At 36.8% G+C, this 144,179-nt stretch overlaps 1 protein-coding gene across 12 annotated transcripts; it reads left to right on the plus strand.

The window, feature by feature from the left end:
* Positions 1-2,794: 2,794 nt before the first annotated feature.
* Positions 2,795-86,734, plus strand: PRDM5 (PR/SET domain 5). Of its 12 annotated transcripts, none has more exons than XM_065062168.1 (17): positions 2,798-3,104; positions 8,123-8,206; positions 19,572-19,694; positions 28,889-29,069; positions 29,766-29,940; positions 31,125-31,217; positions 31,492-31,613; positions 35,391-35,470; positions 42,323-42,407; positions 43,729-43,886; positions 47,519-47,605; positions 49,060-49,153; positions 52,936-53,096; positions 56,405-56,498; positions 70,148-70,233; positions 80,623-80,727; positions 86,096-86,734. In XM_065062168.1, exons 1-17 carry the CDS (start codon positions 3,012-3,014, stop codon positions 86,258-86,260), a joined length of 1,986 nt encoding a protein of 661 aa, XP_064918240.1. In that variant the 5' UTR covers positions 2,798-3,011; the 3' UTR covers positions 86,261-86,734. The 12 variants fall into 12 exon arrangements, with proteins under 12 accessions (XP_064918249.1, XP_064918246.1, XP_064918248.1 ...); XM_065062170.1 differs by lacking the exon at positions 2,798-3,104 and adding an exon at positions 3,138-6,021; XM_065062171.1 differs by lacking the exon at positions 2,798-3,104 and adding an exon at positions 7,037-7,540.
* The last annotated feature ends 57,445 nt before the right edge of the window (positions 86,735-144,179 follow it).

Consider the following 144,179-nt stretch of genomic DNA (forward strand, 5'->3'; position numbering starts at 1 on the left):
GCTCCCACACTGCCGCCAGCTATGCCAGCAAACCCTGGTGTATCCGCAGTGATTGTAAGAAAAGTGTGTATTCACTGTTTCAGTCAGTCACTTTAGGGATGACTTAGCTCTGTCAGCAAGAAAATTCCTTTAACTGGTGGTGGTGGTGGAGTTGCTCTTTATGTGAGAGAGCAACTACAATGTATTGAGTACTGTCCAGGCATGGATGAGGAGTTGAGAGTCTGTGGGTGAGAATTAAGGGGCAGGCTGGCAGGGGTGATAGTGTTGTGGGTGTCTATTACAGGCCACTAGATCAGGGTGAGGAAGTTCTTGAGGCCTCTACAGACAGCTGAGAGCTCCAGAGGCACCTGTCAGCTCTATGCTCAACAAGTCTGACTTTATTCCCCTCAGTGGCCCTTGTATGAACCAGCAAGGACAAACACTGACACCAATGGAACATGAAGCCCATTTATAACACCTTATGTGTTATAAATTGATTAAATGATTGATTAAATTTTAAATTAAAAAAGTTCTGGTGCAGGCAGTTGTGAATATCAGATTAATGCCGTAACACCCATTACACTACAAAAGGGGAAACTGGTGTGTGTTTTGTCCAATGTCACAGTATTATTTTTTTTTTCTTAAACAGAATGAGATGTAAGTAACTGCATTTCATGTTGGTTTAAGAATAGATGAAGTTTATAAATGAAAATAACTAGTCACGCCTACTTCATGAATTTAAAACCAAAACATGTAAATGTATACCAAATTAAGCTGTACCACTTCTGTGAAGTTAAATGTGATCTTTCAAGCTTCAGAATGAAGCACCCTCTAATTCTTCTTTTGAAGAGAGGAATACAGAGTCCTTCATAAAGTAGAAAATAATTTAAAAATATTAATAGCCCTTGGAAAAGGTCAGAGATGGGGAAAAATGATAACGTTTTAATCTGATACATATTAAGACGGATTTGCCTTCATTCAATAAAGTATTCTACTCTAGAAAAATATTAAGTATGTTCAATTATGCATATGGATGCTTTGAAGCTGAATCTTAATTATAAGAATATTTAAATTTTGCTATTCCTCTTAAAACTTAAACAGTTGGTCTAGGCACCTTAATTCCTCTATTTTTGATATATCCATTTTTTAGGTGTTAGAGTTATTACTTACATAGATTTAGACACTCCATTTTTATTAATGTTATTTTTTTACTGAATTAACTGTGCCCAGGCTATTAATCGAGGTGTAAAATCTGTGTGTATGATTGGTTTTATTCTCAGAGTCATTCTTCCAACCACATTATTGGATTCTCTCTTCCTTTTGTTCTGCTTGTCAAAGCGAGATTCTCAACTAATTTACCAGAGCAGTTTATCATATATTTAATGACATCATGAAGCATTATATACATATCTGTGTATATACATGTATGTTGGTGAGGATATAATTAGCTTTTTAAAAAAGCTTTGATATCTACAGTATGATTATAGATACTAAAGGCAAAATGGCATCATAGTGTACAATATACGACACAATAAAGTAGTCAAAGGGAGGCTTATACACTAGCTAATCCTGTGTGGTAGTTCTGTTTGTTTGTCTGCCTATGGCAAAATCCAATTGATCCAAAACAATTCACACTTTGATCTGTGCACTGTCATGCTGTAAATAAAATTATTTACTTTTTTTCACTTCTTCCAACTGACAACAATACAACATCTTTTCTAATACTTTAGTGAGAAATAGAAGCTTTTAATACTTTTACTATTTACCCATCTGCTTATATGTCTAGGAGAATACTAAGAAAAAGAGGTAGTTACAATCCAGTGGTCTAATTATTAATGTTAGCAGCACATTTTAAAAATGTCTATAAGTACAGCAATTTTTCCTTTTTTTTTTTTTTTGGTTGTGGTTGTGTGTGTGTGTTTTGTTTTTCCCCCCCGCTTACCTCACATGCTTTGGGTACTTGCTTTTAACTGCTTAATCAGATGGTAACAAGTCCCTTTTTGACTGCAGTGGTCACTACTTAACAATATGTATGATGTGGGCTGAAATCCCAACTGAAATAGATCAGCTTTCTAGAAAAAGTTCAAGGTTGGATCTTGCAGCTTTGTGGAAAAAAAAGTAGCACTGGTGTGATGTTAGGAACCTGCTGAAGTGTAACTTCTTTCTCCCTATGTTGCCCCCAAAACAGGGTTCTGTCACCCAGTGTGCAGCAAAAAGTCACACTGAAGCACTCAGAGACGAGATCCTGTTTATTACAGAATTGCACACGCCTGGGTGCTGGAATGAAGCCAACAGCCCAGAAAGAAAAGTAACAACCATTCTATACAAAATCTTACCGCTGGACAGGGCAGTCCTGAAGAGCCAATTGCCTGCACAGTTGCATGTTGCATTACATAATCCTTCTAGCATATACAGAGCAATATTCAGCTAAAGGATGCCTTATCCAACAGTCTCAATATATGTGTTAAAACAAGACTCAACTAATTGTGCAGGCTTCAAAATGTCTAAAGCTGCAAGGCTGGTTGTCTCTGAGTAGTTTCTGATTAGGTGTTTGGCAGGTTACTCTTGTTAGAGGGGTAGGCTGACCAAAACTGAAGACTTATGTGTCTTTAGATTGGCAATTGCCCACAGGATACGTTCTCTTAGGTGATAACGACCACACCTGTTCCACCTACATGGTGTTTAGTATTAGTCAGAGTAGGATGCCCCTGCTCAGTACGTTGTGAGAAGACAGAGAGTTTTATTTTTTTAGCCCAAACACGGTTGTGATATGTTCATCTTCGTTCTCCTTTAGGGCTGCGCCTTATGCGCCGTGATTTCATGGAGCGGCCGCGCGCCCCCTGCCCCCGTCCTGTCCCGCCGCGGCTCCGCTGCCCGGCAGCGCTGGGGGCCCCGGCCTGGCTCCTCCCCTCTTCCTCAGGAGCCGGGAGAGCCCCGCAACCAGCCCCTCTTCCTGCCTGTTCCCCCGGTGCAATGGAAGTCTCCGGTAATCCGCCTACCCCGTAGCAGGCAGCGGCCCGAATCGGTGCAAAATGCTGGGCATGTACGTGCCGGACCGGTTCGCCCTGAAGTCGTCGCGGGTACAGGACGGGATGGGGCTCTACACGGCTCGTAGAGTTAAAAAGGTGAGTGACGGCCGCGGGGAAGTGTGGGGGGGCGGGTAACGGCTCGCCCCGGCGGGGAGCGGCTGCCACGTCGCACGGCGGAGCAGCGCAGAGCGGGGCGGCTCCTCCGCCCCCGCCGCCGGCCGGGCTGCCCCGCTCCAACTTCGGCGCTGGCTCCACTTCCGTCCGCCCGGGCCCCCGCAGGGGAGGCACCGGTCACCCCCTCCCAGTAAAAGGGAGCCGGTCCCCGGCTGGGGCGCCGTGTCCGCGGCGCTGCCGCTCGGGACAGGAAAGGGTGCGGGCCGCAGCTGGGCCGCTGGCACCGGCGGAGGGGCTGGGCCGGGCTGCCGGCTGCCCTGTGGGGTCGGAGTACAGTTTTCCGTGTGTTTTTTCTTTCCCCTGTTTCTTTTGTGTTCCTGGCGCTGTCCCCAGGGTAGGGTTCCTCCGGATGGGGCTGCCTCCTTGGGGATCTGGCTTCGACCCGTGGTGCTGCTCTGCGGTGCAAGAACTGTCGGTTGTGGGCTCCTGTCATCCCCTGCTCTTGGAGCTTGGTGGGATGGGTAATTTAATTAATCGTTTTAGGGATAATAAAGCCAGGCCTGTGAAAGATGTGGCTGAGTTGAACTGCAGGTCTCTCATATCCCAGCCAGGTCATGTCACTTGACACCTTGTAGTTGAGTTGAAAGTCTCTTGATTATCTGAAATCCCAATTACAACCATTCAGGTGGCTTTTTTGTACAGATATAGGTGCATCTAAAATGATGAACCCTACATTAGTATATGCTTTTACATGTTTTCTAGGTTTTGCTTTCTATTTTTCTCCTGGCTTTGGCTCTGAGTGGTTTGGGAGGGCTGCACAGTTTTTCAGTAGTTTTGCTGACAAGGCTTAGGCACCACAGGGCAGGGATCTCTCATTTTTAAATCGTCCTTAAGGGTTAATGGGGGGTGGAAGGGGAATGATTTTTTTATCAGTTGACTTTAATGTTTTCCAATGAGGTTCTGAAGTTTCATTTGAAAACTCTGGGAGTTCACACAGAAAGGAAGGTTATATACTGCTTACATACATTAATCCCTGGGACTCTGAAATAGACCAAGGTCTAGAGTGACACTGAAACTGTCATCCATGTGTTAGTATCAATTCTGAAAGTCAATTAAGAGTTGAGCTAGGAATAACAGAGCATTTTTTGCCTGAGTTACTCCACATTGCTTTTGAACTCCCTTTATACAGGCAAAGTATATGCTGTCAGAGCTCTGCCTGTGCAGCTCTACCAGTGTGAGCATGTCATACAGGACACCCTAGCAAAAACAAAATGTTGTAAATGTGACATGTTGCATGTGGAATGTGAAGGTAAAGGTGGTTGTAGTAAGATCTATTTGTAATTTCTGGTGACAGTGTTATAGGCTTGTCTTTTGTTGGGCAGTGAATTATCTGTGCTGGGAGCACAGATAACTGTGGTGTGCAAGGCCTGGATCAGAAGTATGTGTCTAACAGACAGACTTTGCAGTTTGGTAGGCTGAGGAACCAGCTCTTTAGTTGCACTGTGGGCAGTGGTTGAAATGCGTGTTCCTAAAAATGATTGGATACCTAAGCACTGTGTGTCACCACAGCTGTCCAGAGAAGGGTGCATGTATAAATAACACAGATCGTATGTTGAATATAGCCAGACTGTGTGTTACTCTTTTCCATGAAAAGAAAAATCACATCTGAAGTGCTATCAACATGTTTTCCTGTCCAGTAATGAAGCAGCAGTACTACACTGCAGGGCTATGACGCAAAATAGCTTAAGGCTGTTAGATTAATTCCTTGGAACTCTGGGATTTGGATAAGGTATTGAATATGATGCTTAATTGTGAAATAAGATCTTTGTTCCTGAGTAGCAAATACTGCACCATTTTATCTCAATTGCTATCACAGAACTGCAGTTGTCTTAACTGAAAGTAAAACATGTTTCAGATGATCTTATAATCAGAAATTGCAGTACCAACTATACAATTGCTAAGTCATGATGAAATACATCTATGAAAATTCTGCTATTAGCAAAGTTTAGGTAATAATTTTTAGCTGCTGTTGTCTGCCATCTGCTTTTGCACCTCTTGGCATCATGCTGTGCTTCCAAGCTTTTGTCTAATCATAAAAGGTAGAAATGTTTTGTTTTGTTACCTTAACAGAAGCTGTGATTCTCCTGTAAATTTATTTGTTCCAATAACTGGCCTTTGATTACAGCACCAGCATCATCAGACCCATTTCTTAGTGTTCTGCTGTGGCTGAAAGATTAGTCACTGCTGCTTTCCCAAAAGCAACTGTTGAAAATAGCTTTTTTGGCATTTGAATGATGTGCCTTTCATATCTTCAATACTTTCTGTGGTTGACTGTCTTGTATGCCTCACTTTTATTGTTCAGAGTGGAAGCTGAAGTCTTAGTATTTTTTTAATCAATATATATTAGTATATGACAGTATGCTCATTAAGTAGGACTAAGAAATATATATATATATAAAGAAAATGCTCTTAAAGACTAAATAAATAACTACACATCCCCATAGACCTTTGTGTTTCAAGACATCAGATTTTGCTGTCTCTAATTTCTGCTTCCTCTTAAAATATGAGAGGCTATAAAAAGTGCTTCAAAGTCTGAATCACCTGTTCATGTTACATTTACTTTACTTTAGAGGTGGACATCTTGCCTTTTGCTTTTGTCATTGTTTTGAGCTTCTAGAAAGTCTTAAAACTTTTGCAGTTGAGGTTTATTGGTTTGGAGTAGCTGAGGTAAGAATGATGCGTGGTGTTTCTTGTTTTGAGTCATTATGCAGGATTAAGCTGTTTCTGTGTTTCATCCCAGAGGTGATGTGTGCTTCAGTGATGGGTGTAAATAACCCGGTAGGTGCTTTATAAGGTACCTACGGATCCTTGGGATTGTAAGGATGAAAGTATTACTGAGGTGAGTATTGTGGAAGCCTCCACGGTACTTAAGGAAGAAATTACTATCTTTATGCTGTCTTAAAGGTGTTATTCTGCCACTGAAGTGAGTGTGGAAAACTATTTTTTCCAGGTTCCTAATTAATTGCATCTTCAAATAATTTCCTTATTAAATTTATGGAGTTTGTTTTGTTTTCTTTCTATAGAAATAATCTAGATCATAGTCCCATCAACTTCTCATCTTGACAACTGCTATGAGTAATGAGGGAGTTAGATACAATTATGCCCTCTTTGAGGTCAGCAGTTGCAGTGAGCTGGTTTTCTTCTTCCACCAAAACTACCTGTTGCTTTCTAAGTGAATGGGAAACACCAGTTCAGCCTGGCAGGAAGTGACTGCCTGAGAAAGGACCTGCCTTGTCTTTACTGAGGCTGGACAGGACCACGTGTTTCCAGAGCTCATTTCCTTTGCCACCACCTCAACTCTTCCACCTCCTTAACCTAACCAAACAACGTGATCGAAGTGAATTGCCTCCCATGTGGTACCTGCATGGCCCCTATCAGACAATAGTATGTTTGCTGGGGTGCTGCACACACGTAACTGTGATGACCTGTTTTCATCTTCATTGCTGATGAGGTAAAGGAAGAAGGGAAATTCCGTTAGGGTATTAAATCCCAGGATTGGTAAAGCTGTCAGGGGAGGAACCCTGACTTTATTTGATTGGCAAAATGATGAAGGGCAATCCAGAGACCACTGAGATGTGGAGGACATGAAGTCCCATAGTGCCATTTTTTGTTATCACTGCCCACATCTGTGTCTCCGTTACTACTCCAGGCTCCATCTGTCTTCTGCTGTTCTTGTGTTTTTTACCTTCTGCTTTACTGCTCTTTCTCATGAAATCTTCATTGTGGACACTTTAAAATGTTGCTCCTCAATTCTGTTGCCTTATTATGCAACACTAGTTTTGTTTACTACCTCTTCAGGTTTAATTTTAAATACCAGCATTCTTTTTTTTTTTTTTTTTTTTTTATTATTATTATTATTATTATTATTTATTTGGTAGGTTCTTTCTAAGAGGAATGATCCTGGAAGTTTTACATTCCACTTTTTCCTCTCCACTCTACCTGTAGGCGGTCTGTCAAAACCAGGCGAGGGAAAACATGTAGCAGGCTGCGTCTAGAATTCTGGAATGTGCCTGGGGGAAGGGATGTGTGAACAAGATCGATACTTTTATTAGCCAAGATACTGTTGTTTTCAAGAAATACCAATGTTGCTTTTCATGATATAGTTTTAATCTGTAATGCTTAAAAGAATATATAGCTTTTTGATCTGAGTACTGCCTAAAGGAACATAACATTCTGCATTCTGGTTTGTAGGACTGGAGAGGGGAAAAAAGATAGGCCTGTGTAAAAAGAAAACACTAGTTAAATAATTTATGCTGCTGTTAATGTGACATCTGTGAAGGAAAAAAACCCACTGATACCCCAAACTTTTGGAAGAACATATCAATGGATGCTTTCACAGCATGTGTTATGACTAGCAGGTGGTATAACATTTTAATTTTGCTTATGAAGACTTAATTTAATTCACAGACACGTGCATGCTCCCTGCGTATTTAAATGAATCTCTCTGTATGAACAAAACCTCAGTTATTCAGTGTTTTGATGTGTGGCACTTCAAAAAGTGGCGTTGCAAATAATCTTGCAAATAAGTCTAATGTAAACTTTGTGCTTGCCAAATATTTTGTTTTAGTTGGATGTCTATTGCAAGGTACTTCCTGAAAATCTTACAAGAAATGTTAGAAATTTAACTTGTACGTTTCAGCCTTATTTAAAATGAAGAAAAATGCTGTTTCCCAAAGGGGACATGAACATATAGAGGAAAGGTATGGTTTTAAGAAATTCTCCAAGCGATGAAAAGAATGGGAATGAGCTTGAAGTTGAACCCTAAAGGATGTACACCTTTTTGGCATATAGTAGAATGGCAAAGAAAAACTGTCATTTTCCATTTGAAACTAAAAATTATAGCTCTGCTGGAGTTTGATGATTCACTTGCCCCTCCCCCCTTTTATTTTTTCTGTTTTTCCCCCTCCACTGATTCTTTTTCTTTTATTATTATTCCTTAGGGTGAAAAGTTTGGCCCCTTTGCTGGGGAGAAGCGAATGCCGCAAGAACTGGATGATGACACAGACTGCAGGCTCATGTGGGAAGTGAGTAGTCCAGAGAGACATCATTTTGGGGTTTTTTTTGAGCTTAAAGACACTGTAACAAGATTTCGTACTTACTGATGCCTTTAAAATAGGGGTTTTTGTGTGGAAGGTGATTGCATTCTTAAAAACAATGAAGAAATTGCAAAATATAGTTTCTAATCAATGAAGGGGGGGAAATATGAAGAAAAACATAAAAATATATCAACATTGTGGAAAAATTACTGAAAAATGTGAAAATAAAAAAGATTTAAGTAATTTGAATATGGGAAAATTATTGTAACTTACCGACATACTGATTTATGCTGATCAACATATGTTGGCTCATAGCTTCTGCGAACTGTAACATAAAACATTTGCTGCTGTGACACTTGTGCTAGGGTTTGGCAACTGTTTCAAAAATGAAGGTTTTCAGATTTTACTAACTTTGTAATGCAATGTGTAGTTGTGAAATCCTTAGCAAAATAAAAACTTAGTGCTGTGGGCAGATGAAGGCACAACAAATCTCAGGGCTGTTCTGAGCTTTTTAGTGTGTGTTAGGCAGCAATATTAGTTTATACACTAGAACTTGTAATTAAGTCCTTAACCCATCCTAGATTCTGTCATAGCTGTCTTTGCATGTAGCAAAAATCTGAGTTTACCAGTTGAGGAGATTACACTAACTGACCAATACTTGTAATAACATTTCCAACTTACTATTAACACCTGTTTTTTAGTGCTTCTGTTCCATCTCGGTAATCTTTCTTTTCTGCTCTAGTTCTTAGAGCAGAATTGCCTTCCCCCCCCAAACAGTTTGTGTTGAGTGCATATTTAGTCCTGTTTTACACTGAGAAGGGGGCTAATTTTCTACTTTTTCAGCTTGATATGATTAGAAGTGGAAGGATGACTATTACTTTTATGCTGTGTGGCACTATACAAAAAAGCTTATGTTTGACATCTGGTTTAAGGCACTATCTGTGCATTTGTTTGAAAAACACTCCAGCATTAACATTGTTGAGCGGCTTATAAAGAGTATAGTTTTGATATGGTCTTAGAAGAGCTATAAATAGATTCTACAAACTGGTCCAATGAGTGAGAGAATGCTAAAAGCCCATCTCATTAAACCCAAATTCAATATAAATACAGTGAGTGGCAAAATATTACTAGGTGACTGTTAACTCAAGTATGTGGATTCCTGTACCTTTATTTTTCCCCTTCCGCACTGCCCCCCCTCCCTTTTTTTTTGGTTTGGTTCCTCTTTTTTAATCTAGGAGTGTGCCCAGATGAGCCTTTTCCAGAGAGGGGGTGTAGACAATTCGGTCCCCTGTCTCCTTTGGTTATGTACTCGGAACAACTGGTTTAATCTTTGTTCTTAGCTGAAAACAAAACAATACAAACAATATAACGTGCTTTTATTACAAATGTTTGCTGAATATAGTACATGTTAATGTGCCCTGGCTCACTTGCCTTTTCATGATGTTTCTTCAGGTTATTTTAAATCAATAAAATACTTGAGCTGGAACAAGGTTTTCAGAAGAGATGGTGGGTGGATTATAGCAATGAGAAGGTCTTTAGGCCTCATTGCTGATGATTAAATGAGATTTATCTGTTTCTGTAAGATAGAAAACAAAAGGCAAATACATGTATTTACTGATGACACTAATATGACCCCATTGACAGCAAACCAGAAAATGAGTTTATGAGCTGTTCTAAAACCATTTTATAATATCTTCTTGTAACCTAGTTTTGACAACCTGTAAAATACTCCTGCATACCAAATTTTACGACTTCCTGATTATTTGAACCCAAGTTGTTAATGTCTACTGAAGCTGATCTGAACGTGAGCTTTTATAATGCAATTTAAATCATGTTGAGAGTAGTCTGAAGTTGAAAATCAAGACCAGGAATGTAGAAAGTAAAAAGCTGAACAGTCCAAGTAGATGGTTATTCCAGAAACTGTGGGAGGCAGTCACAGCAGCCAGCCAAGTTTGTGTATAGTCAGCTGTACCAAATATTAAGAATAATTAATTGAAGGCTATTGGATGAAGCCACAGTAAAGCCTGACCTCATAGTCTGATGACAGTTAAAAAAACGTATTTTCAGAGAGGTCGCCTTTAGAAAGAAGGCTATGTAGGAGAGGCTTTTCATAAGTCAAGTAAAAATGAACATTAGTGGAATGTTTCTTTTCTTGGTATGTGATGCTTGGCATCTGAGCTTCCATTTTGTGGAATAGTTTTCTGTAAGGCAGTTTACCACACGCATTTCTAGTTGTGTAGATGTGGTCTCTTTCGATCAAACTATTTTTTTTCTGCGAGCCCAGCATTCCAAGTTGCCATCTTTAAGACAGCACATTGAGAGAGAATTGTAAACATTGTTTTCTTTTGGAAAAGATGAAACCCAGAATAATTTATTTGGTCCAGTGATTTTATTAAATAAAGTTCTGAGTGTGTTAGAGTTTGTGTTTAAATTCAGTATAGCAGAATGCCATTAGTCTGCCTGTACCTTGCATAGTTTTGAAGAAATCAAAGGTTTACACTTGCTCATTCCAGAGGATTGGAGGGAAAGGGGAGCATCCTTGATCTTCCTGTTGTCTTTGTAAAGAGCTACGTGATAAAACATTTTATTCACAAGTTATATGAAAGAGGGGGCAGGGAAGGGGAAACCAAACCTGCGGTAACCATATAGTTATAGGTAATAATAATAAAAAGTCAAGAAAGCATCCAAATGGCTTTGTGCTCTTTAATTTGGTCAAAAAACAACCTCCCCATTATCCCCCAACCCCTGTGACATTATCTCTTAGACTGAATTGCATGTTGTACTAGTTATGCACACAGCTAGTTGCTGTTGATGAATTGTGGGGTTTGCTCTTATTCTTAGTATCCCACTAACTCTTACTTTAAATGCTGCCTTGTTAGTCTGTTAGCATACTTGGCATAGCATTTTTAAATTATATGTATTTGCTAGAATAGCAAGTGCTTTAGGGCAAGAACAGAATAATCTTTAGGTATTAAAGTTCACAGAACTTTTGCCTCTGGGGGCTCAGATGTCCCTTTGCAAAGGGAAGATACTCATTCAGTTTATTTTCTTTATAGTTGCTAACCAAGAAAGTGACGTTCATTTCACTACTATTTCATTATGGCAAGCATATACTTTTGGTGATGACTTTGGCAAATGTTAAAACAGGGAGGGCTGGAAAGACTTAGTACTTCCTCAAATAATCTGACATACCATAAAGAAATATTGGTCGGGATTGGATGGCATGTAATATGCTGTGTAGCTCTCAATGTTACATATTTCAGGCTTGGTTTCTGTCTATCTGCCAAGATTGTCTTCTTCATTGTTATATTAAAACCAAGAAGAACAGAAACATGCCAGAAATCAGTCTTTCAATGGAAGGTAAACTTCATGTTTATTTATATTAGGAAATGAAATGAATGTATGTTTCTACTACTTTACTCTCAACACTTTTGCAGTTACAATTGTTTGCAGTTAAATAAACCTACCTGAAAGCTAGTGAAGGCAACAAAAAAATCTGCTATTGGCTACAACCACTTTTAGATCAGAGCTTTAATGTCTAGGACTGAGGTATGAGAAGTCAAGCATTTTAATCCAATGGTGAGGTGTTTTGCCTGTAGATGTGATTCTGGCATAGGAAGGCTTTTACATATAAGGTGTTAAGACAATCTGAGTCTCATGATGAAGTAAATCTTAATTTGAGGAATTCATTGCTTGCTCTCAAGATGAATGTAATATTAGAAATCTAGTTCTTAGTAATGTAGGTTGTGGTTGGTTGGTTTGTTTGTTTTTCCATATGAAGACTACCTTCCCAGTCATTACTCTTCAGGTAGAACTTATATTTAAAATTGTTTGCTTTTAATGTTTTTTCACATGAATCTTTGTTTAATTTTTAGATTATTTTTCTTTTTCTAATTTCTTAGACAAATGTATCTGGATGCATTTTAAGTAACTTGCATTGAGAATAACTTCTGCTACATACAACAGTCAGACATTGATAGTAGAATTTTCAGTGACTTTGCTCTATCTCAGTTCCAAATCTGCATCTTAGATTTTCAGTTTTTTTCAATAAGTCTTCACTGGGATAGATAGGTGACCAAAATATTTATTAATATTCTTACCAGTTCATTTATTTAGCTACATTTTATTAATCGGCTCTTTTAAAGCTTGGTTTAGTAATCTTTATTCAGGTCAATTGTATGACTTTGTATTATTTTGATGTTAGTGGCTTTTGGAACAGGTACCCTAGTGATCTTCTGATTTTGGCGATGAGAAGAATCTACTCCTGAAAGTGACTGGGCATGTTAGCTTCACATCTTCAGTTATATGATTTATTTAAGGTGTTAGAAAGTACTTGTTGATGGGTTTGAGGCACTAGTATTCTAATCTGAATTTGCAGAAAATCAGACACAATTTGCATAAGGAGATTTAGGAAATTTGGATATCCTTCCAGTGAACATGAAGTTCAGTTATTCTTGTGAAAACTCCACAAAATGTTAACAGAAGTCTAGGAATGAGCTTTCTGAACCATTCTGTCTCTGACAAGGTCAAACAACACTGTACCAGCAGCAGCTTCCTCAACATGGAAAACTTTTGTTCTCTATTTTGGCTGAAAAAAAATGTACCATGTTGTTAATGTCCTAATACTTCTTTGAGAGTAAGCAAATCAACAGTTGCTGTCTCAGGTTTCTTTTGCAAGTGTTTTTTAAATGCTTTCTACAGCATGTTAAAAGGTACATTTCTACTCTGTAGTGAGCTCTGTGATGGAGTCTGAAACTGAGGATGCAGAACTATTGAATGTAGCTGTTCTATTCTATTAACAATAAAAATCATGTTTTCAGCTAATTGAAAAAATGCAGTGCAGAAAACAATGCTTTTCTTTACATGACTGCTTGAATGAACACAGATTTTCGAAATTTCTAAGGGTTTAGAAAATGGTTTCCAGAAAGCAGGCAGTGTGTTTACTGCCTTCAGCAAAGACAACCATCTGCTTATTTTCAGTGATTTTTCTTTTTATTATTTTCTTGCCAGGTGTGCAAGGTAGAGTGTTTGCAATTGCATTTGTGAGCATTTTGAAGTAGCATACATGACAACTTTGGATCTATTTTTAAAATCTGGATGTAATTTCATTGGAGAGAAAAAGGCTAGCATATGGGGTAGTACATGTTGTTAATGGGCATTACAAGCAGCTTAGACATTATCTAAGCCTGCATAGGGTTTCATATGGTAGCTTATATGATGAACAGGAGCTCATTTTTTTCTGAATACTTGAATAGTGACATGGTATTCATTAATGTGGCATAATTCAATGATGTCCTGATTGATCTTGAGGTAAAACCACTCATGCAATAACAGTGAATGTCAGATATTACATCTTACTGTGAAGCCATTTGACTAAATTAGTTCAGTGACAACTTTTGTGTTTATTCACAATAAAATAGTTCTTAGACACATCAGTCTGAGGTGTTCTCATGTCTGGTGCATGCTTCGGATATGTGTATGCATATTAGTTTTTTTGGCTGTAGTGACTGACAATTAATTAAAGGTGGTGTAAAATGGGGCAACTTCTTGCCATGGGTTATCAGGCATGAAGTTGAATCAGCCTTGTTCTCTGTTCATGCCAAAGTCTGCCTATACTTAGGTATGAAACAAATTGCTACTTAATTACTTGCCATGGGAAATCAAAGGTGACTGCCTGTCTGGTCATATCACTCACCGGTAGTAGAAACTCCAAGGTGTCTCCATTGGTTACAGAAACTACAGGACATTTTGGTCTCAGTGGTTGAAAGGACCTCATCAATAGGTGGGTCCTAGACTAAGATGGTTGATTGAACTACAGCAGGCAGCCTCAACTTTTGTGGATTTACCCCTTTATTTAGAGGAAATAGGGATAAGGTCCTGTTTTCTGTTTTTAAACAAAACAAGACGTTATAGTATGTTATCAGTTACTTGTGTCTAGTTTTTTGAGGACTATTTGTAGGTCTTTCACTGACTATGTTGACTATAGGTACATCATATACTTCTTCTAGGTCTCTGATCTATGAAGAAGACCAAATCCTTTATTATTTAGCAGTGGTATCATTACTTAAGAGCATTTTTAGTTTGGTGACTTTAGAAAACCAATTAGAAATACTTCCGTGCTTGTATTCAAGTCCCATTAAAATAGTTTTAAAAATCCTTTCTGAATTTACCACTGTAGCTTGAGGATCTTAAGGAACACTCTCAAGCTACCTGGAAGATTTTGCTTAGTTGAGCTAATATCAACTGTATAGAAATTTTTCTACTTTAGTTTGTGATAAGCAAAAGTATGTTTCATTTCCTCTCCCAGAAAGACGTCCTCAGTTTTCCAACTATTTCCTTCCAGCAATAGTTGTGCCAGGCAGGTTGTCATGATGATTCTTGGAGTGGTTGGGTGATTAGAAAGAATGCCCCTGTGAGCAGACTGGGAGCTTTGTTGCAGAATGAATCCTGCGTAGTTCTCCAGGTCTCATATGGAGTAAATGGTAAGGATATTTGTATGAATGTTTCTAAAAGAGGGTTATCTGAGATAAAGGAAGCTAAGAAACGTTGTTCAGTATGGGGGGGGAGTTTTCATGTGGTGCTCCAGAAATGTACTTGCTGAGTCCTAGTTCTGTAGTGTAGAGAGGTAAATTGTAGTATCTTGTTAAATTTCTTTAGGAGCACATAAGCAGCTTGACACTATCATCCCATTTTCTTCCCTTGTTGTTATAGCTGGTGCAACTATCAGGGTTAGGGGGAATATACTTAAGCTACACAGTATATTTCTCATGCTTTCCAGTGCCACAGATTGGGGGATGCAGGAGGGAAAATCCCTTGTTGCTGTGGCTAGCAGAATTGCTTGGGCCTGCGGTGCAACATCTGTCTTAGTGACAGCCATCTCTGATCCTGTCTGCTTGGATATCAGAACAGATTTGCAGGCAGACACAGGTGTAAACATTTTAGCCTGTATTTGTTGATATGTAATCTAATTAAGCTGATTTTTCTCATTCGATGGTCATGCTTCAAAGCAGAAGGATGACTGAGGATTTCAGTGGACTGTTAGTGTAGAGACCACCCTTTGGAACGTATTCCAAACTTCATTTCAATTCATTAATAGTTAAATATGGATGGTATTTACATGCACTTTTTATTGAAAATGTAGAGTTGCTGGTGTTGTGTAGTTGGGAGATTTTTGATTGTTTGTTTGCTTTTTATTTAACTACCAAGATTATCTGGCTTTGAGTATGAGAAATATATTTGCGAGGCAAGACCTGGTATTTTTGTTTGTTTGTTTTAAGTATTGATTAAGGTTGGGATTCACTGCCATGGTGCTCAAAGATCAATTGCTTATTTAGGAAACTCACCTACCCATGCAGCCAGTGAAAAATGTTGCCAGTCTAGTTCACGTTAAGTACACATCCGTGTATTTGATGCAGTGTTATTTCTTCATGTGGTGAAAAAAGCAATAGAAAATACAGTGTGTATTAAAGGGATATATTGTATTCTTTTATCAATAGTTTCCTTACGTGTTAAGTCTTTGTGTTTAATGTCTGTTTGTGGATTGGCAGAGACTGAGAAAGCACAACAGAGATGATGGTATATTATTGAAGTGAATATAAATTTTTCCTATGTAATTTAAAGATCAGGCAAATGAAGAAGAATGGATGCAAAGATTGATAGTGTAATTTATGGTTTATAGAATAGGATCTTGATTGCTTTTCTTTTCAACCCAATTCCAGATCTGATGGAAATCTTCATAAGGCCTGCATGGTGGGCTTCTCTAACCCATGCTTTGGTACCTAAATCATAAAGCTATTAGCTTAAGTTTAGTTACTCAGAGATGTTAAACTGCAATGTTAACAATTTTCACCCAAAGTAAGGTTCTGCTCTGTGGATTACATATTTAGAACTGGAAGATTATTACAGTATGATCGATGGAGCACTTCTGCTAGGCAGGTGGCTTTTCAGGAGGTGAATATGCTGTTAACGTGTATTTTTGTGTGAATTTGGAGCTTGCTTTTATGGTTTGCCTGCACTCATTCTGCCCACATTCCTAATGGAAACAATGGTTCCAGTAACAAGCAGGCATTACTTCCCAAGGTGACAGTCACAGAGCCACAGAATGGTGAGGCTGGGAGGGGCCTCTGGAGGTCACCTGGTCCAACCCCGCTGCTTAAGTAGGGCCACAATAAAAATTTCATATTTACATTAAAGGCATTTTTAAAATTCTCATTGCCTTAGACTGGAAAAATAATTACAAACTCATAAATAGCAACTATAGACTGATTCAGGCTCATGTTGAAAAATGAAAAGCAGCACCCCCCCAACAGTACCATAGCATTAAACTTCAAGAAGTAAATTAAGTCTTTCAGAAAACTTCTCAGAGTAGGAATATCCTCAGAATGCAAGTTGTTCATTATTTTTACAGTCACATTTTGGATTTGAATTTGAATGCTGGCTGCCCAGGACCACATCTAGACAACTTTTGAACATCTACGTCTTTGAGGATGGAGGCTTCACAGCCTCTTTAAGAAACCTGTTGCAGTGCTCAGTTTTTGATAATGTTTCTGGGTGCATTTAAAATGTGTAGGTTTGACACTCTTCATTTCTGTTAATCTGTGTGTTTGAAAGTAAAACAACTCTTTAAATGTCACTTTTTCATGACACATCCCACATAAGATATGATGTCTTTCTTTGGAAGAACAGTAATAATTTTTGAAGACTTTCATTTGTTTTCAAAACTACAGTAGTTTGTTTTTATCTGAGAACAACATGTTGTCACCAGCTATTATTGCAATGGAATACATATTTTTTTTTCTTTCTAATGGTATCCTAAAAATCTAGGTAATTTCAGCACTCATACTTAAGACATATGATAGCGCATCTCTCAGAAACAAATACAGCAAGAATGTGAGCAATATAAATAAAAAGCCAGGAAGACAATCTAATTTTGATCTTGCAGAGCTGAAATCCCTAGCTTTTAGGAAACACCCACTCTGGATACTTCTTGGTGAGAGATGAAAAAGAAAATATGTTCATTATATAAATAAATCACATGGAGTAACAGTAAGACCATATGACCTTTTTGCATGGCTCTCTGTCTTCCGTACCATTGTAGATTCAAGTAATCTATTATTTAAAACAAGCCATTTTGAACATGGCAAAATGGCAGCTCTATTTTTTCATCAGTATCTCTTTGTTTCAAGTGGGAAATAATGACTTGGTTAAAATTAGGTTTCTATTCTATTTTCATTTTTTTCAGTGTAAGCCAGAATTGTGTCACAGTCATTCTACGGATCTGTAATGGTATCCAAAAGCTTCTGATACAGAGATGGCATACCTTGTGTGTGTAACTCTTTCTTTAAAATAGTGCATAGCAGAGAAAAATTGGGCAATTTACTTGATCAAGTGTTATGACTATTAGTAAAAGTTCTTTAGAAATATTGGTTCTACTACTATTGATGTTCCAGAGTGGAAAGAATAGGATGTCTCATTCACTGGTTAAGTTTGTCATGGTTATATCTGTAGTCCATTCTATAGGGCAGTTTTTAAAGTGGCTTCTTCACTTAGTGGACAAAACCTTAACATGTTTGTTTCCCCTACTAAATAATTAACAGCCCTGCACCTACCTGGTACACTAATTTGTTTACTGAAATAATCTCCTGATAAAATTTCAGCCATGCATAGTTTAAGACTGACTACTACTCATTGAGTCTACATATTAAATTTCCTTTAAAGAGGTATATGTGAAAGATATTCAAGTGAACTGTAAAATAGGATAAATGGAATTGATAAAAGCAGGTGTATTGGTCCTTAATCTGAAGATGGATCTCCATCCAAGGACAAGATGAGTTTTGCCCTTGCTAAATGAAAAAAGAAAAAAAAGGGCAAAACCCAACCAAACAAAAACCCCAACCAACCAAACAGAAGGAAAAAAAACAACAAAAACACCCAAACAAACAAACAACAAAACAAAAAAACAATAAACCACAAACAAACCAAAAGCATAACCAAAATAACCCATAGAATGTTTGAAAAAGAAATGAGGAATATAGTTTCAAAATGAGTTTTATAAGTTTCTGGGATATTTAGGGTTGGTGTGGTGCAGTAAGAGTTAACAATAATGAAAGCATATCTACCGAATTTGGAATTTGTATGAAAAATAAAAGTTGTATTTGGTGATAAAGAAGCAAAAAGATTTAGTGATGAGTAGTGGGATGGGAATGGGGACAGAAATGATAATTTAGATTGGGCTTGGAAGCTGGCTGAGCAACTGGTGAGATTATAGAAGAGAGAAGCAGCAAGTGCAGTGGAAAAATTGAATTCAGATATAGACATATTCTATTTGTGATGGTTGTCAGCTAAGGTTGAGATGTTTCTGGAGATGTGAAACTAGCAGAAATAGATGGATTTAGGAACTGGCTGTAGAGGGTGAATCACATCTCCTAGAGAGAGAATGTCATGAGCGAAGTACAAATGAGCCTAGAAAATATCAAGTATGAAAAAATAAAGTGAAGCATGAAGAACCATCAAAGCAAAGACCACTGAAAGACCATGGGTAATTGCAGGAATACGGAAACTCACAAATGAGCCGAAACTCTTTGGTGTTGGAACCAAATGGTGGCTGGAATAGCACAAGATTAGACAATGTCCTATCCCTTTTCTTCTGAATAAAGTTACTGTTGACCTTGTCTCTTATGACAGCACAAGAGAAATGGAAATTGAGGATTGAGTTTGATAACATGTAGGCTACAGAAGAAAATGGTTCACTCTTGGACAGTGTGTTGGAGGAGGAAGATGGAGCAATAAAAGTAGGTTGTGAGGAAAAGGAATTTGGAGAAAGTGATGAGAGACAGACTGAATGACCAAACATAGAAAAGTACGAGAAGAATTAGGTAGACTGTAGGAGTAAAATGTGGCATCAGAACAAGTGAAGGAGGAGAACTCAGAAAAGAAAGCTGGAAAAGGGGTAGTAAGATTCGAACAGGGAGGGACCTCTCAGGTTGCCTCAGTTTCTGGTGAGATCATAAGGAAAAACAGGACTTGAAGGAAAAGAGAGAGAGGAAAGAACATGAGCACCAGTGACCATACTGTCAGATTAGAGACCCAGGAGCCAGTCATGATGCTTGTTTGCTTAAGGAAAGGCTAAGAAAGGAGAGGAGGAGCTCGACAAAGGAAGCTGACACCAGTTGTTGGATTTAAGTTGCCCCTCTGTTCTGAAGTCAATAAAGGTACTTATAGAAAAAGATGAATACACCACAGTTCTTTGTAACCATTGAATACAAGATTCGCTCACAGAGCACAAGCATGCCTTAGTGTTTTACATGTTTGTATGTATTTAGTAAACAATTTTAATTGTGCTTATATGTTTCAGGTTCGTGGGAGTAAAGGTGAAGTTCTTTATATCTTGGATGCAAGCAATCCACGCCATTCTAATTGGCTGCGTTTTGTCCATGAGGCTCCATCACAGGAACAGAAGAACCTGGCAGCCATCCAGGTAGATTTGGTGGATTCCTGCTGTTTGCTTCCTGTCACTAATTTATTAATTTGGTCTCCTCTTTGGTCTTTATCTCTTGTAATAAAATTGCAAGAAATTCTTGTATATTTGTGCTTATATATAGTACCATAAATAAAAGATTGATAGGGTGAAAGATCAAAGAGGTCCTTAGATAGAATCTGATATTCTTTGAAGGGTTTATATTAATCCACTGTAATAGAATTGCACTAGATCACTTATGCGAACTATTCCTCCTACCTTAAAGTAATATGAACAGTTTACATTGGGGAGGGAGAGAAGAAAAAAAGAAGTAATTTCCAGACTAGTTAACTCACTACTTTAACAAAGTTTAATTTTCTTACTGCAGGGAGCTTTTGCCTGAATGCAGTTGTTTTCTTGTCAATGTGGAAATTAAAAAGATAGCTAGGTAACTATATACCTGTCTGAATCAGAACTAATGACTGAGAGGCCTAGATGTGTTTTATGCCAAACTCGAGTATGGACTTCGGTGTAAGGAAAGCAGAATCACGCATTTGCTTAATATTTTAAAATTAAATATAAAAATGTGACAGGTCTGAAAGCAAGCATGGTGCTTAAAATATTTCAGGAGAAAACAGACAATTGAAGGATGTAATTATCTCATAGGATGATCAGGCAGTGCTTGAAGATGAGTTAATAAAAAAGATAATTTCATTTTTCTAGTCTTGGCTGTGGATCTGAATTTATCCAGATTATTTTTCCATTTTTATATTTGCCATTTGCAGCATTTTGTGGTAATGAGTTCCACTGTTTTAATTACACATTATGTTGAAACATGCTTCTGTTTTTCTTCTAGAAATTTCTTGACTTGATTCCCTAGTCCTCGTATAACAATGAATAGTTGATTTTATAGAACTCTATTATATCCTTTCCCTCTTATTTGACAACTCTTTTCTCAAGCTGGAGACTCTTGGTCTGTTCAATCTCTCATTTTTGGAAGCATTCTGTGATTTAGCAGAATACAACAAAGTGATATTTCTTTGGTTACAGCAATTGTTCTTCTGGAGATTATGAAAGAAATGACCTATCAAACTATCAGCTCAGTTTTACAGTAAAATCATTTCCAGTTGCACATAAGTAAGAATTACACAGCTGTGTTATATTTTTTGTTCAAAATGTATACTTTCCAAAATGCTGTTTCAGGCCAACCCAAGCTATTTGCTCCTAATTCTCCTTTTTTTTTTTTAATTAGAAAGGGAAATACTAGGAAAAGGAGAATTATTTATCAGTATTTCTTAAAATTATTATTATGCTTTTTCATCATGAAATGACCTTTTTCTAGTATTTGCCTGCAGATCCTTAAGGAAAAAAATGAAAAACATGGTTTATTTTGAAACTAAGAAAAGCAATTTAAAAATATTTTTCCTTGTCAAGAAAATTTTATTTCTGATGAAATAAAAGAGGAAAAGAATACTAAGTAGTAAAAGAATACTAGTGAAACTCTAGCATGTAGTTTGGTGAAAGATGCATTGCTGCTGTTTTCCCCCTCCATCCTTTCCCCTCTATTTTTACTCAGGGGCACTCAAAACTCGTAATTTTAATTTGTGTTGATGACCTGTCCAACTACTTAAATCTGCTACTCACCAGAGGGGCTCTTTGCTTATTTGGATCTTAATCAAGCACTGCCTTGTGAGATTGCTGCTGTCAGCTCCCCTGCAGACCTGGTACCAGCCTCCTTCTTTCTGTCCCAGTTGTGAGCTTTTCTGGGAGTTCCATTCCACTGTTGTATCTCCTACTACACCTCTTCTGCTTGGCCTTTCTGCCCGCATCATGGCAGTTGAATGCTACTGTCAGCAGTGGTAGCACATTGAGAAACCTGACCGGTTACTTGCCAGGCTTCTCTCGATTTGTACCTTCTACTTTCCAAAGTTCTGGTTAAATGAGTGTCAGTCTGTGGTGTATATTTGCAACTTTTTTTCAGGTGATCTCATGACAAATGCAAATTCAAGGATGATCTGTAGAAACTGAACACTTCTTTCTTAAAGACCAATCTGTTTTTCTCCAAATTAAACTTCATTAGTCTCTGACGTTCCATCACATATTGCTGGCTGAGCAGGACCGTGATTTTCGCTGCTCATAATATTTCCTTGGACCTTGTTGCTGTTCCTGTTTTAGGTCATTGTGGACAGCTTGATCATCTGGTTTTCCTCTAGGCCTGTACTCTAGGTTGTCATCTTTGGCTCATACCTCATGAGTTCTTCAACATCCAGGCTACAGTTGAATTTTGAGTAACATATAAGAAAGAGCATTCACTATTCATCCATTGAGCAAAAACTCTTGTCAGGACTGACCTGAATGACTGTTTTATTATGCTTTTCCTGATGTCAGCGAGAAGTCAATGATTAACTTAGTATGACCACTGCCTATGCAATTATTTCTGTTTGTTTTCCTTCTGTCTTTGCCTCTCAGTTATACCAAGGCTTTGCATATCAAGTTCTATCAAAAGATTTGTTGTCCTGCTTATAGTACCAAATATGAAAGGTTCTTGTACGTGAGGAGTCCTAGGCATTGGTCAGTGATGAGCATGTCACCAATGCATAGGCAGTGTGACAGCAAATTACGGTCAATGATAGCAAATGCAAAGAAAGATGCACAAGAGGGAGCAGTGTGAACCATTAATGTTCATTACTGTATTTTAAATAAAACACTCAGTAAAATAATCCGAACTTCTGAATAGAAGTTTTAATGGAATATCCAATGTGTACCAGTGCCTGCTTGCCACTAAGATTATAGAATGATGTCTTACGAAGAGGAAAAATTTATGAGCTACATCAGTAGAGTTGTTTTAGCTTCATTATCATTACTCAAGTTATGTGGCTGTGAAAAGAAAAGTTGCATTGCTGAACAAGTACTTGAAATTGTTTCAAAAATAGAATTAATAACACGGATTATGACATCAAACAAAAATATCCTAATCTTAAACCAACTGCATGATTACATATTAAATAATAAAGTAGAATATGTCTGTATAGTTGTAGAAAGGACTAATTCATGAACTAAAAGGAGAAAATAGAATGATTAGAAATGGTTAGAGACTTTGAGTTCTAACCAGCACAAGAGAATTACCCTTGTAAAATGTAAATTTTCGACAGACGTGTTTTTTATGAAGATTTTTATTTTTGGTGGGGTTGTTTGAATTTTTGAACAAGTGTCAATTTTTATCTCTCAGTTCTACTGCCTACTTTTAAAAGTGAATCTTCAGCGGTGAGTCTCATAAGCTAAAACTGATTCATTGAGATTTGACCAACATTAATGATATTAACCTATAAAATGTGAAAATAAAGTAAACCACAGTTGTGGAACAGGGCCTACTCTTGCTTATGCTATGTCTGTTTTACATATGCTGAAGAACTTAATGCTAGTTGCATTCTTTGCAGCTGCCCCTCTGCAGTTTTCTAGGAGACTTTGTTCAAACTAACAAAACTGAACAGAAAATAAATTATTTCCTCATTTATTCCCACTAATGCTAATTTTCACTAATTCTCTCTCCCACTAGTTTTCTTTCCAGTATTCAACAGGAGCTTTTTTATTTACTCTGAGAACATTTCAAACCCTGATGGTGTCACTCTAGCAGTGATAAATGTTATCTCATATCTGAAATGAAGTGATCAATAAGCAGCAAAAGGTAAACTGATTAGTGCTCAGTATTAAAAGAAGATGAAGTAAATGCTTCTGCCCATGGATACAGATAAAGTAAACCACATACTGTCTTGATTGCAAAATAAGATGAACTAATCATAGCTTCATTCTACACAATGATCATGTTCAGACTCTGTGCAAAATGATTTCTGTGGTAAAAAAGCAACTTAGAGGGCATGGGAGTTTTTAAAGTAAGTTTGAGGGGTGGGGGAGTGTGGTGGTTGTTTCTTTGTTTGTTTTTAATGAGGGGAGGGGTGGGTGTGTGCTTAGTGGTGGGTTTTTTCATTATATTTTTTTTTTTTAATTATTTTTCCAGTAATGCTACATATTAGTAGAACTCTGGTTCTGGCTGCAGCTCTTGGTGTTGGTGTGGGGACCATCCTGGGCAGTGAGTTCTGCCCCATTCCTGAGGGGAGCTGTGGTCTTTGGGCCATCTTTGATTGGGAATGTACAGGAAACATTTTTAACAGCTGTGCCCTGAGTAATACCACTGTGTGACTGCTAGAGAAGGATGGAAAAAGTTGGGTACTACCTGTGTATGTACCAATTGCTTTTCTGAACATTTTGAATAGCTGAATTGCTGGAGGCTTCTCTAACTTATTTCAAGTAGTAAATGAATGATTAAATCCTCTACTATATTTAAAGCAGTTTTAGAATTACAACTTTTGCAATAACAGAAACCATGTGAACTGTAATTTATTTTGCCCTGGGCTTTCCCAAGCTATTTACTTATAAACATGACTTCTGATATGTAGCTAAACTGCATTGTAATTATCATAATCAAAAGGAAATGGCTTCTATAAAAAAATCTCCTAAATCCCACAGTTTTGGTGGGGTTTCTTTTTCAGTTTTCAGACTGGTAGAGAATGCTATTTTCAGTTTTCTTTTATCCAGAATGACTAAGTTTATCTGTTTGTCAGTTGCAATTTTATTAAACACTCTCTGCTGGAGATTACTATACAAAACAGATCCTGTTATTAACATTGGAACTGTTTGATAAACAGAATTGCAGCCAGATAGAGCTTTAAATTAAAATATTTTTTTTTTCATTAACAGACAAACACTGATATGGTCTCCTATAGCTTAGAAAACAGTGAGTTAGAATAACGAATAGCAAAAGCTGTAGAGGTGAAGGAGGATATTTAGTGTGAAGTGGTAGAGTGGTTTAAAATCATATTTCACGAATGTGTGTTTGTTAGCATGACATGATTCAGTGATGTCTTGGTTTATTTTGAGGTAAAAAACCTCTGTGCAGTAACAGTGAATGTCTTCAGACGAAGTTTAGTATGTAAGAGACAGTGCTGTAAGAAGTGTAGTAAAACTAGACTATCTAAAAGACAAGAGTGAGGGGAGGAGACACAAGGCAAGCAAGCACAAACTGTTAGGCTGCTTAATAAATTTTCCTGTTGTAGTGCAATTCTGTGACTATTTGAAACTTACTGGTGGCTTGAGTGCTACTAAGGAAATATTAATTTATTATGCAATGTAAGAAGTAACACACGCATAGTTCTTGGCTTCTCGCATGGTCAGAGGGGAGAATTAGAAACCTACTTGATTCTTGATTTTTTGGTAGGAAAAAGGAATTTTTAAATTTCAGGGTCATATACCTTTATCTGTCATTGCATGCATACTAGTGCTGCTCAGATATTTTGTTATTCAATAATTTAAAGTGAGAAGTTTCTGAAGAGTGAAATACGTGTTTTTTTTTCTGTGAGATTCCTTAAACTATACCTGTTACATTTTTGATATTTGTAATAAGAAATTCAGTAATACCAAGCAACTGTGAGTGTAAAAATCATTTAGACCCTTATTGACACTGAGATTACAGAATCTTTTTTTAAAATTTAAAAGTAGCCCATTTCTGATTTTAGGCACTCTTAATACTAAAGTGCGGCACAGTGTGGTTTGAAAAAGACCTGCTATTCTTACCTCTCTGTGGATTTCTAAGAGTATCTCTTCCCAAGTTTTGCTCTCACTAAGTGCTTTATCTCGCTGAAATACTGTTCTATGAGGTAAATTTTGGAATATGACATTTGTCATGAGCACCACAAATTTTTCTTAAATGTGTGGGAAGGAAAGAGTAAGTGTTTTAACATTATAGGATAAATGGTAGCTTTTAAAGTAAATGTAGTTGTCATCTGCATGTGTTATTTTGGATGGGGAGCATGGTGGGAGAGAGGCACGTGAAGGGAGGAGGGAAATCCCTGCAGGAATCAAACTCTTGTTGCTTCAGGGCATTGAGCTGCAGGATTGTCTGGGAGTGTAGGCAGTTCTAAGAAAGACAGCGATAAGGAAGAGTCATGTGTTGGAGTATATAAAGGAAGATGTGTGTGCTCATGTTACTTGCCAAGACAAAAGTCGTTGTGGGCGCAAAGGGAAGCTTGGTAAGGATTCTGAAGGCTGGGTCTGAGCCAGCTGACTAAGCTCTGGAGTGTGGAAAAGCCCTACTTTCCCTCTGGCAACACAAGGCTATCTACCTCCTCCTCCTCCTGTGCTTTCACTCTTGAAAGCTGATGGCGCATCCATGTTGCTGTTTTGGATGAAAGTGTGATGAAAGCTTCTTGGCCCATGTTCCCTGCCTGCCTCCCCTCTTAGAAAGCACCCATGAAGGTGTATGTGGCTGTATGAAAAAGCCAAGAATCTGAATGGGAGAGGTACCTGCAGTGGAGTGAAAACAGGACAGCAAGAGCTGTTGAAACAGGGAAACTGTATTTGCCGGGAGGGTTAGTTTGGCTCACAGCTTAAAAGATCATGGTCAAGGCAGGGAGTGAGAGAAGCAAAGTGGGCTAGTAAACCCGGAATAGGATGAAGGGAAGTTGTGATGCCATCATGACCAGCACTTTGAGTTTTCTCCGAAGGACCATTGTGGCCAGGTGCAGATGAATGTTGTTAACAAAACATTCAGCATGCCCTTAGCAGATGAGCAGTTGAAACAACTGCAGATATGTCCTTCCTAAATGGGAGGATTATTAAAATAGTTCAAAATATTTTTTTTTTTTTTTTTACTGCATTCACTGTATCTAAGTCTTCCTGCATGTAGATAAATGTGTTTCATGCAGGTGCTGGTGGGAGACACTTAAATTCCTCTGTGGTTTCTGGAGAACTTCCATTGGTTTGATGGAAATGCTGCCTGAGGAACTACTGCAGTGTGGGTATATCTGCATTAATTAGCACTTGGAGTACCTGACTATTAGCATTTATTTGGCTGGAAAAGCCAAACAAATTAGCCTTGGAGGATGAACGAGTTTGAGCTCTGTTTTGTTTTGGGTTGGCACTGAAGTTAATTTCTTTTCAACGCAAATGCTGCCAAGATCACTCAAGCATTGAGAGCCCTTAGTATTTATTCGGTTAATCATCTTACTAACCAGAAGAGCACAAACGGGAAAAGATCTCTTTAGACACAAAGAACTATAAAATAAAACCCAGATGCACAGAAAGGAAGTACAGAGATGGTGAGGATGCAGCAGAATTGACAAGATCTTGGTTGTTAGGATTCATGCTTTTGGTCTGGGTTAACCTGAATAATTAGTTCTGGTTGCCATTCTTCTGGATTTGCTGTGTGATGTAAGATGTGTCACATATGATCTAATTGAAAGGTGCACTATGCAGGTTGTGGTGTGTTTATTTTTTTGGCAAACCAGTAATAGGTATGTGCTTAATTTATAAGGTTGTTTTGCTTTTAGAATAAGGTTGTCCTAAACAGTGAAATATTTATTGGAGGTTTATCCCAGTGGTTTTATCCTGTCTAAGCGGAGATTGAATGTAGAAACACCTTTTACTCATGTCACAGAGTACATGATTTGTTTCGTGTTTAGACTGTGGGTCTCTGTTGGAACTATAAAGGACTCAGCATTCCGATTCAATGTGAGTCACGCAAAGCCATTTATTATGGAAACAAGACTCCTTATATATGCAGCTATATTCTAATCACACGTCCACGCTCCAAGCATGGATTTGCTAAATGAGTATCATGGGCTGTCCACGTGCTGGAGTCTCACTGATGATAGGTCTGATGACTCATGCCATGCTGAGGTCCTGTATGCCCCTCTTTCTCACAGCAGATTCTGTTCTCAGCTTCTCGAAGCGGCCTTAAAATTCCTTTGAGCCTGACTAATTCAGCAACAAATCTTTACCTGTCAAAATCCCTCCACAGATCTCTGCAACTTGATAGAGGCATATGAAAACCAGCATCTTCTAGACGTATGCAGAAGTGAGGGTGGCATACTGACATCTGGATTGCAGAATATATATTGAAAAAGAAAAGGCATAATCTGCTTTGTTTTCAAATGCTGCTGTTGAGATAAGAACAGAAAAGTGGTGTGTCCTTGAAAGCAGCAGCTGTTTCAAGTCTACTGAATTAAATAGGTTTCACTTCTGTGTGACAATATCTTGTGTAATATATAACAGACCTTCTGAAGCTCAAGGAATAATAATACATCTCTGTTGACAGTTTAATCCTAGTATATCACAAAAATTAAAAACCATTATCTTATCCTTGCGCTATGAAGCTTGTTACAAAATATATGGCTAGATGTAGTGTGAAGAAGCTTCAGTTAACTTTTCTGGATGTTAATCAGATAAACTTTAAGATTTATGATAGAACTTGGAAGTCTTCATTGAGTAGAAATGGATCTCCTTTGGAGCTTCAGGTAGTACTTAATGTAGTTGGTTCACATACAGCAAAAAAAAAAAAAGCAGCTTTGTATATCAGTGTAGGAGACAGCTGGTTTTCCTATAGCTCTCTCCTGCCCTGTGCCAACCTTGGTAACTCTAAGCAGTGTCAAAGACCAAAATTATTAGCCTATGTATGTATTTGGAAGCTTGTTTATTCATTGTGGAGGAGGTTTTGGAGCTTGTTGTTCTGTAGTTTTTCCTCTCATGCAGAATCTAGGTTGCATCTTTGGCCTTGTCTGGGTCTGTGTATCTACGCTGACGTAAGCCAGCAGAGGGTTTTGATCTAGTGGTTTAAAGTGCGTTTACAGATGTGCCTGCAAACTTTATAAAGAAGATAACTGACCAGGCTTGAAAGCTGGCTTGTGAAGAAGGCTGGGAATCTTGAAGAGAGAGAAAAGTATAACACTATGTGAACACACTACTGAAAGCTGGATTATAATTCATGTGGGCAACAGTGGACAGAGCTAAAGCTGTACTGGTGATTTACATTTTGTTGTTTTTCTAAAATTGGAATGTTTCATTTATATACCCTGAAGTTCTTGTCAGACAGAGTGTGGCAGAAGAGGACTTCAACATCACCATCGTCTTGGTCTAGGCCACAGTGCAAATTGGAAAAGCCTCACAGGTGAGGCAGGGGCAGGTTTCCACAATATAAGGACACTTCATCCATGCAGCCACACTGGGAAAAAGTCTCAGAAAGGCTGTTCCAGCATTGTGTTCACTGAGGAATGCAGCCACACCATCCATAGTTGAGGTCTAAGATTAGTTCATGGTCCCATTTAGGGTCTCTAGAATTTGCTTTTTCTGACACAGTTATTGCCTCTACTTACTGTTTGCAACAGGAAGGGGAAAATATATTCTATCTGGCTGTGGAAGATATTGAAACAGACACAGAACTTCTGATTGGGTACTTGGACAGCGACATGGAAGAGGAGGAGGAGGAGGAGGAAGTAACTGTTATCCCAGAAGATGAAGACAGTGGCGGCAATAAAGAAGTGCAACCAGCCGGTCAAAAAAGTGCAGGTGAGCAATATGTAAAAATAGGATAACTTGGGAGCTTAAAAGTGGTAACAAAGGAGAAAGAGAAAACTAACTCTATAGGACTGGGGAACTGGAAGGCTCACGAGGTTTAGCCTGAGCTTTTGTATGATTTTTATCTCTTTATTTTGGTTTGAGTTTCCTTTCTTTGCCTAGTAAGAAGCAGCCAGCCCTGCGCAATACTGAGCGAAAGAATGAGCCATAAGAAGTTACCATTGATTTTTGAACTGAAGATGGAGTTAATTTCACTTGGCTATGGTCTTATGAAAGCTGTTTTTGTCTATAGAAGAGGGGTAGCTTCCGTCTTACTTAGATAGAAGAGAAACAAACCTTTTCATAAAGCTGTTCAGCCAATCCTAAAGTAAGATGTCTAAGAAAAAGTAGGTGACCTGAGCTGTCTGGTGAATTCTCAGCATCATTATCGAAGTAGAGACAACTTGAATGACTAATTTAGGTTAACAGTGGAAGTCACACCAAACTTAATCCTTTTCATCTGTCTTCAATAATGCTGATGGCAATCCACTCAAGATAGGCTGTCTATAATCCATTGAGTGACAATGTGTTTTATGAAATTTGTGATGCCGTTTTGCATAATCTTTTCCTGGCAGACAGTGTCTCTTAATGTAATCAGAATATGCCCTGAAAACTATTTCTTTACTGGTTTTGCCTCCAATCATGCAGATCCCCTCACCTGTAAAGAGGACCATGCATGCCCAAACTGTGAATCCAGTTTTGCCAGCCAGGAGATTCTGGCTGAACATCTTCAGACTTTGCACCAAAAACCCAGTGAGGAAAAGGAGTTTAAGTGCCGAAACTGTGGAAAGAAATTCCCTGTTAAACAAGCTCTACAAAGACAGTGAGTAGAAACAAGAGGCTTTTTTTTTTTTTTTTTCAGGGATCATTTAAATGAATTTAATTCAATAATTTATTTCTCTTGGCTTAATCACAATTTAAGCTTTAAATGGTATGTATTTGTACCCTTACCCTTTACATTAGTCTTTTAATAGATTAATTTTTTTATATTTGTTGGAGGCTTCAATTTGAATCACAAAAATATCTGTAATTTAAGTTTCAAAATCATACACTGTAGACTAAATCGGATGTGCTGTTTGGTGCAAACCCCTCCATCAGGGGACTATTTAGTAGTTTAGGAGATGTAATATTTTTTTTTTTGCTGTGAGTGTCATTACAGGATCAGCATAAGATATAGAAGAAAGTGAAATATTATCTAGAACAACGAAGAAAAGGAAAAACAATGCTTCACATGTGCTCAATTAAATATTTATATGATAGGAAAAAATAAGAACATAAGACATCGGACTTAGCAGCACATCTTTACTGTCCTTGATAGTGTAAATATGCAGTTTTGTCACTGAAGTCATAACCTTACAATTACATTTTTTACAAAACCATAATTGATTTGTCTTTTGTTGCTTATGTATTTTGGTTTTTTGCTTGCAGTTAAATAAATATATTAATCGTTATTATGCATTTAATTACAGGTAGTACATTAGGTGCCTAAGTATAATTATAGATAGTACATTTAATCTGACTCTCTCATATTGGAAAGAAACACACATTACACAGAATGTGCTTTAGGCTGCTCTTGTAATAAATTGATCTTTCTTACATCTAAATAGTGTGAACATTCCTAGAACTGGTAGCTGTGTATGAGCTCTTTATACTTTCACGGAAATAAATAAAATTATATAGCAGAGAAATATTTAGTGGAAGTGATTAAATGTTTTCTCTTGAATGTATACTTGTTTCTTCTAGTCTATAGCAGAAGTTGGATTTGTGCTGTGTAGATAGTTAAGTATATTTTTACATCACGCAAAGTAAGATTAATCTATGTGAGGATACAGCAGTATGATCCTGAATCTTTCTGTTTATATGTTGGATTGGTCCCACTAAATTCCAGGAGACTTCACCTATCGCCTACTTAAACCTTTGTAGAGCTGTATGAATGTTTTTAGCTACAGCAAGCCTGTGTGAGTTGTAGGATGTTACCCTTATTTTTTGTTTTCTTTTTTTCTTTAGTGTACTTCAGTGCACAGAGAGTATCAGCCCAGGAGACTCTTCCAGAAGTTTTCAGTGCTCTGTTTGCAATACTTCCTTCAGCTCAGAATCGAGGTTTTGTGTCTGAGTTACTGGACTGCTGTCATATCATTGCTGGCCTCCCTTTGCATGTTAGCTTTCAAGCTGGTTAGTTTATGTGAATCCTAACAGTGAAAGAAGCCAAATGCTTTCATTCCTATTTGCTGTAAGTAATGCATGAGATGGCCTTGGAACTCTGTAGTGCAGCATGTGTCAAGCTCAGAGTACTTGCTACATGTTGGGTTTCTGTAGATACTGCTTCATTTGTTTGTGGTGTGTGTTTGTTTTTTTTTCTGGTCATCCGGTATAGTTATGAACAACACAAGGAGGCATGCAGAGGGGATGCCAGATTCATATGCAAGGCAGATAGCTGCGGGAAGAGGTTCAAGAGTAAGGATGCCCTGAAAAAGCATAAAGAAAATGTTCACAGTGGTAAGAAAGAGTTTAAAGTTTCTTCTGAAAACAAAAACCAAAACCAAACCTGTCTAACATGTTCTTAGGCTTAAATTTGAAAATCAGAGTAAATATTATCTTTGGTTTCTTTTTTGATGGATTCATTTGTATCAGAAGAAAATTAAGAAGTTACGAATTGCAAGAGTAAGTATTCCTGATCCCCCAGCGAAAAATTGCTGTATACCAGATGAATCATTAGCCTGCTGCAGAAAATGTAATAGGAATCTGGGGAAGTTTAAAGTAGGCAAATAAGAGATAAGCAAAACATTTCAGTAGTGTGGAAAATCAACCACTGGCAGAAACTGCTATAGGAAGTGTTGAGTTCTTGATCTTTTGGTGTTGTCAAGACACAAGAGGATGTCTTTCTGGAAGACATGCTTCACAAATGATTAAGCTTGATGAGGGTATTGCATAAAATTCTGTAGCCTCTGTTGTGCAGGAAGCCAGACCAGACAATCCACTATTCCCTTTAGGCCCTGGTGGTTTTTAATATCTGTGCACCATGAATCAACAGTTTTCAGACTTCACTCTGTTTTCATGAAAGGGCAGAATACTGCTCTCAGGTTCACAATGGAGATCTCAGTTCTGGCATTCTGCTATCTCTGCATGTCCCTTCTCCATGTCAATGGACAATCAGTATGTGTGGGGACAGCAGAATACCAGAGTGCAAAGAAAACAGTCTTTAGTTGATGATGACAGCACTGAGATGCTTTGTAAGATTTTTCATTACATGAAACCCCTTCCTTCTGCCAAACCGTTAGAGAGTACAGAAACCCTTCCATAACCATTCTTATAGAATAACGTCTCCTTTTGTCAGTATCAGTAAGATATTTTTTTTCTTCCATGAGCATTGTAATATTTCGGCTTAACTTTGGTCAGTTATGTACAGGTATACAGATTCCACAATTCTCTTGAATGATCACCCCAGGCATGACTGAGATCAGACATGTGGAAGATATTTTTGCTTTGCCTGTAAAATTAGCAGAGCTTTTATTTTACCAGTTCAGAGTCACAGAAATCCCAACTGGTGTAAGTGCAGGAGGGAAAATAACTTACTACTTTGGAGGGATACTTCTAAAATTCCTTCATCTCTTGTGGTACCTGAAGGCAAGGGAAAGTATAAAGGATCATTACATGTGTTGCCTGTTATGCAAAACTATGAATGGGTATTTGCTATCACCTTTCTCTCCTCTGAAAAGCTCTTTTTAATGTTCTTGTAAGTCAAAGTATATTCAAAATCAAAGTGTATTCATGTATTTATGTGTATATCAGTATATATCAATACTTAGATGCATTTGCTGTTAAAAATAATGTGAGATTAGGTACTTTTTTAATACTATAAATTAAGGTATTGAACCACTCAATTGACAGGGTATGTTGTAGTAGGAAGCATACCTTGTGTCAGGCTTTCAGTCTTCTTGCTACACGTGGGCAATCTTCCTCATGATTATTTCTCTTTTCAGGAAGACTTATCCATTGTGACAGTATGACCTAATTTGGGCGTACTGAGTTTACATTCAAAGTCTTTGCAATTCTGTATGTTCTTAAAACCTGCTATTAGATTATTTAATTTCTTTGTACAAACTGTGCATTGGAAATACAATTTTTTTATTTGGAAATAAAACTAGATAACAAAATGGTCTCAAAATGAAATAAGATTCTACACAAATTCCTCTGTTATGGTGCATCACTATGAAATATATAGGCAGGCTATGGTATATAACTATGACATATGTAGTTTAGCTGTGTTTTCTAGCTTAGCTACTCTAGTTTTATCCTGATCAAGTCTTAGCAGAATGGGGACACTGAAGATTGAGACATGTTTTGCTAAATGTAGTCACCATGGGCTAAGAAATGCTAGTGTTTCTAGTTGCAGGACACTGTGGATCATTCAAGATTAGAAGTAATTTTGACATATTTTAGCAAAATGTAATTATATATTTTGTACATTTTTTTAAAAGTAGTCTTGTTTTAACAATATAATTAATAAATAAGTCTTGTTATTGTTGTCATTTGAAAGATAGTACTTTTGCATGAGAAATTACTTTTACAAATGTTAAACAGAAGTGCTCTTTCTGGAATTGCAGTGTTTACACTCAGGCTCTTGGCATCAATAGGTGGAAAAAGATACCCATTAGGAGCATGTGTTTTAATCACAGTTAGTCAAAAGATCTAGCTTACTACTTATGTTAGGATACGAAAGGAATGACAAATCTGCTTATATCGTGTGCTAACTAACAAAATGTAGTAAAGCACAGCATTTGTGGTCTTAAGTGAACCTAGGAAGATCAAGGAAGATCAGATCCCTGTTTGTGGCAATTCCTGCTCTTCAGGGTGATTTATCTTTTGGCAGCTTTAGGAACCACTCAGTGACTTCCTTTTGATTATGTTAGTGAAAAAAATTCAGTGTGCAGACTGACTTGTTGCGGCTAGACAGCTGGTGTGGTTGCCTTATTTTACTTCATGCACCAAAGTTCAGAGTGTATCTTATGCCTTCTTGAGGCATCTTCAGATGAGGGCTCTCAGGACCAGCTTTTTGTTTTATTTTGTCTATGTTAATGTTTTAATGTATAGTTTAGAGTAACAATTGAAATCTTATAGGGCTGTTTTAATACTAAAACAGATATATGGGCTTTGGAGGATTGTCATAGTGATTACTTTTGTTTTCTCTCCAAAATGTGAAGCTTAACTAAATAAGTCCAGGTTTAATTATACTCCCAAGAAAGAAATGGGAAAACCAAATAATCAGAGTCTTCATAATATGAATTCTTTAGGACAGCAAGATCAGGAAAGATATAGGATGCTGAGAGTCTGAAAAACTGAGCTGGAAGCTCTCTGAGTTTGTTTTTGATCCATACTTCCTCTCTGCTTGACTATAACAATACTCACCTCCTCTTGGGTTCTGTGTCTGTTCTCTTTAGTGTTCAATGTAATGTGAACCTTTTTTACATAAGCTAGGAAATTTCTTGCATGTAATTATAAAAAAAGACTTAGGTTTATGGTGACTTTGCCTTATAATAAGATGGCTTTTTGGGTTACTCAGATTTCAAAATGTAAATAATACATAAGCCAAATTAAATGCTCCATCACTTTTTAAAGCAACTGTGAAAAGGGAAGAAAAATACATCTGGTAGCTGACCTGTAGCTTGTTTTGTAATTTACATTTTAGATGAGATTTGAATTCATGATCTGGTGTTAATACGAATTCCTCGTCTTGTTTAGTTAAAGACCACAAATGATATGTTATTTTATATAGTAGAATTCTTAATGCTTTCTGAATAAAGAAAAATGGGAAATGGTGGTTTTTACTTCACTTTGAGATCTTTTTTTATCATTTCTACACTACTTCCTTTCAGGAATGTTTCTGTTAAAGGTCTAGTATAAAGTTTTTTAAGATACTAATTTTATTGACTTTGGGAAGAAATAAACTCTACAGTCATAAAATGATTTGTTCTTAGTTGTGAATTGTGCTTTTTATATTAGATTGGTAGTGTGTGATACCATCTATTTGGAGTTTGTTTGGGTTTTTTTTGTTTTCTTTATGGTTCTAGTTTTCTTGATTTACATTCCATCAGTGACTGGTTTGGACACCCACAGAGCTCTCCTGATAAGGAACACTTTGAAGATGCGATACAAATGTAAAAATCTTATGTCAGTCAAATGACCTGTGAAAAGTCAGAAATTCAGTGGAAATATTTAGGTTCTTTCTTAGTGCTTCCCTTTTAAGATGTTGATGTTATTTTGTTTCTGTTTCAGGAAATTCTAGGAAGAAGCTGATGTGTTCAGTGTGCAATAAGAAGTGTTCCTCAACAACAAATCTCCAAGAGCATCGAAAGGTCAGTGAGATGAAGGCTAACCCACAGCAGGATTTGACTTCACTAAGATGTGAGACTGTGATGCTTAGGTCACTTGAAAGCTGCTGTAATGCAAACCTTTGAGTAATCTCTTTCACGGTTACAAAGCCAATGTATTTTATTGTGGGTATTTATTTTTGTAATCACAGTTGGTTAAATGAAAAGTCATCCTAAAGTTTTAATGTATCTTTTACCAAATACAAGGAAGTTTATGCTTGTATCGTTTATGTATTCCAACATTAAGTTGAAGTTGCCTGCTGTTCTTCAGCATTCTTAAACACTAAGCTAAACGTAAAGCTATGTTATGTTATGCACATCAACGCACAATACATACAGAGCATAAAATAGGTTCATGAACCTTCAGTTTTTGTACAAAATGCAATCAGTCTTTCTTATTTGTGATATACCAGAAAGGGTGTTACTGTAATGTAGTTTAGCAGCAGTAATTTTTTTTGTTCCTTAAAAGCAAATTCTTTGTCTTTTTGTTTATGTGTATAATGTTTTATAACCAGAACAGGAGGGGTTAACAGTGTGGAAAGCAACTCTTGGAAATAAAGGAGTTTGTATAGAAATACAGATGGACTATGAATATGAGATTCTGAATCCATTATACCCAAAGGAAGTCCCTGCAAGATTAATTTGATAAATCACTAAAACCCAGGAGATTCTGTTTTTGCAAAAAGCTACATTGTTCTGTTTATCAGTTTAACTGTAAGTCTTTACTAATGCCCTGGTTATAACCTGAATCCGTTGAGGACATAGATTATATCAATTAAAATATGTTGTTGCAAAGGAAATGGTGAGGCCCCTTCTTTTAAATTTGTTTTTCTTCTTGCATGTTTTATTATGCCCTGCATTTCTAACAGGCTATAAGACCGAATCATGGTATGCCTTTCCACATGTAGTTACAAGGCTTGCACATCAACGCACCTTACAGTAGCCCTGAAAATGCAAAATATTAATGATTAGTGTGTCCATTTTATCAAGTTATTTTTTTCATTTTAGTAGCTGTAATTCTGTGCCGACACTATGACACTGACAAGCTTTTCAAGTAGCATTGATGATGACAGGCCAGTTGAGCACATATTCATCTTGAGAATCATCATGAAGATTTTGTGCATAAACCTTTATTTACTCTTCTTGATTGACTCCTCTTTTAAGACATCCACAAAATAGGTATTCCAGGTTCTCGTACATACATCAGATAGTGAAGGAGGTTGCATGTAGGACTCATGCCTTCTGTACTTTGCTTTTGTAGGAAGTGGGGAGGGAGGAGAGGGGGTGGAATCCATCACCAACATTGCCGAAAGTATTTAGACAGGCAATAAAAATGGTAAAAAAATAGTAGGTTAATCAGAGAGGAAAGAGATTTTTTTTTTTAGCGATTTCTTGTCAATGTAAAGAAATAAAACTAAATAATAGAAAGGTAAAGAAAAGCCCAAACAAGAGAGAGAGAAATGTGACAAACACAGAGAAAGGAGGTGAAGAAGATGGCGATGGGGGGATTAAGAGAACTATTTACTCTCTGAAGACATGGTCTTTCAGATCTGTAGCTTTCATGGGGCCTTTGGTTTAAACCCATTTTTAGCTTTGTGTGTCTTGTGGGTTGTTTCTTCCTTAAATGTCTAAAGATAAGCCCTTTCTTAGCCATGCACCATTAAACTTTGAGGTCCCTTAGTCTTACCCTCTTGTTTTCCAAACTGTTGCTTGTACCATGCTAATTATTTCTGGTAATGACTTTTTTAATTTTATTTTTTTTTTTTTTTTAATTTAGTTATCTCCATGAATTAAAGGAAATGTAGGGCTGGCAGAGACCTTAGGAAGTTTTCTAGCCCGTTGTATTTTAGAGCAGGGAGTAAGCATGGACCTAAGTCTCTCTAAACATGCACCATCTCATGTCCTGAAAAGTTCCACTCAAGAAAATTCTACTGTCTCCACAGATGCCTTTTTGTATTCTGACTCACAACTTTAGTGCCATCAACATTTTTGAATATGCTTATTAATCCAGTGTTTTGTGGTTTTTTTGATGTCCTACTTAAATCTTCTTCTTTACTGCAAAATGAATGAATTTCTCTGTCTTATCTGAGAGAATGAAAAGAAAATTTTGCTACTCTTGTCTTTATAACAATTAGCATATTGCAAAGTTGGTATGAACTTGATTTGCAATTTCTAGGCTGTACAAACGCAGTTACCTCATCCTTCATGCATTTGTTTTTCCAAACTAGTTTTTCTTTTAGCAAACTTTTTCTTCTTGTGGATTCTCTCTTTTTCACCTACATGCTTCTTGAAGTCAGCTGCCCAAACAAGAAGAGCCATGATGCTTAGTTGAGCCTTTGATAGTGCCAGGTATAGTAGAATGATTGTCCTGAGTTTATTAATACAGACAATATATCTGTTAATACATATCTGAACAACAGTGCTTTCTAACAGCAACATCAGTCTTGTTATTCATGTTTTGTTTGGAATTCATTAATGTTTTCTGTCGTGGTACTATGTAAACTGTTGGTCATCATGTAGCACTCATACATTTTATTTCTCTTCCCTAAATATTGAGTGGTTTGGAACTGCATTTAGAGTGTGGATTCTGATCTCGCTTGTCTTAGTGATTGCAGTACTACCCAGGATAGTCCTAGCTGTATTTTTTTGTATTCAATTTCCAAAACTACTTACCATAATACAAGCTGCCTCTTGCATTATACCTATGAAACTTTAGCAAGTTATGCTGCTGATCCACTGATATTACTGCTTTTTGTGGTGATCAGTATATTTTTTTCCCCATTCTGTCTATATCCACCTCTTCTCTTTTGTCTTATCCTCCAATTGTAAAGTGATGTTCTTCTATTTGATACTTGCAGTAGTCCATGGTTTAGGTTGCTATGTGACATAGTAGTAAAAAAAAAAAAATAATAATAATAATAAAAAGATTTTCAGCAAACACAACTCAGCAAATGCTGTTTAGGAGCTTATAGAAGACTGGATAATAGAATGAATAAGTTTGCTGTAAAATCTCCCCTCTGCAGGTTTGTCATGTCTGCTGCCAAAGCAAATGAAACACCATCTGAATAATATTCTGACACTAAGTCCTGAAGTTTAGTAAAGTGCAAAATTCTGTTATTCAACAATGTTAATAGTGAGCAAGTGAGAGGAATGTTGTCTTGATGCAGATTCTTCCTGAAAGGTTCTTTTTTACCTTTGAATATAGATGTCTCATGTTTGGATTTGAATTGCTCACAGGAACATAAACTTAGAAGTGAGCATATACATATGAACAGCAGTTTGCCAGGTGTCTGCACGGAGGCTCTACTCTTCTGTAAGTGGAAAGGGAAGAAAAATTCAAACAAATCCCAGCACTGCTGGTTTATTTTCCTGGGATGATGCAGTCAGAATTAATTGATAGTGCTGCACTTTCAGTACTTGTAGGTAGGCTGGGGATATGTCTGGGCATACAGCTATGGGATGAGTTTGGTGTTTGTTGTAGGCAGGTGTCTTCAATGGTAGAAGAGCTAATTCTCCTGTTCAGAAAGAATATTGAGAACACCTTTGAGCGTAAGGCAGTAAAAATTTTGACTTTGGAAAATACCATGAAACAAATGCCTGTATGAAATGCAGGATTGCACTTCACTGGTAAGACTTGTTTTGATGTTGCACTTCTGGATTTCTTAGTAAATTTCTTATACGAGTCTCTAAGATTCTGTTAAGAGACAGACTGTAGTACAGTCTGCTAGAGAGAAAATGACAGAACCAAGAAGGATCCTACTCATCATTTGTTCTAAGATATTTTTTTATTGTTTATGAAAAATCCTTGATTACTTAGCTTTCTTCGCTATGAAGCTGAACTTCCTTCAAATTTATGGTGAGGAGAAACACTCTTAAACATCATCTGTGATCTTTTCATCTCCCCTCCTCACCTTTTTTTTAACCTACCCCTTCCAAGTGTCTCTATGTTGTTTTGTTTTTTTTTTTTCCTGCCCTGTGTTCAACATTGGGCAGTGTTTTGTTTTACTGTGCAATCTTTATTTTTCACGATCGCTATGAAAGCTGTAGAAAGGTAGAGGAAATGAAATTTTAAATGCCACTTTAAAGTTGTCAATAACATTTAATAATTTCAATTGCATGCAACATTTTCATATGCTTTCTTTCTCAAAGCACTACCTTCCAATAAACAAGAGTCTCATCCAGTTCTTGGGGTGGTATTAATAGATTGAAATACAAATTAGTTTTTGGAAGAGCTGATCTTGGATATCTCTTCAAAGCTTTAGCTCAGTTTCACTCCCAAAACTCTTCTGAATGCCATTTTACTTTTCAATAGAAAATTTTGACATTGTCACTTCTGTAAGTGAAGTGTATTTTACCTGAGTATATATTAATCTTGTTCACATGTTTTGTATAGCACTTAGCAAGTTGTTACGTGAAGGTGTGGCTCTCCTAATGCCTATGAAACAATTGTAGGTATGTTCTGACTTTAATGTAACAGAGGTTTATGTTGATATAGACCCCTCACGAGACTAATTTTGTTATGCAAATAAATCGTTGCAAGACCACTTGTCTGTGGTATTAGAGCCTGTGTAGTCATAGAACATGTTACTTCACAAGTATTCTTGAAACAAAAATCTATTTAAACATTGTTATTCATAAAAACATTTGCTGTATTTTATTACTGTTGTTGTACCATGTAATTGTGCACTTTTCTAAAGAACTGGTGGAGTGCCAGATATAGAATAAATGCTTGATAGCTACAGTTATTTAATGCATGTGTACACAAGTCTGTGTCTGATTATTTTCTAATGAATTGATTAAGAAGTACCAGCTATAGAATATATATTTGATAGCTGTAGCTTTTTAACGCACATGCATGCAAGTCTCTGTTTCAATGCAAATATATTCAATGAGACTGTTTATTAAACAATGCTCATAAGTTGAAATCAGGCTGTTTAATAGCATTAAAACACAATCTGTGTTCTTATGTACTAAATACTATGTTTAAGAATACCTTAGAAGTTACTTCATATTGTTGTGGTGATGGGGATTTGGAGAGTACTTGTTTACAGAATTACGTAAACTTCAGTCAACAATCTCAGTAAAAATTTAGATCTTTTGGGAAAGGACAATGTAGTAGATTGTGTGCATGTGTATATAAGATTAGTTATTCTGAAACGCAGCGCTGTAAACAGGATATTTGGAATGAATGATCTTCATTTGAACTTACGACCTGATTCTGTCTGAGCACTTTGTTAAACATCACTGTCCAAAGCGTGTGACTTTGCAGAGATTGTAGGATATAGCGTAACCATTTTTTAGTTCATTAAAACATTTAATTTGCTCTAAAGTTAGTTTGGGAATAGCAGCATAAAAATACAGTGAGGCAGAATTCTTATGGAGACTCTCTTTTTGGTTGTGTGGTCATTTTTTTATTTATTATTATTATTATTAGTAGTAGTAGTAGCAGCTTTAAGGGGAAGTCTTAGTTGAGCTTTTTTTCTATGCTGTCTGCAAATGCTTTGCATTAGAGGATTGTGTTGAACCTTTGATATTTGTTATGTTTAGCTGCTAGATTCTCCTACAGGAAGTCTATAGAGCTCTCCAAAAAACCTTTATGAAATGTGATCTCCGTCCAGAAGTTCTGCTGTCTGATGCTGCAGCTCCAAGAAGCTGCAATTCCTGTTCAACTGCACTGTGACTAGGTTGAGGGGAGGCTGCTGATGACAAATGTAATACAGAGCAGAAGGTGAATTATGACAGGTGGAGATCTATGCATGTGTTGTCATTTTTGGGGTATAGTAAATAACACAGGATGTTTTTTTTAATTGAGCATGAGAAGCTGCAGTTCTCAACTGGCTCCCCTAGTCCTTGATAACATTATGTGCTGTGATGTTGAAAATCCTGCTAATGCTTACCACATTTACAGTTCAAGTGACAGTGCTGCCCCTCCACTGTCTTGCCTCTAGAAGCTTTTAAGAGAAACATTAACTGATGTGTCATCATCTCTTGCTTCATTCTGGAAAGGGTTTGCCATCATACAAAGCTCCTTTGCTACATGAGTTACCTCTATTCACCAGGGTAAATCATGGAAACAGTGAAATAATTTATTATCCCAGTGTAATTACACTGACATTGACTTTTGTTAGGAATTACATTTTTGCTGTATTCCTTAACTGACAGTAGATATTGCGAACAAAAAGGGTACATGGTGCCTAGCTATGCTTGTTTATAGCCTTCCTGGCAGGATACGTGTGCAGCCTATGCATAAGTGTTATATCTGTAAGTGGAAATATACCGAAGAGAATGAAAATAGGACCTGCTATATCCTGAATAAAAGTGTCCCTAAGTGGTTTGATGGAACGTAATTGTTTTCATACCGTACCTCCAGTTAATCAGATTCTCTTTCTGTGAATAGAATTAAATCCTGAAAGAGTTTGGTAGTACTTTTTTTTTTGAAAATCCTTACAGTAGTTATGAAGTAGTCACTGTCTTATTTTTACTTATGTCTTATTGATTAGAAGAAAATGCTCTGAAAAGGTAACCTGCATCTGTTTTTTTTCTTTTTTAATGTTTTCATAATAATGCTATTTTAAATTGATCTGGTATTACAGATTTACATAACTTGGGTTTCTACATATAGTTTTAGTGTTAATTTTTTGTTCATGATTTTGAATCTTTATTTTTTGGGAGATACTGGTGTTCACCCGGGGACTAGCAAGGAGGAAATCAAAGAATATCCATGAGTATTAGTATAGCTGCTAAGAACTAGTTACAGTCTGTTTAGAATTTCTGTATGTGTAAGATGTGTGGTCTTGTTTGAGACACATCTTTAATTATCATGAAACACTTTTTCAGGTCCATGAGATCTTTGAGTGTCAGGAATGTGACAAGAAATTTATTTCGGCTAACCAGCTAAAACGCCATATGATAACTCATTCAGGTAATGTACAAAAATAGTACAAACCTATATATATACGTGTATATATTAACTTATATTGAATTTTACCTGAATTATTTTCTTATAGAAGGCTTGATGAATTCTGTGTTGTCCCAAGCTATTCAAGCAAATCTCAGGTTTCAAGGAAACCTGCTAAATTATCATTTCTAAGCCTTCCAAATAATACAAATGTAATGCTATAGTCTTCCTACTGCTGCTTTGTCAAGCTATTTTTTTCATGCCAGATGGGGTAGATGATACCAGTTAGCTGGGATGGAGCAGAAGATTATTACTTGGCTTGTAGAGGAGGTGAAGATGGTTGAAACGTCATATTGAAGAGAATGGGAGCTGGTGTACACTGTCAGAGATCTATGATAAAAAGGGAAACATTCATTCATATATATATGTGTGTGTATATATATATATATATATATATATAATATATATTAGTGGACCTGTGTGTGCATAGTTTCCAGTCAGAGGAAAGAAGCTCATACTCCACACCATTTTGTAGACCACACACCAATGTTTGGTTGTGCCTGCCCTTGGCCAGAACAGGTCACTGTGGGAGGAGACTGGGTAGTGGCCTGTCTGTAGGTTTGGCAGCCTGACATAAATTGGCTCTGCCAGGATTTCTGATCACTGCAATCTAGCATTTGTGTGTCTTTCACCAGTGATTAGAAACACCAACCAACACAATAGAGACACAAACATTGTTCTGTCAAATACGTTAGCATTTTTAAAAATGCAAGTTTTTACAGCTGCACAAGCTTACAATTGAACTATTTTCTCATTATCAGTCCACACCAAAAGCTAATTTCTTGTAAAATAATCTATATCTCAGAGGCTCCTAGCTTTGTTTTGACACTTTTGGATAAGCATTAATGTAGTTAAGTTGCAGTCACCAGTTGAAGCATAAAGGCTTTTTGCATAGGAACTTTTGGTTTTGGAAGCTAATATGTATATTGTTAATTAAGTTTTAAAACGTTTAAACTGTCATGCCCTCTTTCACATTTGTAATCTGGAAACAGGGTTTTCCTCTTTGAAGTCATTCTCTTTTGATTTAAGCTAATTAATCAGTATTTAGATTTAGCAATGATTATTGCAAAGAATGTGCCAATTTCTTGAGATACACCATGGCTCATCTTTTGTGAAGTGACTTAACTGTCTAACATAAAGGGCATTAGATGTCTTTCTAATTGGTTTAATCTTAATTGGGTTGACTTAATTGCAAAAATCTCTCTGAGGAGATGACTGTCTCTGCCTTTCATCTTCTCCCCCTGTATAAACAGGAGATTAAATGTCCCCCACTCATTTTCTACAGAAAAACGCCCCTACACCTGCGAGGTTTGCAATAAGTCCTTCAAACGACTTGATCAAGTGACTGCACACAAAATAATACACAGTGAAGATAAACCTTATAAATGCAAGCTTTGTGGAAAGGGATTTGCCCACAGAAATGTTTACAAGAATCACAAGAAGGTAAAGCACTCTGCTGTTGTTGTTTACAGGTCTGCCAGCCTCAAATTTGCAGATTTTTTTATTTCTAAGTGGTTCATCATTAAGCTCCAGCATGCTTAGAAACTTGGGATTAAAGTATTGGAGAATGTATTTTTGTTGTTCTTTGTCATAACCAAAATCTCAAAATACTAAATGACTTCTAATTAAAAAAAAAAAAAAAAAAAAAAAAAAAAGTGAAATAAGCAGAAGAAAATCACAGCTGCTTGGTTAAAAGCATCAAATAAATCCCCATTTTTTTTCTGTGTTTTTTTGTTTTTTTTTTTTTAATTTTAGGTTATAAAGTTAAAAAACTTACTAAATATCTTCACTTTTTTTTTTTCTTTTAAAATACCAAATTTGAATAAAACCAAGTGCAGTCATGTTGCAGTCATTGTTGGACTTGGCAGCAGACGCTTTCAAATGATACTGGATTTGCACTGAGTAGTGCTCATGCAGTAAAGCATCAGAAGAAACATTACCTGAGAAAGAGGCTTATGAAGAGATGCTCTGCTTCTGTTGATTTAAGCTCAAATCTGCTTGGCCTAATTTCTATAATGCTTCTCATTATTTTTAACTTGAGGTTACATCTTTAATGGCAAGGGTATATCCATGACTGCTGTTTTAGAACTACAAGACTGTAAAAAAAGAAAGAAAGAGAAATTACCCGTCTGGTTTTGTGCCCAGTATTTGGAACCTATTGCCTTTTATTTATTTTTTCCCTTTACATTTTTTAAATACTCCTTCTTTCTTTCCCACTTTTGATGAAACTGATATGCCCATAATTACAAGTCTCTTGCAGTTTGGCTCATCTTGTATGCCATCTGGGAATTTGGCACAGGATCTTTGCACCATCTCCTGCACTTTCAGCCATAAATCATATAAGAGTAATAATAATGCCTCTCATAGGATTAAATGGTCGTGACTATCTGAAACATAAAGGATGCAGAAGCCTGTTGAAGGACAAGCTAGCTCACATAAATGCTGTGATTGCATCTTGTGTTTTAATTTTAGTGAAGAAAATGGGGCAGAATCTCAAAAATCTGATGTATTCTAAGGAAAAATGTATAAAGTACTATCTAGAAAGATATTCCTGTATCTTAAATGAACACTTTCTACATGTTTACTTATGTTAGTTTGCAGTTGATGACTGGAAGGGAGTTTGGGCTGAAAATGGTCTTCAGGATTAAGTATGAACAAATAAACCCTTTGACCCAATTCTCTGTTCAAAGCAGCAGCACCACTAACATAAGCAAGGATTAGAGGCTCCACTTAATGGGAAAAATATTAAAATTTAGACAGATTTAGTCAGTACCTAATTTGACAGAATTTCTTAAAGCTTGTTGGAATACTTATTTCCTGAACCTGTTTGCAGATAATACTGACTGTACATCAGCCCTGTCCTATAATAAATTTATACCTGTGTTTACATTAAGTTTACCCAAACAGCTGTGAATATTCACGCATCAACATTTAGGTCTCTAATTTTACTTGCTAAATGAAGAGATGAGCATGAGAAACAGGGGATTGACGTAGATGTCCTGAATTGCTTTTTTTAGATACACCTGTGTCCATTGAGTACAGAGTGTAAGCAAGGAGAGGTAGTAGATAATGGAGGGGAGTATGGATGTGTATACATAAAACCAATCATAAGGTTTAAGTCAAGGGTTTGGTCATTTGGGATGACATAAGGATTTTAAGTTCCATGGTTCTGGGAGGGCTGCACTACTACTAGGGGAAGAGGACAACAGTTCTTTTGCTTCTTTACAGGAATGTCAATTCAGTAACAGTGGAATATTAAACCTTTGTTGCATGTTGTGCTCCTATGTATTTCTTCAGCTTGGGTTTTTATGATTCTTGAGGTGTGTATTCCTTTAAGAAGTCATGCTAGGTTTCATTTTCCTTTGGAGGAAGAAGAGTTGGCCTCTGAGTAATTTCACATGGCTTTTTTGAGCTCCAGGATGCAGTTACTATGCTAGTAGCAGGGGTCTGCAGTAGGAATGATGGGTATAGTAGTTAAAAAAAGTTAAATCAGCAGCATTTAACAGAAAACATGCTTTCAAGTTTGATAGCAACACACTTGAAAAACATGTTGGGGTTTTACAGCAGATCTACATACTTTATGAGAAGAAACAGGATACATATATATTTTGTACCTCTGAGTTCTTGTTTTGTGTTTTAGATGGAAACTTGCTGTTCCTGTTTTTTTGGCGATTCCTTTGTGGGGGATATTTAATATTTATTTTTTTAATCAGAAGTATGACAATAAAAATGGGTCTCAGAGCATGTGCTTTTAAACATCTTCCAGATGTGGGTGGACGTTGAGTCATTTCAAAGGTGCAGAAGATTACTTCCTCACTTTTCACAGGATTTCACTGGAAGATAAACATTGGAGATGCTAAGAGTATATCTGCTCAGTGGAGCATTGTGAAGTGAACCCCGGCTTTGTACTCATTACGCCCTTATAGCTACAGATGGGAGAGGCAGGAACTGTTAGTCTTGCCCTTGTAGCTCTCTGATGTGCTGCTTCTGTACAGAAGTGCTACGCTGCTCTGCATAGGTGCCTGTGCAAGCTTGCTTTGTCGCTTGTTGGAGCGGTCAGCACTGAGAAGTGTTATGCCATGTGGAACTCGCTAAGCTGGGATGTCTTTTGAAAAGCTCAGACTAAATAATTGAGTAATTGTATGAAGAATATGGTTCCATTTTTGTGACAAGGGAATTTATTTATTACTCTGAAATTAAGAGGCAAAGGTAGTATTGGATTGTACTACAGATAAAAGTAGTCACCTTTCATCCAGGTTAGATTGGATGAAGGTGCATGTTCTGTGCCATATAATGCAGATTACTTCCATACAGGGGAAACTGAAGATTTTGTTACATCTTCTTTGTTGTGATCTGTAGAGGATGAGTTCAGAGAATAAAATATTGAGGATATGATGGTGAGCAGAAATAGGTCAGCAGACACAGGATTTTAAAGGGTTTATGGTTAATCCAGGGTTATCTTGGGGAGCATAATGGATTGAAACAAACTGTATTCCCTCAGTTTCTCTATTGGGAATTTCTTTTATTGGGAAAAAGTAGCCTTAGGCTGGGTTTAAACCTCCACAAATGCCGTGGTAGGAAAGGCTGCCATGAAATATTACGTAAGAGCCCATCCTCGGCTGATTTGATTGTATGACTGTCCCCTGCTCTGACTAAATGGAAGCTGTCTCTGATCTGAAACTTATTAGTAGGACAAAAAGGGACAGTATTTGGGGGATGCCTTTCCTTATTAAGATTTGCATGGCTTTTTGTGATCTAGTTTGTTTCTGGATCATTCACAAAAAGGATCTGTGTACCCTTGCATGCAGGTATGCCTAGTTAGGTGGTTTTCTTTTTGGTGAAGTTAAAGATTGCAGATGAGCATTTGTATTTTGGTCAAAAGACTAAGGAGACCTGTCAGGGAGATGCTAAGAAGGACTTCTGTACAAATCACTGTGTTCTTCAGAACTATCACTCAAGTGGTGAGTGTCCTAAATCAGGGCATTTTTTAAACAAGCAACATGAATTTTGCGCTCGTGAAAGGTGCCAGATTGACAGCCCTAGAGACTGAACCCTTCTATTTATCCACAGAACAGGTACAGCACAGACAGCAGCACTGCGAGCTTCCCCACAGTGTCTCGTCAATATGTCTCAACCCTGTTCTGGAGGAACCACCTGTTGAGGTGAGAAGGTAGTTCAGTCTCTTCATGTCCTGTCAATCCTTGGCCTGACTGCTGATACTGCCAAGTAGGGTGTCAATTAATGCAAAATGTGATGTAAATCTGTAGAAGCTGGACTGAAACATACAGCAAATTTTATATAACATTTGATATATTCCACACATTTGATGGTGCTCCAGTTGCCTTTATGCTTTAAGTGACATAGACTGAGGTCAAGGAATTGACTTTGAATTGAGAGTCTCTGTATAGCACTGCAAGTACTCCAAAGTTCTGGTGCTTTTGTGAATGTGAGTGAACATTTGTGTTAAAATCAATCTGGGTTCAAGGCCTTGTGATTACATCTAAATAATTATGCTGACTCCCCACGGTCCCTTTTGTCTTCCCAGTTTAAGGGATAGCTATAAATGTTGTATGGTATTATAAGCAGAAGAAATGGATTATGTCAATATGTACTATGCTTATATTTACCCTCAGTCTACAGAATCAACTCATTTATGTAATATTGTGCAAATTATAAAACACTGTCCATCCCCTTATCCTCTTGCCACTGCAGCTTCTATTTAAGGTCCTTGTAAGCCAATAAAATATTTAGACATCAATGTTTTCAAAACTTGTCTTCCTTTGCAAAAATAGTAGGAAAGTGGGTAGATAATAAATTGTACAGATGAATTTACTCAATCTACAGTGGGACAGCACTTAATAACATTAGAAAATAAAGAAAAGTGCTTTGAAATGCACAAAAGCATAGTGAAGCTGGATGTTTCCCAAGCTCCAGAAAAGAAGTCTGCTTCAGCAACTGTGAAGTTTGTTTCAGAGATTCATCCAAGCTTAGCTTTTTATTTTATTTACGGCTTTAAAGCTGTTTCTCAGCTATGACGAATTTTTACTCTAGCAAACAAAAATCTTAGTACTGATGCTTCTGTTTTTAGTGGGTTTTGTATTTTTTTTTCTTTCAATACAGGAAGCTGAAACAAAGATATGTAAGAGCAGTCTCATAATTTGAGAAATTTTCTTTGCCAAAATTTAGATACTATTCTGAGATAACCAGATCAGCTTCACCTTCAAACTTCAGAGAAAAAGGGGCTTTTGTACATATGTTTAATTTTAAAGCATTTATTCTTATTAGTAAGTACTTAAGGCCAGTGTTAGTACTGATGAAGCATTGCAGCTGAACTTGTAGGTTTTTTTCCTGATTATTCTATATTTTTGTTCCTGTTTACATGCACATCTCATGTAACACTTCTGAGGACTGGGATGATATGTTTATTTAGTAGCTGCTATGCTGGCTTTCAGGATTCTGGATAACGACAGAATGACTGTTTTAATTCTTTGTCCCTGATGTTTCAAATTGCAATGATATCCCCTCCAGAATCCAGTCTAGAAAATGAGCTACAATTACTATAATGAGAACTAATTTCCTTCAGCCTTTTCTCTGACATGTTGTCTTTCATCTGCAGACTCATTCTGAAGAGAGACCATTCCAGTGTGAGGAATGTAAAGCTTTATTCCGAACTCCATTCTCTCTGCAAAGACATCTGCTAATCCATAACAGTAAGTACTAAGCCAGAAAGGAAAAAGAACTTCCTCAGTTCTCATATTTGACTGAAAAACAGATATATGGCACCTTGCTCCAGCTTGCTATGTTAAATTAGTATTAAGATTCAACTCTAACCCAAGGGGGTTAGAAATTCAAAGCCAAATTCAAACCTTGTCTTTAAATGCACTTAAATGAAAATCCACATACGCTGTAGGAAATCTAGCAGTGATTTGAGGTCTGGTGACAAGAGATTTCTGCATTAAGTGTGACAGTGTTACCTCCATTTTAAGAAAGGTGAAATAGAAGCGAAGATTACTTGGTAGTGTACTCAGTTTTTGTAGTTAATCCAGTTTAGAGCTTGAAACAGAGATTTTTTTATTTTTTTTTTTTTCTCCTGTGCCAGTCCAGACTAATATTTCCTGCCTCTAGCATAGAACTAGCAGCTCAGAGGAATGCTGTGGCCGTTTTCCCTCATGAGTAACTTGTTCTTGGCATTCTGCACTGTTTCTGACTGACTGATTTTCTTATTTTTTTTAGCGGAATTTTCTCTGTCTTCAATATTTAGAGAGCCCCAGAGTACCACTCAACCATGTGAATATCAGCATCTAAAATCCTTGTAGCTTAGAAGGCAGTACTTTGATTTGGGGAATATTTCTGTTATAATGAAAAAAGACCCCACAAACCTTTCTTTTTTTAATCCAGTGTAAGTGTTTCTGTTAGAGGAACTATTAGACTTGCGTGTTTAGTTTGTTCTTTTACAATTATCTTTCGAACCTTCTGCAATTTCATAAAGCATTGAATTTTGTAAAATCTTTTTTTAATATTAAATGTTAAAAATGATAGGGGGAAAAAAATTTAAAACCTGTTAAGTAATGTATGTTCTAATGAACCAAATATTTGCAGGATAATCAAAAGCAGTAATTCACAGTAAAGGTCCATCAAAACATTGAGCTCTTTTTTTCAAGAGGATGGATGCTCAGAACATTTGAGGGCTTTGAGTTAGGCTTGTGATTTGTGGCAGGTTTGGCTGTTCCTGAACCACCAACATTTAAGCAAACATTTAATATAACAAACTGTGAGTTGCAGTGGCACAGACATTGTCCAGTCATTCTTGATGCTAAAGGAAACGTCTTCCTGAGAGACCGAATAGGTGGCTGAAGGTGGTCACTTATGCCATTTTAGCTAAAGCTGTCTCTAAAATGAATGAAAGCCTTAAACCAATCATACTTGGTATTTTTACTAATCACAAAATATTTTTAAACCTTTTTTTTTTTTTTTCTTACTTTGGTTTAAAAAAAACACCACAAAACAACAGCTGACCAATTTGACAAAGAGGCCTTAATACAGCACAATATAAGCAAAGCTTTTATAGTCATACTGCATCTTTGTTGTCTGTACTCCTATACAAGAAGTGTTGACAGACCAATAGAGAAGTGAGAAGTGAAAGTTATTACTAAGATGAACTGAAGAATAAACAGTTTTCAGTTCAAGTCTGTTATCAAAACAAGGGGCTCTGCTGTTGTCTGAGAACTCATGTTCCAAGTGAAGAAATGTAGAACTCTTCCCCCATGAGCTGACTCTGAGACTGACAAGTTGTGCTGCCATGATAATGAGTTTCTCATATTTAAAATAACTCAGAATTATAGGCATTGTCCTGCTACAACTGGATGGTCGTCACTCTTATAGCACAGAAATACATGTCTTGCTATAAAGAAAAGAAAGAAAAAGGCATCTCTGGATGTATTTAGTTGGCTTTATTGTTCTGTGTTGTAGGAAAGGAAAAGTTGTTTCTAAAGCTTGAAACTCCTGGCAAAAATTGAAGTTCAGCCTACATCATGTATTCTTTTATATTCAGAATCCCCTTGTTGTTTTACAAGGAAGCAGTCTGCAGGGTGATGTAGAATGACTTAAATTTATTTTACAAACTTAATTTACTGGGAAAAAAAGGTATATTAATTAAATTCACTACTCAGGTTTTTCTGTTTTGAAATTGAATAAGGTGTCATGGCTATAACTTTCAAATGGGTATAACTTTCAAAATTCAAGATAAATTTGTCTGAGCTTATTTATTTATTTATTTTTCTCCTTCCAAATTCTGGCTGTGTAAACATAACTTGTCTTCTGAGAGTCAGACAAGCCTTTTCTCTTAGGCATGCTGCTGATAATACATTTTAGTATCTGTTTTCATTATGCCATTAGCAGTGCTGAAGTGAACCCTTTATTCTCAGCTGTAGTGGTTAGAGAGGATATATGATACATCAGAAGTGTGTGGTGGCTCGTGCTTGGCTGATACTGGCTCAGGAGGCTGTAAGAGACCTGACTAACAAGAATGAGTAACCCTTAACATTTTCACTTGGATCATTCACTTGTCTAGGATTGTAGAGGCACGCATGAACAGAATTTCATTTATTGAGAAAGACGTGGTTCTTTTTATGTGTTTGCTTTCTAGAGTAAAAATCTGTATGCAAAGTGTTTGTTAGTAAGAGAAATACTAATTAGCTCATTCTACAGGAGTCAGCGCAAGTGGGCACTGAATATTGCTCATTTCAAGTAAAGTACGAACAGCCTCAACTTTCATTATCTTTTGTCATAATGAGCGCATCAGTGGAGTAGATAAAGCTAGTCCCAAGAAAGACACTTACATTATGTTTTGTATTTCTGGGGGAAAACACTGTAGGACAAATCTGTCAGTTTCATTTCCATCTTCAAAGACATTTGCGGATATTGATACAGTAGTTTCATGTCAAGCACTCTGAAAAGGTTTCCCTTCTTCCGTATTTTCAGGAGCTGCAGTCAATGACATACTTTGTTGTTTACTTCCGTTTTTCAGAGTGCCTAGGCCTGAAGATAATATGTATTTTGCTTTTTCGTTTTTTAACAAACCTCTAAATCTAGCACAGTGCAAACCTGTTGATTGAAAAAACATATATATATAGTTGTGTAGTAAAAATAGAAAAGACATAAAGACTGTTCAGTGGGGCATCTGTGAGTGGGGACAGTGTTCTGATGGCTCTTCTATAATGAGTTATAGGCTTTCTGTTAAATAAGGAAGCTGATGAGAAACACTTATTATTTCCCTTCATTCACAATAACATTTGAAAAAATCCCCAATTCTAGGCTTCCCGTTACTTAGCATGCTGAAAAATTTTGCTAAACTTGAGAACTTGACCAAATACATACTTGGTATTGCAACTATATATGTTTGAAGACTATTATAATGTGTATACACAGAGGAGGTTCAATTGAACAGTGTGCTAGTTCTGAAAACTGGTTGAAAATTTACTCTATCCCAGCCAAAACCAGCACAAGCTTTAAAGTTATTTTATCTTTGTCATGTGAGTTTGCCTTTATTGAGGTGTATGAGATAGGTTACTCAAAACAAATATTTATTGTTTTGAGAATTATTTTACATTCAGGAAGATGTCTCTTACCATTTAAGATTCAAAAGATGAAAGCTATTTAATATTTTCCTCTTGTTGCCTTAAAGAGAGTCTGTTATTTGGAGGTGCTGATAAAACTTGTGCTCCTTTCCACTGGAAGCCATTTCTACTGGTTGCCATTTCATCTTTATAGAGTTTAATCTCACCTTTTTGGCTAGGTTGTTGTCACGACTACTTCATACTTTCTTAATTTCCCAATTATGTTTTTATTTGATGTGATATTAATTTTCTTTCTGTCATCAGGGCCCAGCTTTTTGTTTGTCTTTCTTACTTTTATTAGTTTTTCTGAAACAATAAGCGTTAGTGTATTTCACAAAAAACTAGTATCTTTAAACTTTGTTTTCTCCTTGTATAAGGTGAGAGGACCTTCAAGTGTGATCACTGTGATGCTACTTTCAAAAGAAAGGATACCTTAAATGTCCATATTCAAGTGGTACATGATGGACATAAGAAATACAAGTGTGATCTCTGTGACAAGGCTTTTGTGACACCCTCAGTCCTGAAGAGTCATAAAAAAGTAAGTAGAATCAATTCTATGATATTAATTCCTTCTGTGTCCTTAAGTTTGGGACTAAACATAAAATCCTCAAGTGCTTCTGTATTTCTACTGTATTTTCAGTAGAAATCTCTGATGCTGCTTAACATCCTAAAATGCTCATTGCAGTAGTGGGATTATTGGTGCCATGCAGAATGTGCAAAGGGTACATATGCGTAAATCTAGTGTAGGTACTCCAGCATCAGGTGTGTAGCAGGATGGGACTTGCTGCACTGCTCTTACCATACTTCATCTCTGCAATGAAATTGGAGTAAACCTTAGAAGACTGCTTGCTCACTAGTTTGACATGAGGTAAGATTTATATTACAGGGAAGAAATGTGAAGAAAATAATTAAAGAACTGATTAGCTGAGGAAAATCAGCTTGGGTGTCATCACCAAATGCAGAATGTTAGAGTTTGTTGAAAAGCATTGTGCATATATTATTTGCCATATAGCATGCACTTCATATGTGCATGTAAAATTGTAATAACAAAATTGTGATACTTGGTACAATATTATTGGCACATGATTATGGTGAGTACTGTACAATACAACACAGGTCTACATTTAAAAGTGAGGAAAAAGTGTAAAGGGAGTCTTTCAATGTCTCTCCAATGCCACCATGTCTTACAGATGTGGGAACTAGCACATGTCTTTGGAGCCTAATTCAAGTTATTGGTAGATAGCAAACTATTGAATTCTCTCATGTAATGGACAGCACTGCATCCTGAATTTGTTCTTGATTTTTAACACATGTACAGATTGCAAAAATTAATGTAACCAACTAGGAACAATGCTGCTTTGGTTTCTTTTATGGTCTTTTTAAAGGTCTTGATCTTCCATTAAATGTATGCTAATGCATTTGCCATCTGTGTTTGGTCTGTTCTAAATGCTGCTTGTCTCATATTTAATATGCATTAAATTACTTAGTAATGATAAGTGCAGAAAATAAAGTTTCCTGTGACTGAGTGAAATAACTGTGTAACCAAGATGTATTTCTCCAAGATACGCTTAGTGGAAGATTTTCACCTGTACTTTAGGAGAACTAGAATGACATGGGGATGCCTTGTTTGTAGATTTCAGGACAGGGACCATAAGATAATTGAGATTCAAATAACGTGATTAATCAGTTGTTGTCCAGCCTGAGAACTCAGCTGAGTTTTGCTGTAATAAAGGGAGAACTTCAGATCATAGGATACTCTTCTCTTCTTATATGACTTTTAGAATAAGGAATGTTAAAGCACACTTGTTTTCTAAGCCCAAATATGTCGGTCTAAGGAACTACAAAATAAAGGGTATAAAAAATAAACTTGTGATTTGTTTCTGGTTATGTTGTTGGGGAGCAAGGCTTTAGGAAGACACAGTATCTTTTATTAGACAAGCTGATTTGCTTAGAAAAAAGACTGCTTTTCAAACACAAAATCCTTTTCATCCTTATCTACTTGTTTTAATTACTCGAGTAACAGACTTAACATGTAATACTGATAAATTGACTTCAGATTTTTTTTTTTTTTTTGTGGAGGATCTTGCCAAGATGAATCATAAGATCCCAAAATTAAAAAAAAAAAAAAAAAGAAAACAAAAAAGAAATATTCTGTGGATTCATTGAGATTTGCAAAAATTCTTAAACTTTTGTCACTCCGTCTTCTTTCTACAAAAATCAGTGTGACTTTCTATTTTATGTTAAAAATAGCCATAAACATAGATATATTTTTACTTTACTGGGAAGCAACTACCATTTGTTGTTTATCCCTATTCTTTCTTTGGCACTCCTTAATTGTAATTGCTATTGCTTTGTGCTAGCTATATGTTTGTGAGCCTTTAAGTTGTAATACATTGCTCCTGGAAATCCTATGTTTTTTTGGTTGTTTGGAATGAATTAGTAGCTGTCTGTCTGGTATCCCACGATGTTGCTGTTACAGATATAAGTGATTTCCAAAGAACTCCGTCCTAATCAAGAGGGATTTAATGTTCATATCCCTAATGTCAGGGAATGAAAACTATGCAAGTCTGTCTGGGATTGAAATGAGATCTCGTTTACTCTTCCTTCAGCTGCATAATATGCATGATGTGAGCTAAGGTTTTTATGATGTAATGAAGAATTTTATATCACTTCAGTATCTTTCAGAAAACAAAGAACTAATTTCTCTGTCCGAAGAGAGTCGTGTGCAAAGTTTGAAACCCAAATTGTCAGCTGTACATATAATGTAATGTGTTACCTTTCCTATCTCACTGAGATTAAGTTAACACTTATAAACGAAGTAATCAAAAATTCTCCACTAAAAGACCAGTCACAGTCTTAAGAAAAATATTCAATAGGCTGATAAATCTTCAGTTCAGAATTGGGCATTGAGAGTACAGTCTGAAAAATGACAAGAACCCATGTATGTAACTTACTTCAAGGTGGTCTTGCTGTTGACTGTACAGGTCGGATGGGAGAGCTTGTGATTTTTTTGTTTTGTTTTTTTTCCTTTTTGAAATAATTCTTTGTCAGCAAGGTGTTCTAAACTTAAAAGCTTGATTTCAAAAGATAAGCTCAGTGTATGATTTAGTGTTAGTGACAATTATAATATAGTTCTCCTGATCAATTCTCTAAATGCAATCTGATTCTAGCATTTATTACAAACCAGATAGCATCCAGTATGCAATTTGCATTGACAAAAATCACTGGCAATTTGCATTTTGAAGGATTGCTGTCTGTGATACTCAAGTTGAACTGATGTCTGTGTTTCATTCATATGACACAGAAATCATATGTGCAAATTCCCATAGAGGCCTTTTAAGCTCCAGTTCAAGTTTGCAACAGGAAAAATTATACTAGGTTAGTTCAACTCTTTTCACTATATTTCATAATGTAATAAAAGTATGTGAAATTGTAAGCTTTCAAAAATAGTCCCATTTATTGAGATTAATTTTATTAGGTAATTATTGTTTGCTGGTTTAGGAATCACTGTCACAGATATAAAACTGACAACCAGGTGTGTTATTCTTGCAATCATGAAAATACACAAAGGTGAATTGTAATAGTAACTATTTAGGAAAATAGTAAACTTCTGAACTGAAAAGCCAGTTTACTTTGCCATTAATAATGAAATTGGTTTAGAAATTTTAGAAAAAAGTTGAAAGAACACCTATAGCTAAATCCTTAGAATCTCTGCGTGATGTGATGTTACAAAATATATAATGGACATAATAGTTGTCAATGCTGATACAATTGAACTATTCCATATTTCAATTCTTTTAAAGCTATGCTGAAGCTTTCATTCCGCTCTTTCCCCACCACATTTAGACTCACACGGGAGAAAAAGAGAAGATTTGCCCATATTGCGGACAGAAGTTTGCAAGCAATGGAACACTGAGAGTTCATATCAGAAGCCATACAGGTACAGTTTTGTTTTTTGTAGTGAACAGAGAAGACTTTCTGAATATATAACAAGATATGTATTAATATGTCCACAATTGCTTTATGTATCTGCAAACAGAAATGCAAATTTACAGGTAGGCCTAACACAGCATTTTTTAGATATTTTATCTTAATGTATAAAACCAGATTCTATTCTCAACTGTAATTTTATATGAGTGTGTATATATATATATATATGGATATTTATATGTATATATAAGCTCATTAATTTCACTGGCTGCGAAGGCTATTGCATATGTGACTCATTCTGCTGATCTCATAATATTCCTGTGTTTGAATTATGTAACGTATTTTATATTGCCACCCAGATTGCATTTCTGTTTCCCTATGATGTTATCATGGGTGCTTCTGTAAATACACTACAAATAAATTAGTTATATTGTTATGTTGATAGGTTTCATTTTGTGAGCTTATGTCTTCATTTCAAATAAGTGGCAGACGACTGACAGGGGTTTCTTTGTGATAATTTGTTTCCAACATAAAATGGTATAGATTTGCTTTTGGCAGTCAAAGCATCAGTTAACGAACAGCCTTCCTATGACATTCCGTTTGCTTCGCATAAGCAAATTCGGTTTGCGGGAAGATGACAGAATCAGTGTTTTTGATAATTTCGCTTTCTACTAAGTTTGGAAAAGTCTTAAAGTCTTCAGTCTATCAAGACCATCTGTTAAGATTAGAGATTTTACAAGTCTTTGTATTTTCTGATTTTTGGATATGACTGCTACAGACACTATCAAATTTTTATAGCGGTCCTGCGGTCAGTATGAAAGACTGAAATTGGCTTTCATCTTTAGGTCTTATTCTTTGTTAAATTCCATGTTTGGAACGTTTACGCACCATAGCAGCTGTATAAAAACATATATATGTAAGCCTGTGTACGCGCATTCTGCTCAGGCGGCTTGTGTATACTATAATCATAGACAAAAGACACTGAAGGTCAAAGCTGCAAGACCCACAATGGCAATGCAGCAGTTCTGTCCATTCTTCCATTCTTGTTCTTTTGTCTACAACTCCTTTCAATGTCCTTCCAGCACAATATCTCAATATCTCCTTCTCTGTCTTTTCAGTCTTCTGTCTCTGAAGCTGTTTTCTCTTCTTTCTTGATTTATTTCACGTCCTGAAGATGCAGAGAAGAGGAACAAAACAAACAAACAACAAACCAGCACTCATCAAGCATGTAGCCTAAGGATTTAGGAAACCCTTGGAGACTTTGCCTTTTGGAAGGACCCACCACTTACCCACCTGGGCTGTACTTTAATGTCTTAGGTAGACACGACCAAAAGGAAGCAATGCAATAATATTGTTAGTTACTCAGTACATCAGTCCAGGCTTCTAGAAATAGGACTCTCCCCATTTCTAATCTGTGTTAACTTTTTTTCATGAAGTTATTTTGCTGCTTTAATTATGGATATTTCTTTACCTTCACCTTGTTGTCATATGAGAAACTATATTACCCTTTAATTTTCTGGTGTGTTAGCATACTAGACTTTCAGGAAAATTTGGACTTCTATAGATTATTTTTTTTCCAGTGCTTACTGGAATGTCAAAATGTTAGTCTAATGCTTCATTAAAATATCTAGATTCACATTCCAATTTTTTTTTTGCAGGCAAGTCTGCCTTATTGCCTTTAGTAGTGGGGTCCTTTTTTTTCCTTGTTTCTTAGGCCTTTTTCTTAAACTTTGTATGTTTGCTGTGTACTATCAGCATTATACTTCAGTCTGCACAAAGTAGAAAGCCTCTAGTTCTTCAAGTTGACAGTACAGATAGCTGTTGGGAAAATGCTTTGTAGCTGAGTGAAAGTGCTTTTCAAAACATGTGCTGCTACCAGTTACTTTTAATGTTTTAGCTGTCTCAAGCAGGCTTTCCTAAATTTAAGAGTGATGCTAAGGTGAGTTTCATGAAACCACACACCAGAGACCTCTAACTTTGGCTATAGAGCCTTGCTAAATTTGTAGCTGTTATTATACCAGAAATAGTAAACTATGACATTTTGAACTTACTCAAAGTAGAAAGGCACTTAAGATTTCCAGTACATTTGTAAATTAAATATGGTGGGAGAAACTGACTTTCCAGGAGATCATGCAGGTTGGAATAAAGGGAACACAAAATGTGAAAACAATTTATGAAAGAATAATGCTGCAGAAGGAGGGAAACTTTCAAGGCTTCTTCCTTTACCTAAAAAGCTAGAAGTTCTCATATTGAAAAGATTGACTAATTCAGGAAAAATGCCTTGCTAAATTCATTTATAATGAGCTGTGATAAATAAACTCCGATCCTTTCCTCTTCCAGTCTAGCTGCTATTGTGATGTCAGTCACATTTTTGAAAGAGGGTTTTGTGATTCACATCCTTCACTGTGAAAATCATCTGAAATACTTTTTCACAATTGTTTTTGATGTCATTCTGTTATGATTCCTGTTCATGTCTTGATTATCCTGATGAAATGTGGTGGGGGTAAAAGAGGAGGGTGGAGTTGGTGCTAAGTTGTTACTTGTGGTTTAAAAAAAAACCAACCTGTTAAGTTCTATGGTGAAATGTCTTATGTGAGGTTTAGTAAGAAAATGCAATAGTTAGATTCTTGTTGTTCATGACTGTAATACATGCAGACTAACCACAAGTGGAAATTGTTGTCCAATGTTCAGTGAGCCTGAGGAAACATAGCTTTCTGAGGAACAGCTCACATCATTTTCAAAGAAGGTAAGGGTAGTTGGAGGTAATATGTGTCATCTGCAAACAGTACAAAAAAGCTGAGTACTCATTTGATCACTTTTACTAGTAAAGTTCACTGTATCTTGAAAATCCTTGACAACTTTTCAGGGATTTTCTGAGCAGTAAGTAATTTTCAGTTCATCAAACAGTGGAGTCACAGACTTACGTTATTCAGTGATGGATGCCTGGTTTCTACATGTTAGTCTTGAATATTTCATCATCTTGGTATCTATTAAATTCAGTGGTTTTGAATTAATCAATTTGAAACTGTTCCCCCCTCCCCTTTATTTTTTTTGGCTAGACTTCAAAGTATCACTTTTCATTCTGAGCTAAAAGAGAAACAGCCAGCCACTGTCCATTTTCAAGGGATGATTCATCTTTGTGAATAAGTCTTCAGCTGGGGCTAAGCTTTAAGTTCAACTAAGCAGTACACCATAAGTGTAAATATGGCAGAGATCTTTATGTCTTAGTGATTACAGCTGATTAGGTTTGAGGTCCTGGTGCAGACATTTGTGTTATCCCATTTTCTGTGCACATGGCCAGCTAGACTTCATTTTATTAGCTACTTAGTATAAGAGGCTTTGTTCTGTATTTGCAAAACAAACCCAGGCAGTATTCTTTCAAAAGAGAGTTGTATATAGTTTTTTATTCTTAATTTATAAAGCTGTTCTTTATAAAAGCTGAGGTTCTTGGGTATCCTCCTGGTTTTGCTTTGGAATTGTATTTTTTGTGCTTAATAATTGATAAACAAAAATATAGACTCAGTGGGTTTTTGGCTTTTATTTTGTATGCAGCATGTGTTCTTAAATATTGTTATTCAGAGATTCAGGCATGCTTCCTCAATAAGCAATTTTCTTCCCTCTTTTATCTTAAAGTAAAGCTCTGTAAATGAGCCCTAACAATACTTGGCCTTTTGCAGAAACTGTGCTGGTTTGGGGTGAGTGAACATGTCTGCATGTGCATGTATATAGAGGGAAGGGGTTGATGTTTGCATCTGAACCTCACATATTGCTCTGTAATTCATCATCTGGGTTTCCAGCCTTGCAATGACAGAGACAGCACTCTGCAGGTCAGCTGAAACACTATAGCACATTCTCTCTCTGCTGTATCCTGTTGGTTTATGACTTCTCAGGGTCAGAGGGAGCTGGGGTTAATTCAGCAAAAGAATCCTCTGACTGCGATATAAATTCCTTGGCTTGTTCATAAATTACAAAAGAAATTCTATGGACTGTTCCTTGGGCTTGAAAACTCAGAGCCAGGAGGTTAATTACTTCCCTAAAGTTTCAAGCAACTTCCAGCCTTAAGAGTCGCTGGCTGCGGTTTGTGAGCTTGGCAGTTGCCTTATGCATAGGTATTTAAATCTGTTAATTGCTGTCTCGTGTGTGCGTATTTGTGTGTATACATATTTGTATGCCTATGTAATATATATATACACACACATTTTGTCTGTCTGATATTTATGCTGTTGCTTTGCTAATTAGTTGTATCCTAATCCTTTCCATCTTTGGATGTAGCACATAAGTTGTGGAACAATAAATGTTGTTGTGAGGTGGCTTATATTTGCAGGTTGATTGATTTTTTTTTTTTTTTTTTTTTTTTTTTTGAGTTAAGAGTATTGTGTCTTTAACTGTAATTGTGTCCTTTCTATGTTTTTAGCCATGTTACATAGGGACTTGTGAGAGACAACTAATGACCATACGTGTCTTCCAGAAACTGCTTATATATGCAAATGTAGGTTAAAATGTAACCTTATTTTCCCTTTTCCATCACAGTTAGTCAAAATCTTGATAAAAAGCCAGTAGGATAATGACGACTTTACATCTGTTTTAGATGTTTTCTCAAAAGATTAATGTTTCTATTCTATGCCATTTAAAAGCCGTGACTTAATGTGGCATTCTCACATATTATATTCTCTGGTATTTGGAAAAAGCAGCTTTATTTCATAAGCATGAGTTGAGAAGGGTCTTTGTAAATTTGCTTCCATATACGTGAATAAAAGATAATACCAGAGATTACATTAAAATAGCGAAAAGCATTCAGACCGCAGACTTCCATATCCTTTGTGTCAACACAGTTAAGCTTAGCTTTTTCAATTTCCATAATCAAAAACTGTTTTATAAGCTTGTGAAAACATTTCATCATACTTGTCTCCTATAAATTTAGGTGCTGATCGCCTTCTTGAGATGTCTGTCATCCTCTGCATTGAAAGCCTGATGTAATGATGCTAACTTTCTCACTGTAGTCACATTTCTACAATTTGATTAGCTAGGCATTTAAGCATATTTAAAACCGTATTCAAGGTCCAACTCTATAAAAATCTAGGTCCAGATTTTGTGCTTACATGTAAAAATTCTTGAGTAACCAAGCAGAATATTAGTTGTGGAGCTGTAATAAAAATCTTTGGTTATTAACAGTAGTTCTGTCATCTGTGAACAAAAAAGAATTCAAAGTAGTTGATGGAAGTAATGAGTTGAAGGACAGTGTAACTTTGTTTTATTAATGTGTAAAATATGTCTCCAAATTTTAATAGCGAAACAGGCAATGTATGTAAGAAATAAGGTACAGCCAGGATTCTCGTTCTAGCAAACCTCACAGATTACCAAATAAAAAAATTATATTTTCTGTCGTGAAAAAAAAAAAGATAAAAGGCAAGCTTGAAGGAACTTCCTCTCATATCACAATGAAGTATGTGAAAAAATGTCTGTCTAGCCAGTGAACAGCTTGCAAATGTCTACCGAAAGGTTGTTTCTATTCAATGACTTATAAATGATCTCTCTTTTATCTACCAAATTTAAAAAGGAGCTTGCAGAAGGCCTCAAAGGTAAGGATTCTGTATTTCTAAACCTTTCAGTTTATACATCATTGTCCTGTTTATCTCCAGACAACGGTTAAATCTTTAAAAGTACCTGTAAAGTTTCATGCAGCTGTCAGCTTCTTCTTTACTTCCGTGAATGAAGAAATGTTATATAAGGGATAGATTATTTGAATGCCAGTGGCATCTTTAGATCAAATTAATTATCAATTGTTTAATGGACATACTTTAAAAGGTTTCGTTGACCATTGGGTTCACTGAAGTCATAGATGTTCATGCTTCATTTGTAGGGAAACCAAATTGCTTAATTCCACTGATAGATGCAAAGAATGAAACTGGTTTATTCTTTAAAGTGTGTGTGGTTTTAATTTGTGAATAAAGTCTTAATGCCACAGTAGAATGGATGAAAGTCTTTAAGTAATTAATAATGGTAGTTCATACTTGGCTGTACAGATTCAGATAGCCTTTTTATTTTGTAGGATCCTTTACTTGTATTTAGATTTTATTTTGTTACAAATACCTAAAACTCAAATTATATTATCATGATTTTGGTGGACCAGATAGGAAAAATGTTTTGACTATTTGCCTTAACTACAGGTAATCTGAATTCTCTGAGTAAACCCAAATCTTTGCAGAAAACAAACCTTATCAACTGTGAAAATACCACTTCCATGCCTCAAAGAACAAGGAATGTCAAAGTACTTACAAGAAAATATTGATAGGGAAAAAAAGTGGTTAAAGCAACCTGATTTTCCCTTGTTTTGAAAAGAACAACATTCAAGTTTTTTTCTTGTTAAATATGTGACCATTTTTAGTGAATGGGAAATACGCTCGATCGACTCACGTAAAAGCAATTCTGGTTCTCCCCTGTGCCTGAAAAATACACAAATATTGACACTTTGTTAGAAAGCATTCACAAATACACAGGCTTAATGTTGTTAATCATTGGTGGTGGAAAACAAGCAAACAAATCGTACAAACAACAACAACAACAAAATCTCAAACAAAATGAAATGAGAATATTTAACCTCTTGTCTTCAGAGCCAATTTTGAAAGTCGATTAAAATTAAGAAGGTGTAAGAAATGTTGCTAATTGGCCCATACCTGAGTATTGTTTTCCCATTTCTCTCAGGCAACAGGTTTGTTCTCCTCACAGCAGTCAAAGAAGTTATCCCTTTCTTTACCTGTCTGACTATGTGTAGAATTACATGTGTATTTACTGTTCCTGGGTCTTGTCTCAGCTGACGTCCACAAGTATTTTATCTTTCAAATAATGAAGTTGTTTGGTCCTTGGCATGAGAATGCTACTTCCGTGCAGGTACTTCTGTACCTTCTAAAGTGCTAAATTTTGAGCGTTTAAAGGCTGAAAAACAGGCAGGCCAGAATTTTGTCTAGGCCAGATCACTGTTTTTGTCGTCTAGTTCAGATTAAGAGTGGTCCAGGTGTGGCTCATCAAGAGAGCAGCTAGCTACTGCAGCTGGCCAAGCTTCATGATTATTCTCCTGTTATTTTTCCCTTCCTAGAATCTCTGGAAAAAATTATAAAAATGCTTAAGAGACCTAGGGTATTAAATGCTTTTGAATTTGCTCCTTGCTATCTATAAAACTGCTACTTCTACACAAGAGGAAATCTGTTATTTTGATGTGTCTTCTTAAAGGCCATTTGACATGCTATACAACACCAATGTGGTGAAATTTACTGAGTATTTTCTTAAAGTGTAAATACTTAATCTTCAGCTAATAATTTTTTTCTGGCATTTTCTGATTTAAGTTCTGATGAAATCATGTGGTTCCTTCAGTTGCTACTTAATTTTAATTCCTGATTAAGTTCTTTTCATGTGAAAGAGATTCAGTTCTGTTTATCTTAGGTTCCTTTGTGTGTTAAGTGTTTGTAAAATACATTAACTCAATTCTGTACAGTTAAGGACATGAACTTCCTTTCTAATTTGATGTGAACATGATATACACAGTAACAGCAGCTGAGTATGAATGCGTAAAGCTGTCAAGTGCTCTGTATGAACAGATAATGTTCTAAAGCGTATGTCACAGGTTATAATTTAGTTATATACATTAACCTTTTGCCCATCCTTACTTGCTGTTGAATGCTGTCATCATCCCAGATTATCTCTCACTGAAAAAGCCTTATTGCAATTCCCATTCTGGGCTGCCCTGTTGATCACCTGGTATGGAGTGTTGCATGTGTGATCCAGATGGCCCCCTTGCCTCCAAATTCCTCCCCAGGTGAACTGCCTTCTTTCCACCACAGTTGCGTGATGGTGGAGTCTTCAGGTATTAAAAAACCCTGGATAATATCACTGTATTCAAATCCTTCATTCCTTTATACAGCAGTTTAGTTCTAATAGAGACAGACAGTCAGAGAATTTGTACATAAAGGGTAACATACGCACCTGAGAATTGCATACATGTGCCCAAGCAAGCCACATGGGGATGGGGAGAGTAGATAGAACTCCAAATTATACAGACATTACTTCTATTTCATCCTGTTAATGGTTTGAAAAAGCTCTATGAGGCTGATTCAAACACTGAATGTAGTAGTTTACTGAATGCACGCTCCTGTATGCTGTTGACCATCTTCTCTGTGCCTCTCTTTTTTTGTTTGGCTGGTCCCTTCAGACACTTCTGTTTTGCTGGTCTGTTCAGGTTAGGACTATTTCTCTGTTGTATGTTTCATTTGCCGTATTTGATGGGAACATGTTTGTTACCGGTAAAGTACGTACTTGGTTGATCTTACCTGAAGTCATTCTTTCGAAATAATCACTAATATCAGGTTCCTACCTGATTTTTTTTGTAATTAGTGCTTTTTTTTTTTTTTTTTGTGGCTAAATTGACTACAGGGAATGCAAAATACAACATGAAATTGCCAGTGCATATGACTACTTTGAAATCTTACTTTATTAAATCTTTATTAAATGTCTGGCTTTAGCCACCAAAATGTTGAAGATTTTATGTGTATTTGGTTTTGTTTCTTAATTGTTTTGCTCCCAGGGGTATCTGAGTTTGGGAAATCTGGGTGCTAAACTCACTGTAAATACTGTCTTATGGCATTTTTGATTGCGAATGGTTCATAAAAAATAGTCCATCTTGACTGGAACTGGAACGGAAGAATCTAATGCTTTAATTTAACTCTTTATGCTACTTAAGGTCCAATACGTATTGTGATCTCGAGCTAGAGATGTGCACACTTGAGGGGAAAAAAGGTATCAATTCTATTGTGACATGTTTTCAGACCAAAATCCCATATGGTTTTCAATCCTGGAATTGTTTTTATGTAATCCTTGTATTAGGGTTACATTTATTTTTATTATGTTAAAAGCTTTGTTTTTATTCATACAAAATCTGGAAGTAGAATGTCTAGACTTTGAATTATAGTAAATCCACTGCAATTTATCCAAGGATTATTTATTTGGGGTTATTTGTACGGAAGTGCCATTAATGTGTTGAGCAGTTTGTTCTTGGACAGCAGGGACATGACAGTCAGCTGTAACTTGAGGGTAAACACAGCAATTATTATTTCTGTCTGCCTTGACTCTTTTGCTATTTGAACGGTAGCAATTATTCTTAGTTATTGTTGCATTCACATTACTTCTGGGCATGACTGGGCAAGCTGTCCAATTAAGATGTATTTAATATACCTACTGGATTTTGATACTGTATTAAAGTAGAAAGCCTGGTGAAATGTTTCAGTGACAAGTGCAGATCATAGTCTCAATTGTGGTTTAATGGCAGAGTTGCAAACAATAACATAGGTCAAGCCTTTTTTTCGGATATTTTCCAAATGTGAAGTGTTAGGATTAAGGCTTGGTAGTATATTTGAAAGTTAAAAAATTTACTTTCTCTGCATTATTCATATTTTTTAATAAATTAAAAGATGTTCAAACAAGCAGCTACCTTGACTTTGTGAAAGAATACCTTTGAAATCTTACCCTACAATAGCAGACTGCAATAAAAAGTTATTACATTTAAAACAATGGTGCACTGATATGCTTTAATATGATGTCCATGGTAAGGATTTATAATTGTCCCTGAACATAAATATATTACTGTATCTTTATACATATATATCTTGTATATATATGTACAAATACATTTATATTAAAAATACAGAGGGCAAATGGCATAATTGTTGTTCAGCATCAATGAGTTTAGACATCTCACAAGCATGCTTCCAGCAGTAAATCTAAGAAGAAATGTGAGTTTGTCACAGGGGAAACAGCTTTCTTTCATTTTCATGTTGAGTAACTCCTTTTTACGAAGGTGAGAGAAATAGACACAGGACTTGAGCAGATATCAGAGAATGCAACACCATTCCATTTGCTTGTCTTAGTCATTTTTCTTTTAAATCATCTTCTCAAATGTAGCAGATCCATTCCTTTTCTGCACTGAGATGTTTTAGTTTTAGCGATGATTCTAAACTTTGAAGCACAAAATCCTCTCATTTGTGGACACTTGCAATGGTTCTGTATGAGACATTGCACTTCATGTGTGAGAGGAGTATATTTAGTGTTCATTCATTCATAGTGTTCACTCGTGGTGAGTGCCACGAGGATGGAGCCAGGCTCTTCTTGGCGGCAAACAATGATAGGACAAGGGGTAATGGGATCAAGCTGGAACACAAGAGGTTCCACTTAAATTTGAGAAGAAACTTCTTCTCAGTGAGGGTGACAGACACTGGAACAGGCTGCCCAGGGAGGTTATGGCATCTCCTCCTCTGGAGACATTCAAAACCTGCCTGGACATGTTCCTGTGTGACTTCACCTAGGTGTTCCTGCTCCAGCAGGGGGATTGGACTAGATGATCTTTTGAGGTTCCTTCCAATCCCAAACATACTGTGATTTCTTCAAATCTGTCTGGTTTTTATCTGTCATCATCTTATGCTTTTTGCATATTGCAGAAAGGAACTGCAGCTTAATGAGAGAGGACTTCCATTGGGGAGCATCTACTTTCCAATTAGTCTCCTTGATGAATCTGTTATTAGGGTCATTCTTATAAGCAACTGACTGGTAGCGTGAATTCGGTTTGTCAAGTCTGGTTCAGAAGGAGGGAATTTAACTTTTACCAGAGACAGAGAAGTTAATAAGTCAGATTGTGTTCATATTGCCAAAATCTCCTGTTCATAAGTTTGGACATCTAATCTGAATTAGTTGCCTAGGCTTCTGATACAGCAAATAGAGAAAAAAGATGGATTGACTGAGGGCAGTTCATTCAGTTATCAGGCAGCAAAGTTAAATCCATTCCAGAGAGCAATTCATCCGAACTTTCTTTTACCCTTCATTTCACTGAGATTCAGAACAACTAGTTGACATTGAACACCATGTTTTCACATGGCTGGTGTCAAATGAGAGGACTCTTGTTCACAGATCAAATCATCATCAATAAGAGTAATTTTTTATTAAAAAATATAGATATCCATGTATTTCTTATACAGTGGAACAGACGCAACTTTGGACTGGTTACAGAGAGACTAAAAAAATTATTCTAAGAAACTTGGTCTTTGCAAGCACACATTTGTTTGAAGTGGCCCACAGTTAATCTTGTAAATCCTAGAACTCTTTGAGGTGGAAGATAAATTGCAAATTTAAAAGATGTGTAAGCACAAGGGAAACAGTATTTTATGTAAGTGCAAGGGCACTTGTGTATATTTTGGACATAGACTACAAAGATTACGTGAAAGGAAATAACATAAACAAAATAAAAGCCACAGTAAAATTACTTGGGTGCCATCTTTTGTTTTACTGACAATCACTAATGACATAAGTGCATGAGAAGTTGTTCATACAATTTAGAAAAATAGGATGTCACCAAGCATCAATAAATCAGAGCTTGTAGTCTATGTTACATAGTAAAGTCAATTTTTGAAACAGTGGAGATTTTTGAAAATTTACAGTACACAACAGCTGCTTGAAACCAGTCTTCTTCAGGTGGAACATGTTGAGGTCACACTGTTGTCCTCTACTGGCATCTGCTGAAAGCTCTTAGGCCCTTACCAAGTACTGTGATCTCCATTGTTAATTTGTGAAGGACACTATTAATCTATTCCAGACAAACTCAAAGCCATCCTTTGAAAGAGAAGTCCTTAAAGAGACTTGAGGATGGGGGAGAGAGGGAGGAGGGGTACAACCCTTACTTATCAATGCTCATCTGCTTACAAAGCTGCTGAAAGCTTTAACTTCTACATTCAAAAACCCTAAAACATAAAAATGTCAGCTGGATTAATTAAATATTTGAGTACTGACAACTGTTGCAGTATCTGAGTTTTGGAGACATGAATTAAAGACATCAAGGGTCATGAGAGAGAGTATCATATTTCAAACTACTCAATGAAAACACAGCTAAAACACAGTGATTGTTGTCATCATTAAAAAAAAAAAAAAAAGCCAAATTCATACAATTGTGCTTTCTGAGAGATTGGAGAGTACAAGAGGGAAAAATGTTTGTGTTTCACAAGTACTTCACTACAGCTTTTTCCTGTGGTCGTTATCAGAGTTGTCTAAACAGTAAGAGAAGACAGAAAATAACAAAATATTCTGTCTACTGAATTTTTTCATCCCCTTGTGTAATCTAATCTCAGCTGCTCTCAAATCTCTGCACACCCAGTGACTATATGGGGATTTTTATGTACAAAAGTGACTCTCAGTTGATCAGCTGTGCTGTATTCAGTCAGTCCTTCTGAAGAGCTATTTCTTTAAGCTGTCACCATTATGTACTTTTTGTGAAACTTTGACATCTTGTTCTCAAGAAATAAAACATCCAGTATATTCCCTCTGAGCAATCACGGAGGAACACCTCATGCAGAGAAAACATGAGAAGAGGGATGAGGCTTCTTTTCTTCATGTTGAGACAAATATCCCTGGTTATGAGGGAATGTAGAGCTTTAAATGCTTATCTCTGTACTGCTACTCTCTTACACTCTGATCTTTGGCATGGTAGTGAAATAGGTAAGACTCTTTTTTAACCTGTAAAATGTAGTTAATCTTACCTATTTTCCAGGATTGAGTATGAGTATTAAGAATTTTTTGGCATTTAAATTATGTTAAATCTCTCTATAGGTGCAACGATTCTTTAGTGAGTGCAAATCTGTGCATTGACTTAGTAGAATAGGCTTTGCTTAACTTGTATTTTCAAATAAAGATTTGTCACACATTCAGCATTATGATTGCGCAGAACAAATTCAATTTTGATAATAGAAAAATAGTTGTATTATTTTAATTCATTTAACTATGTTTTTATACTAGAAACAGTCTTATAATTGCTTTTAAAGTGTCATGTACAGGAGAAGCAGAAAATAGACTCAGATTCCAGTGCATCGCCTCAAGAGTAAAAACTTAAAATACCTTTGGGGAATTATGAAGCTTTATCAGTTCTTCCAAATTATGGAGCTAGTTTAGAAACTCTTCAGCCTTTGATGCTGAATAGCTCAGTATCCACATTACACTAATGTAGTTGGAGAAAATCAATCTAAATTACATCCGTTTAATGGAGCATTAAACTAAATACCTCTAAGATATGGGATGCTGCAAAAGAGATGTGAAGATCTTTCTGCTTCCATTTCAATTACAAATTGCGACAAAAAAGTTGCAGAAACTTTTGATTAACTAGCTTCTAACACAGTTCAGATACAGCATTGAAAAGGAATAGATTTTATACTTCATTGGGATTCTGACACCTAGAGGGTTCTAATAATGACCAGATGTGAAATAGAAGAAATATTTGGGAGCAGTTAATGACTGACCATAGAAGTGATCATGTGTTAGTCACTGTAGAATGTGGTTTGGGCAATGGTAGTAGGTGTGTGATTGTATTTTTTTTTTTTCCCCTGAGAGCTCCCTGTGTGTATTCATATATAACTAGAACAAAACTAAGCAGCAAAGTGTAATATTTTGATCCAGCCCTGCATCCTGCTCAGGTAGACCTTTATTTGTAATTTTCCTAGTTCTTAGGTATCTTCTTGTTTGAACTGAGTGTGAGGGCAAGGCCAGAAAAAAGTACCTCAGTTTGACAAATAACTGTGCTGCAAGACCTTCATATACTGAAGCCATATTTGTGGATTCTGATACTTATCTTGTTTTCAGGTGAGCGTCCGTACCAGTGTCCTTACTGTGACAAAGCTTTCAGTAAGAACGATGGCTTGAAGATGCATATTCGCACCCACACAAGGGTAAGTCCCAGAAAAGAGTAAGAGTAGCTCAGATATATGGTTACTTGAGGATAGTCTATGAATCACGTCTGATAAAAAGTAAATAGTAACTGTTTATGTAGAGATTAGGCTGTATCAACCAAGATATTTTATACTTATCAAAATAAGAGGCAAAGATTTAAGTCATTAACTGTTAAATTCTAATTAGGACTCCCTTACTGACCTTCTATTTTTTCCATGTTCAATTTCTTCTATGTTGAAATAATAACACTACTAATTTCTTCCCATAACCTGTGGTTATTTACAGATATAAATTACTGGTTTTAGTTGTTTACTGAGTAAACAATTCTCTAAAGGCATCACTGTTCTTGACACTTCAAAATCCAATGTTTTGACTCTTACTGTCGCCTTAAAATCCTGTCACTGTCAGCCTTTGTAGAGACCGTACTTCACTAACTCATGACAAATATTAAGCTGCAAACCAACTTTAACTTTTATTTAATGGAAGGCAAAATAAAGGGAGAATTGTAGGTGTTTCCAAGGTTATTTTTGAACCTTGAGTCTCAGCATGAAGGTTGACTGTTTCAGAGAAAAGTCTTGTCACTTATGTACATTTATTAGAGGACAAAGGATTGGTCTTGGCTTCATGCAGCTGGCAAGGAGATGGAGAGCTGTCTTCAAACAGCCACATGTGAATTCCCTTAGTAAAGAGAGATCTCCAGGTGAAGTTAAGCTGGCCTAGCACTCCATATGCTGTGTGCCTCTGGCCTCTCCATCCGCCATAAGAAAACAAGCAAAATGTTTAGAAGTAAGTAGTAACTTTTACTAGTAAGCCCTTGGGACCTGTTACTGCTTATAGAAGTCAAGTCAGCCTTGAGGCCAAACAGAGGAAGTTCCTTATCTATTATGAAATAGAGAAGGTCGTAGTTATTAGTCTCCATATGCAAATCTGCACACAGAATAGCTTTCTAAATGAGTAAAGATAACATCAAAGCTGTTTGCTTAATTTTCTACTATCCTACCCAGATCTTGAGGGTCCTTTATAAAGGACTTATGTACCCCAAACTTTAGTTTAGAAACTATCAGTGGTCTGTGCAATGCTTCCTGGCGGTTCATTTGGAGCAGGCTAGCCCCATGTTGTTTGTTGTTTCTACTCCTTTTCAGCTGTTAAGTCACTTTAAGAAGTGCTATAACGTGTTTTTTGATATCTCTGTTTTTGCACCAGGAGAAATTTAATTATGTTCTACATGGATGTGAGTGGGAGGAATGGTAAACAAGACCAGCTCTTTAACAGCGTCAAGTTTAATTTTTTCCTAATTTGTCATACAGTTTGAGTGAAAACAACAAACCCTCTAGCCTCTATAGGGGAAAAAGGCCCAAACAACAACAACCATACAGACAAATCCCCCCAAACAAACAAACCAAAATCAAAACAAAACCCACAACAACAGAAACCTAGAAAAATATTATACAGGAAACAAAACACCCCCACTTCAGTAGCAAAATCAGCTCATTAGTATGTAGATTATGTAACAGTTTTGTAATATCAAGATCACCTGCACCGAGGTTTCTCTGCACACAGAGGTTCTAGCAATGTTTAAATCTGTGCACTGAGATGCAGAACTCTTTGACAGTTTCTGCCATGTACTTTAAGACCAGACAGGTCTGTCGTTACTACCTGTGGCCTTCTCTCTTTTTAGTTGAGCTTCCATCTCTGAGCTTTTCAGATCTTTAATCAAGAGCAATATAAGCTGAACTAGAAGTTCTGAGCTATTCACTTGTATTTTTTTGAAGTGAACGCATGCATTCACATTGTAGTATCTTTCTGGTCTCAGGGTAGGTGTGATCTAAGTCTTCATTCCAGAAATGAGAGACTATGTATATGTTAACAAGTAGTGCAATGCAGTAGTAGGTATGTAAAGCGAAACAGTTGGTGCTGAGGACCTGACATATATATTGCATATGTTTCAGGGATTTTATTGCAGATTTTGTGTAATCTGGTCTTATAGACTGAATGCACACTAGTCCTCCCTGGAACGCACATTCTGGTTTAATTTTTTTCTAAAAGCAATTCAAGTCATGCAGTCCAAACCATTTTGGAAGTTTGCACTAAAGCACAGTAAGAGGCAACATTGGGGAACTGTTGTTTAAAAGCACACACCTGATATTAATGTAAAGACTAAAGGACATACATTCTAACTGTACTGTGTAAGAACTTTGCCAGTAAAGAAAGAGTCTTTCTGCAGAAATAGCTTGAAATTCCTCTGTGTGATACTACTTCACTGTAAGTTGTTCTGTGATCCTAGAGCATTTAAAGAAAGACAAAACTAAAGATTAGCTAATTAAAAAATAATGTGTCTGTCAATATGTGTCAGTTCCAAGAACAAGACAACCAGGAAGTCAGGCTTGAAATTTCTTTCTTCAGGCATTTAATGTGTTGGCTTTTTGAGGCAAAAGGTTGTATGAATGTTGACTATTCCTTTTCTTACCCTTTCCTATGCATAAGTTCTACTCTGAAATTTATTCTTGCATGCTTGCTGCAAAATAGTTATATATGACACTCAACAAGGAAAAATGTCATTGTGGAGATTAAATCTAGATATATTTTACCAGTGGGATTAAGTGCCAAACCTGATCCTGTGGAACATGGAAGGCTGCTGGAAAAATCATTGTAGAAAGTTGATTAAGGTCTGGCAGCTGCTAAACTGAGTAAAACCTGGGTGGCCGCAGGTGTCAGCTCAAACGCTGGAGTAAACAGAGAAGTTAAGCCAAAATCCCTACTGACTATGTAAGGACAAGAAAATACCTAATATTAAACTGTCACCTGAACACTGATTTGTTTCTATAAAAGTAGATGCGTTTGGTTTATACTTTTTTGTTTGTTTGTCTGGGTGTTTTGTTTTGGTTTTGTCCATTTGTTTGTTGTTGTTGCTGTTTGTTTTTTTTTGTTGTTGTTGTTGTTTTGGGTTTTTGTTTGTTTTGTTGTTGGTTTTAATAATAATAATATATATATATATATCAGCCTAAGAAAACATAAATTAGGAACTTATTGAAGTTCTTGATGAAATGAATTTGCAGATCATATTAGTTTTGAGTAAATATACACATACTTCCAACCTTCACCGTGCAGTAAACTTCAGCTCATCCCTAAGGCCTTATTCAGTGCCTGACATAGTATTACAAAGTTTCAGCTTAAACATGTAGAGAAATTATTGTATTTTACTGCAATATAATTATTAATGTTTGGAAAAATGATAATTGATAGGTGCCCAGAGTTATTGTCATGTCAAACTGATATTTTCACTACTTCTGAAAATGGTGTTTTTATTACAGTTTGTTTCAGTGAAATCCGTGGGAGTGATGGAAAACAGGTGAAGTAGAAGCCATTTGCAAAATCTTTTTCATCACTTGGTTTGAATAGTTCAAATTTATACTTTGAAGGTGTAACAGATGCATGTGATCCTTACAGCTTGTGTAAAAATCTGATTTCTAGTGGTGGGAAGGCTGCTGGCTGTAATGCTCACATTGTACATTTCTGAGTTAATATTTAAAAATTAGAGAAACTACAATACTTTATTAGGTACATTTCTTGGTTTTATGTGTAAGTACCTACCATTTAAAAATGCAATAATATTTATGTATGTTTATAAAAAAGCGCCTGATGTTCAGAGATTATACTGTAAGAAACAGAAAAAATTAAGTGATAAGCAGATTTTTCTAATTCTTCAACTAACTTTATTCATCCGTGCTTGAAATAATTTGGGCAGTATACTTGTACACACACACTCATATATATACAAATATATATAGACGTATACACATATACATACCTATACATGTTGCATGGAATGGGTCAATAGATTGCAGTTGATCTTATGTACTTTCTGGCTACTAAAGCCATCAGTACTCACTGTTTAGGAAGCTTTGTCTCCCATTCTTGTTCATTTGAAGCTAGGCAGCTCAGCTACTGCTAGCAGTGTAGCCTCAAAATTGCTGAGACTGGTATGATCTAGTGGCCTGAGTATCAGGTCTGCTTTGAAGTCAACTCTTGAGCTCTTTAATCTCATAGTGAGTTCGTTAGTGGTGGTGTTTAGTCTGAAGCTTTTATGAATACGGATACATATTCTGCTGAAGTCACATAAGTGACTTCAATGCAAAGATATCTTTAGAAGCTAAGGCCCAATGCAGTATGTGAAAAACTTAGACAACTTTGAGTTAATGTCAAGTTTCATTTATGATTTTAATGATTTTAGTAAATCATGAGAAGTGTGAGAAGCCAGACAGCCTCCTGCTGAGGTGTTCTCTTCAAGTCAGCATTTCAGCTTGCTGCCGGGACAGCTTGAGAAGCAAACTGTCCTCATCCTGGCCCTGAGTTAAACAGTCTTTCCAAGGCACTCATATGGAACTTTAAACAACCGCTTCCATTTTTTTTTCAAACTCAGAAACTATTAAAATAAAATAATAAAATTCTAGAACAATTATGACATAATTTCTCTCATTCTGCATTTCCCAGGAAATACTTGGGCTTAAGAAAGTTTTTAAAAAGGTCATATGTTCTAGAAACAGCATACCATGCTATTGACAAATATATATATCCATATTACATTGGTTACTAAATATATTCTCCTGTACACATGACAGTGTGTAATCAAATATTATGAGGTGTTGACTGAATCTTGAGTTTTTTTTCGAAATTAGATATTCTCTATATTTCCCCATTGGTGAGACATGAGTGAGTTCTCAAACATCTGTCTGAGGATGATGACTTTGCCAGTGCTGTGGCTTCCTTGCCTGTGGAATCTGTTTGTACACAGAATATAAAAGGTTTGAATCCCACTGCACCTATATTTTCACACTCCTTTTTTATGTAATGTTGGCTGACTATGATCTTTTCCTGGTATAATGATTTTTTGATTTTAATATATAGATACTGTTTTTTTTTCCAAGAGCAGATCAACATCTGTTGAGTTTTCATCATGGCTGATTATATAAACCATCCTTCACTACATCTTAGAGGCAGGAGCTACTTCAGCAGTTTGGAAGAAAAAAAAAAAAAAAAAAAAAAGAAACAAAAACTTTACAGATTGCAGGTAGCAAATAAACTTTACAGATTGCAGGTAGCAAATAGGCAGAATAACTGTGGAAAACGGGAAGTTAATAGTACAGTAAAGTCTAAATAGAGCTTTGGGATTCTGGACTGGATTCACCATCTTTGATACATGTTATGTACAACTGGCTAAAGAGATCCTGAATGTGGTTTGAGGGACACGGCGGCATTAAAAATTAGTAATATTTGAAACAAAATGCTACCAGTATTAGGAGAAGGTTTAAAACACACAAAGCAAAAGGTTTATGTGAAATACATGGGTATCTTAAACTCAGCGTCATTCCTTCAGTGCCTAAGATGCCCTTTAGATAATGCTTCCTGAAATCTGTATTTGTCACTGTCCTCCTGTCCTCTTGCTAATCTTTTTCAAAACTTTTTTTGTTTTTTACTAACCACATGTTCAAGTGATAATGCAAATAGATATAGGAGCAAATTATTAAGAGTAATAGAAATATTTTCAAAGTCTCCATATAATATTTGAAAGCAGATAGTGTTACTGTATCTACAACTCACACATAGACACTATAAGACTTGCTCTTTGGGAGCAAAGGAAAGCTCTTTGTTTCAGAACAATGAAAGCAATTAAAAACAAGAAAAAAGGTGAACCAAAGGATGATCTATGTATTTATAAATATTTTGCTCTCAAAAATACAAGCTGATTTTTTTTTTTTAGCTCTGTGTTTCCTCTAGTGAGCATAAATCTCACTCCAAAAAGTTCCTTACCCACTGTTTACCAAGGAGTTCAGGTTGAAACCTTCTCAGGCTTATCCAGGCTTTACGAAGAAACTTCATGTATGTACTGACCCTTACTGCTAATTTTTCTAAAATACATCTTCTTTATCTCCAGATCTGAATACTGTATGTCTCAAGAAGAAAAAAAAAGAAGTGTTTTTTGTTTTTGTTTGTCCTGTATCATCATTATTATTTATGTCTGGCAATTTTCACACTCATGTCACAAGTGTAAATGTTTACCTGTAATATAAGATTGTGTTTAAATGTTTACAAGTAATATAAGATCTGTTTTCTGAACTTCATTGAATACTTAGTTTTCAGCATGTAGAAAATTCAAATCCACCAGGTTGGTAGTCATGTGAAATTTAAAATGGTCAGTATGCCTTACTCCAAGATGCTAGTAATTCTAATGTATGCTTAGATGTTTGAACCTGGTCTACAAGAAAAAATATGCAATATGTGAAATTCTGAAGTAAATCTGCTGTATTCAGTAGGATATTAAAAAGAGAAAAAAGAGCATAAGTGAGAAGATTAGATCCTAGATAGTTCTGGGATTTTAAGTATGCTCTGAATGTCAATTAAAATCTGAGTGAGAACTATTGAGTAAAATTTCTATATTCAACAAGTTCACTTTCTGAGTGATCTGCATTCATTGTAGTAAATTAATTTAACTAAAAAAGTAAAGAATAAGGTCTCCTAAGCGTGGAATTCAGCCCAATTTTAATTTGCACCTACCACCTTGGAAAGACTACTTAACTCTCATTCATTTGAATCTTGAGTTTTTATTTATTTGGATATAGTAGTGTCTAGATGGTGTTTTGCTCTGCTGATGAGCTCAGGTAATAGTTCTAAATTCAGATTTAAAAAGTTATTTGGAGATAGTCCTACCAAAGTCATTCAGGCTTTACCTGTGTAATCAATTTTACCAGGTTTACAGAAACGACATGCGCTAGTGCTAAACAAATACATGTAATGAATTTATATTTCTTAAGGGAGTAACAGCCAACTACAGCAGCAGTTAGGAGTTCAGATACTCTACATTTAACTGCTTCCATCTGCTGTGGTTGCAGGATGCTGTGTACACATGTTCTATCAATCTGTTAAAGGTGGCATCAAATGGCCCTGTGAATTTGTTGTGTTCTGACTTCTTTCTAATGCAAATCACAATTTGCGTAGAATCCAAGGTGATAATTTCTGACTCAGCTATCTAAAGACAGGAAATGTGTATTGCAGGCACTGTTTTATTTGTCATAGCTGTTGAAATGTTGAATTCCTCTCCATTTTAATGTAGTGAAGGGAAAAACATCGCAGCTTTTGGGTTAGCATACCATTCTTACAGTGAAGCACATTACAGAATATCATTTGGGCTCTCCTTGGCCTTTCTTTGTTTAGATGCTTGGTTATGAAGTTTATGAATCCTGATCTACATAGTTCTACCTGGTATACTTGAAAATGTAATATTAAATCACTGCAGTATCAGCTACATCCAGTCTCTCTCAATCTCCCTGCTCCTTTCCTCATTTATATCATCAATAAAAGAAAACACATGTAATCTTTTGGCTTTGCTGTCACCATAGCCATGGCCTGGCAAATGCTTTTTGAGAAGAGGGTGGATTTATAGTACTACCAGTTGCTGGCTCCTCTGAAGTCAGACTTACATGATCTTTCCAATGACCTCCTGCTTTGCTGACAGTTACCAGGTTGCTTGATGTTTTAAATTTGTCCAGCTTTCTTCTTATTTCATCATTGGTCCTCATTGTTCTTCAGTGATGGCATTAACTTTCTTTCAGACTTATTACTGTGGTTTTTATCTTAGGTGGTGGTGGTGTTTGTTTTTTCTGTACATGTTTATAGCAGTGGTGGTTATGCCAAGCCAACATCACCTTTTCCGTATTACAAATGTTGCCTTCTTGAACTATTGCTCAATGGAAATTTGATATGAGGGGAAGAAAAGGGACAGAAAAAAGAAAAAGGACAGAACATCATGTTTTGAAGAAATTAGTCTCTGAGAATGTCGTCTTTGAAACCAATGAAGAGGTCTTTTTCTCTGGAGAGAAACTTAGGTCCAAGTTTTGCTCTGACAACACTACCACCTTTACTGAAATGGACACAAATGTGAATGACGAGCTGCTTAGCTTAGTGGAGAGGGGGCTGGTGTGAATCAGAATTGTGTCTGCTGAAGTCACTGGGATATACAGATGTAAGGGATCTAAAATTAGATCAAAGACAGCTTTGGATGTGTTTCATCCACTACATATGTGCATTTGGATACAAATGCCTAGGGGATACTGAGATATACCCTTTTTGCCATAGAGAATAACACAAATAGCCACACATAACTCTGGGTAAGCCACATGTAATTCTGGTCCAAGTTTGTGACTCTGGCTTCCTAGACTTTATAACAGCTCTTTCTCCGAAAATAAACCTAGGCGCCTCTGAAGTCCATTTAACTCTGAAATGAATAAGATGATCATAATAGATTTAACTCTTCAGGTGCCTGTAAAACAAGATGATAAAAAGGGAGCAAGCACACCTGGTACAGTTTGCAATAATGAGTGTTTTCATAGGTGTTTAAGATGTACATATCATATGTTTTGCACTTTCTGTGGAACAATCTACACAGAGAAAGGCTGTTTTCAGACAACTCACAGAAAACGTGGTTTATGTTAACCACAATGGAAAACAAATTAAGGGTGTGTTTCAGAAACCTGCTTTATATATGGCTTATACATACATTTCCGTAAAAATTACAGGCCTGTTCCATGAAGCCTTTTGTCAGTCTAGCAGAATTCCTTGTGAGATAAAGTTTTTGGTCTATGATTTTTTTGTTTGTTTGTTTTTAATATCAGCTCACATCTTTTTTAGGTAATTTATTATGTTTTACTCTATACTGAAGATTCATGGAAATTACGAAATTAAGAACATGAAAAAAAATAATATGTAAGGAGAGTCTTACACAGAAAACCTCATCAGTAGCTTCCCTTTAGGCCACTTTGGCTATATGAAGTTCAGCCACGTACTCAACCTGTGCCAGAAGAAAGATTTGTTTTGCCTCCTACTGAAATGTACTTGATTTATTCATGATTTACTCATACTTGAAACCGAAATTCTGATTAAATACTTTTCCCTGTCTACACAGCTTATGATCTGGTTGTGATGCACCAGAGGATTCCTGCTACTACAAGTTGAGATATTTCTGTCTGTGATACTGTCTTTTCTAGGAAACCTCATGGGAGGGTACTCCATCACAACTTTCAAAATCAGGACCCCAGTCTTCACCCTCTCTGAGACCTCTGTACCTGCAAAGAGCCCCAAAGAGAGAGCTTGGAACTTACCCAGAACATCACTGATTTATAGTCCACTGTGTATCACTTGTATGGTTTAAGCTGTCAGGATTCAGCAATATATGGAGACCTGCTTGTCCCCTACCTGTGCAGAACAGGCATTCAGTAACCAGAGAATTTATTCACTTTGTGGCTTCAATACCTAACCTGAGTTGATTCTTCTAACTTATCCTTGAATCTCACATCATCTTCCAGAAGACAAGCTTACTGCCTATTATTTCTTAATTCATGGACTTAGCATTTTTATTGCTTATTGATTTTAGTCTTGATTTTCAGTTTAATTTAGTAAAAAAAGTTTACTTTGCCTAAAATACCCATCTTTAGAACTTGAGCAACACAGAATTGGGAACCAGAGAAAAAAGTAGGATGAGAGTGAAATAAGTATAACTATTTGATTTAGAATAACGGTGCTTCTAGAGTATCAAAATTTTAGTGAGGCAATGTGCAGTGCCATAATACTAACTTTCACAATTAATTTACTTCAGTGTTGTTTTTCATACAGTTCTTTTGTAACTTTAGTAGAATAAAAGAGGAATTATACCGTATATAAAAGTGTCTATGTTAAGAAAGAACTTCAAAGAAGAAAATATTTATATAAGTGATTTTCCACACATATCTCCAATTATTTATTTGAGGTCAGTGGGCTTGCAACTTTTATAATGTCTTGTGTTACAGTAGCTGCTAACCAATACTTCTAATAAAATTACAGATGGCTTGGTTGCCATCTGCACTTCTTTTGAGATTCGACAATGAATATGTGATTAATCTTCTGTCACCACTTTTCAAAAGAAGTTTTTTCTCCACCACAGGTTTTCCTTGTACTTCCACTTCCTCTCCTCACCTCTTCTCCTGCTTGGAAACCTGAAGTTTTTACAATCTTACTTGTCTTTAAGCTTTTGTGGAGGATAAAGGAAAGTACATCGGAGTTTTATGTTTTTTGTACCTTTCACATTACAAAAAGCAGACTCCCAAAATGGCTGAGTTTGAAAGACTGGAACAGATAATTAATTCATAAGTGGGTGTTGAAGTGGAAACTGTCAGGCCACAGCTTTCCCAGCTTTCACTTAATCATTTGAAAATAGTTTTCTGTTGTTTTCACTGACTGTAATCCCTTGGAGAGAATATAAAACTTGCACCATCCAGCATGGAATTCCACTCCTTTAATGACTTGGGCTCTGCATTAACTCACTTTCACTCACTTTCACTCACTGTTGTCATTTCATACAGGAAAAGCCGTACCAGTGTTCAGAGTGTAACAAGGCTTTCAGTCAAAAGCGAGGCCTGGATGAGCACATGAGAACCCACACCGGAGAGAAGCCATTTCAGTGTGATGTGAGTTGATCTGTCCCTTTAACTTCTTCACTTCAGTGCAGCCACAGGACTTAATTGCAGTGAGAATTTGGCCTTGCACCTATTGGCTGTGGCATCAAGTTACACTTCATGTGGTCTTTCGTTGCCTAATGAAAGACCATTCAGGGAATTTTATGTACCCTCTTCAGTTGCCAAGAGCATTGCACACCCTTTTATTTTATAGTTTTGAATCCCTTAAGAGTTATTTTCACTGTTCTTACTGCAATTTGGATGTTGAGAGTTACAAATTCATATTGCTTGGGTTATAATTGTATGACAGGTTAATGGTTGCATATTAGCTTATACAGGAAAATGTATTTAATTCATTACATGGAATCTGGATGCTTCTGATGTTATTGAATAACAGAAATATGAATTCAGAATTTCCAATTTCTATTTAGTGAAATCTGGTTTGATATTTTCAGTGTGTACTCATGGGTCTCATAGTTATTTTGTTGTGGTGTTTTTTGTTTTGTTTTTTGGTATTGTTCAGTGAAGAAATCATGGGTGCTGTGTATGCTTGCAGTGCTGAAATGCAGCATATCATGTTCCAGCTCATACATCACTCTCAAGTACCTTTCATTTAGCATACCCCATCCTGTATATAATACATTTCACAGCTTTTAGAAGTATGTGGGGAAGCTGAATGTACAGCAGCCATAGGAAAATAACGTCTTTCAAAATTATCAAATGCCAAAATGTAAGTTCTTGCTCAAGGATTTAGAGAAATGCATCAGAATAGGCTATAGAATTAGTATACATGCTTTGTTTTTTGGTAATAGCTCTCAGTGGATTAGTTACAAGTGAAACACCAGTTTTCAGTTATATCGTAGATGACTCAGCCTGAACAGTTGTAAATTTGTTCACAAATTTTGAAAATTAGATGCAAAATGAAAGTAATTGCTTGACATGAAAGTTGCTGAGGGTCTGATAGTTGGTCTGGCTTTTAATAGTAATCTGGCAACATTTCATGGAGAATAAAATGTATTAATTTAATTAAAAATTTCAGCTACGGTATTTTACTCATGTCTACAGGTCAGTACATTTGCTGTATTCTCAGCTTGGTTCTAGATAGTACTTTGAGGATTTCTTGAACTCCAAATCATGGTTGATACTGTTTTCAGCTTTCAGATTGCTGTACTTTTTATCAGCTCTTGGCTAGCTTGCAATGTAAATGCAATTTTCCCACACTGTGGATGTAAGATTCACAGTGTGCTTTTACAGACCCATTTAGAGTGGTGGCTGTACTTTGTTCTTTTTTTCTTTAATTGAAAATCTGACCTTCCTGAAAGCATACTTTCCTGCTTCAGCTGTTCCTTCAGTTTCCCTCATTGACCAGATAGAACTGTATTTTCCCAAATCATAGTATTTCTAGAAAAAGCTGTAATCTGTGCCTCATCTGGTCCTTCTCCAAGAATTTTTATGTACCTTCATTTACTGGAGATTTTTTTAATGCTTTAAATTACTGCCACATTTCACCAAAATTATTCTTCAGCACGAGTCTTCTGCTAGCTGCACATTGCAGAGGCTGCTGACTTTTTGGGTTCTGAACATAAACTGCGGTTGACTCTACATTTATACGCTATTCAGTTGCCCAGGTGCCTACCACGGTCTGCTGCTTAATGTACACTTGGAGGGTGTTGAAAGTTTTGTTTTCGTTACTTACTCCTTATTTCATGCAGACTCCACTTCTGCAGATGCTGGGGGCATAGTAAAAGTCACCAGAGCAGACCGTTCCTCCAGAGCTGTCTGGCGCATTGTATATTCCCAGATATTTCAGCAGGAGTTATAAGAAAAACAGTAGTGGACAGTTGCAGAAAAATGTACCTATGGGAGACATTTATTGTGGCCTCCTCAATACTAAAGATTGCTTATTACATTAAAATATTCTCATCTACAATTTTTTATCCTGCTAAAGAAGCTGTAGAGGTTTTCATTATTTTTTATGATCACTTGACTGTGGCAATTTATGGCAACAGCTTCCACAAATTCTTAACTGTGGAAGGAGATTTTGGGAAGTGAGGAAGTGTCTTAGGTTACTGCAATGGCATTTCAGTAACTGCCTTTTAGTTCTCTCATAGCTATTCCAGTCATTGCTTAGTTGACTTCTCTGAAGTTGTTTCACTTTCCACCACTTAGCATGATGATTTCCCATGTTCATAATTGTTTCTGTTACTATTTTCTGGATTTTTTTTTACAATTTCTCTTGCATGTTTTAAGGGGTGAAGGCATACTATTGAGATGCCCTTACTCATTAAAGTATTTGGAAAAGTCCATTAAGTCCAATGCCCAGACCTACTAAGAATCATTTAAAGGTGAAAAATAGACTGTTTATTAAATGGTGAGCATATTTATAAATGTAATCATACATGTAGCCACACTGAAATCCAAAAGTCTTAAGTGGAATGAGCATTTGGGTGTTGTTTCCTACCTGCCATTAGATGCAGTCATAGAAACTATTCAGCTCTTTCATCTAAGTAATATGTTAACATATGCTGTCAGAATTGTTCATGTTTCTTAGTATAGTACCATCAGTATTTACAAACAGTAATTGCTTCCAGTGCCAAAGAACTGAAGAAAGAAGAGTTTTGGTTATTGAAAGAATACGTATATTTTATGGCCTCAAGAAAAGGCATCACTTGACATTGCACCTCTCCCCACCGAATATAGACTATTACACACCAGTTTTTTTAGACTGCATTTCTGCTTAACATAGAATTTTCTTTCAGAATCAAAAATTAAAGCCATGTCTTCTCTTCCTCTCTCACGCTTCACTCTCTCAGGCATATGTTACAGACATTACAGTATAGGCTTGTGCTAATGTGAAAGTAATCCGTGTACTGTATTTGGTAAAGGTGCTACAATTTATTTATGTGGCTGTTTCTGTGTCTTATCAGTCAACAAAAGCATTTTCAGAACTTACTGTTAATGGTTCAAAGCTCTCACATCCGACTGATAGTAGTAGAAATTGAATACTGCCATTTTAAGGTGAAAATTCTAGTATATATCACATAGGAAAGTGAAAATAACTGATATATAGAAATACAAAATGCTTTTTCTCCTAATATATTAGATTTTTGTCCTCTGAAGACCAACCTGTTTTTTACTGGAAGGCCAATTGAACTTCAGTTGCCTCAGAGACAACAGATTATTCTTTGGGGGCAGAAAGGTCAGGTACTGCTTGTCCTGGTTTCTTTCCAGTAAAGTATTTCCCTCCACTCTGCCTTTAGCTGACCCTGCACTTACTTCCAAATGTCAGTCTTTTCCATCCTCCCTATTTGAGCAAAACTTTGATCATTTTGAAGAGGTTCATTAGAGTTCAAGTGCACATTAGCAAGCACGGTTGTAAATCTATAAAATGTCAGTCTTGCTTATAAAATTTAAACATGAAGCAAACTCTCTCTCAAAAGAAATAAAACAACTTTTACGCATAAGCACAGCACAAGATGTATCATATCTTCAGGTAATGATCCTCTGCATTCCATGTTATTTTTGAAGACATTGGGTGGCAGAACATACTAGAGCCTTAACAGAACTGCAGGCTACATTCTACTGGTTGTTACATGAGCATTATAGATGAAAATAATGCCCTTTAGGACTGTGTTATAAGCTGTTCATTTCAAAAATAGAGGTGTGTGCAAGATGCACAGAACACAGACTTATCTTGTGTATGTGTGTATCCTTGATTGGCTTCCTGACTTCAAAGAAATGTGTTTACAAGTACATGTTACTTTAAACATGTTGAGACTTGTGAGCAATCATGATGTTTATGGTTAGATAAATATTATGAGATCACTTTGTGTGTTCTGTAGAAGAGGAATAGAAAATGGTATTTGGCAAAAGCAATATTAAGATCTGACCAGTGGATGTTATAAGTGACATTCACTGTTGCATAACAAAAGGGTGACTGTTGCTTGCGTCTGAAAGACGTGATTATAGATTTAGGGAAAAAAGTTGAAGTGTTACAGCTGCTGTATAAAATTCCTCAGTATTACATCATGTCATAAATTCAGAAGTGTTCCATTGCAACAGCACATACAGTGTTCTTGTCTGGGCATAAATTATTTTGGGTACAAAACTTGCCTCTGGCAGTTGCCCTTTTTAATGGTCATTGTATGGTTTTGCCTTAGGTGGCATAAAATACATATACTGCAGGTCAAGATTATCTACTTAGATAGTCAGCTCTGTTCATCTGTCTTGAGTTCAAAAGGAGTCAGTAATCATTCAGCATTTTCATTACTAGGTTGATACAAATATGAAGTTCAAACTTCATTTTGCTAAAGAGGGATTGTGCTCTGTTCCCTGAGTTTCTGCTGCATGGAAGACATTTTTGTCTGGAATGAACCTGGACTTGTTAGATTGAAAGCCTGTAGATGTTCATTCTTATTTAATTCTATGACTCTTGTGCCTATTGTATTTGTCAAATCAGGAGCATGCTTTTCTTTCCTGGGAAATTCACCTATGTAATACATACCTCCATGGAAGTTGAATGTGACAGTATAATGGCATGATTTCAGTCTGCATGTCTTACCTACAGTTTCTTAACTCTTCATTCTAATTTGTCTTGACTGAACTTATTCTTAACCTTACGTTTTTACTTTAGTTCAGGATTTTTTATAAGAAGTAATGGTTTTAGCATGGCAGAGTCCCTCATTCCTCTATTGATTTATTCAAGTGGCAGAATGAACTGGGTTGCTTGGAGTGCAGTGGAGGAAGGGAAATAGCATGCCAGAAAACGTAGCAGAGGAATTGCACCTTCATTTGCAAGATGTCTTCTGTTTTCCCAGCCAGGCAGAGGAACAATGAGGTTTCTTCTGTAATAATTATTAACCTTTCTTGCAGTCTTCAGAGCCTCTTTTTTCTTACTCCTCTCTCCTTGTAAATGAGCAATTTGAATTTATGTTTTTAGGAACCCACAGATGTCATTCTGGAGGCCAGGAAGGAAATATTTCATTTGAGGTTAAATTGACAGAGGCCTGTGATGCTTTGTCATAATTTTTGCTGCATCCCAGATAGAATAACAGTTTTTGAAAAAGGTCATAATGTCACTGGGACACCTCAGTGTGTTGATATTTTGAAGATTAGGTTATTTTCCCCCTCTATCATCTATTTTTTTTGTTAATTTATTTTTTTACTGTGTTACCACTTTTGGTGTATGGCATTGAAAGATACCAGAAAGAGTAATAATCTTTAAGTTCCTCTCTGAAGGAGTTATTCCTCCAAAGACAAACTCATTAATAGGTATTGCAGGTATGTGTGTCTGTGGTCTCGGGGATGTAGCATACAGAGTATTATAGATGCTTGAAGTTTTAAGGCTTCTTTGGTCTTTGTCTTGTCTTCACTGCCTTAGGTTTGTGATCTGTCCTTCAGCCTGAAGAAGATGCTGATCCGACACAAGCTGACTCACAACCCCAATCGACCGATGGCAGAATGTCAGCTTTGCCACAAGAAGTTTACAAGAAATGACTACCTCAAAGTGCACATGGAAAATGTTCATGGTGAAACCGACAGCTAAGGAGGGTGTGGGTGAGAAGAGTGGATCTCACCTTCCAAAGTGCTCTATCTGTACATATACAAACTCCAGACTTCTCATCTGAGTAGTAAGCACAGTCAGGATTAAAAAAACTGCAATGTGTTCACATGGTAATATTCCCCCTGCCCCTTCTGTCCCCGCCTTTTTTTAAAATATATATATACTGGTAAGATAAAAACCAAAGAAGGAGATTCACCTGAAGTTGAAGATAAAAGAACTTTGGGAAAATTTTGTAGTCATTAAAAAAAAAAAAAAAATAAATAAAAGGAAAGAAAAAATCCTTTAAGCAACCTTCACCTTCTCAGTTACAGCCTTAGAAACTTAGGTACTGGTGGCGTTATGTGGAAATCCCTGGACATTTGGTACTGAACCCTTGGATGTCTGCAACTGTATTTCTGTATCTAAGCTTCAAAATTCCATTAAACTTCTTTGAAACCATGAAGAACTTTTCATTCTGATTGACTGCTGATTGCATTAAGGCATATTTAATTCAGACCTTAATTCTACATTTAGTTGTAATGTTGTTTTGTCTCATTTTATTTAGAACTTGCTCATTAGTAGATGAAATTCATGGACTTGAATTGGTTGAGATGCTAAAATGTATGAGTACAGAAACTGGAGATCTGTCAAGTGAAGTATGAGTCTTGAGGACGATATATTTCTTCCGGTTATATGAAACCACACACAAGTGAAAACATTGAGCAATTTAGTTTAAGTAGTGCATTCATACTTATTGTGACTGGCAAGTTAAATGGAGAGACATCTTAATAGAGTGGCTTGAGCAGCTACAGTTGCTTTGTTAACATGTATTTGATTTCCTGGTGAAGAGTTGGCTCCTAGAGTTTTTTTTCCTGCTAAATCAGATGCCCTGGATTTCTTCCTGTTTAACTACCTCTGTTTTCTTAATCCTGTTCTAATGAGTGCTGGGAAAAATACCGGTTTACAACTAAATAACAATTAAATTCTTCCAGGTATCAGATTGAGTTGTATACTGCAGTGAAACTCTTGAAAGGATTTCCCACAGACCCTCTTGTACCACAGCTATAACAGATAACCAAGAAATGTTTATCTACAAGGACAGTAAAACTGTAAATTCAAAGGATGATTGCATGTGGAATTCCTGAGTTATCAGCAGTTAATATGAAGGCTCTGTCATTAGTAAACTGTTCATTTTGGACCCATCAGTGTTTTGTGAAATGAACTTGCATTGGGACATCTTTCTCCTAGTTTTCATGGAAAAAGAATTCAACTTCCTTCTGAACTGCAATGGGGATGATAATGCTGAAATGAACAGCATAATTCTTTACCCCATGATAGTCTCTACTCAAATCTGTGGTAGATTTTCTAAGCAGAAAGCAACAAAGAAATAGCAACAGTACTATTTCTAGCAATAGCTAGAAATAGAAAATGTTGATATATCTACTGATTAACACTTCCTTTCCTCCTAATAGTTTGGATCCCATTCTTCTGCATGGACATCTGTATGTTACATGTTCAGTTTTGAGACCCAGTACTGGACCTCAATAGTCATCTTTTCTAAAGTCATAACTTTTCTCCAAAAAATAAGCAGAAGCCACTGTGTTTTTCTCAGAACTGAAGAAGGCCTGCCATTGGGGTAATTCTAATTACAGGGTCTATATCAGAGTGACTTATTTTTTTTCCTAGGAAGCCTCCTGTTTTGTTATGACACAGCTGATCCTCAACCTCCTTTCTTTTCATGTGGAAGCCTATAATACTCCATGACAGTGATATAACAATTTTACAGGTGTCCTTCCCATTTACAAGGAAGTTGTAAACTCAAGTTTACATGTTCCCTTTCTAAATGAAAACAGGTGACTTGCTGGTGGCAATTCTAACAAAGTTGATCAGGGACAAGCAGGAACTGTCACTGTTTTAAACATGATAGAAAAGTGCGAAGTGATGTCTTCCTGTTTATTTCAAGGGTCCTCAGCTCGACTTACGTATGGTAGGCTTGAATAAGAGCAACTTGCAAGGTTTCTGCAGGCAAAGGAAAGGGGCAATGTACAGCTGTATCTGCAGATTTGAAATTGGAATCCAGTATCTCCTAGGTTGATCTGAATTGGAGAGAGAGTAAAGCATAGTAAGGCGACAGAAATATGATCTGCACAGCAGTTTCACTGATGTAAATTTATTTGAAAAGGATCCTGGAGAAGACCTGCGTATGGACAACACAATTTCATGTAATGTTGTTCTGAAATGTATTGGTTCAGTGTGGAAACAAGTGACTTAGGTGTTACACTGGTGTATGATGGAAAAGTGTATCACTGCATGTATGTATTTTGTGTAATTTTGTGTTATGACCTCTATGCCCTTTTAAATTTTAATTATAGAACTTGTTTTCCTATATTTTTAGAAGTTTTTCACAGCATTAGTTTTGAATACAAACTGTGCGGTTGATGCTTCATTAATTATAATTATTCAGTAACACTTGATTATTTTATAGCATTCAGTTCGCGTGTTGAAATGCACATGCTTCATTGTTTCTAAATTGTGTAGAATTCCTGCAGATTTTGAAGGAGAAGTGTAATTATGAATATTTCACTTGTTCGTGGCACTCGCCAATGTGTAAAAGCATGCTAATTCTCCTTCGTGCCCTCTTTGGTACCTGAGAGGTATGTGAAACTCAGAATCTTTGCCAGTTTCATACAAATCATTTTTTCATATAAATCACATATATTGAAAATACAAATAGGCATTATAAGTTTGAGTAAAGAATATTTCCTCTCCTTATTTGGAGAGATTTGTTAAAGCTAGTGTCAAACTAGTGTATTTCTAGGTCTAGAGCACTTTAACTTATTGCTACTGTTATTATAAAAAGTAACATAGTTAAACTAATCAGGTAGCAAAATCAATCAGTACTGTATAGTGAGACGCATTATGGTGTTTTAACTATATTTTCTTAGTTATCTGTAAGGAGAATTAGGTAGATGACTTTTTTTGACATGTCTGGGGTGGGAGGACATTGCAAAGGTGACTTTATTTTTTGTGTGTTTGTTTGCCTTTTTGACAAAAAAAATGAGAATTTAGTTACAGAAAAAATGAGCTTATATCTTTTTATAGTTTTTTTTTGCTTTATATTTTCCCTTCTTCCATTTCACCAATGGAAATTAAGGTACAGAGAACAGCAGAAGGAAAAGAAAAAATTCAAAAGTGGGGATTTTATTAAAAAAAAAAAAAAATTATTTGTTTTGGGGAAAAAAAAAAGGGTAATTTATTATATTTTATATGTTTTCATAGGGGTTTTGCCAGAGATCTTTGCTGCAAAGTTGTGTTACATGTTCAGGATTAATAACGGTATGTGAGAAAAAATGCTAGTTGCTGGAAGTTGGTATGTGAAAATGAGAATGTACTTTTTTTTTTTTAATTGTTGCTGGAAAAATTACAATGTACATATTAAGATAAATCATACTGTATGTAATCAATAGCAGCAGTCACCTAACTGAAGCTTGCTTTTGCTAATGGCTTCAGTAGAACAAGGGATAGACAAGAATCAATGTGTGTGTGGGAAGCAGAAGTAGGTACAGGAGGTTGGAGTCCAGCTTCCAGTGATGGTTCTTTGGTTGTGTCCTCCAGGAACTTTCCCTTTGGGCTCAAGCAGATACAGATCTGCCTGAGCTCCAACAGGGCCAGCGCCTGGCTCGACAGCTGCAGGTGTTTCAATGGCAAGAGCTGCCCTGTTATTTCTATGAGATGCTTGAATTTTACACGGTCAGAGGTAATATGATCTAGGTTACTGAAGTCATGGTGGTGAACTGTATAATTGAGTTTATATGCAGACTTACCATTATACAATATATTGCTATTTGGTCGTATCTTTCTGAAACAAAAACAACCCCAACAAAACTTCTTCTTTGAGTAGAAAAATGAATTGATGGTCTTCCACTTGGTATCACCTTTGGAAAAGAGAGAGAACATTCCCTTCAGCTGATTTTGAGAAATGGGAAATTGAAACATGTTGATTTTAATGGTAGTTGTTGATTTTTTTTTTTTCTTTTTGCCTGTGTCTAGTATGACAAAATGGCAAAATTCATCATTAGTCAAAATACTGACTTTTCTGTGGTAAGTCGTGCCATGCAGAATGGCATGAAAAGCTAGTGATCTTCCTGAAATAATGTGTAGTCACTGCAGTTTTAGAAGGCTGTGATTTTCTTTCCCCCCCCGTCCCCCCTTACATTGTATAATTTTCTGCAGATCATAACATTCAATTTATTCTGTTTTTTCCATTAGAGTTAACTCCTCCAGGAAAGAATTCCATCTCTGTTAGGAATAGCAAACTCACTTGTTCCTTTTGCTTTCTATTCTGATTAAATATAAGGCCAAAAGCTGGTACAAATAATTAATACAGCAGCATTAGCAAGCACAAAGGACATTTAGAATTCTGTTTTGTCTGTATGGTTGTGAAGGATTCAATGTATCCTTCAGTTAACACTAGCAAGTCCTAATTAGAAATCAGAAAAAGGAAAAAATAGTGCGAATTAACAGGGGTGCTGGGCTTTTTATATTATATTTGAATGAACCGATATGGTGTAGTCAAAGCAATTTGTGAGTTATTTTGTGATGTTTTTATAAGAAAATGTTTCTGGCTGGTTTCTTTGAATCAGAACCCTTAATGCTCTGCATTTGTGTCAATAGGTACCAGTGCTGTTATTTTTGAAAGATCTCTGGCTATAGTTTAACTTACAAGAGTTACTGACACTTCATAAAAATAATTTTTTGGGTGGCTGATGCCATAACTTGCAGTTTTGTATATTGATCTCAAGGTCTGAAGAAATTACATCAAAGAACTCTTATGGCGAGTGTTGTTTACAAGCACTAGCTTCACTATCTCAAGCTCTATTTATACAAACAGAAAAACCTACCCTAAACCAACCATCCTGTTTCCTCTGCCTCACTTCTTTCTTCTCACCAATAGTTTCAGAATGTGACTAAGTTTTAGGGATGAAATCCTTTCCAACCAAGGAAGAATGTTCTGATCTGCTGAGAAGACAAGAGTTTCTTTCTAGTAGTCTGGGAAAAGTAAAGGAACTGTCTGAATCTGAAACTGGAAATCATTCATTTACTTCTACTCTTTTGAGTTAAAAATGGGGAGAAATGTCTCTTGCTGTTGCTATCTGCTCTGTCAGCTTATAAAGTTGCTGTGCCATTGAACACACATGCCAGTGGAGGATTTCAGCTCTATGTAGTTGAAATCCAGTAGTCCAGCCTGGAGTTCAAATACTGGTTTATAAGCCATGGCTTCTTTGCAAGGGTAATTGGAGATCCATTGGTCTGTTGTGTTTAGTTTAAATATTGTTCATGAATGGACCCTAACCTGTCAGTTGTGTTGTTAGCCACTCCTGGCAATTTCCCTTTAAAAGAGATAGCGTAACAGTCCCTCTAAAGCATCACTTTTAGAGGAGAAGAAGCCCAATGTGCTTCAGTGTGTCAATGTATGACCAGGTGATACCAAAACGTTTTAAGTTCAGTTAGGTAAATACTTGTTGCACAAAAATATAGAAATTCCCTTTGTAGTGAAAGTTTAAATCTGCCTGTTGTTTTTTTAAAAATGTAATTTCCTTTACCAAAAAATAAAGAATACTCAAGTAATTTCTGAGAAAACAGAAGTGTGTAGACTTGTCTACATTCATTTATGCCCTAACCTAAGGGAGAGGGCTCAAGCAGGCAGAAAGCTTTGAAATGCATGCCTGTCCGAAACAGAAGGAATGCAAATACCATCTTCTGCTGGCCAAAGGTGACCAGTAATGCTGCGGATAGGTGTCATTCTCCTGAATATGTTATGATCTTTTGGCTATGTAATCTTGCTAATGGGTTATCAGGAGGCCAGTGCTGTTTTTTTAGGCTACTGCTAGCTCAGCATATGATAGCAGTTACAGCTGCAAAGCTGTATTCTTGAACACATTTGAGTTCTGATAGTTTATTTTTGTCTCTTGTACAGAATTGTGGCACATCAAATTGGAGTAATTTAAGGATGTGTGGTAACATCTGAAAAGATTTCAGCTGTTTCCTTGACCTGAAAAATTATTAGTTGAAAGTTTCAACCTGGGACTTCCAGTCTTTATTTAATAGAGTGGTTTTTTTTTTGTTTGTTTGTTTGTTTTTTTGTCTATTTTATCTCCCATTCCCTTGTCAGTTGGTACTGGATCTGTAATATTCTGTGAACAGGGCAGACAGGGTACTGGCAAACTCAGTGTTTGCAGAGCATTTGCTGATATGCTGCATCACTTTCACTGAGCCCTCATTGTTGCGTTCAAGTAGCATGTATCTTTGAGTTTGCTAGCCTCAGCTTTGTCTCATGTTATAATAGGAGTGTGATCAGAGTCTGTGAATGACATATAAACTGTCATCACCCTCCAGTGACAAAAGAAAATGGGACAAACAACCACTCATGTCACAAGTGGAAGAGAGACTTGGTGATCCATTTGTCTCCATGCATGCCAGCTGAGGTAGGCAAGAAAATATTCTTGCATCTCCATCACTGCATGTGTCCTGGGCCTGATCACCTCAGAAAAATCTAAATAGCAAGATGCAGGAACCAAACCAAAGCTACTTAGTGTTTCACTTATCGGTAGAAATGTGCACAGGGCTATGTTTTGATGCCCCCTTTGAAAGTGGTGGCAAGTGCTGTGTAGCTTAAACAAACAAACAAAACCCTTTGAGTGTGTGGCCAGAGTGGGCAAGAAGTATGTTATTGAGAAACATGTTAATTTAAAAGTGGAAATTTCATGACTCCTATTGAAATTTTATTTAAAGCAGTCATTCTGCACTGACCATGATCAGATGCAACCAGAGTCAACTGAGTCTTGAGAGGGTTTTCACTGCTCTTAGTCTTTGTGTATCCTGAGTGGTATGGGATTTTGATAAGTCAATTAAGCAGTATATCTTAGAAATGTACATGAGATGCATTGCACGTATATACTGAAACTGTTTAATTCAAGTAAATAATTGAGATGTCTACCACTTCTCTGCTATTAACTACTGCAATCTCAGATAAGATGTTTCTGAAGGAAGGAAACAAAACCTCATGATGTTAGTCTGTCACACCATGAGTTTCTTCCAACAACTAACCCAAAGAAAACTTGAAGATGGCATTATTCTTCAATTTAATAACAAGAAAAGTAGTAAGAGTTGTCGCCTTGATTTTTTAAATAGTATGATTTCATGAGCATTTCAGAGACAGATACCATACATACACATAAACTGTTATATAGGTCAGATATATAAAAGACAATCTAGCCTGAAAAGATCACAGTACGTAGAGCTCTGAGGCCTGGTTCTGTGTGTCCTCCTGGAAATGAGTGGAATTTAAGTCAATTTCGGAATTTGGTTGCCTTAAGGATTTTCTTAATAGAATGTTGAGGTAAGCAGGAACTTGGTTCTGTACATACACAAGCATGGATGGAAAACAGTTCCTCTTTGAGTCAACAGAGTCATTTGAGTGCAAGTGAGAACAGAGCTGAAATCTTTGTTTAAAAATGAAACTAATTACTATGAAGACATTTTAATAGAGCTTCTGAGACCTTTTCACTTTCTGGAACAAGCATGAGGCCCATGATAGAAGGTGTCTGAGGAACTCCAAAGCATGTAGGTATTATATTCCAGATCTGCTTGTTGACTATCTGCCACTTGGACAAACTGCTATATCTCTCCGTTTTCCTTTCTCTGTTATCACTGCTTTCTTCCTGATTACCCTCTGAGCTTTTCAAGACAGAATATCTCTCGTCTGTTTATATAGCCACTTGCACTTGTCTTTGCTTAGTTATGATGCTGAATGTAGTACTAATAATAAGAGCATTGCTTGATAATTGCTGACAGGGTAGTAGGACATTGTGGGAAACCATTGTTTGGGGACTGTGAATTTAATGTGGCCACAAAAAAATCAGGAAATGTCCTAGTTCTAATTTGCTATTTCTTTTGTTAAAAAAAAAATGAGAACAACAATCGACAAAGTCATAGCCTTTTATTAATATGCTGGTTCTATGTAACATTAATTTCCTATAAGACATACACATCTTGTATCATGAGCAACTACGTGGTTAGCTATGGTGTTTCAGTTGTTGAGCAATACAGTTAATTAACTTAAGCAGCTATACTTCAAGTATTATTGGTCATGTCTTCATACCCTTTAGCTATAAAATCCCTGAAGTAATGAAAGTGACTCTCAGCACCAGGTAGATCTTGCAAGTAGCAAACTGTGAATAGCTGGTTCAAAATTTTCTTCTTCCATTTGCTAAACAGCAAAACAAACATGTTGTTTGAATAATTGAAGAGAGGACATTTTCACTTCTGTTTTTCTTTGTTTTCAAAGAAAGGGACAATTATTAATAATAAAGTTGTTTGGGGTTTGTGGGTTTTGGTGTTGATTAATAATAAAAATTGTTTGGGGTTTGTGGGTTTTGGTGTTGTGGTGGGTTTTTTTTTGTTATCTTTCTGCAAGGGAAAGACTGTAAGACCTTAAATCCACAAGTTCATTTCCAGTTTAACAGCTGTTCAAACAAAACTGGGAGGAAATAGCTACAACAGGTAATGTTGCTGCTGGATTAGAGACATTCATTGCAGCATTATTGAGATTAACTCTTTGGTACTAATAGTGTGGTCATCTTCCACCACTGTCACACTTCACACTTTAAAAAATGGTTTAACAAACTTTACCTGCCAAATTCAATGTAGATCATAAATCCACTTTACTAGTCAAGAAGCATCAAGATTGTTCCATGATATGGAATCTTTTCTCTAGATACTTTGTCTTTATTTTTTTTTTTTTTTTGCATGTGTGTATTCTGACGTTGTTAACATAGGTCATCTCTACTTCATTCTGTACATCTGTATGTAATTTTTTTTCGGCCTCATAGTAGGTCGACTGGGGATTGAGTCTGCTGAGGTGAAATAATAAAAGCTGTTTGGGCAGGGATGAAAAAACCTGTGATTACAGATCACACTTTTGCTTTGTTTTCTTCCTTTTAGTCTGTCACTTAGAACTGAATTATAAAAAAGATTGACTAATAAAACTGTGGTTGAAAATATCTAATCAAATTCAATCTGGCAAATGGTAGAGGAGGATGAATTATTCAGGCAAAACTACACTAATCTTTACAAAAAGACCAGGTACATTTTTTGTGTTTGTTTATTGGAGTTTGCTCTTTCTAACCAAGGCTACTTGCTGCCTTTCCTTCTGGTTTTGGGCAGTTTAATTTACGACAACTAAATCTTGTCAAATGACACTGACAGCTTATGTAGAGGACATTTTCTGCTGGTTTACATCAAGGAAAAGTTTGCTCAGTTATTCTGAGTAAAGGGTGCCAAGGCCTGAGCTTTCCTATCCTTTGTTGAGATCTGAGCAGCCTTGAGTCATGTAATAACACTTTCTGTTAAATCTCTTCCTATACTTTTGTTTTTAAACTTGCTCTGTGTGTCTGAGAGAAAATCCTGTGGTTATTTTCAGTGATCTGGCCTAAGAGTTTTTCTCAAAGGGGTGCAATGGAAAGTTTCTTCTGCCTTGAAGGAAGTTGTCAGGAAGCCAAACAGGTGAGGTTATTCCATTCTAAACTATCTCCTCATGCAGGTCCAAAATATTTGTGTGGGATGATTGGGCTAGACTTAGCCCTTCAGTATAGAGAATGAGCATAAGATCAACAAGCCCTTTGTTAGAGCTATGCATGAGGCCAATTGTACTGACCTGCAAAACAAAGCTGCTATAAATTCTTCCATCTGCTCCTTTACAGTGAAGAAAAGATGGCTGGAAAGCAGTGATTTCTTCTCCTTGCTTTGATAATTTTCATCAGCTTAGCAAATATAGTAACACAGCTAAGGTTTGAATATGGTCTTAGAATTCAAATCAGGATTGAAGTGGAAAAAAACTGTGAAAGTAATGATTTGGACTTCTAAAAATCAGTCTGTGGAAAGCAGGCCTTCTATGTCACCATGAAACTCTGAACATCATTCAGCTAATCAATGGAGAGATGGCAAAGGGGCTGTCTTCAAGTATGCAGGTTTAATGGTTTCTTTTTAAACTTAAAGAATTAACAGCTCATCAGAAGGAATATAAAAAGTGTGGGTTTTCTCTAGTATAAATCAGCATGTTTGTACCAAAATGGTACCTTTCTACTATTTATTTCAGTGAAAATACAAATTATCTACCCTCTCAGCTAAGGTTGTCTAATTTTATTTTAAATTGAAAAGTCTAGCAAAGAATCATCTTAGATTTCAGTCTACTAGCTTCCAGTCATGTGATTGCTTGCTATGGATGACAAGCAGGGTTCTGTTTTCTGAGGCCTTTATTAGTATAACAGAAATTAGTATAGCAGAAATTAGAAATTAGTATAGCAGAAATAAAGCTCTTTGTCAGTAAAACAACTAGTTCCAGTCACATGTTACAAGACATTTCCAGAAAAAGAAAATTAATAGAAGGTGGAGTCCTTAGTCATGATTGTAAATTGTTACTTCTGAACATAGCACTAATTGTTACAGCAAGTTATTAGTAAGGTGAATAAATACATTAAACCCAAGAAAGCTTAAAATGTATGTTTTTCCTAGCAGACCTTTTTCGTAGTTGCTGGTAACTTCTCTTGTGAATGTAAAAGCCCAGTCAGTAGTTGGCTCTGTCATTGCAAGTTTCTTATAGTTAAATATGCTGTTTCTTAAATTAGAGTCCAGCAAAGTCTGCTCAGGATATGGGCTACTGTCATGTCCACAAGGATGTGTTTCATTTTAGACGTATTTCATCTTTCCATTGATAAGAGGATAAATACTTGGATGTTTTGCTTTAAAATATATTTTCAGAAAGGTGAAAACAATTTATGAAGGGATTTATAAGTTTAGAGTTACATGTATGCTGTGCACTCAAAATGACTGTGGCATTTGCCTTTGCTTTTTCTAAAAGCAGATCCTGGCTGGATAAAGTGATTATTTTTACCATCTCTTTTTCCACTCCGTATGCCTCATGACATATTTTGAAAAGACCCAGATATAAAGAACAATATTTTCTAGAAACCAAGTAAAATAGATCACAGATGAATCCTTGGGTCTGTATTCAATTCCAGACTTACCTTAGGTGAATCCACAGCTGCTGTAGATTTTGGCAATATATAGTCTGAGAAAACTGAAATTGTTTTCTTGTTCTCATCTCATACTTCCTTAATTTTACTTTGAGAACTTGATTTATACTGGTGTAAGAAAAAGAAATTACTATAGTCAATACATATGCAACTGAGCTTATGTTTATGCCGTTCACTGTTTAGAATAGGCACAAGCAATATATTTAAGTTAAAAAGTTAACATACGTATGCTTGCATGCACATACACAGATCAAAATGTGTACACAGTAGGAGAGGAATGTTAGGAATATGACTTAAGTTTTACATGACTCAACAAGCCAAATCAAGTCCACCTTTATATTTGGAAAGGATGGAAATCTGCTCTGCATTTTAGGCTGAGAACAGCCTGTCTCTGCTTTGTGTCTGTGAGGAAAAACTGAGAATAATAAGATGGCCTTTCATTGATAAAGTTAATTGTACAACCTATTAATGAAACACAGGGAGTGTCTTCCATGTCCAGAAGACATGGAAGGCTAACAGAAACATCCTTGTGTATGAATAGATGACTCCAAAGTGGGAGTTACACATCTAATTTATATTTGCTCCATGGCTTGGATTCCCAAAATGGCTATATTGGAGTCCTTACTCCAATGGACAACAGTGAGAAGTGAAAACAAATTTTTCATCTTCTAGATATTGATTACGTTAGCAGAGAAGCTACAGCAGATAGGTCTGTCGTGTATAATTGTGTCCTTGCCTGGACACCATGGAGAACAGGATTTAGAGCAGAGAATTGCTAATCAGGTAGGTGCTTACCTGCTTTGAAGTGAAGGGCTTAACATTTTTCTGACTTTATAAGGATTGCATGAGCCAACTTTCCTCTAGCAATATGTTTTCTTATACTTTACATGTGTTTTACAAGATGGATCTTGGCATCTAATTTGGGACCGTAGGTGGTTCTGGATGAAAGAATGTCTGCCAGTAAGTCTATTTATGGCTGTAGTCCTGAATACTTTAATGTCTTTTGAAGATTGGTTTTAGGCTTCCAAATCAGTTTGGACAATTTTGTTCTGTCCTGTCAGCAAACAGCATGAGATACTGTATGTGAGAAGCCAAGCCCTCCAGTTGCAGCTCTATTTGAGTTGGGCTTGCTGTTGTACAAACTGATCATGTCACTGCCAAGCCGAGGATGCAGGCTTCCTCTGTGTGTTTTTAAAAGTCACTATATCATTGGCAGGGATTAATGACTTTCCAGCTGAAATCAGTGAACAGCTATGAATGACTAAATTGTGGTCATTTTGATTATCCGTGGAACCAAAGAAGACCAGTTTCAGAACAAATAAATAATTGTCTGAACCTGGTTAATCTGATTCATATTTTCAACATATGGCAAGGTTCTATGTTTGAGTAAATGCAATCAATTAATAAAATTTCCCCTAGTAAGTTCTCTAATTTTCCTTTGGAGATAAAACAAAACAAAACCAAAACAATCCAAAGACACAGACACATACCACCACCACCACTCCCCCCAGCAAAAAAACAACAACAAAAACCCCAAACAAACAAAAATCAACAACAAAAAGCACTCCAAAACCACAAAAACTAAACCCGCAAGTATTTCACAACACTAGTGTCTAGACCTTCTTTTTATCTGGTGTCTGTGTGTGTCATTTTACGTTCATTTGTTTACCTGTGCTTCTGCCCTCTTGTGGATTTTGAATGTATCAAGTACTGTAGTTTTATTTAATATTAACCAGACTGTAAGACTATGGGCCTTTGTAATGTTCTTATGACTAATTTGCATTTTCTAGGAAGAAATAAAAAAGGGAATGAACGTTCTAGGATCTGCTGTATTTCTTGTAAGTGCATTGTTTGACTAAAACAATTGTTCTGCCTACTCTCTGGTTTGGGAAGTTCTTTTGTTCTGTTTTTAAACTGTATTTGTCAAAATAGCTGCCAGGTCTTTTACATGTTGTTCTCATTTCTTGTTGCTCTGCTGTCACACAATTGTTCTTCAAATTTGACTGTCTCAGGAAACCATGAATTGAAAGATAATGACAAGGCTTATGAAATACCACTTATTTATTCAAAGCTTTGAGAATGTTTTCTAAAGTCATAAGGTGAGCAGATCAGAGACTTCTACAGAATAACACTTTGCCAGTATTACCTATAATTCCCATCTAAAATATTGCTCTGTGTGCAACGTAGTGAATTGCTGCAAAGCTGGAGGCCAGGTCTCACTCCTTATGCTGAAAATGTCCAGGAGGATTAATGTATGTAAACTTGCAAGGCAGAAGGTAGTAAATAATGCATAAAAATGGAAATGCAGTCCCAGTTATTTAAAACATTAGGTATACATTCTGTGGTTTTCTGAGTCATTCAAATTATCCATCACGTTTGTTGTGTCCCTGTTTTTTTTTTTTTTTTAAGCCAGTGTAGTTTTGAATTTTGCTACAGAAGTAAGACAACCTCCCAGACAGTGGCATTGTGGCAACAAGTAACAGTCAACACAAAAATAATTTAGATAGCCTCTTGGCTTATATCTTATAAAATGTAACAGTCAAAGGACAAGAAAGGAGAAATAAATAGCATGGGGTCAAAGTCAGGAATTAAAAAATAACTGTAAAAGTTAATTCTTGGATAGAAATTTGAAGAAGGTTGTTAGCTTTCTAGAAGGAGATAGTGTTCTAGCACCAGGGATCATTCTGGAGGAGCAGTCTCCAAGTCTTTATAGCTAAATGGACATAAAGACAGAAGCTCAGCCTAATCTTGTTGTTTTTTTTTTTTTTTTTCCCTCTTTAGTTTCCTACTGCTGCTCCTGTTAGCAGCTCGACTAGCACAGCAGCCAATGATACTAGAAAACTGGTTCTGGCAAGAGCTGGCATCAATTGCACTGTTTTACTGTGAACCTGTTCTCTTCTGGATGCACACAGAAACTGGCCTACTAAAAAAATTCAACGATTTCTGGTAGAAAGCATGAAAATTTGGGCAAAAAGCCATAGTAGAGGTGTCCCTAAGCTGTCATGAGGTGTGAAGGGTTGAGCACAGGGGTGTTTTTGTGTGCACTTTGCTTGTGGGCAGCAGCACCTGCCCCTGGGTAGGCACAGGCTCACACTGTCCAAGGTGCTGATGGCACCTGAGAGCCAGGACAATCTCTGCACCATAAAGGGAGACCTGCCTTCTGGGACCAGGAAAGCTCCAGATAAAGAACAGATCTCTCAGAGCTAAGCTTTGTTCTGTTCTGCCCAACAGTATGGGATGAGTAACTGTCAGAGCCTATTTTACTGACAGTGTTGATAGTGTGATAACCTCTCTGCAGACATGGTACCTAGCCAACACAAAAGCATAGCTATCTGCGTTTTGACTTGCATGTCCCATTATCTTAACCTTATTCCTCTGTGTTTACATTTATCTAGTTTCCTTCATGTTGAGAATAATTTTTCTGTTTATTTTTGAGAAAGTAGTAAAAATATTCAAAGCATGAAAATTCATTTCCTGTTGGTAACTGAGCTTTTATTGTGCAGTTTTGCTGTCTCATGTAGACATGGTTCCTAATCTCTGTGATTGCTCAGATCAAAACTGCTTTCTTTGCTTTTTTTTGTTGTTGTTGTTGTTGTTGTTGTTGTTGTTTTTGTTTTTTTTTTTTTCCCTATGGCATCTATGATTATTTTCATCCCTGCAGTACAACAGTAGAGACTTTAGAGGTCTCTTTGGTGAAGGTGGAGGTAGTAGCTGGCTGTTGCAAGTAGTGAAGCAACAGATAGAAACTGAGGAAGACAGAGGCATTAGAGTAAGATTATGCTATTTCTTTAGCAGAGATCATATACACCACAACTCCTAGACCCAGGAAGATGCTGTTATCACGCTGTGACATGTATGGAAATGGAAGTCAAATGTAATTAGTTGTATTTCATATTATTTGTATTTGACATAACAGATCATTTACATTTCTCAAAACTATAAGCTCAGTTTTGACTGGTAAGGCTGGTGGTTGTTGTTTCTGTGCTCTTGTTTCTTCACTGTCTAGCACCAGAATTGTGAGTTGAAGGACCACAAAGCTTATCAGAAGGCTCTGGTTCTATAAAAGCACTTGAAGGCTGAGAGGGAATGTTTTATTAGAAGGAATTTATTCACCCCAGCTAATAATGGAGCAGTGGCTCTCTCAGTGGGAAGCCTTAAATACCTGACAAATGCTGCTAGTGGGAATGTGTGATGTGGAATATTCAGTTTCCTAAAAGGTCATATAATTTTATTTCATTGACAAAGGAATACAAAATAAGACTTTGCAGAAGAAGAAGAGTATTTGATCATTTAGCTCTCTCAAAAGGACTCTGATTCAATCTTGAAGACAATGTTCCAGAGATGTGGGGAAACTATGGGTGTTCTAATGTTCAGCCTGGACTGTCAATCACTTCTTCTAACTAAAGGGTAAGCAAAGAAAGTGTATTAAAATGTAGTTCCTTTTAAAGAAAAATAATACTTTTAAATTGAGGTTGCATATATTGAGAATAAAAATATGCAAATTTAGGGGCACTTACCAGCTTTCTTTCCCAGTTGTACTATGAACAAATGCCACTCTTGCAAAATTATTCATGGATGTTCCAATAATTGAGAGATTTCTAATTATCCACTGTACTATTTTCATGATTGTGAACTTGGAAGTCAATGCAATGAAAAAGCCAGATGATCATTGAAGTATAAATATTTGCTGATTGCTTCAGATGGTCAGAAGGACAGCAAGTGTGGAAGGGCAAGCAGAATTCCCATGTAAGTGCAATAGTGTCCTTCACAGCACCTTCTGAAATGAATCTTGTGGCTCTATGGAGATGGATTCTAAAAATGCATGGATTCTGGAGGCTGAAAATGAAAATTTCAGATAGTTTACCTTTTCCAGCTAGGAGAGAGAAAAGTGTATTTTAAAAGAACAAAATTTAGATTCTCAAAATGGCACAAGTTTTGAGTATAAGTTCTCAGAAAGATGACAGGTATCACAAGACATATGAACACTCTGATGGCAGTCAAGGCTAGAATGATCATCGAATCATAGAATGTCCTGAGTTGGAAGGGGCCCACAAGGATCATCGAGTCCAGCTTCTGTCCCTGCAATGAAAATGGAATGAGAATGGAAATGATGTTTGTTTAATTACTTTTTTTTAAAGCACATTCATCTCTACACATGAAAACACCCACATAAATGTTGAATAGTGTTTTGATGATTAAGCTTTTATTACAGTTATAACCATAAGTTTGTGTGTTACCATACACTGCCCTGCTGTGCTGCTTTTTAGTATATGTATGGGATTTTTAATTCACTATCTAGCACATACATGTATGTGTCACTGAGACTCCAAGAAAACTTTTAAATGCATATTGGACTTCCATGAAAGTCTGTAGGACTCAAATGATTTTTTTAAAATATTTTTATTTTTTTTTTTTTTTTAGAAAATAACAAAGAGGCATTCAAACACCATCTTAAATAGGAAAGTAAGAATGTGAGAAAGTGAAACTTAAGGCTGTTTTTGCCGTCCTTGTTCTTGTTAGGTAACAGTTTACTTTGTAAATTCCTTGGGCATTTAAGCAGTACTTAGTCTGAATTAGTGATAAAAATTTCCACGCAGTTTAGTACCAACAACAAATTCCCTTATTCTGCCAACATAACATTCTCATTTTGCTGAAGAAATCTTAAAGTCTCTTGCTCTTTTTGCATCTCAACTTTCAATTCTACTAAATCTTTCAGTCACCTCTCTTTACATCTTTATTTTCAGCACATTTAGGTAATCTGTAGGGTTTTAAGTTGTTCTAGCTTGGGTCCATTGCGAGGCATTAATATAGCTTTGACAAGGTACATGGTGTGGAACGTTTTGTCTATAACACCAATAAAAACAGATGGAGGAGCAGAGCCACGTATGACGTAAGGCATGCAAAAATGTGGATCTTGCCAATTAATCATGGCACACTGCTGACAAATAAGTGACAGTAATTGATGCAGGCCCTTTGAGAGGCAATCTGGAACTACTGCAATCTGGGAAAGCTCATTCATTTCTTTTCTTTTGCTAAGTTAGTGCTGAATAACAGCCCTTCTTAATTGCTGCCCAGTGTTGCTTTATAAGGTATCAGTGTCAGTGACAAGCCAGGAAGTAAAAGAGTGTAGCAGTTAGCACTGTCTGGTGAATTCTTCTCTGCATTCAGTTTCTGTAAAATATTCATGCTTTCTATTCAGTATATTGGCCACCAAAGAGCTGATGCATGTGCATATAAAGTACATTTGAGTATCTAAATGTGTTCTGTTAGGTTTTCTGCTTGAAAGACTAATTATTAAAAAGTTTTCATTATTTTTATTGATCTTATACTCTTAGGCTGTAACATCAGGATCTCTCAGATGCCCAGCAAATTCCAGCAATAAAATGTGTGCACTCTGACTAGATCTAACTTGCACTCTGTGCTTTCTTTAGGTGAACTTGTCTGACTCAGAATAAAGTCTTATGGCTGTAAGAAAATGTCTAACTGTTTTAATAGGCTGTATGCCAGACCAAGGCAACATATATTCAACCCACTGTCTGCATCTAAGGTCCCCTTTGCAGAGCATTCCTTTGTTGTTGTCGTTTTTTTTGACAGCAAGGAGAGGAATCAAGGCTCACTCCAGAATATTAGAACAAAGAGATACTTTTGAATTTTCTCTCCAGTAGGCTCTGGCTACTTCCATCACATAGAGCAAAATTTCCTTCCAAAGCAACAATAGCCTGCCTTGGTTATTACTGGAGTGAGGCCAAGATGTTTCACTTCAGTGCAATAATATTTTTACAGCAAAAGAGCTGCTGAATTGAATGGGGCCTGCTAGGACTATCATATTTGCTGGCAGGGCCACCTCCTACCCAATCATGATTTAGATCTGCTGCCATTTCTCTGTAGTTATCAGGCAGGAGTTGATAGCATTTGAGTCCCTGCTACTCCTGAATAAGCTCAGATAGTTTCCTTTTTGCTTTTTAACCTATTTTCTGCTGTACCAGAGCACAAGTCCCTGGCTCTGAGAAAAGGAGGAGGAGGCCAAGACCTAAGTGTCATAAGTAGCCATATGGGAAGATGGGCGAGCAAAGGAAGAAAGTGTGTTGAAGATTTGCAGCACCATTGTTTTAGTTGTTTCATTAAACATAAGGGCAGCCAGTCAGGTGATAACACTGGATGAAGGAAATAGCATAATGACAGACCACCATGGTCCTTAGGAAAGAGTAAGTTGTGAGCAGATTTCATGTGAGATTCTGCTGGCACTTAGAAAGAAGGAATAATTGTTCCCATTTTATGGATGTGGGAACTGAAACACAAGGCAGCTGATTGCCCTGTTTGCTGATAATACAAACACGAGTGTCTTCCCTTGAGTAAAACAGAAGCTGCAGAAACTTATGACCTTCATGAATCAAGTTGGTTACACCTGATTTGCCCAGCCTCTGTAGTGATTCAGCAGCAGAACAGAATGGAGGTCTAGGTATAGATCCAATGAGGGGAAAAGAGGAAAGCTGCTAATGAACTGTGTGTTTCCATACACTAAAATCCCTTGCAGTGACACTGGTACTTTGGATCTTCCCAGATAAGCACTGCAGTTTTTCTGTGGCTACAAATGACTGATGTAAAGAGCTGCAGAGAACTGGAAATGCTGCATAGAGCTGTGAAATGTGGATGTAGTCACCCACATGTGAAGTGACCTGGGAAGAGACACAACTTCTACATTGCCAGAGGGGCTGCACCTCCCTTCAGTCTAATTCTCCAGAGCACCACAGCACATTAGAGGGTAATGTTTATTTCAAACAGGTGAAATGGATGGCAGTGTAAAGAAAATCTTCAGTGAAATCTTACTTGTTTACAAGGAAGGTACAAAACTCTCTTTTTCTAAACACAGAACAATAATAATAATAATAATGTAAAAACACACAAACATGAAAACAAAATGTATCTTTGGTCAGTATAAAATGCTTTATTTTAGTGAAAGCTTTCTTTTAGGTATATGCATGTGGTTCTTGCTCTGACTTCTCGACTGGCTTTGGGGTTTTTTTTGTCTGGACTATTTTGCCTTCTCATTTCAGATGTAGATACATAGTTCTGCACAAAAAATACCCAGTGAACCAACTCCACCTGGGTAGCTCAGGTTTTGAGGTGATCTTGTGTGCAGTTTTGCTTCAAATGAAAACAATTTAGTAGAATCCACAGAGTAGATTAGGTATGATACAAAATCTGTTTCCCAGGAGTTTTTCCCCTCTTTTCCCATTTCCCTTCAGATTATTGTTGCTGTTACTCATGTCAACTTCCCAACCCTTCCTTTCCTGGCTGTCCTTCTCTGTGTTTAGATCTTTCTCCAAGAAATCTGGAAAGATGCACTCATCTATTTTCCTTCCAAGCAGAAGAACAAAAGCACAAAATGAGTGGTGTATTCCCTGCTGATTTCACAACTTGAACCAATATTTTTTGCAGTGTTTTTGCAGCCTTCCTCCAGAGGCACCTGCCAGATCTTGATTCCCCCCTCAAACTCTCGCTGCTGTGGCTATGCACTTCTGTGGATTACTAGGATAAGATGTGACCTAGGAAAATGTGACTGCAAGTGGTAAAAGGAGGAATGCTTTTCTGCAGAGGAAAGTTAACACTTCCTTTGCATCTGAGTTTGTTATAACAGAAGTTATTTTGCGGAGTTCAAGGTCTGTAGAAAACTATATTCTGGTATCTTTGACACACCTTATAGTGTATTTGCAGCTTTGATGCAATGTAGCTGTCCCTATTTCCTGCATGCTATAGCTATATTCCTGAACTGTTCAAGTACTGTTCTTTTTTAAAGTACATTTTTCTAATGTTTTCAGAGCTGCAAGAACAGAGGCAGTCAGCATTCTTAGGTTCATTCAGAAGAGCACTTGAGACTGGCTGCTTGTGCTTATGTGTCCAACCAGTGACTGAGAATACAGATATTGAGATACTTACTTTCTTAATACATTTTCAGTTGTCTAATATTTATTTATTTTGGAAAGAAGCAACCGACTTCATAACAGGATAAATTTTCACAAGCTGTAGCTCATTCTAAAGAAATCTCTGATCTGGGAAGTTTAAGAATATCAAGGGAAGACTGTTAATAAACATTTTGGACCTGAATGCCAAAAACTGGGTTCAGATAATTGTTTACGTGCTTGATCTTCACAGGAATTTAACACTTTTGAAAACAGTGGACAACAGAAGAAATACTTGCAGAGTTTCTTGATTGACTGATGAAAATTGAAAATGTTACTCTGAGAATTACAGATTTATTTGATGTGTGTACTGAAGTCTTCTTCTACTTCTCAGTTACAGCCAGGGATGCTATTTTGCTTTGTACTGTTTTGCACCTACTTAGTTATTCTTAACTAGTGAGCTTACAGTTTAGATCTATATTTAAGAAAAAGGAAAAAAAATACTGTTTCTAGTTTGTGGTTGAAAAATGAGGAATTAAATAATGATTTGGTGTGGCCATGCTCTATAGCCTGTGGCAAAGCTAGAATTTGAAACTGTATTCTGAGTCAGCTACTAGGTCCAACTCCTCAGCTGGAAAGAGTTTCAGCTGTACAAAACCTTTTTCCGCATTGAGTACTTTGACTGTCACCTAACAAACCAAGTTCTCTTCTTGTTTTGACATGAACAACCGAGATTTCCTCTTTGGCTGCAGACCTCATTAACTATGTGGCTTTTTTAATCACCAGGCACTCACCCAAAATAGCCTACACATTGCTGGAGTGTCCTTACTGGTAGGAAGCATGACCTTCTCTGTGATACTGGGCCATCAAAAAGAATGTAGTATTTTAATGTGATTGTAACTTAGCCAGCATTTACATAAAAGAAAACAATGATCTTCTTGTTATGGAGATCATTAATGAAACATCAGCACATGCTAGCATGTTGTGATCCAGCTGAAAAAACACCCTTGTGTAACTTGAGTACATTGCATAACACAGGAAGTGGAAAAACAAACTAAATTTTCAATGGTTGTTTACATTTTAACTAGATCCGAATGAAAAGTCTACAGTGAATAGCTTTTTGAGTAATTTAACTTATGTATCCTCTGAAGGAGTATCTGTGAGGCTGAATATATTCTTTCTCATCTGTTCCATGCTGGTATTTGTCGTTGCATTTTTCATAGTGTTAATTTAATGTTTGAAAGTCAAATAGCATTGAATTTCAGCTAAGTCATGTGGCACTGCTTCCATTTCCTATTGGAGAAGAGTATGAGTACTCTGCAGTTGGGATTTGTAGGTGATTCAAAATTAATCTTTCTTATGCAGTCATGTATGTAGCTTTGAAATTTGCTTGCCAGTTAGTCTCTTGAAAGTTAAAAGCAGTAAGTCATGTGTTGTGATAGGTGAACTCATGTTCCAGTAAACTCATGGCAACAGAATAATTAGCAGAACTTGCTTGACATTTATCTACCTATAGTTTAATGTGTTTCAATGCAAGTACACTCAAGACAAACTCATTTCCCTCAATTATTGTTCTTCAGCTATATCTCACTGTAGAAAGGCAAAGTTGTAAAACACATCAGTGAATCAAGAAACACTGCAACTGTTTCTTCTAAGGTCTTCCATTTTCAAAAGTGTTATATTTCCACGAGGATGAAGTGTGTAAACAATGATCTGAACCCAGTTTTCAGCATTCAGGTCTGAAACATTTATTAACAGCTTTAAAAGTCCTCCCTTGATGATATTAAACTTCCCAGATCAGAGATTTCTTTAGGATGAGTTACAGCCTGTGGAAATTTATCTTGTTATAAAGATTTCAAGGACACAGCATCCAGGCAGAAAAAAAAAAAAGGTAGAAATTGAATTAAAAGACCGAAAAATCAGAAAGCTGAACTGCAAAATGAAAATGTCAGCTCTTGTTATGACTGGTGTGTAAACTAACACATGCACAAAGTTCAAGAGACTGATGTTGACTTTTCATTAGCTGGAGATCTGTTTCTGTGACCCAGCTGAAGGGACACAGACATTGCTGACCAAAAAAGATTGCTCAGTGCCAACCAGCAGATTGATACTGGCCCATGCGTGAATTATTAATGGTTAGGAAAGCCAAATTGTGATCTGTATTTTGTCTTTTATTAGTGGGAGAGGAGGGGAGGGTGCTGTGCTGGCTGATGGAGTTGTAAACTTTAAATTTCACATGTACCAAACTGAACAGAATTGCAAAGTGCATTTTCATTATAGTTTCTATTGTTATCGTTACAATTAATAGCCATCTGGTGAGTCTTGGCTTCAGTAGAGATGTTCTTTAGTTTGGTCAGCCTTCAGTGGATAAGCAAAAAGCGCAGAGGGTCTGCATCTTCTCAGATGTTGTTTGGCATTGGGTATTTTCTGCCAGCAGGATCTAAGGCTAAATGATGAGAAAGCATTTGACAATAGACATAATTTCTCTATGTCATGGGGCTAATGTAACATTCTCAGCCTACCTTATCTGCTCAAATAAACTAGTTAATATTAAGTAGGCATTAAGTATTGTGGTTTATTTGGTCAACAGAACTCTCCCATCTCCCCCATCCCTGCCTCCCAAGCCACAGATGCAGCAGTGGCTTCTAATTGAGTGAGGATACCACATAAATTATGATTGCCTAGAGATTATTCTTTGGATTTCAGTTAACTTAAAATTTGGCTATGTTTTTAAAATTATTTTTCCCTTTATTTTATGTTCCCCATGTGAAAAAAATCTGGTTTTGATATATATTATTACCCATGTACTTAAAATATGTGACAATATGCAAACTGTATTCCAAATGGTGCAGCACTGGCCAATTTCCAGTCTGGGTTAGATTTATAGGATAACAGTATATTGTATTGTTTTGTGTCAAATTCTTGGACTGATGTGACATGCAGTTAATTTTAATGTACAACACACATCCCCCCATCTTTCTATATATGGAACACATTTTTTGCAACACAGCAAGTAGGTGAAAGATGCAGGCTTCTTTAAAGGGCTGATTGTTTCAGGGAAAATATTCTTTCTATTAGACTTTGTGTTCAATTATCTTTTGTGCTCAGTATTTCAGTGATATTGAGAGGACCTGGACAGTTGTGCTAAGTTCTATATGCACTTAATAAGAAAAGCGGTCTTATCTGCAGTTGGAGTAGAAGGGAGAAAACAGTTGAATGTGAAGAATAGGAGAAAGCATAGCGTGTGCTTTCTGAAAGTACATTTTTTGGTTTTTAAAATTTTTTTACCTGTATAACATACATGTGAAAACAAACTTTCCACTTCTTGCTTCACTTCTTATTTCTCTCTTGACTTACAGTCCTCTCTTCCTGGGATTAATGCTTCCATATATATCAAGTAAACATGGTGTAATGAATTAAAGGTTTTATGAACCCAAGTGGGAAACCAGACATGACAACTCAGGTATGTGATTTCACCTTTGTGAAAATCTGACTCCATTCGAGATAAAGGCTTTTTTTCTTTTTGTCTGCCATTTCTTTTGCAGCAATGTAGCTTGGAAGATCTCTAAATAAAATATTTGTCAAGTATGCCAAGAAACAAAAATGAGTTTTTAAATTTTATTCCTTCCATACCTGTATTTTGAAATAAACCGTTTTTCGAAGAAGGATCCCACCATAATTAGCTGCTTGTGTATTCATTCCCATTTCCAATGTAGTCTGAGGTGACATTCTTGAAGAATATGAGGAAAGAAAGTTTTTGTCAACAGTGAGAAAATTATATTTCTGCTTACTGTAAAATCGATTTTAAAGGGTACTCTTTTGTTTTGTTAAAGACCTGTTAAAGAACATGCCATAATCTCAGTCACAAATTGTTCATGCCCAGGTTTTGGAGAAGCAAGTTCTAATATTACTTCTCGCTCAAGTGTGCTTTTATAAGTATGAGCAAGTCATAGCTGAATGCGTGCGTTACTTGGGTACTAAATATTTTAAGGATTATTTGATTGTGTATGGTTTCAGAATGTATACCCTACATTTTTAATTACATACAAAAATTATTGAAAATGCGGATCCAGTTCCAGGAAATAAAAGTTGGAAATAGAAGGTAAAGTTTTATAAAAGGTAAATTAAGGCAGAAATGTGTATAGGTTTTAGTTCCACAGGTTAAAACAAACTGCTGTATTAGATTTACTGTAGTTTTCCAGTAAAAATGTACAAATGAAAGTGTGTTTGTAATGTTATTTACAGAAATCCTGTTCAATTGCTTCCTAAACCTGGAAGGATATTAGTTGTTAGCAATACCATATCAGAGGTGAGTAAAGTCTTGTTGTTGAAGGTGCCTCAATCTTGGGAGCCTTGACTTATTTTTTTGCTGAATTCCTATATCTCTTCAAGGCTTGTATCGAGAGGTGTCCTGGCCATATAACTATGAACCTTTGCTTCTGACACTACAGCAAAGATGGTGCCTTAACAGCCAAATGGGACGGAGACAATTTTCAGTTAAAAAAAAATATATGTCGTTATTGTATTGCACTCTCTTTTTTGTTTCTTTGTTGTTGTTGTTGTTGTTTACTCATTGATTTGCTCTCATGTTTCTCTGCTTAAAAATGTGAACAAGAAAACAAAACCCCAATTGTTTCCCATATTGGGAAGTAACACATTAGAAATCTAAAATGAACAATGGCTGCATAGTTTGTTTATCATCTTAATTAAAGTACAATTTATTTTATTATTTTTTTTTGAAGAAAGATTTTTAGTTCAAAATGTTGTTTGAGAACTGTGAAGTGCTGAATGTCTTGTATTTCCTCAAGTTCAGTCGGAATACTTTGGAAACAGATATAGTCTAGAACTCTGAATAATTTACTGTGGCTACTTTATTCTGTGATCTGTCAGAGCCAGGCTGCAGTAATTGAAGCTGAAATATCTCAGCCACTGGAACTGCATAAGACAATAGGGGAGAATGTAATTCAACAGAGTATGAGGGTTTGATCAAAGTTCCGTGCATTATCAAAAGTAATTGCCTGTTGTAACAGGAGATTGCCTGCTGATACACGTTTTTAACAGATACCAAAGCCTATTTTCTATTTTTTTTTGCAGGAGGATAGAACTTCTGTTCAACAGCTCATCCTTTAGTGGAAGTACGTTCAAAGAAATGTCAAGCAAATGTCACTAATCCTTTTGAATTAGTGGTGCAAGTTCATCAGGTCACCTGTAAAAGTGATGTAATATGCAAAAAACCTCTAATAATGGAACATATGTTGTATGTAAAGCAAGAACCAACTGGAATGTAAACTGGAATGCTGACATGAAACTGAGCGGCATGTATTCTGTTTCCACATCAAAGGTCTTGACGGAAGGCATTTGAGATGAGGACATGAGGCTGGTAATGTCTATCTTTTTCTGGCTGTAGCATCAAACATGGATACATTGTATTCCAACAGTCTGAACCTGAACTTCTTAAAATGGGTTCAGACTTGAGGAGATTTAGCATTAATGGCACAGTTGCAAATAATTGGTGGTATCTTGCTTTTTTGTTTACCTCCATGATAAAATTTATTGCATTTGTGAATCTGGTGTTATACTTTTAATGAAATCCCATGTATTTAAATACTATTTGACTTTTTTCATTTTTTTTTCTCATGAATAGGATAAGAGATTGCATGCAAGAATTCTGATGTTTTTTGCAGTGGTATTAAAATACCCACATTCATTCTGTGTTAGTTAACACTACTACAAATTAGAATGCTATGAATTTGTCTTTCTTGAACTGAGCAGAATGCATACCTGTTGAGTCTGGTGTATGATGGCATTCAACACTTTACATTTGCTGCTTAGGTTTGTCTAAAAACCTGCACTCATAACTAGGATGACAGTAACTGGACAAGGTGTGCAAAGACCTCTTAGCTAACTCTGTTTTGGTAGAGTGCAACTCAATACCGTGTAGATAAACTAGCACAGATGCTTGAAACAGCAGAGCTGAGCTCTTAGCCTGAGGTAGCAAACCCACTTTTCAGGCCTTCTTAATTTGGGAAAGGGCTGTGCAGTCTCAACTGTATGATGTATCTAGCTTTGGGTCTCTGCTTTGCAGTCCATTCTGCAATGTAAATTCCCCTGTGATATCCTTGGAGGAGGGATAAGACATTGTCTACTCTTAGAAATAAAATGAGGTTACATTGACTGTAAGATAGGTCCTATTGCTTGTATGCAAATGCAGCACTGAGCGACTGATTAATTTCTGGCCTGTGCTAGATATAACCATTTTATACCACTGCAAAATTAGTATAGAACCCGTGGCTTACACTGGGTGATTTTTAAGTGCACTTCAGTTTTGCATTTCTGTCTCTGTCCGTCTTTCTGAGTTTAGTGGGGCTTCCAATGCATTTGATATTTTGTGGAACTTATGGCATATATGTGTAACACCTGTCTTGTCAGATGGAATTGGTAATTTAATTTGAGGACATTCGTACAATATAGTGTGTAATTTGATTTATTTTGCTTATCAGCTGTGATGATCTCTTAGAAAATCACTCTTAAGTAACTCAAAATATTTATTGGTAAATAATTGTGCTAGGGGAGGTTTAGATCGGATATTAGGAAAAAATTATTCACAGAAAGGTTTGTCAGGCATTGGAACAGGCTGCCTAGGGAAGCTGGTGGAGTCACCACCCCTGGAGGTGTTTAAAAGGCATTTAGATGAGGTTCTTATGGACTTTAGTGCTAAAGATAGGTTATGGTTGGACTCGCTGATTCTGAGGTTATCTTCCAACTGAAATGATTCTATTTATTCTATTCTGTTCTATTCTATAAGCCTTTTGATAACGTCAAGACAACAGTGTTATACCCCATGCTCAGGATGAAAAAATAAATAAATTATGTTCACTGGGGTCACTTTATTTTTTTCAGGTGCAGGAAGAGCACAGTGTGTCCAAAACAGATAAGTATCACAGTGTATAGACTAAGTGTTTGGAGAGCAGAGCTGTTCACTCACCAGCTGCCCCTGAATGCATTAGCTGGAAATAGGTGGCTAAGGAGTCAGTAACATTAAAATTCAGAGGGAGATGTTGACATTTCTGGTCCTGGAGCCTTCATGCAAAATGTACAATATTTCTCCCCTCTGATCAGAAGCAGATCCTCCCCTCCCAGCTGTACCCTGGACTCTTGCTCACGCTATTACATTGGTAGCATGGGCTGGGAAGTGAAAACTTCATTTCCCATAATATTAATATCTTCAGGGAAATCCATTGGATTATCACTGTCTGTTATCACTGTGCAGTGCTCAGATGCTCTTCTGCCTTGCAAGGTGAGATAGAAAGTGAATGCAAACATGAATGACAATCCCCAGAGTGGATGGCTGCAAAAGAGAGCCTGGCAGGTAAGACTGCCTGCCTCAGGATCCCTGTCTTGATAACTCAGGATTCTACACTTAAGTTCATATTCTTCATATGTTTATTTCCCCCCTTCATCTCTGTATACCTTTTCTGGGTTCTCTGTGTCTCACTAATGCCTTTTGCTTTCTTGTTTTCAAATTGTTTTCATAACAAAAGAATAGTTGACTTTATTGCAAGACATCTGAACACGCAGACTCTGATACTGGTGAGGCACATGCTGTGCATGGGATTCAGTTGCCTAAGCATAGCCCTGTTGTGCTCTGGAAGATGCCCTAGGGCAATCCACTTGGGCCTGCATTTGCCCAGAAGGGCTCATTTCCTGGAGGTCCTGTCTCATTTGTCAGCCTCACTGAGACATTTTCACATGCCCTGAAGCAGCTAAAATTACACTGGACACCTATGTTTACACAACTGAATCTCACTGCAGTGAGGCACTGCACTCTGTGCAAAGGTTGAGAGAGTTTCTTGATGAGTTGTTTTTGACAGAAAATTGGGGTTTTATTTATTCTTTTGTGTGGTACGTGCCTTTTCTGAGGGCAGAATTCCAAACAAAAGCCGCCTGGTCATTCCACTCACTGCAAGTGTGCACCCTGCCAGAGGGGAAAGGAGCATTTTCTAGCTAGTTTCATGGCAGTAGCAGCTAACACCAGTGACTCCTGTGTTCTGGTGTACATTATTGTCACTTACAAAGCCCTGCATTTATAATGGAATAATGGGATGTTTGGAGCATGGTTTCCACTGTTTGTGAATCCTACTTTACACCAGAAAAAAACACAATAGGAAAAATTACCAAAATAATAAGAAGTAATAGCAGGCATGTTTATCTTCCTATCATATCCTTACATTGTTATAACAGTCCATCTGGAAATTAACTGTTTCTTGTTTTCTTAGTGATCTTGGATCAACTAGTAGGAAAGTAAAGAAGACTTAAATGTTTTAAAATGAAAGAGAACATATTGCTGGAAGAATAGGGAGCAAATTGGTGTTCTGGATCCATCTTTTTGTTCTCTGCCCTACCTTATGCAGTCTTTGTGGAGAGTGCATAAGGATTTACTCAGAAATGCAACCCTTCCTTCTGTGATCACCTCCACATGGGGCAGAGGTCTGTCTGTCTATAATTTTTGCAGGGTGGGAGTATTAATTTTGAAAAGATCTGGGTAAGAGCTTAAATGTTTCTGATGTTTCTTAATGTGGTTGTGGTGACTTGTGCTTCAATCCTGTCACCGAGGAAGGGATTTTCAAAGGTGCTCTGTTGGCCATAGTCTGATCGCGTTAAAGACATCAGGAAGACTCTCCTGGGTCTAATGGAAGTTGAGATTGGACAATAATAATCAGACCTTTAAAAAATCTCATCATTCATAATTTTGTAGACAGCAGGTAGTATAGTTAAAATTAAATACTTGGTATACAGGCAGCCTGTCAGTAGCTGCTAAGAGAACATGTATACCTGAATGCTACACTGAGAAGTGTTGTTACCAGCGTGTGCTGACTAAAAGTATTGTTTGGCAAGTTTTGTCAATGGGTAAAAATGCAGGGAAAAAGGAAACTGAGAATAGAATATATGCTGAGAACATGGATGTTTATCTTAAATCAGATGGAAATTTCTCTTTGTTATTTGTCTACAAGTATTCTTCATTTCAGTATACTCTTGTCACTGTCCTATTATAATCCTCCCATCTTTTGCTTTGATTCATTCCATAGTATGTTTAAGCAGTGTCATGCATGTTTGAAATATATTGATAGAATTTATACAGTGTATGAGTAAAGGTTGTTGGTGGGGGAAGTCTAAGTGAACTAGAACAGGTAAAACACAGAGAAGATGTGAAAGTGTATTTTTTTCCTCTTAGTCACATCATATTAGCTATGACATTGATTGTAGATATTCTGATTGCCTGAAGATCACATTAGCAAAAAAAACCTGTAGCATAAAACGTGATAGGGACATAATATACATAAGTAGGGCCTGTCTCCAAGGAGGAGTTAAAAGGAGTGGAAGTAGACATCCTTGAAGCACTCCTGGGTTTTGTTGAAAGGGACAGGATTTATATCCCTCTGTTACTTCTGTGCACTTTATATAGTATTTTAAGTATTTTGGATGTTGTTAGTCTCAAGCAGAATTTATCTGAGAACTGATACAAGATGCTATTATGGCCATTTAGTGCTATCAAATACTTTTCTGGAAACCTGTGATAGACCAGCTAAAGAATATTCAGATGATGAAGCCTCAGATGTTAACCATATTGTTCTCTGAACATAGCTTTTAACACCTGATTTATGAAACTGATTTGACCTTTCTGTACATTTATGGAAATCTGGTAGTGCAGTCTGGCAGCCATGAGTTTTTGCTACCTTTTGAAATTTACAGTTAGGAAAGCTATTACCTGGAAATCCCTGATATAGTATTTTAGGATTAGTGTAATCAGATGAGTTCTCAAATTGGCTTGGACAGTGCCAACATTAAAGTATTTCTCCTGCAGCTATTCTAGTATGAGCATTATTTGGTATTTACAGTTCTATAAAGATGACAAAAATCCCAACCCCCCAAAAAAAAAAAAAAAAAAAAAAAAAAAAAAAAAAAAAACAAACAAACCACACACACACAAAAAAAAAAAAAAACAAACCACCAAAACCAAACAAACAAAACAAAAAAAGTCTCCCAACCTGTCAGCAATAGTTTGTCTTTAAAATGATATTACATTCCCATATTACATTCCCAGCTTATCAGGTATTTTGCTTGCCTCTCTACATACATAACAACATATATCTCAGCTGTTTCATTCATGTTATTTTGTTAGAAAAATGGGATGCGTATCAGCTTGTATTGGTAGATTTCCTAGTCGAAGGATAAGAAGGGGATGAGGTTTTCTTTTTCCAGCATTGGGCCTAAGGTTGTTTCTGTTAATGAAGTTATTCTTCCAGGAATACTTTTTTTTTTTCTTTACCTTCAAAGGGAGGGAGAAGTGATGGTGAATTTCAGATTTGCTCAGTCACGTTTATCTTGTAAAAAGTTTAGGCACTTGATTGGAAGTTCCTGTGACAAATGTAAATAAGAGGGAGAAATAATTACTACTTTGCAATAATGAAAAATGTAATTGCAGAGCCAGTGCTACTGGGTAATAAGCCAAAAAAGAGCCAAAAAATGTGCTTATGTGGCAGAGTTTTGTTCCAGATGCCAAAATTGAATTTGATCTTACCCCTTGGTATTCTAGCATAGTATTCTAATCCTGTCTCATTTCGGAGAGAACTATTTTGGTTTATTTTTGATACACAATCTGCATTTTCCTAAGCTAAGCAGAGTTCCCAGGGAAGGATGCAAGCTCCTTGTCAGAGGACACTGTTCCCAAGTCCCAAACTGGTCCTCTGTTTATAAAAGCGAACAATGCTTGCTTTGGCACCTAGGTCTTTTTTCATTAGGCTTTATGGCGGTGAAGTACTACCTCTGTCAAGAGAAGGGAGGGAAAAAAAATATCCACATCTGAGCACCTCTAGCAAGAGCAGCCCCAACTATAGGTCTTTGCTTAGGTTTACTAAACCTGTTGTGTCTGACCAAAGCCTGGAGCTGTTTAATGCAAAAGCTGTCAGGATTACCTTCACCACAGCGTGGCTAAGCTGGGAAAGTGGAGAATTAGTTCATCATCTGTCTCCTGGATGACTTGCTTTGGTGAGCCCCTGGTGTCCCAGCTGGGATTTAAATCTTCTTTGCTATGGTGCCAGCTCCACAGGTTAGCAGTGGTGAGAGTCTATGGGAGTTCTTCCTTCATGCTTACAATGCCTGTTTCTTCACTGTGGTTAATTGCATTGAAATGAGTTAAGTGCTAAAGCAGAGTGCAGCAAGGAAGCACACACCTTTGAAAAATGAACAGAACATTCACTCATTATTTGTACTGATTCACTGTGAGAACTCTAATGAAAAGTTAAAAAAATGTTTATCTTAGAACCATGCAACTCATGGCTCTTGTGATGACTTGTGGCATAGAGTATATTTGGGGTGGGATTGTTGTGACAGGTGTGACTTGCAAGGCAACATAGCGACCAACATTTGGGAAAAGTTTTTGTCTTCTTTGACCCTGAACTAATTTACACACTTACAGGGACCCCAGACCTGTGCTGACAACAGATGTCTCAGAATATTCTCACAGGAGAGTATGAAACAGAAAACAGAGATGCTATTGGCCCCAAAGTCCAAAGCTGTTACAGGCTGTGAAACAATGCAAAGAAATTGGTTGACCACAATGGATGTGTTGCAGTAACAAGGTGAAATTCCATTGCCCTAAGTGTTGTTAATTCAACTACTTAGCTGGGGTTGAACAGACCATGCAAATCTAAGGACTGTCTTGTGCTTTGTTTGATTATGCTTAAAAGTTTATGCTTCTGCCCATTTGGTTTGGTCATTTTGTTGAATATATTCAAGAAAGAGAAAAGAACTGTGTGCAGTTGGAAGCATTTCCAGATGGGTTCTGTATTACAAGTGAGGATACACCCTGTGGGGTATTTGTGAGAAAGGATCTATGACAATGTACAGAAATAGAGAGTATCCCGGTGGCTTAAAACTACATTTTGCATAGGCAGTCATAGTAAATCCCTAGAATACACCTGAAGGAGCGGAATGCACTCTGGAAGTGATGCTTCATGATCATCACGTATCATTACTGCTAGTGCCTCCATCCAAATAAAATTTTCAAAGAGGCAGGAAATGTGGAGTGACAGTACACTAAGGAGTATGCTGCCACCTCTCAAGCCACATGGCAAAATTTCTGTTGGAGAATTGATCTATTTTGCTTCTAAGCTTATGCATATAGAGCTGGGAAATGCATACACAGGGTATTACAGGACACAGCATCAAAAGAAAACCCTAATGTGTTGGCTCTACAAGCTTCCTCCAGGGAATTTTATAGAAACCATAGCTTTGTATCTTGTGGCACATGTCTAAATAAATATTAAAGACAGGCATTTCACATAAGATATGCTATGGTACTACATCAAGATAATTAATTTCTTTGCCTCTGGCAAAAGCATTTAATGACTGGAGTCATCATCTCCAATTATTTATTGTAGTGTCTTGACTTTTTTGAATATTGTTTATCCAACAGCATTTGAATAGAAGCTCTTTTGTTTGAGGTTTTAACATTTTTGGAGGTTGAAGTTGGTCTGTGTTTAACATAAATGCAAATTATTTTGGAAAATGAGGGCAAGACACACAGATCAAAATAGACTGTGAACTGCTGCTGAATTCACAGCAGGGAGCTGGATTTACATGGATTTTAATACTTCAGATTCCCCCTCAATCCTTTTCTTTCCCCTGTAGCAATTTCCAGCAAAACCACATCTTATTTCTACTTGCTGAGACAAACCCTTAGACAGACACCCAGGAATGTGTAATTTAAAAAAAAAATAAAAAAAGAGTATGTATATAAAAATAAGCTAGCTGCGAGGACAATCCTGCATTCATAACAAATCCCAGAAAACAGAGACAAATATAAAATATCCTCTGAGTGTAAAAACTTAGTCACTACATAAGAGTTTGCACTTGATAGATATTTGCATATATACATATTTGATAGGTAAACATTTGATTTGCATCCCAGAGATATGGATCATACTAAAAGATAGATATTTTTCTGTTTTGTCCGCAACAGATACTGTTCCATGAAGATGACAAATGGATAAATCTTTCAAATTCTCTTGTCAAAAAGAGAATTCTTGGACATTTTTCTCCTCCTTCAAGAACATTCTGTGAAAAGAAATGGCAATATTTCTAGAGTGTGTTAAGTTCTTATTTTGTAACAGAAAATGTTGAGGACCTTTTCCATTCTGTAGTCACCTTCTTTCTGCCAGCAAATCCCAAAACCTCCCTTAAATGTTTTAGGAATTAACCTCATGGTCTATCCTCCCACATTTCCCTCTGGAGCTCAAATGGCTATAGGATGGCCCTTTAGGTAGGGAAGAAGGGCTGCCAGATTGACAGCTGTGCAGATATTCTGGGCCCATATGTGCAGAACACTTCAAACAGTGCACCCAGTGTTGGTTCAGGATGAATCAAAAATAGTTCCTGCCATACCAGTGAGGATTGCCAGACTTGGCAAAAATCTGATGTTATGCTGATGGGAATGCAGCTGGTCATTGTTCATAACCTGGCCCAATTTTCAAGGTCAATCAAATCCCAAAATCTTGTAGGATGAACATCAGCTAGAATTAGCTTTGTTGTAGGTTTTTCATCCCATTATTCGCACTTGCTCCTTCTGGGCTAAGCAGCAGATAAAGGGCTTAATAAAGCCCGGAGAAACCTGCCACTAGATTGTTGGTACTGATCTGATCTAAATTAATCTTTTAGTACTGCTAATTTGTTTTTAAGTGAGAGTATCCACAGAAGAAAGAAAACAGGGAGAACTTCTAAATAATGAGATTGCTCCTTTGTATTTTCTATACAGAAATGACTGATGAGGCTCTTCCTCAGTCTTGTTTCCCTGCTCAGGTTTTGAGGGAGGGTTGATTTTTGTCATAAATTCATCTGTGACCTGGAAGAGCCATGATGACAAAGATTCTAAGAACATCCACAGAGTCATTCAAATCCTAGAGCAATGTTTCTTCTATATCTAACAAAGGTCAAGATATTGGATTATAACATAGTCACTTCCATAAATTTAGTGTTTTCTCTCTTTAAAATCATCAGTTTAGGTCACACTGCCATTGCGTTCCTTCAAAAGTCTTTACAACTTAAACCATTCCAGAAGGTGAAAATTGAAATTTCCTGTCTGAGAAGTACTGAGAGAGAAAAATCTGCCTTGTTCACTGTTTCTCTTCAAAATCCCACCGTTGCAAAAAAATGCCAATTGCACCTTGGTTGGTAATATTTGCCTCATGAACTGTTAAATGAAAGTTGTAATTCATCAGCCCCTGTTGAATTCTTTTGATGCTGTGTACATTGTTTTAGACTTATGGTAACTTCAGACATACTCATGTTGCCTGCTCATTCCCTGTGTTTTGTTGGTTTTTGTCTGATGTGAGGAGCAAGCTTTCTGAGAATGGAAGCTGTCTCCACTGTATTAAAACACTGTCCAAACTAAAAGCAAGGCAATGACTTTGTAATTAGTGGCAAACCTTAGAGTTTTTTGACTGTCACTTGGTGTTGGAATTGTAATTCTTAGATATATACCTAATTGCTCTCTTGTGTAAGACACATGTCATGAAGGTGATGTTCTCCTTCCAGTAAGTTTTCAGCTTGAAATGATAGAGCAGAAGTAAAGGTGTGAAGTAGCATCACAAAATGAGTCAAAGAATGACAAATAGATTCAGTTACTGAATCTGATGTAGGCTTGCACACAAAGAGAAAAATTTATTTTTCCAAAACTGAAAAATTTGCAGGATTTTCTAAAAATATTCCTTTAGTTGGGATTTTGTGAAGCAGAGATGTAAAGCAGGTAAATTAGTACAGAAAACAATGAACATAATGCTTTGGCAGGTACAACCATGGGAGAAAGAGACTTTTTCTATGACAGTGGCTTTCCTAAAAAACGGTAGGTGCAGTTATTTTCCTATTTGGTAGTTAACATTTCTAAAGTGTCTTGAAGCAACTGACTTGGCTCTAATGTGATGTAGTCTTTGAAATGATAGTGTTTTGTAATCCTATTGTTTGGTGATGAACATGTGCACGTTTTCTTGGACTTCTGCCAGTGATTTACAAGGAGGTACTTTGTAGACTGTGGAAAACCCTAGAAAATTTCTTGTCTGAGTTAACTCAAACTGAAATAAACCTTTATTTCAAAGGAATGATACATGCTATTCCCTTTTTGAACACTGTACCTTCATCACATGTGCCCTTGTTGTTTGATGATTTGGCACAATGTCACAGCATAATTCAATGATCCACTGAAAATTGTGATTCTTTCATGTGGAAAACAATAAAAAGCATATGGTATCAATTATGCTTCTCTATTTCTCCGAGAAGTCAAGCACCAGAAATAAAAAACACTGTCTGAAGACTTTGAATTTCCATTAACTGAAAACAGTTGGTATAAATTATTTTTACTGAAACTGCTCTACCAGTTCTGGGTAATAAAAAAAAAAAAAACAACACTGGCATTTGATTGACTTCATAGGTGCAAAATATGTCATTCTCAGAGGAAGCATAAAATTCCAGGTCAGCCAGTGGAATAATTTTATTGAAAACCGTATTTTTCATGGAAAAGGTTGGAAGAATGTGTTTCCTTTTACCTTACTTTCTACAGTATCTATACCAAGCATGGTGATTTGCATGACCTAATATAAGTGGGCGAGGAATATGATGAGTAGCTACACTAAAACCAGGAGATAAGGGAGGTTTCTAGAGTAGTAAGAGTTTTGATGGAAATTAAAGCTGAGATATTAAAAAAAAAGGTATTTTAAAAACATGGCTCTGATCTGTGTTTTAGAAATTTCAGAGCTGTATGTATTTTGGTGTGTTATTCTCCCAGTGAGCACTCTCATTATAGCTGACATTACAGAGATCAGTTACTATGCAAACAGGGGGCTTTTGTTTCTTTGTTCTTAAGCTTAAGATAGCTTTGACTTAAGACAGAATTACTCTACAGAATCTAGAGTAGTTCTGATGTGGCAACATCTCCAGTCAGTTGCAATGAAACTTATATTACAGTGTGTTTGTCTTAGCACCCAAGATTTATCTTTTTTTCTTACTACCAAATTGGGTAAACAGTATTTTTTTCTATAGGTTCTTTAATAAGAACAACTATAAAAGTAGTAGTGTGTACTCAAATAGAAGCTTAAACTGAGCTGATAGTAGCTCTCAGAAATTTAAAAACGAGGCAACTGGAATGACGATGGTAAAGCAAAAAGAAAGTCAATAAAATGCTTGTTAACCAGAAACTAAAATAGGAAGGCAAGGGAGCTTCTGGACTTCTAAATTTTCTGCATGATGAATATATTCTTATCAATGTTAATATGACTTAAACCAGTAGGATTGCTTGTGTGATTAAATACCACCTGATATTCAGAGTTTATGTGCCTGTAGATTTACAGTGTAGGTTTACTAGGCAATACTTGTTACTTTCTGTATTTATTTTAGAACTGTAATTGCATGAAACAGAAACAGAATTTGGCCTTCAAACTTAGTATCTAAGTCTCACTGAATGGGTTAGCGGAGCAGGTGAATAAATCAGTGTGCAAGAACAGCTGAACTTCAGAAAAAAAGAAAAAAAATAGAATTTAGGAGTTGTGAAACGGCAACGGAGAGAAAGGAAATAACATTACACCGAAGCTTTTCATCTGTAGGTAAAGTCTACCTGGTGACTGATACCTATAAAAGTGAGAAATTTGTTATAGATTATAAATAAATAAAAAAGCAGGTGAGGGCACTGAAAAGAAGCTAATAAATTCGTGAAAGCTCCAGATGGGCCTCTCTGGGCTTCTGTTGATGAGCAAGACTCCATTTGCATGTCTTTTGTACTGCAGTTAGGATCACTGCTGTATTAATATATGCCATATTCTAATGCGGTGGTGAGAGTAGCAGTAGTACTGGGAAGTATAAGTGGACAGAAGAACTATGTCCAATGCATTTGTGATAAAAGAGTGTATTAAAAATGTCTTCCTGTCTGTCTTGGAAGCTGGTATCAGTGGTAGGAGCCTGGACCTCTTCCTCTGTCAGCCCATGTCCTGTTGTTGGCCCTTCGCGCTGGCTGCAAGTCTGGTTCATTATCTGTGGTGTGTTGCCACTGAAGACCAGTTTTGCCTGATATCCCTTCCAGTAGCTTATTATTTGAATGGTGACAAACAAAGCATCTTCCTGCAGATTCCTTCTGCAGCTTATTCCCTTTTAGACTATGAAGAACATATCAGACCTTGGCAAAATGGGACTTCTGGGAGTGTACCCACAGCATGTTATTCTTCCTTTAGTTCTGGTTATTTGAAGATGGGTGTGTTATTGCATCCAATACTTACATCTGAAACAAATTCAGGCAACACCCATCTGAACTATCCTTATATTTGCCTGCTTGCCCAAATAGTTATTTCCAGACACTGCCAAGAACAGAAGGGGCCCAGGTAACTCACTTGAGAGCAGTCCTGCTCTGTATTGTCCCTTATTTGGGTCCGTTAAACTCCATGCTCACCTGGCTTACTAGGCAGGCATGTTGCCCTAAAGTGCTTTTGTTCAACTGGGCAATCATCAAGGTCTCAAGACCACCTTCCCTCTTCTGAGAGGTGCATGACGATGGTCTGATGGGAAATACTGACTTTTCTATTTGCTGAGGTATTTGATGATAATGGAATTTCATAAAATTAACTGTAAATTACACCTACTTTTTCCAATAATTTTAGCTTCATTATTGATGTTCCAATATACAAATGCTTTCACTAACAAAGCCAAATTTAGTGATATTAAGAAAAACATATGTATTTGGAAAACATTAGAATTTATGTTTATGAAGCAGCATCTGATAGTTAAACTACCATATTTTTTCCAGGCATCTTTCATTAGAGAGACTGATGACTATTACTACACTCTATATCTCACAGAGTGTTCAATTATGCTGGAAGGAGGATGAAAATGACATGCCAGAAGTTACGCAAGAGATACACTTTATTCTAATTTTATGAGGTTGCAGATCTTGGGAAAAAGAGATATTTGTAATGCCACTCCCTACAATAATTATGAAAGTGTGTGTCTTATTTATGTATATGTAGTGGGAAAATGGGGTAATTTACTGAAAACATCACAGAAAACAGAATCTCTGAATAAAAATGATTTGTGCAATCTGTGTTTTCTCAAGATCATAGGGTCATAGAATCATTTCAGTTGGAAGAGACTGTCAGGTTCATGGAGTTCAACCATAACCCAAATCTAGCACTAAACCATGTCCCTAAGAACGTCATCTATACACCTTTCAAACACCTCCAGGGATGGTGACTTCCCCACTTCCCTGGGCTGCCTGTTCCAGTCCTTGACAACCCTTTCCACAGAGAAATTTTTCCTAGTATCCAATCTAAACCTTTCTGGGTGCAATTTGAGACCACTTCCTCTTGTCCTGTCGTTTGCTACCTGGGAGAAGAGACCAACACCCTCTATGCTACAACCTCCTTTCAGGTAGTTGTAGACAGTGATGTGGTCTCCCCTCAGCCTCCTTTTCTCCAGGCTGAACAGCCCCAGTTCCCTCAGCTGCTCCTCATCAGACTTGTGCTCCAGATCCCCCACCAGCCTCATTGCCTCCCCTGCACTCTCTCTAGTATTTCAATGTCCTTCTTATGATGCAGGGCCCAAAACTGAACGTAGTGTTCAAGGTGGGGCCTCACCAGTGCCAAGTACAAAACTCCGCATCTTCTACACTAGTAATGAGATAGAAGTTTGTGCTTCAAACTGAAAATTATCTTTTGCTTTGGTAGTCAGACATTGTTTTCTCTTTTGCTTACAGTGACTTGAAGCTAGAAATGCATGTTGTATTCAGTGAAAAGCAGCATTGATAAGCTATCAACATAATATTTTGTAAATCTTCCCTTCTAAATGAGAACAGAAATTAGGTAGTGGTTATTTACTTCAAACTAAGAATTGGTCTGATTTGGCTGGTCAGTTAAGTGTGTGCTTGCTGTTAGTTCATAAATGTCATTGAAATAACTTTAAAAAAAAAAATAAAAAATTGGAGGAATTACCATTTTGCTGACTCAGGAGCAGAGAATAGTGTCATGCTTAAATATTGTGTTGACTTGATGTCAAGGACGTGTGTATGTCTGCAGATCTTCAGGTAGATTTTGTCAAGGCAAATTACTTAAAAAAAAAAACAGACTTTGAGACCAGATCTTGTAATATTTTTTTCCTTCAATTCCAATTCAAGATTTGGTCTTCAGATGGAAAGTGAAAGTGGAAAGTGAAATAGTTCAAGTCATTTGAAAGAAGTATATTTTTGTATTCTTCAGGTTGCTTTCTTTGAAACTTTACTTTGCACTCGTTTCAAGGACACATAAGGAAAGCAAGCCCTCAGAAAGAATAAACTGTAGTTTCTACAGGAAATCATATCTAAAATTTGTCTAGTTTCAAGAGAAGGTGCAGGGACAGTAAGCTAATACTTCTTATTCTCGTAACTATTAATTAACATGTCATGCTGTGTTGTAGGCTTGATGAGACTCTCCTCTGGCAACATTTTCAAGGTAAAAACATGTCTTTTCTATTTTCTCCAGCAAATTCTGAATTTGACTCTGGTCTCACTTCCAGTTGTTTTAGACTAGCAAAACTCCACTCATGTTAAATAATACTTTTTTTTTTTTTTCTTTTTCCAATAGGGGATTCAATCAGAATAGTAAAAATTGGCACCATTGTGTCTTTCATATTTCCCATTTTTTGTATTCAGAGTAAATACCAGGAGTGCAGATCTGGTTTTGGCTTCTTTCTATGCAATTTTAATGGACTGTTTATTAATTCAGACTTTCTAACTGTGATGGTTTAGCTGAAAATTAGTTAATTTTCTTCCTGCAGTTAGAAACCTTTCTTTTTCATAGCTAGCACACTCATTATTTGAACCTAATTTGAGAACAAGAGATAACACCCCAGCATAGAATTAATGTTTTTAATCGCTCTGGTCTGAGAGTCAAGGACACTCTGAGCTCTCCGCCCACAGGTGTGAGGCAGTGAGGAAGGGGGGCATGGATGGGGCAGAGCTTGACTGACATCCAGAATGATCAATAAGAGAATTCCATCCCATTAGAGTCACACTTCATATTTAAGGAAGGGGAGGATGTTCTGCTCTCTCTCAGGCATTCTTGCTCTTGGGCACTTTCTCTTGTGTGTGTTTCTTTTTCTTCACTGTTTTTGGTCAGAGCTGGTGGAGTTTTGGTGTGGGACATTAAGTTGGGCTTTTTGCCTTTTTGCAGGGGTTTCTGAGCCTTTCTTCCTTTTTCCTTTTTTTGTCCTCTCTCAGGATCAGGATTGAGGTGCAGCTTCCTGGGACTTGCTGTTCAGTTGTGGACAGAATTTGTGGGTAATTGCCCTGAGTATCTTTTATTTCTATTATATATATATATATATATATATATATTTACCAGTAATGTATTAGTATTTTTGTTTTATTAAACTGCATTTATCTCAATCCAAATTTCTCCCTTCCCTTTTGATTCTCTCCCCTGTTGGTGGGGGGAGAAGGAAGGGGTGAGCGAGCAGCTGTCGGGGTTGTATTGCTAGTCTGAGTTAAACCACGACACTAACAAATATGAAAACTGGCTTCATTGCCTGATTCATAGTTCATTGATATCAGTGGTGGGCTTCCTACTAGTGGTAGTAACCTTTTGCCCCTCATAATTATTGCTAACCTAAGAGCCTGTGCTTACAAGTGTGGAAGTAACTAACAAACTGGGTTCACGCAAGGGTGCTTGGCTGTGGTTTCCCCTTGTCCTCTCAACAAGGCAAAAGAAAACAAACATCAAAAAGTTTTTGCCTGTTAACTAGCAACAAGACAGCAGAGGAATTAAAACTGTGCTTGTGGGTATCTATAAATAAATATGAAAATACAACACCTGAAGAGTCAGTTTGTTATAGCAGTCATTTACTTTGTATGCCTATAACTTTTCAAATGCTAATAACTTTTCAATGTACTGCTTATCTTCTAAAGCAAAAATCTGTAGCTGGCAGATATGGATTATAGTAGTGTAGCTAAGTTTTTAAACTCAAATATATGTTAGGAAAAGAAAGTTGCTAAACTTAGGTTAATTTAAGTACAATTAAAAAAAGAAAAAGTGTGGCTTTGCAAGTTGATTTTCTTATGTGCTTCTCTAAAGAGAGAAAGCATAAGTAAATATCTCTTGGATATGTGATTCTCCAGTGGTGTTATTTTTTGTTCTTACAAACTGGATAAAGTCTTATGACTGCTGTTACATACATCTGTATTACTTATTTCCAATTAAGTGTTCTACTCCTAATATTTTAGCAGAGCAGGAAATATACTATGTGAAAAACTAACTCCCTTGAATACCTTTATATCATACAGACATGCTGATTTATCCATATGTATGTGTCAGTCTGACCACTGGTTTATTTTAGCTTGTGTATAATGCATTTATTTGATGATCATAGCAAATTTCCTTCTTTACTGTGAGTAGCTCTGAGCTAGTCTGCTTCTTTCTCACCAACCTGATCATCCACTGGAGAATGAAAAAAATAGACTAAGTGGACACTAAAAATAATATTTTTATGATGGTGAACTTCTGTAAGTATAGTTCTGCGTTGCTTCTGGAGCAGTTTCTTCTCTATCTCAACATTTTACTTCGAATTTGTGCTCTCATAAAAGTACTGTTGGCTTATGCCAGAAAGAGAAACATGGATTTGTGCGTCTGGTCATCTTCCTTGTAGCACACAGAAATCGTTACCAGGTATTCAAGACCGTCTTTGGACTCTCAAACGCTTACATTGAGATTGCAGCTGAAGATAGACTGTTTTTTCTAATTACTTTTCTGTTTCCAGGATTGCTTTATGTATTTACTAGATGGCAGAAGCAGGATGTTGTTCTGAAGTTTGTATACAGCCGTGTCAAATGCATACATATTCTGTATTTCAGTGTGATGAAGAAGGAGTTTGTAGTCTCCAAGTGTTAGCAGTCCAGCTCTTCTCACGATCATGCAAATAATGAAAACCAGCATTTAGAAATGTATTCCAGAAAGAAAACAAGTAATTATCAGTAAGAAGTTTTTGTTACAGGATCTCAGGACACCCATGCACACAAGAATGAGGCCTCCTGTATGACTTGGAACTGGGATATAGGCACACAGCTCTGGGTGTGAAACAATGACACTAAGAAATGGTAATTTTGGGGCTTGTACCAAATGATGCACTAGCTTCTTGCTGTCAACTGGTACTTTTTGCCTCTTTATGAGTAAGTTCATTGTAACAGTCGCAGGTGGCAGACCCCTTTTCTAAGCTTGCGTTCTTGTGTGTCCTGAGACATCAGAAGGAAATATTTGAGGTGGGGGATTGAACTGAAGAGAGCCTGGGATGCTGTTCAAGTAGGATGAGGTTAATCCATGTGACTTTGCTGAGACAGAGAAAATACTAAGAAGGCTGGGGCTTGGGAAGTTGTTAGTGCTGTGTCAATGTGCATTTTGGGGAAAAAAAGGAAAAGGCATCTCTCACTGAATAGTCATATCAAAATAAATCTGTCTCATTTATTTTTCTTTATCTTACATATGAGTCAGAAGTGTATTTATTTGGACAGCTTGAATTATATTCTGGTTTTTAGCTGGAAAAGTACAGCTAAATCCTTGTGTACTATGAGTTGGCACCCCTGCACTGAAATCAAGAAAGCTTCATTAATTTACATCAGCTGTTGCTTATTTTTCACTGGGAAACGGTATAATGCATGGCGTGGGCAGATCCAAAGCTTTTCAAGTAATTTTTTCAGTTAACATGTCTAGATGACTGAAATATCCTGGAAAGTATTATTAGAAAATGAAATCTTATTAATTCAAATGAATATACTATCCAGGTCTTTCTTCTTGGGCTGTATTCTGTACCACAGTAATCCTAAGGATACTTGCTTAATATGTATGTTCTAAACATTGTTGTATTTAGTATATCTCCTGTTTTGAGAAAGCATTATTTATGCCTAATCTTGCATAATGAAACTGTAAAACATGTAAAAACAAGAGGTGTTTAAACTGAGGATACATACTGAATCTAACCATGGCACTAATGACACAAGAAAATGGAAATTCCTAGAAACTGGGTTCACAGCTTTGTAGCATTTACTCAACAGAATAAAAGCAGCAAACCGAACTGATTGATTGATGTAATGCCAAAGCTCACACAGGGGCAGACTTAGAATTACCTGCCACAGTGCTGTTTTGTCCAAAAGCTCAGAGGAGCAAACTTTGAGGAAGGCATCTGTAAGGGATGGTGCCTCCCACACCTCCTCAGATCAGAACTCAAAGGAAACCAGAAGCTTGAACAAAATGAATATAATTGGTCTTGTCTTGCTTGAGAGGAAGAATTGTTTTCTCTGGCATGTTTCCTCTTCAACTTGGAAAAGAGTGGTATCTTATGGCAAAACCTTGGAAGACTGTAGACCGTAGGCTGTCTGTGGGCTGCTGCCCATCTTTCGTATGATTCAGCTTCAATACCGCAACATTTTTTCTTCACGAGATAGCAGGGTTGCAAATACAAGTTTTTTTCTGACAGTAAAATGGTTCCACATCCTCTCTCCAGGACAAGGTACCGCTTGAGCCAAGACAACTTCAGTTTGAGTGCAGGGACCCAGGCACACACTGCTTTTAGCTGTATTTACCAGGATTTGGCATTTGTATTTGTCTGACTCTTTGCCTGCAGTTGTAGCTTTTGCTATTCTTACATTTGTGTGTGAAAGGTACTCTGGGTCTTTTGCTGGTATGCTGTACCTTAGGCAGTTTTATAATGCCCCAAAATGTATAAAAGAGAATTATTGGCATAACAAATCATCCAAACTATGCTGCCAGAGATGACCCACTGGTGATAGCTACATGGGAGGTCTTTGTACCTTTACTTGTTTATCCTTAACTTCAGCACATATTTGTTTCTTTGCCCCAAAGAGAAAGGAATGTGGGTTATGATGTCTTGCCACTGGTTCCCTGTTCTGAAACATTCCCAGGAATAAGTGAAGTCAAGAGAAGGATGGGCTTGTGTGGAGAGGAATGGTGTACAAAGCGTTGTGAAAGGATGGCAGCAAAGTGTTGGAAAAGGCTTTGAATTAACATGCCTGTCAGATAAGAATTTGCAATTTCAACCTCTTTTTATTCCCCAGAGTGAAAGACTGAAAATTAGAGGTTTAACTTTCCATTAAAACAAAAGCTTTAAGCATAATCATCTACATCTGAGAGCAGACATTAGGTTGGAGAACAGGATTCAGCCTTTCAGGCTAGTAAGAGCCTACTATTCCTGCAGAGCAAGTGAAAGATGCACAACCACGTACCTTATGGATAAGCATGGGTCACCTGCTCCTCAGAATACAAAGTAGAGGTAAATAGTGAAGAGGTGGCATTGAAAAAAGCAGTCCAAAGGATTGCCTCTTGGGGCCTTGTGAAATGAAAGTTAATCCTACTGTTGAGCTAAGTCCTTCGGCAGTTTTTATCTGCACTCTTATCCAACAGCAGAACTGGCAGAGGAGGACAGCTTAGAGTTTTGGAATGCTTCGCGACATCAAGACAGTGCAGAGCTTCATCCAGCTCATTTACAACTGTCATCTCTCTCTCTCTCAAAAAAAAAAGGCTCATATACCTGGCAGCTTTCAAATAGCTCATGGTTACTAGTGAGGCAAGAAAGAGAGGGTCAGAATGGCTGTTGGGATTATTGGTCAACCGGATTTTCAAACCTCAAGAAGTTTGGCTTGCACCTTGAGTAAGGTTTGTTCTTACTGTAAATCAACAATGTCTTTGTACTCTGTTTATTTTGGCAAGTTGCTAATTAGTATATACGATTCTTATCTGTGGGTGTTTGTATGAAGTATTCTCTGTTCTTAAGCACCCAAAACTCTCACAGGCTTTAGTGTCAGTTTGTGTTATGCTGTTCATGGCTAGGCTTCATTTTAGGGATCTATATTTAGTGTTCTAAGGCACTGTTGAAAGCAAAGAGTCTGCCCCAATAATACACCTCCAAAGAATGTTAGTGGTGTGAAACACTGTATTTATTGAACAATTTAGGACACCAGCAGAATACATCAGTGCTGGGTATAAAACCATGCAATTCTTGTAAAGTATATGTTACACTGAGTACCAAGATGATATGTTGCGTCTCTATGCCCTTTTTTTAATCTTGAATGTTACAATCATATCTCTTAGTTGTTGCAATCAGAAACTTAAAAAACAAAGAGTCATGCATAACACTGGGTCTCATGATCATGATAAGCCACCCACAAAAATCAGATGTAATTTCAGATTAAATATCAGGGAAAAGCAGTTCTTCAAATATGTTGGCAACAGTGAAATGCATTCAAATTGCACTTAATTGTTTTCAAGAATGGCAGGGTGACCCCTGCTTGTTGTTGAATGACAAATGGGATGGATATGAACTCCTGAAATGTATACCACAGTGTGACAAAATGCATCTGCACTGTTAGATGAAAACAAGATAACCTTTCGAAGAGCTAGATGTGAAAATTCCATTTTTGAAAATCAATGAGACAAGAGTAATAAAAATGTTATTATAATTTGAATCAAATTAAGAGCCTACAACAAGAGTGATGTATTTAATACTCCCAGTTTTTCAGTCCTTGTCTGTATAAAGTAATTCCAGAGTGAAAAATAGCAAATGCAATTCAGTGTTAATTGTAAACAGAGAAGGTAACTTGAAACAGTTCATTGAAAGTTATACCTATGTTGGAATATATCCTCTTTTACGTTATGTGCCATGTTATGGAAAGACAAAACATAATTAGATCTATTATTTTACACCCAAGCGATGTCTACCAATAAGAATGACCTCACAGAATGCCATGACATGATTTATACCTGTGCAGAACTGCTAATGTAAGTATAAGCAGTTACCCAAGTAACTGAACTATCTAAATGAATAGTTACATGTGCCTCTATTTACACCTTCTCTCTGTATTTCAACTGCAGAACCAAAAACGCAGACTCAAACTGGTGCAAAATACAGGTGCAAATTATTCTGCAAATGAGACTTCTGAGCTGAATGCAAATATAAATAATAGAATAATCTGCTTTCGTATTTTGTCCTCTTACATGTCACTCTCATATCTTTGAAGTAGCAAGAGATTGATCCCAATTAATATACTTTATTATGCTGTAGTTCTATGTGTACCTCAAAAGACTAATAATAGAGCCTAAAGGATCCAGACAAAAATATAGTGCAAACAACTGTTCTAGCTCCCCTGCTGCCTTATTTTCTAACATATAACCTTTCTTTGTTACTGAAAGATAAAATCTGGATTTAATTACATCCTTGTACAGCCCATGCAAAATAAGAAATGGCAGGAAGGGGGGGCACTTAGAGGAGAAAAATACTTGGTTGAACTTCCTCTTGTATATTTGGAGAAGCATAGGACTTAAATTTCTCTGAAACATAAGCTGGCTTTTCTTCCTCTCCCCAGAGAACATGAGAGTAGTTAGTATGCAAAAATAGTAAATATATTCAGATGTTTAATCCACAGTATTTCAGAGCACATGGCACTTTACTTGCTCTTACATCTCACCTTCGAAAAGCTATGTGAGAAATTAATTGAAGCCATGAGAATCCTTGAGCATACCTGTATCACTCTGAAAAAACATGTTTTTCAAAATGACTGGGGGATATTAAGCTGCCAGTGACTACCTACAGGTTGCGTAACCACCCCAACCAGTGGGCTAAGCTCCTAGGCACTCACAGCAGGCAAGTACAGAAGTCTTTGACGACTCAGACCTGCAAAAAATAGCTGTGGTGTGCCCAGAAATCTCTTTTGCTCAGCAAGAGCAAAGTTACTATGTCACCCTGCATCCTGAAATGATACAGATTTGGACTGCTGGGTCTTTAGCTCTTTCTTGCATCAGAGGATTGCCAAGAAAAATTATAAATGGTTTTCTCAGCCAGAGAACCATGTATTCTATGCAAATGAAGGAAAATAGTTCTGGTGTTAATCATCTCACTTTTCATTGAGCAAAACAAAGCTTTTGAAGCGAATTCAGAAATTTCCATCACATCAAAATGCAGGCTTTTCTGCCTCTGCTTACCTGTGTAGTGTTGTTTTCATACGTACACATAAATAGGGTTGCCTTCACCCAAAATCTGACACATACACCCCAATTTAGTGAAAGTCAGTTGGAAAACAGTATTGAATCCAGACTTCTTTATTCATTTTGAAAATGACTTGTTGGATGAATGTACGAAAACTTAGGAAAACGTACTGGTCATTAGTGGAAAACTGCCTTTGCAGTATGTAACAGCAAGCCCTGCTTTTTGTTCTGTGAATCTTGCCTGCCTCTGGTACAGCCTCCCAATCTACAACCTTTATCATCTTCAGCCAGTTTGCAATAAAGATGTTGCCTTACTTTTGAGATACAAAGCAAGCACAACTTAAAAAGTGAAGGTTTTTCTCTCTGAAGTCTGCAGAGATTTACATCTACATTGCTTTTTCTCTTTAGGAAGATCAAAGCATTTTACTAGCTTTAAATAGTAATGCTTTGTATCTGTCATCGTACCTGTCATTATCTCATTGTTAGGGTTTGTATGTTTGGTTAGTAACATATGCTCATTCACCTGATTAGCACCATGCTTTAATTTCATTTAATAAGTATATTTCGGAGTCAGAATGATCTTCATCAACCAGAGTAATTTAACTTTGCCATGTAGAATTAATTAAGATGAAGACTGTCAAATGAAATGTAAAAAATAATCAGAGGTTCTCATTAAGAGATAATAACAAGATTTTTTGTTTTGTTTATCAGTTTTGTTTTGGTCCCAGCATCAAATTTTAAAAACTGTTACATGTTGTGAACATTAATTTTAATACATTTGATGTCATCTGGCACCATGCAAATATATAAAATCCTTAACCTTCTTTTGACAACCAATAATTAAGAGTGCAAACTAAATACTGAAAAAGAGCTTTAAGAATAGGTAGCTAATTTAGGCATACATCAGGAGTTTGATGAAATATGTAACACTTGAAAGATTAGCTGAAGCAATGTCTGTTAGAAATGAATTACTGTCTCCAAGAACTGAGAGTCCTGGTAAAATGTTGGGAGAGTTGAGACAAGCAAATAAAGGAGGTGCTGCTAAGAGGGGAAAAGAAAAGGAGGACCTGGGAAACTTAAGTCATCAAAGAATTGACAACTTTCACTTCCTTTCAGAATGTCCTGCTTTGGGAATATGACCATCATCCTTGTCATGTGTAGGTCTTTGCTTGCTGTCTGCACATCAAAGCACTACACACAGCGTTGCTCAGCAGATTGCTTGTGTGCCTGTACTAGATGCACCTACTTTGGTATCTTAAAAGTTTTTACGAAGATCTAGTGGAATATGCATAGGCAACAAGACTGTGGTGTTGCAATGTGCTTGTCAACTGGAGCAATATTTCAGGTGGGGACCTAAGGATGTTTTAAAAATGTAGTTCATTAATGACTTGGAGCAAAGTCAATTGAAAAGACTGGTGTAAAATATTTGTGGAACAAGTCCAGATCATAGGGGTTTGAAACAACTCGGAGTAGGAAAGTGAGGATGGTGGATAAATTGGTGAAGTGGTCTTAGGTAAATGCATGAAATTCAATGCACAGACATGAATTAGATGATGATGAGGAAGGAAAAATGTAATGTACAAGTGTAAAACAGGGACTATGTATGCAGTCAATAATGCTGTGGAGAAGGATGGAAAGGAGGTTTTACTGCGTCAAAAACATGAGTCAACTAAGTGATGCTCTTGTGCAAAAAACTGTAAGAAGGATGGTGCTGGCCGATTCTGCATGACCCCTAGGGACAGAACAAGTAGTTTGCAGGCAAAAGGCAATTTGATGTCAGGAAAAGCTGATACCCCAAAACAGACAGGAAGCTATGGCATCTCTTCCTTTGGTGATTTTTAAGAACAGAGCAGACAAGTATCTTCCAGAAGTGCTGGGATATACTTCCTCTGCCTGGGGAGACTACTCGGAACCTTCTCTCTGCCCGTGTTCCTATTTTCTTCCAAGGGTGAGCAGATTAAGGAGGAAGGTAGCAGGCATTCATAAGGAATGTACTTGCTTCATGGTATTGCCTCAGCCAAGGAGTCAAAATTTAGCCTAAAACACTCCATTTGTATAAAAGTTAAGTAATAGTCATAAGATGAAAGGATATATAGGTTAAAGCACAGATGCATGTTGATCTAGTAGAGACATTGTGGATTGGAAAATAATTTTGGAAACACAAAATGTCAGCTAAGTTTCGAATCAGGGAAATTCTTCCTGTGTAAATGTGCAGTTTCTACATGGTGGCAGCTTTGTTTGCTTTCTGGATTTCCTTCATGTCGTTACATTTCAAAGACACTGATAAATCAAAAGGTCATCATAAACTGTTCAAAGAACATGAGCTTGCAGGGTTAGAGATGTCTTCCTGATTGCCTACAATTAAATGCAAGAAACAGAGGTCTCACGCTTTTCAGCTTGTTCTCGGGCAGTGAGCCCAATGAAGTAATTTTCCTTTGATTATGCAGCCAGTCTTGAACATAGGAATAGACTTGATGACTGCATGCTGAATATTTTTTTTTCAGTTTATGGATTTTATTCTGACTAGAGGCTATACAATATGTTATGCTACCCATCAGACTTGGCTACAGAGGCAAGCTTGAAGAACACTGCTCTTGCCAGCGTATTCAGCCTACAGTCATTCAGCCTACAACAGCTTGTCAGGTCTACTGGAAAGAGCCAAAAAAGACTTTACAATAATGTTTCTTCCCCTCTCTCCTGCAAAAGACAGTATGTTTTTTGAATTGGATTGAACAGAAGTTCAGAATAAAAGTAGGACCATCATAGCCAAGAGTTCTGTTAATAACTCTTGTGTTTGGAAGAGGCAGCCTGGTCCTGTTAACCACTGAGTGCTGAAGAGGAGCCAGGAAGAAAACAATTCCTTCTCAAGAAGCTACAGGAATGTTCTGTTCATAACACATCTATGTTTATATGATCATCAGCAAACTAAATGGGAGGAGATGCAATTTCCACCATCAATCTGTGGCAAAGAGAAACAGCATGTCCTAAGATCACAAAATGAAGGGCTACTAAACTACACAGGATGAAAAACATGGTTAGAAATAGAGTCCTCCAAAGGCATCCATGCGATGCATGGTATCATTGTCTGACACAAGCTGAGGAGAATGTTCTTCAGAAATGTTCTGAGGATAGTGGAAAAAAGTTTACAGGAAAAGCACATTTCAAGTGGAGGTTGCTTTGAGCACACTGCCGACAGCAGAACAGAAACACCAGCAAGAGGAATGAGTCATAACAGTAGAAGCAAGCCTGTCATTTGTGTTTAGGTAAAGACTGGCTACCTGTATTCTTCACATCTTGGATATCTCAGCATACCCCTTGAGGACCGTATGAAGCCAGTGAGTACCAGAATCCCACAGATTAAACCTTGGTAATTTAACTTGATCATTCTTATTTACATTGTATACTCTTGGGTTGGATTTCTTTTTTTTTTTTTTTAATATTCTTTAGTAAAGGAACCCAAATCATGTCTCTCTTCACCTTTTGCAGTTCCCGCTTCTGAGAACCCATTGTATACCAGTTTTGTTGTTGTGCATTTTTAGCACAACAAAGCACCCGCTAGATCATTTTGTGTGATCAGGCATCTTAGAATCTGGCAGGCTGAGCGAGTTAATGGCACAGTGGAGGATCTGCATCTGGCTACTCTGTCCGTGATGGCGATGAACAGAAGAGCAGGAAGTGGTGAAAGGCAGCAATTGTACCAGAGTAAAAGCAGGACTATCATACAGACCTAGACCATTGTTACAGCTCTAAAATTAGGGACATAGTCATGATAAGAACCTCATATTCTAACTTAATTTAGATTTTCCTAGAGGAATTGCAGATACTTTCATCCCACAAACCATGTTGCCTGGACAAATCTTCAGGAGCTGTATTTATCTGCATTGCCTGCTAGCCATGACAACACATGTGGCTGGGAAGGTTTTTGTGTTGTGGCCAAGCAACACTACAACTTTTCTCTCCCTGTCCTCCTCTCTCTCCCTCCCTTTCTCTCCTCCACTCTCTGCTTCTCCTTCCTCCTCCCAGTCCCACTGGGGTTTTTCTTTCAAGTTTTACTGCCAAATTTTCTGTTTCTCTCCTGCCAGGCGCTCTTCTCATAAATTGCCAAAGCTCTCTTCTTCTCTAAGCATTCATTTTTTTCTTCTCCTTTTCTCTAGAAGTTTCTCTTTAATTTCTAGTTAAATCCTCTTTAGTCTTTTTTATTTTTTTTTTCCACTATTACCATCTTGTGCAGTTTTTGCCAACAAGTTTCTATAACTACAATTTGGTAGTGCATATGTGACGTTTCCTTTTGTTATGACTGATGTAAATTGCCTTTCAGAGCAAATGTCGATACAGTTTTTTGCTTCCAAATAACTTGTTTAATACATCATAAAAAAACTTGAATTATTTATATACTGTAAAAGCACAGACATGTCAATTGATTTGAATGTTTTCAAATTATGTTTACTCAAAATTCAATTTTTCTTTTCCATAAGCCTCACAAGTTATTGTGAAGGAATATTAGTAAAATGGAAAAATATTTTAGCAGTAGTTTTCTGCAGTATCATATATTCCACTTTAAACAAATGAATAGGGGACTTTGAAGCGTTCTGTTAAGCTGAGAGCAATATAGCATGAGAAATGGTGTCTTCTCTGTAAATACTGAGATATGCATATTTTTAACACCAACTACACTATTATCAAAACGCTTCCTATCAGTTGTTGAAAACAACTTTCTCCATATTTGAGTAATGTTTTATATTCATTTATTTATCTAGGATGAGGAATAACAGGAACACAGGAGGTTTTCCTGGGAATGTATCCAAGTGATAGTGGAGGCTTTCTAGTTAATCAGTTTGTCAAAAGGAATACTTTTTCCAGCATGCAACTTTATTATCTTAATTTTTCAATAAGCCTTCTAATGTAAGTACTATTAAAGCAAGCATCTGTGATATGGAAACTTTAATTTATGCCAGATCACTTGGAAGTCCTGACTTTTCATCTTTGGAAGAACGAACTAATCTATAGGTCCTGAGCTTTGCTAAATGATAGCAGCCACAACACAGCCAATCTGAGTGAAGGTGGTTGAACTGCACACTCCCCCAAACACCACACACTTACTGCAATCTTCCTTACAGTTTGTTCTCTGTTCATATATCATAAGAGAGTGTTACTCATAAAGGATTTGAAGTCCCCAAGCATATGTGTCTGCTTCCACCATTAAAGTGGATTCAGGTGCTTGGCATGACTGTCTCCAGGCAGACTTTCTTAAATAATTGATAACTGCACTCCTGCTGCCCATGGTTCTCTGTCTGGATGTACTCACATTGTGTTTATAGGGCTTTCATAGGAGATGCTGGCTGACAGAATGTGTGGTAAGGCTCTCACACTTTCTTTTATTAATGTGACCTATTTTCACATTCTCAGGTGACAAATTATGCCAAATGAGCTTTCTTACACATACTATGATATGAGAAGAAATTTGTTCTTCAATCACAGCTGTCCTAAAAATGTTGTGGTGTGAGGCACTGAGATTTGATTGCCAGAAGATGTTGAATGAAACAAGGAGAGACACATCTTAGGAATTATCCATTCAAATATTTAACTGTAAAGTGTGTTGCATTTTGACTTACCCATTTTCTTAAGAGACAGCTATAGCTCTTTTCTGTGTGATGTTACACTCAAAATCTTGTTACAAGCAAAAGGCAAAGTATCACATGAGTTGAACCACAAACTTACCATTAGTCTAGTTAATATTTTGTTACTCCAATCAAACTTGAGTAATTAATTTTCAAAAGCCTCATAAATGGTATGGTAAATATGTCATAGAATAAAGCCCTGCCATTATCTACCCCTTTTCTCTGGTGTTATATTTACCCTTCCTCTGTGTCCTCAGGGCACAGGTTTTGGTCTTCCTCAAAAAGAAGTTTTTATGAAGACATGTCAGTATATTGAAAACAAAAATGGTTATTGTTTGTTATGTGTCTACCAATTTGTGTGTTAGTCCTTTCCCATATATGCTTTTCCCAGAGCTAAGGCAGAAGAGATGAGACAATAAGCAATGGCTTGGCAATTCAGTGACTTGAAAAAAAAATTGCTAAATTAATAGAGATAACTAGTGTATTTTTTAATACTGTAATCATGGTTATCTAGCTTCACTTTTACCCCCAAAGATGGACAGATTTTTGCTAAGGAAAACAAGATTTAGAGCCAGGAGGTGTTTGGATGGTCATCCAATCCATTCTACTGGCTCAATGCGGAAATAAATGTGTTCAGAGAGCTCCTGACAGATATTTGTCAAACCCGTGTAGGACATATTATTGAAGTCTGTAGTTCCCTGGATCCTCCTTTTTATATTTTATAAACAGATAAGAAGTTTTCTCTTTTCTTTGGGCACAGATTCATCTAGCTTGTGACACCAGAGTTAGTAGACTTGCAGACAAGATACATGCAAACAAAGCAAAACATTGTACTGGTTAGTCTGAAGTTAATTTTAAACAAGGCCTTGATGACATAATTCTGTACTTTTAATAATGGTTATTTGTTGGCTCTTCCAATAAAATGACTCTGGTTTCTTGATAAAATTTGTTTTGTTTGAAAACCATGACTTACAAATGGAATTGGCTATTTTTATTATAGCTGCACCAAGTACCGTGTTGTGCTTTTCACTTGCAACTGCAGCAGAGGAACTGCAAGCTATGTTTTATGTCACAAAAAAAAGTTATTCTGTGTACTGGGGTTCCCTCTAGAATAAAAGTAATTTTTATCCCTTAAACATTTAAATTATTTCATTGATATTTCAATGTTAAAAATTGTTTTGGAAATCTCTGCTGCAGTTCTGAAATTTTGAGGGAAAACCCCAAAAATATTTAAAGACTGAGGGAACTGATTTATGAAAACAACTGTTAAAGACTAAATATTTCCCAAACAATGGGATATGAACAAAATCTGCATACCTTTGAAATAGATGAATGCTTAAGTCAAAGGAAAGTAGTAATGTTAAATCAACATTGGGAAAAGCTGATTCTGTTAGTTTTGGGTGTGAATCATATAGACCTCTTCTATATGGGGAGCTCTTGCAAAGAATCCACAAAAGTCCATTTTTGCAAATAAGGCATTTTATTTTCCAGAAGTCTAAAACACATATGATACTGTTTGCTTTCATGTGTTTGGAACTACAGGGATGCCTTTGAAACTGTCTTGTGCTTGAAAGCTTGAAAAGTGCTGATTCTGTCAGGATGCTGAACACCTGTAACCTCCATTTATTTCAGTAACGTGCAGTCACAGTCTCATCCTGTACCAGCTGTTCCACTAGCTCAGCGTCATCTCCTTAACCACAGCCCACCACATGTTGCCTAATAGAAAGCAGCTTTATCTCTTTTTACATCTCTGCTCCCTCAGTCCATGTAATGGACTAAAGTACTAAATTCCTGTTTGACCCCACAGTTAAGGACAGCTTTATTTCAGGACAAGGTAAGACCCAGTTTTGTAGACAGGATGCTGAATGCTGTATACCTCTGGGACTTCAATGCAGATGTTTTGTGGCAACTTTGTTTAAATTTAAAATATTGAACTTATTTATACCTTATGAAAGCAATACATTCAGTACAGTAGCTTGTTCTGCGTTTTGTTCTTTTGTTTGCTTATCTTTATTAACCCTGGATCGTTTATTCTATTAATTCGTAGTTTTCAGTTGTGTAATTCTCAGTATGCTAAAGGCTATTGCATTGACAATGATCTAGGTATATGCATTCAAAAATCGTCCAAAGGAGATTAATTTTGGATGGCAGAAAACAGATGGGAGATGCTTGGACTTTTGGCCCTCGGGTGCGTGACAATGCTGACTCTTCCATTGCCATTCCTGGCTCCAGAATGGGGCATTTGTTCAGATGAAAGGGATAGTTTACTTTTACCAATTATTGTTTCAACCATGTTTACAAACAGGAGAAAACAAAACAGAACTTCGGTTTATTTTTCTTTCAGAGCTGTTGTGTTCTGCTAGGAAATCTGAGAATCCTACACACACTTCTGTAAGGCTGAAAACCTGGAGATACTGAAGCGTGATCTTGCCACATTTTTGGAGGTCAGAGAGCTAGAAAACTCCAGCTTTACATGGTCATTTCATATCCTGGAGTAAGCAAGGTTATAGTTATATTGTGACTTTATTTTGCATGATCTATGCTTACCTTTTAGAACAGTGATTGCGTGCACCAAAATTGGTGAATGTCTTTCAGGTAGATGACAGTATGTTGCAGCAGGCAGTACTGTCAACAACATAAAGATGGGCTTTGGAGAGGCAACACAGTTTCTAGTTAAGGAAACACTGTTCAGGAACAAAGGAATGCACTATAGCAGATGTCTTCACATAATTAGATGCTGGGTTTTTTTGTTTGGTTGGTTGGGGGTTTTTCAACTGCACTTTTTTTTCTTTAGAAGGTGTCACAGAGACTACTTTTATCTAGAGGAGTACAATATTGACATTTCTTGAATGTAAATCAGCACACAAGCACGGTTTGTGTGCATCCTTTTGGTGCCTGTTTGCTGCACTGAAAAGCTGCAGTGTTACAGGGATTCAGTGCTTTCCTACCTGGAGGGTGATATCAAACTGAACGGCTTCCACATGGGTAGCAGTTACATATTTTGAAGTCTACTAGACTTCTGACCCTTAATTTACTGTGGGACCAGAATTTACTCCATGCTTCCTTCTTTTGTGTTTGAGTTTCATTCATTTTTTCTTTATTTTTTTTTTTAAGTGTATCAATTTCTCACTAAAGGGCATAATCATTTGAAGTTAATCATAATTATTGGTTTTCACTGTACTTCAAAAAAATAAAAGGTATCACATAGGATAGATCTTAAATTAAATTCCTTATGTTTGACACAGTGCTTTCATTAAGGTACTGGCAGATCTCAGAAAATGTGACGTGGTTACAGTCACCATGTTTCTGTAGAGCTCGTGAATGCATGGGAGGTGTGGTGCCCTTGGAAAACCCATAAAAATGGAAGGAATGCTATGAAAAGGCAATATTTGCTGGGCTAGTTTCCAAAGCATATGCTTCAATCTTGCAAACATAGCTTGCATGTGAAAGGAAAAGAAATTTGCATATGTGACCGATGCTGCCCAGTGCTGCAGCACGTTTGCCGTCAAGGAGGGTCTGTGGAATTGTCCTTATTCTGATTCTGGCTCTCAGGTGGGGAAGAGGGGGAAGGTAAGTGCGATACCCTGTACAAGCCTGTTTAGCCCATTTCAGTCATTGTACAGCATAGAGCAGAGATGAATCTTTAAAAGACATGTGTCTTGCATGAGCGCTGTGTGGGGAAAGACACATGGAGTGATCGTATGACAGCGTGACAAACAGATGGGCAGGGTGATGCTTGGTGATGGACTGGGAGGGACAGGCCAGTGCAAAGCTTGATGATTGGGACAAATAATGAGGGAAAGAGCCATGTCAGGTTTTGAAGTGGGTGGAATTTTATCTGGTAGCAGATGAGAATCTGGTAGGTGAATCTGAATGGGGAAGGGACACGATCAAATGCTGAGCAAGGAGGCCAATTTGTGCTTGTTACATCTTATATGTTTCTTGGGAGGCGGAAAGGCAACTTGGAAAGCCAGGAAAAGGAATGACACAGTAGCTAGGACAGAGTAAGGATCTGATGAAGAAATTAGTGGCGGGGTGTAATGTAAATAATTGCCCTCAGAGCTGTCACAGAAGAGCAATCAATAAATAGTTAGGAGGAGAAGGACATGGGTTTTATATTCCAGGTGAGCAATCTCCTACTGGATCTGCAAAATCCCTGAGGGGGCAGTGGCAAGGAAGAGGAAATGAAGACATGTCAAATATATGAAAAGTCATAACTTAGTGTTTAGCTGCATTGTTCAAGTCTGTCTGTCACTGTATGAAACCTCTATGACAAGCATGGATTTGGAATGAGAAGAGACTACTATATCAAATCAAACCTTCTCTGCTGGTATGTCTGAGACAAATGAAATAAAGCCACCTAAATACAGTGGCTCTGACATATATTCCCACTTCTAGTTAGAAGTGTTTTAGAACTCACATCCCTAACAGAATTTGGGAGAAATTATTGCAACAATGTATTGTTACCATGTATTTTTACAATGTGTTGCAAGGCCACAGTGGCATAATAGTTTTTAACTTTAAACATTCTGCATCTGATCTAACATTGCAGTTAATTCATCACAAATCGATCCTGAAGTCTCTCAAAAATGGCTGCTGGTGGTGTAAATGCTTATAATGAATGCTGGCATTGCCTTGCTTAATAGGAAAATGGTATTCCGTAAGTCCTGAGAGCGACAAAAACAGATCAATAGCTTGTGGGAAGATATTCCCAGCAGCATCTGATGGGCACTGATTTTTCACCTCTCTAGATGATCAGTGCTGCAGCTCCCCACATTGAAAATAAGTTAGACATTGTTAAAGAGCTACCATAGTCTCATTCAAATGACCAGGGCAGAGCTAAGCCCACTCAAGACAGGACTAACTATACCTAAACAACTATGCATACACCGAAACTGGGTACCTGCAGTTGCTCCCCTTGTGGCACTGGGTTTTTTTTTTTTACTATGATGAGTGACATTCCTGTACATGTGGATTGGGGAGGGGATTTTTTCACACTAAAGTTGGTGCTATCCTTTGTTTCTTTGATTTTTGTGAACAAAGCAAGTGTTGTAGAACAAATTTTACAGCTCAGCAGTAAATTCCTGTTCTTAAAACCAGGTAAAGTCAAGATAAGTTTTATTGCAAGAAACACTGCACCAAACTCAGACATATGCTACATTTAAATAGTGAAAACAAATACAATAATTTAGGGACTAAGCAACCTACAGGCTTGCTGATCAACAAAACAGGAGTTTAAAGCCTACAGATAATGTTGGCCTTAT

Source organism: Columba livia, chromosome 4 (genome assembly GCF_036013475.1).
Source record: "Columba livia isolate bColLiv1 breed racing homer chromosome 4, bColLiv1.pat.W.v2, whole genome shotgun sequence".
Taxonomy (NCBI): domain Eukaryota; kingdom Metazoa; phylum Chordata; class Aves; order Columbiformes; family Columbidae; genus Columba; species Columba livia.

Bases quoted from the DNA above. Each gene is read 5' to 3' on its own strand.
- PRDM5 (XM_065062168.1), top strand. From the start codon at position 3,012: ATGCTGGGCATGTACGTGCCGGACCGGTTCGCCCTGAAGTCGTCGCGG. The intron at 42,408-43,728 runs GTAATGTACAAA...CATTTTCTACAG, and splicing joins CCATATGATAACTCATTCAG to AAAAACGCCCCTACACCTGC. The intron at 80,728-86,095 runs GTGAGTTGATCT...TCACTGCCTTAG, and splicing joins AGAAGCCATTTCAGTGTGAT to GTTTGTGATCTGTCCTTCAG.